The following is a 144,179-nucleotide window of genomic DNA, read 5'->3' as shown; positions in this document are numbered from 1 at the left end:
CTTGGTAAGGGTTGTATAACCGACGGTTGTCGTGGTGGTCGTCGTTTTCGTTGTGATTTGAAGATCTGGATTGGTAAGACATGTCGTAGTTAGGGCTACGATTAGGGTTTCGATCTTTCAAGAATCTGATTCCAAAGGGGAGAGAGAGAAGAGAAAGGCGGTGGTCAAAAACCAGAGAGGCTTTCGGTTCACGCGATGGTTCTCTGGTTTTCCAATTGGTTACGCGGTAGACCGGTTTAATGTTAAAGCTTTACATGCCAACATTACATCAACATGTTCTTTGCTTTTTACAACCCTTCCCTTTTTATTTTGAGCAACCTTTTTTTTTTTTTTGGAAACTTTAGATTTTGTAACATGTTTTAGATTTATTCAAAAATATATTATTGATTTTTTTTCTTTGCTTACTGTATTATTATAATTGCAAACTCTATTCAAGAAAATATTATTTTTATCTATAAACTTGTTTTTTTATCGGTTATAAGATTATTTAAAAAATAATAATATTTCATTTTTATTCAAAAGAATATCATTATAGATATCTTTTTGATTAAATGTGTGTTTTTTCAAGTGCTTAGAGATATATATTATATGTGAAACATATATTATAATGAAGAAAACATTATATGATATAACAAAAAAATTATTAAACTTTTCTTATGCATATCAACATAAAGGTTATGTTGCTTATTTTGATCTTCAATGTATGCAAGAACACATTCGAGGGACTTCACCACTTCATCGTCACTTCTATTCTCTTCGATAAGATATATCATAGACAAATCTTTACTAGTATGACCACCCTTCAATACATTCAACTGGTTTATACTTTCTTTTTGGGCTGAAATGATGCAAGCTTTTGTAGATCATTTGTTTGTCATTTTGGGCTTGGAAAACACACGGCTAATTTGGACTTGTAGTATTGAGTGGTTCACGTGAAGAGGAGTTAGAAGACAAAGAAGCCTATAGGAGTCTGTCGGATAATGAGAAAATAGGGTAAGGAAGGTTGAAGTTGAGGAAATGGAGTAGTAAGTAGGAGCTAAAAATATTTTCCTATAAATAACATGTAACACCTTAAATTAAATTATTTTTTTTGAAAAAAAAGTTATTTAAAACCATAACTTTCAAGCTTTAATTATAACTAGATGAGGAAACCCGCTTTGTGGGTATGGATTGTTAACATAGAAGATGCAAAGTCACTATCTTTCCATCTCATGGTAATGTTGATCTAATATGCATCACCAAATGCTATTCTAGCATCAAAGTACATTACCATTTCATAACATTCCATAGCATTATTTAAAAGAAATTTACTCACTACATACCAGAATAAAACTTACATAAGTTGTGTCGTTAAAATAATTATTCTCTTTAATGTTTGACCTCGTTCTTTCATTTGTTTTTGTTGCTTCTTTATGCATAATATTCAGATTTAAATAAAATAAATAAAAAAACAAACAAAAAGATTATGATGTCAATTGAACATGTGTCCCAAATTACTTGCTAGAAGTGTAACATCCCAATTTTCAATACCAAAAATTTCATTTTTGATATAACGATTTGGAAAATATTTATAAGAAAACATCATCAAGTCATATTATTTCAGAAACCATAATCACATGTTTCAAAACAATATCATAAAAATAGTAATAATATCATAGTACAATCCCAATAATCTCATAATATAGAAATCTAGTGTGTGTATGATACGCTGCTACCGTGTCGGCTCCTTACCCTTCGATGAAGTGGTACCTAAAAACAAAACTAAAACCCATAAGCACAAAGCTTAGTGAGTTCCCCATCATACTACATACCATACATAACACATACTGCATAACATAATTGGGTACTAACTATCCCTTCGGTCCTGTCGACCGATACTTTGTCTAGCATATTCGGGTGCTGGCCTCCCCTTCGGTCTTGTCGACCAGTACCTTGCCTAGCATATCAGAGTGTTGGCGTACCCCTTTGATCCTGACGACCGGTAACCTTGCCTAGCATATCAGGGTGCTGGTCTACCCCTTCGATCCTTTCGATGACACTGGGGAGTATTTCACCCCCTACTCTACCACATAGCATCCTAGTGCATAAACATACAAGGCATATACTGCCTAACTGATCTGGGTATTGGCATACCCCTTCAGCCCTATCGACCGGTATTGGGGTCTACCATACCCCTTCTATCATACATTACATAACATCATAGCATACTAGCACATAATCATAACAGATAACAATATACTAGATAATTATCACAAAGACAATTATATCTACTATAACTCTTTCTAGTGGGTCGGCCTTAGTGCCTTCGACCTACTTCTGTTGGAAGGTAACTTACCTTAATGTCGTGAAGTGTCTGAACCGTTCTCGATGTTGGGATCAACTCCTCTCAAACTCCTACACATAGCAACCTTCCTTAATTACCATTTCATACCCTTAACCCTTTCAAGGGTCAACTCATGTCAAAGTCAAAGTCAAGGTCAAAACCCTGGTCAAAGTCAGCTTTTGGTCAAAGTCGACATCTGGGTAACTCAACTCGCCGAATTGGTCCACTAACTCGTCGAGTTCCATAATTCAGAGAATCTTGATTTCGCGATCTAACTCGCTGAGTTACCCTTCAACTCGCTGATGTTCTCCTTATGACAGAATTGGGACTTTCCATTTGAACTCGTTGAGTCATTCTTTGGACTCATCGAGTTCATCTTCATCTCATTTGGGACAGTTTCTCTTAACTCACCGAGTTCATCCTTAAACTCGACGGGTTCCATGATTTTCAAGTCGATAAACGAACCCAACTTGTTGAGTCATCTCCAAAACTAAACAAGTTGCTCAATATCATAAAAGATCGGGGAAACTACGACCCAACTCGCCGATTCGTATGAGCAACTCGTCGAGTCGTATGAGCGACTCGTCGAGTCCTTCAATGTCTAAATCCATACAGCCGATTTCAATCGGGTTTAACGCATCTAAAACGTAGATCTGACCTCCTAGGGTCGATATTACACGTAAAGTTGCAAACTTTACGTGCATGCAAGGTGTTATGAGCCAAAAACACCATTTCCAAGTCTAAAATGAAGTCTAGGCCAAAGGGAAGGGCTAAAGCATGATAAATTTGTAAACTTTATGGTTAAAGGGGTTGAAAGGGATCTGGATCTAAAGTTACAACTTCATATCACACTCCATACTCCAAAAAGGTTCACATAATTACTAAAAGATGGCCCTAAACTCAACATCGAGAGATCTAGCAATAAGGAAGCCAATGAGGCAACTTTATACCTTAAAGAGACTGGAAATGGAGCTTGAACCCTGGATCTACTGCTTCCTTGAACCTTCTTGCTCCTTCTTCTTCTTCCTCTAGCTTCATAATCACACAAACACTCTGAAAAATGACTCACACACTTATCAAAGCTCAAGGGTCATGAGTTAGGGTGCTATGGATTGTCACACCCCAAAACCAAGAACGGCGGAAACGTTATGGGGTAGAGGACGTCATGTAAAGTATCACAACAGTGTAAAGTAGTAAACAAGCAACATCATCATCCATTTCATTAATAGTAAAATTTTAATACAAGTGTGTTCTTTCATAAAATAAAACAACATAATAAATAATCAAGATAAAAGACGAGTCTTGACTGCTTTGTCTTTTCAAAACCTGGTCATCGTACATGTCTACTGGTGACCTGAGAATACAAGTTGTTTTGAAAGAGTTTATCAACATAAAGCTGGTGACTTCATAAGTATTTTAGTGTCATTGATTTGTAAAAACTTGTAATGAAATACTTGTAATTGTTTAAGGAAAAGTTTGTATAAGTATGAAAACCCTAGAAAATCCCATATTTCCTACTAGTATAAAAAGTAGTCTTCTACCAAGAACCGACTGTTTTAAAGGTATGCTTCATTGTAAGAATGACAGTTTTTCCCATGTATAACTATTATTATAAAAATATAGTCTACCTCATCGTTTAAGTGAATGAATCACAAAATAAAGGTAATAAAGAAAATAATATATTTATTTGAAATCATATCAAAATATAATATATATATATATATATATATATATATATATATATATTCTACCCCATCGTTTATGTGAACGTGTCACAAAGTAAAGGTAATAAGGAAAATTGTATAATCCTTAAGAATGTATCCATTTATCTAGGATAAACACGACGTGGTAACTTGCCGAACAGTACAACCGAGAACATCCGTAGATGAACACACCTTCTGTAGCGAGCAGCCAAGTGTAGGATGGTCAGTCCAGGAATGTGCAGTAGTATCTCTACATATAGTATATAGTAGTATCTCTTCATATAGTATGTATTAGAGTCTCTTCGTATAGTATGTATTAGTGTCTCTTCGTATAGTATGTATTAGTGTCTATTCGTTTAGTGTGTGTTAGTGTCTCTTCAGTTAGTGTGTATTAGAGTAGTGTATGTATTAGTGTAGTGTATGTATTGACTCATGTATGAATTGACTCTTAGTGTGATTCCTTGTACTAGGAATAGTAAATAGTATCTCCTAACTATACATATTATAGTTACTAGTAATGTACGTGTATAACCGAAAGTATGTCTTTGCTACCCAAAGGTACTGAATTGAGTGATGGAACTTTTATGTCTATATATGTATACATAATATATAATTAATATTTAGACGACATTCAGACAAATAACTGATACCCAAATGCCATATCCAAACAAGGAAAAGGAATTAAAGCGAGCTAGGAGTCCTAAGTCCTTTAAACATTACTTACATAACTATACATATATAGGCATGCATTTGACAATCTAAAAGTTTAAAAGAAGTTTTGTAAAACCTTTGAAAATTTTAATAAATAAGAATTGATGACTTGGTTGTCAGTTTATAAAACGATTTAAAAGCAGTTTGTTTGATAAGAACAGTTTAAAGTATAAGAAATCCTTTGTTTGAAACACGGCTTGAAGTGCATGAAAACCTTTGTTTGAAACATAGTTATAACAAAGTTTGAAAGGAAAGATATAGTATGTAAGACAGTTTGATAAAGAGTTTAATATGTAAAAACGTTTTGAGAATTCATTTTGAAGTAGTATACTTAGTAAAACAGCTAAAAGCGTAGTAAATCCATTTGTGTGCTACTTATTAATCACATGTGATTGATATAATAACTAGTATGATTCAACTTGTATCCCCCCCCCCCATAAAAGCATTTAAAAGGTTGATTAAGGGGTATGAACTCACTTGATTAGTGGTAAATCGAGCAACATTTCGTTTCTAAGAAGGATCGTTCTTGACGTAACCGCGAGTCTTAGGTGAGGAAACGAGCTTCACGCGGGCAGTACTTCGACTGGAAAGAAGTTAGTTTCTCGGGATATTCGGAGCGTTGGGACTCATGTTGTGTGTGAGAGGTGTTACTGGGGCTTCGGGGTGGTTTAGAAGGGTTTTATTGTGTGTAGAAGTAGGAGAAAGGATGGAAATGAGCAGCCAAGCTCGGAAGGCTTCAATTTCTATTTATAGACAAGATTTCGACTCTCACGTCGTGAGTTTTCATAACTCACGCTGTGAGTTTGGTCCCGCTTTGCTCATGGCATGCGTCACTCGTCAACTTGCTCTGGAAGGGTCATTCAGACTGCTCATGTCGTGAGTTTTAAGGCTCACGTCGTGAGTCTTATACGTAGACTTGACTTATGCATTCTAGGACTGAAAAGTGGTGATTTGACTCCTCACGTCATGAGAAATGATGCTCCCATCGTGAGTTCAGTTAAATTAGGGTTTCTGACACGCGTCCTGCTCTCAGACGATTGTATCTTCGGAAGGCCATAACTTTTGCATACGAGCTCCGTTTTCGACGTTCTTTATATCCACGTGAAGGTGGAGACACACTCTACAAATATCATTAAGATAATTAAGGCTAAAAATTAGTCTATCTTAAACTCACTTTTTACACTAAACTACGTTTTGTCGAGTTTGTCGTGGATCTTTGATTGGTCATAACTTCTTCGTTATAACTCGGATTTTAGTGTTCTTTATATTTTTGGAAACCTAGTTACAATCTCTATTACTTTATTTATCCCATTTAAGGTTATTGAACAATTTATTTTTGACTTAAATTTTGTTGGTGTTACGTAGACTAAGGGAGACGATAGGGGTTACATGGGAGGCTGGTTAATGTGTTTAAATATGGTGCAAACCCTAAAATTTAGGGTTTCATCCAGATAGGTCTACTTTTCAAGTCGGGGCTTCAACTTGGTAGATCGATGTACCTGGGGCATTCCAGCGAACCTTCACTATTGGTATGCGACTTTGCTTTGTTCGTTTGATCTCTCGATTCATGATTTTGACTAGTTCTTCCATGAAGTTAAGATTCTCGTTGATTTCAATGTCCTCGATAGGGATCATAAGGGTCTCGTCAGATAAACACTTTTTAAGATTTGAGACGTGGAAGACGGGATAAATGTTGTTAAGCTCTTGAGGTAAACGAAGTTTGTACGCTACGGGACCGATCCTAGCGAGGATCTCGAATGGTCCTACGTATCTTGGATTTAGCTTTCCACACTTTCTAAAGCATATCATGCCTTTCCAGGGCGAGACCTTAAATAGAACACGGTCTCTAACCTGGAACTCCAAGGGTTTTCGTCTCTTATCGGTGTAGCTCTTTTATCGATCTCTCGAAGCTTTTAGTCGCTCTCCAATTTGTATGTTCTTTTATGTAGTTTCACGTATGATCTCTAGGCCTGTGAGAGTGTTGTCGGTACTTGTCCCTGGGCTAGCTTCATGTCACCCACCTCAGCCTAGCACATAGGGTATTTGCACTTACGGCCATAGAGGACTTCAAACAGCGCAACCTTGATGCTGGTATGATAACTGTTGTTGTAGGAGAATTTAACCAAGGGTAAATGGACGTCCCACGACTTACCAAAATCGATTACACATGCTCTCAACATGTCCTCCAATGTTTGAATGGTTCTTTCACTCTATCCGGTTGTCTGAGGATGTTAATCTGTACTCATATCCAGCTTAGTTCCAAGAGCTTTCTGCAGTGACTGCCAAAATCTTGAGGTAAATCTACTATCCCGATCGGAGATGATGGACACAGGCACAATGTGCAGCCGAACTATCTCTTGGATGTAGATTTTTGTGAGTCTTTCCATTTTGAAAGTTTCCTTGATTGGCAGGAAGTGAGCGGATTTTTTTAGTCGGCCGACTATTACCCTTATGGTATTGTACCCACTCGGAGATTTGGGTAATTTAGTGATGAAGTCCATTGTAATTCTCTCTCACTTCCACTCAGGTTTCTCCGGCTCCTGGAGTAGACCTGAGGGCTTCTGATATTCAACCTTCACCTTGGCGCAAGTCAGGCACTTGCCCACGAAGATAGCGATCTCGGCTTTCATGTTTGGCTACCAATATAGCTTCTTGAGGTCCGGATACATCTTATCCGAACCTGGGTGAACGAAGTATCTAGTCTTCTGAGCTTCATTCATGACAAGCTCTATGTAACGACCGAACTTTGAGGTCCAGATTCGGTTCATGAAATAATAGATTCTGCCTCCCTTGATCTCTAAGTTTTTCTCCATTCCTCTCAAGTCTTCATCCGGCTTATTTTATGGTTTTAAGGCTTCCAGCTGGGCCTCTCTGATTTGTGCAGATAAATGGGAATGGATGGTCATTTTTAGTGCTTTCACACTGCGACCTGAGTAGTCTTTTCTGCTGAGGGCATCCGCCACCACATTGGCCTTGCCGGGATGGTAGCGTATTTCACACTCATAATCGATGAGTAGCTCTATCCATCGTTGTTGCCTCATATTTAACTATTTATGATTGAAGATATGCTATAGGCTTTTGTGATCGGTAAAGACGGTGCATTTGGTTCCGTAGAGATAATGTCTCCATATCTTCAATGCGAAGACCATTTCTCCCAACTCCATGTCGTAAGTTGTATAATTGACTTCATGTGCTTTCAGTTGTCTTGAGGCATAAGCAATAACCTTTCCTCGTTGCATGAGCACACAACCTAGGCCCTGACTGGATGCATCACAGTAGACAACGAAGTCTTCCGTCCCTTTGGGCAGAGACAGTATAGGTACGCTGCATAGGGTCTGCTTCAATGTTCGGAACAACTGTATTGCTTTTCTCCCTAACAAAAGGTTACACCCTTCTGAATTAGGGTGGTCAAAGGCTTAGCAATCCTGGATAAATTCTAGATAAACCTACGATAATAGCCAGCAAGGCCCAAGAATTGATGAATTTCCATGGGAGTCTTCGGTGCTGACCAATTCTCTATTGCTTTGATTTTGGAAGGGTCCATGTGTATGCCTTCCTTGCTTACAACGTGATCAAGGAAAATTACTTTTCGAATCCAAAATTCGCACTTGAAGAATTCTGCGTGTAGCTTCTCTGCCCTTAAGGTTTCTAGCACTAACCTTAAGTGTTGTATGTGATCTGCCTCGCTTCTGGAATAGACAAGTATATCGTCAATGAACATGATTACGAACTTGTCAAGGAAAGGATGGCACACCCGATTCATCAGGTCCATGAATATTGTCGGTGCGTTGGTTAGACCAAAGGGCATTACTACAAATTCGTAGTGACCATATCGAGTCCGAAATGTTGTCTTTGGAACATCACCGTCATGGACTCGCAGTTGATGGTACCCTGATCTTAGGTCTATTTTTACTAAGTAGCTGGCTCCTTGCAGTTGATCCAAGAGGTCGTCGATTCGAGGAAGAGGATAACGGTTTTTTACGGTGAACTTGTTCAGTTCACGATAGTCAATACACACCTGAAAAGACTCATCCTTCTTTTTCACAAATAAGATCAGGGCCCCCCAAGGTGAGGAACTCGGTCTGATGAATCCTTTGGTGAGTAGCTCATTTAGTTGGCTGGATAACTCTTGCATTTTTGTTGGCGCTAGACGATAAGGGGATTTAGCTACGGGGGTAGCTCCGGGGACTAGATCGATGCGAAATTCGACTTGGCGCTCAGGAGGGATTCCCGGAAGCTCTTCGGGAAAGACATCAGGAAATTTACAGACTTCGGGGATGCTCTCGAGGTCTTTAACTTCCTGCTTTTCATTAATGAAATGGGCTAAGCATGACACTCCTTTCGCATAAATTTTTGGGCTTTGATGCACAAAATGATACAGAGATTCGAGCTGAGTTTATCGCCATAAATCATGAGGATTTCACCAGAAGGAAGATTCAGACGGGTAGATTTTTCGTAACAAAGGATATCAGCACGATTGGGGCTGAACCAATCCATGACGATGATGACATCGAAGCTGTTTATGGAAACTGACATTAGGTCGGTGGGAAAGGAATGGTCATTCGGGGTAAGGGTACAGCCGAGGAATATGTCGTTGGTGCTCTCTTTCTTACTGTTATCCATCTCAATGGTAAACGTTTCGATTAGGAATTGGGGTTTATGCTTGAGGAGATGCTTGAATACATGACTAATAAAACTTCTCTCCGCACCAGAATCGAAAAGAATGTATGCATAAGAGTTGTCAAGGTGGAACGTACCCGTGACAATGGTAAGGTCAGCAATTGCCTCCTCTTGCCCCATAGTTAGTAGTCTCCCTAAGTTTCCAGTTGTTGTTGCCTTAGGGCAATTTCTCTTATAATGCCCGACTTCCCCATAGCCATAACAGGCTTGACCATCACTTGCTCTAGAGGCCTGATTCGTTGGTTGGGCTGGTGTTTTGCAAAAATGAGTTGTGTGCCCCTTCTTGCCATAGTTGTTCCGCTGGTGGGTGCTTGAGCTGCAGGAACAACGGTAGGAGTAGTAGCAGCGTGGACTGCCAACGTTTGTTGTTTCTTGGAGGGCTCCTACAAAGACTAGCCCTTACGCTGTTTCTAGAACTTTCTCCTCCCACCACTCGACTTCGTTGGTTCTGGAGCGGCTGTTGTTGCATCAAGATCAACTCTGTGGTCTATGAGAGTCTGCGCCAGGCACTTGGCACTGTCAAAAGTGGTAGGCCTAGCAGCCAAAACATTTCCTTGAGTTGGGGGAATCAATCCCCAAATTTATCTTTCTATCTTTTTGCTTTCCGGGGTGACCATTTCTAGAAAAAGAAGAGCCAGATCACATAATCTAGCAGTGTATGCAGCAATGTCAGAACCCTTCATCTTAATGTTCCAAAGCTCATGCTCCAGTTTCTGCATTTCGCCCCTTGGGCAGTATTCTGCGAGCATAAGTTCCTTCAAACTTTCCCAACCCATAGCATTTGCTACCAGTAGGGTTAGGGATTTGACTCGACCATTACACCAGGTCGGTGCTCTGTCTGTGAAGGTGCAAGTTGTGAACTTCACTTTGTTGGCTTCGGTACACGCACATATCTCGAAGACCGATTCGATCTTCTCAATCCACTGAGTTAGGGCAATAACACCTCCATTTCCCTCAAAGGATTTGGGCTTCGCGTTCATAAAGTCTTTGTAGGAGCACTCCTTCTAGTGTTCTGGCTTCCATCGAGATTGAGGGGTTGGGTACCACTTCCCGACCTGCTAGAGCCGCCATAATTTATCTGTGACATTACGGCAACCACAACGTCCGTGACTGCTGCCTAGAACATAGCAGGATAGAACTGAGGAGGTCGTGGTGATGGATTTGTTGGGGGATTGTTGTTCTTTCTATTGGGTCTTTACTTTGGAGGCCTCTCGTTCTAAAATAACCAGGAAGAAGAAGATGGTAAGTCCCTTAGACTTTTGAATCAAGAGATATGAAACAAGATATATCTCAATCTGATAGATAAAGTGTTCTACTAAACGATAAACAAGGAAAAGTTACTAAGGCAAGTAAACTGTCGCTAGGAAGAAATAAGTAGCAACACTTGGAATGAATCTCTATAATGTAGTTGGCTCTGACTAAGATACTCCTATAGTATTTTAAGTTATATGTTTTGTTCTATCGATATCTCGTTGTGTATACTTGGTAAGTTTTAGGTATGCTGCAACACCACAATCACTCCCAAGCACATATTGGTTATGTCTCGGATAAATATAGTTGATAAGGCTATATTGACCCTAAACATGATTACATAATTGCCCAGGTTTAACCGCAGTGTCCAACATCCAAATACTTTTGTTTTGTTCTACTTATGATACTTTTTCTGGTATGTAGGTATACTTGTATACTTTTTGTAAAATACTTATATTTTGAAAGTATACTTTTAGTTCAGAGCACTTCATCCCCTTAGTGTTTTTAGTTGTATACCTTATAAGGTTCGATATACTTAGTTCACTATAAACAATAGCTCTAATACCAATCTGTCACACCCCCAAACCGTAAAAACAAACGACGAAAACGTTTGGGGGTGGAGGACGTCATGTGTAGTATCACAACAATTGCATCATAGTAATCAAAGTAAACACGACCATTACATTATAATATGAATATTTACATTTTTTTTGGTATAATAGTCATATACATCAAAAGTAGCTAAAGATAAAGACGAGACTCCAAAATGCTCCGTCTTCTCCAAAAGTCGGCTAGTGTACCTATTTACTGATGTCCTAAGAATACAAGCAGTTTTGAAAACGTATAAGCATAAAGCTGGTGAGTTCATAAGCATGTTTTTGAATTGAAGACTAGTCACTGAATTTGTATAAATGTTTGTTTGCTTTTCCAGAAAATCCAATATTTTCTAAAATGTTTGTTGATTACAATATGAATAGTATCATCTGTTTGAAAACCCTAGCTACCACCAGTATGTAAGCTCTTGTTTGAAAACCCTGGCTACCACCAGTATGTAAAGTAGTCTTATTACTTAACATAAAACCAAATGTTGTATCCCTGAAATACCTTCCAGTATAGTATGTAAGTAGTCATATTAATTAAAATAAAACTATTGAAGAATGATAATCCCGTAAACAACGGTTAGTTTATACTATTATGAGTTCGTATAACCATGCTAATATGAATGATGACCTCCATGATGTTTCTTCAGGCGTCGTATGTTACGAAATTTGTCACCCCAGGCATGCCTTCCTAACTGTAGCTAACAGTTCAGGTGTGGGATTGTCGGTCCCGAATAGATCTATTCACAAATCTCACGCTCTCCCTCCAGGAGACTCTGGCTATACTAAAAGTAGAGGATTTACCCGTACCCCAAAGGGAACAATGAAGAGATGTCTCACAATCCTGTATTAACTAGTTTACGTATTATTCTGTATCGTTGTTCTCGTGTTAGAAATTGTTTGTGTACTTGGTAGAGTATAAATAATTCTACGCAAAATAATTATTTAGTATGATACTCTTGTTATATGTATCTAGGAATGGATAAACTAAATCTATCATAGTTTATATGTTCGACCGTGTACATAGTTTGAATCTGTAAAACTAGTAATGAATTCCCCAAACTATACATATTATAGTTTGACTGATATGTTATGTTCATGTACTATTCTGAAACCTATGCAATTATGTTTAGAAAACATCCCTTATGCTCTGCATAATACAAAAGGGAATAAATGTCTATATATTTTATGAAAGGCATTGGATCGTATCAGTTGCATAAGTTTTAACGTGTTGAAAACATTTATGTTTTAGTTCAAAAAAATCCTTTTGTGTTTGGCTAGTATCCCCCCCCCCCCCCCCCCCCGCGCGAAAACGTTTAAAAACCTTAAAAACGTAGGGGTATGAACTCACTATTTTCTTGTGTGATCGAGAAATTTTGATTGAATTTAGTCAAGGGTATATTTATTATTTGCATTCTCAAAGTTCGATTATGATTACGACATCCCTCTTTATAGTTCGAATTTTGAGAACACGGCAAATAGAAATATTATGATGATATTATAGTAAGAAACTGGTAAAGCATCATGTTTTTCATTATGAATTGTATCCCATACGCTTCGGGTATAGGATTGATTGCATATGCTGTAATATTCGACCATTCTAAAATTTTCCAAATGCCTAGGTCATTTAGAGGGAAAAAGGGAATAGAAGCGAATTTGACTAAAATAATTAAACAACTATCAAGGACAATCTAAGGTTCGCCAATGGTTGGTCGCTTGTGTACAGTTGGAAGTATAGTCATGGATGGACCATATTGGTATTATTATGAATAGATAAGATTCTATTTATAATGAGTTGTCATATGGAAAATATGGGAAAGTTTCCTTATTGGGAGTTGGACGTTAAGAATCTATGTCTAGATTAGAAAATTTTATGCAATAAGGATGTTCAAAGGAATGTACTTTGAATGTGAGACTTCACATCTATGCGATTGTCTTGTAACAATCTCCAATAGAGCGTTTTGTAATTTCATTGGCAAAGTCTTGGTGACTTTGGCGCTGTGATATTACGAAAGGACCGTTGCATAAAATGTTAGAATCTAACATGTTCTATAAGTGGCAAGAATTTGGTATTCTCACACTTGCGGTAAGGATTGGGAATTGTTAAATGAGTGTGATTGAAAATGTTATTCAATTATGCTATTTCACAAAGTAAGGACCATAGGTAAACATAGTGTGCATGCTAAGAGCATGGGACAATTGTAGTTATAATTCAAGTAATAAGTTAATTACCCGAAACAACAAATAACAAGTAATCAATATGGTGATTAAATAAAATGTTATATTTATACCCACAAATTAGGGCCATATGGGATTAGTATTATTCTTGTGTTTCACTTTGCATGTTTTGACTTCCCGAATAATAAGATTATTCGAACCCTCCATAGTCGTTCATACTTTGGAAGTAGGTATGAAAGAAGACTGTCATGAATCTGACTGTAGATTGTCTAAAGCGTTTTAGACATAGCAAAAGTTATCTATAGGGTTCATGAGTGCTCCTTTAAGATTAGAGTATTGGATTAAACCCACGCTCACTTGGATCGCTTCATGGATTTTATCATGAGTGATTGGTGAGACGATAATATCTTATATTCTTGAAACCGAGGTGTGTGAGTTGTATCTTACAAGTCGGTCACACATTGATAATATGTAAACACACCAGTAACTTGGTGTTATAAAACGTATTGTTGTGTGTGATTCGGTGAGTGAGTACAAGCGATTATTGAGTCAAAATTTATACATTCCTTTTACCCAAAGTGGGATAAAAGTGATATTTGTGGGCCCCTCGATGATTTAGTGATGACACCCTAAGCGCTTGGCCAAGTCGGGACTAAGTTGATGTGTTCAATTGTAGTCCGTTGTCAATTGTCATAAATCGGAAGTCGGGAAACAATATATAGACAGAGAGAATGATTTAATCCATGTCTCAGTCTATACAATATCTATAATGGAGGAATATATGATCCCTTATCTAAAGGACACACTATCTGATAAGATCAAAGTTGAAAGTGGATTTTGAAAGCTACGATTGCTGATCAGGTTCTGAAGTCATGCAAAATAGTTATTAGATTTATCCAAGTGGGAGACTGTTGGATTAGTGTCTAAGTCCATAACTATTTTGGGATGTACTTGACCCGATTATGAGCATGGTCCTTTTGGGTCGCCTTCACCATAGCAACTTGTAGGATAATTATGGCGAGAGAGAGGATTAATTATGATTTATTATATATTATGAGAATAATATATTAAAGGAGAAATCATATTGTTTAATTAATATTAGTCAATAATTAATTAAGAATTAATTTTGTGGCTAAAAGAGATTAATTAAATATAGGGGTTGATTGTGTAATTATAAGATAATTACTTAAATGGGTTAATGGACTCCATAGAAGTTGGAGTGGATGAATTGTATGGAGAAGCCCATAAGAATTCATCCAAGACTTCTAAAGAGGGAGTCCATGGGTTGCTTAGGGCTTAAGTAGTCAGATTAGGGTTTTCCAGTTGTAAAGCCTAATAGCCTAACTATATATAAGGACCCCCTAAGCCCTAAAAACGTGGCTAAGAGTTTCCTTAGAGTTTCTAGACGTTTTTTGGGTGCCTCTCCTATTCTCCCTCTTCATCCTTATTGCTCTTGGTGTTTGTGACTCCATTAGAGGTGCAACACTTGAGGCACTAAGCTTTCTGAAGCCAATTACAAGGAGGAATAGATCTTATTACTACATAACAATCAAATGTAATTTCTAAACCCTTAATTTAGTTCATAGTATGATAGATCTAGGGTTTATGGCTTTGGATGATTCAATTGCATGTTTATTAGACAAAGTAGATCCAAAGCATTATGGTTTACATGTACACCATAGTAATGATTTAGTGCTTGAAACCCATCAGGTGCATCATAACTAACTGATAAACTAGTTTATTTTTTCAATATTTTTAAAGTTGTCATGTTTGGCAAGCTAAATAACAGCTTATAAGCTAGCGTTTTAAAAAGCTATTTAGACTAGTTTTTTAAAAGTTCTTTTTTAAAATTTTCAAATATACCCCTTAATTAAGAAAACATATTTTTTAAATGATCTTTTATGTCATTACATAAATTTCAGATAACTTATAAGTCGGTGACGAAGTCATGATCAAAGTAAAAGAGTATCCCCGAAAAGTAATGAGGTATCCCCGAAAAGTAATGGGGTATCCCCGATAAGTAATGACTCCGCCAATAGGGTATCCCCGATGCGCAATTACTTATCGGGGATAGCGCATTACTTTTCGAGGAAACTCTTTACTTTGACCATGGCTCTGCCACTGGCTTATAAACTATGTGAAATTTATATAATGACATAAAGGGCACTTAAAATATATGTTTTCTTAATTAATTAAGGGGTATATTTGGAAATTAAAAAAAACTTTTAAAAAACTAGTTTAAGTAGCTTTTTAAAACGTTAGCCTATAAGCTACTTTTTGGCTTACCAAAAATGACAACTTAAAAAAATCGAAAAATAAATTAACTTATCAGCTAGCTATGGCGCCAAACATAACCTTAATCATTAAGACTTTGATTATTATTAGTTTTTTTTTTTTGGTAAAAATGACAAAAAATTGTTATGTAACCTTTCAATTGAAACTGTGGTTGTGGTAAATAGGCGACTAAAATAAGAAGATGAAATGATGAAGCCATCTAAGTTGATACTAATATAAATTATAAGAGTTAAATGAAATGATAAAAATATTAAAAATAGGGACCTAATGTGGACAAAATTAAAACCTTATTACCTCTCTTTAAACGGTTATAACAACCATGTTGGTGCAATATGAACAAAAAAAAAAGACTTTAGGGACCTAATGTGGATAAAATTAAAACATTATTACCCTTTTTAAACTGTATATAACCGTATTGGTGTAATATGTATAAAAAAACCTTAAGGACCTAATATGGACAAAGTTAAAATCTTATTACCCTCGTAGGTCATTAACCCCTCTCTCGTCTCTTAACCTCCGACCAAGGAAGAGGAAAAACCGGTGACCTACATTGGCGATGGCAGCCCTCCTCCCCTCCCCTTCTCTTTCATCAACTCCAGTTGCCAAACACCCCTTGTCCGGCGCTTCTACTGTTGCTCTGTTTCCCTACATTCATGACAACCAAAGACAAGAAAAAGGACCCACAAGGGTCACCAGAGAAAGGGCAAACGCCCTTCCTTCTCCCACTTCTAACATCGAGAAACACCACCAAACATCCCACTGACGAATTTCGAGCAAAAACAAACGATCCAAACCCTCCCTTCACGTTTTCTGGTGGATTGGAGAAGAAGAAATGATGAGTAAGCTGTCGGAGCAGCCCCTCTCACCACTGTTGTCGCCAACAACAGCCACCCACTGTTTGTGTCTTCGTTCCTCGACCGGCCAAGGCACCAATGGTGCTTCCTCCTTCAACCGCTACCCATCCATCCCATTGCAGCTTCTTTGCTCCACTCGATTCGTGGCTGCCGGTGATGGAGGTTTAATCCACGAAGGATCGTCGATCTCGACAGACCCCCCCCCCCTTCTCCCTCCTCATGATTTTGATCCACCACCAGACGACCTCCTCGATTGCTTTCGTCGTTCCTTTTTCCTAATCAGATGAAGACGCCCCTTTCTTTTGTATCTTCGGTGATTTTTTGCAAAACAGGCCCCTCTCTTTTAATGATCCACCAAAAACAAGCCATTGTGGTGTTAATATGACAAATTAGCCTCTCATTTCATAAGTATTACAAATCAGTCCCTCCAGTAGTAGCTTCTAAATCAAAACAGCCCTTATTTGAATTATTTAACCAAAACAACCCCTCAATTTTATTAAAAGATCAAAAACAACCATAGTTTGGATATTTAACAAAAATGGTCTCGTTAAGTTATGTTGTGGTTTTAAAACAACCCATTTAATTTAAATTATTTCAAAACAAGTCCTTTTGACTTAAAAACATTATAAAAATAGTCTTGAAAGTGAACTAGAAGAGCCTTCATCTTCACCTTCCATAAAGTGAAATCATTCGAACCATTGAACTTCTCCAAATCGAACTTGTAAGATGCCATCTTCAATCAACAAAACACCAATTGTAGCTCTGATACCATTTGTTAGGAAGTAAAGCGGATAACTTGCAAAACCAAAAGCACACAAGACACAGGATTTTGGTGGTTCGGTCAACGTGACCTACGTCCACGGGAAGAGCCTTCATATTCACCTTCCACAAAGTGAAATCATTCGAACCATTGAACTTCTCCAAATCGAAATTGTAAGATGCCATCTTCAATCAATAGAACACCAAACTGCAGCTCGGATACCATGTATTAGGAAGTAAAGCGGATAACTTGCAAAACCAAAAGCACACAAGACACAGTATTTACATGGTTCGGTTAATGTGACCTACGTCCACGGGAAGTAAGGGAGTATTCTTTATTTCAGAACTCTTAAACAAAGGTTACAAGTACAATTTCACAGAGTAACACTCTATAATTCAAGATACAGAAAATGACCTAGCATGCATCCCTATTTATACTTGAAAGATCAGACCTAAAACCCTAATAGGCTAAGCCCATTAGTCCATAGGCCCATGAAAGGTGTCAACCAATCACAATCCACCATGCAACATCTTCTAGAACATTCTTCCATGTCATACAACCCATGAGCATCAACAACACACATGATGGAGCACCTTGTGCCATAGTGGGGCATCATGATGTACAAGTGGCGCATCATGAACACTAATGGCCCAACATTCATCATGGTGGCACAACATGGTGTAATCCTTGAGCAATACCAACTTATGAGCATTCTTAAACGATCTTGAGCATCATATAGGACTTTATAGCATACTTGGTTCATTAGAGACCAAGATGGTCCATCTTGTGCCATGATGGTGCAACAAGAACATGGATGGCGCAAGTGGAATCAAGTGTGGCACAAGAACTTCTAGGTTGGAGCAACATCACCATCTTGGTGTAAAAATAACATGTATGGCGCAACAAGGCCATGCTTGGCGCAACATCCTACTCCATGGTACAGTAGGAGTACCCCATGGTGCAAGAAAGATAACCCATGTCACAAGAGGGATACCCATGGCGCAAGAGGGAGTACCTTGGCGTAAGAAGGAGTGCCCTTGGCGCAACAACATCCTTCATGGCCGAACCTTTCAACAGATGGTACAACAAGGTCCCTTGTTGCTCCATATCACTCCCAAGTGCTCCAAACCTTAAGTGTCCAAACCTCTTCCAGGTGCTTCAAACCCCCTTCTGTATGATTCGTTCCTTTGGTACTTGATCCTTTCATGTGTCAGACGATGCATTCCTTTCTCAAACTATTCGTTCCTTTGTCACATGCTCTATGAACCCCAAGTGCTCTATTGAGTTCCAAGTGCTCCAAATGCTCTATGAACTTTAGCTAGATGCTCTACGAACATGATCTAAATGCTCAAGTCACATTTAACATGATACCAAACCTTCTTCAAATTTTCTATCGAACCAAGAAATCCTCTCCATGCTAGCCATTTCACAATCATACAACAACACTACATCCACAGAGAGGATTAAGTTAGGGTTGCTTGAGCTTTCGTGATTCAGATGAAGTTGTTTTTATAGGGTTTTTAATCTTAAAAAGGGGAAGAAGGAAGACAAAGTTGTTTTCGTTTGGGGAGTGTCAATTTGCTTATTAAAGAAACTAATGACCGAAAGTTCATGTTGGTATCTACTTGGGGATAGGTAAGTCATGTTGACAAGGCCATGGTAGATGTCATTGTTTACAAAAGGTAAAAATATAGCTCATTAACTTCTTTAGCATGCTAAATAAAGAGTTTACGGGCACTTAAAGCACAAAACAATGACATCTTAAAACCAAAGTTAAAAGCTTATAGGGTTTTAATGACATTAACCCTTATTAAATTCAACAAAAAGTATAGTATTCATTTAAAACTATTATGGTAGGTTTTCAACTTAACAACGTCAGATGTCAAATCTGGATTTTATTATAACAGTTGTCTCGATAACATATATCTACTAAATTTAATTCAAAAAGAGTAAGCATGGTCGAGTATCACAAGTGGAAAAATAGTCGTACGTTATGGGTTTATATTTTGTAAATGGGAAAACGTGTCTTATTGTTGAGTCAAAAAAGTCAGGCGACTCCATGCTCTCTGTCTCCCATTGGCCATTGCTAAGGGACGCCAAAATCGTTTTCGTATTAATTCAAACCTACTTGATCATCATACTTAGTTGTCTGATCCGATGAATCTACTATATATGAAATAATGAATATCTTATTAATTTAAATATGTTAGGATCAAAGTGTTACCTTGTGGATGTGTTCGTAAAGCCAAAACAAAAGAGAACAACTCATTTACAGTAGAACCTCTATAATTTAATACTCGATAAATTAATAACCTCGATAAAATTAATAATTTATCCCGTTCCAACTTGGGATCAGTACAAAATTGGACCCCAATCGATAAAATAATAATTTTTTTTTTTTGAAATCTCAATGTAAATATATTGGTCACAACAAAACTATAAATTAATAATTATTAAAATATTCTAAAATTTTAGAATTGTTTAGTAAAAAATGAATCTATAGCTTTTTTTTTCTGAACTTCAAATCTATATTAAATTCGTCTTTAAATTTTCTAATTGCACTTGAGAATTGAATCATTGTATTCTCCTATTGCAACAAAAAGTTGTGGAGAATTATTGCCGCTTTTAATGCTTCTTTCTAAGTGACCGGTTCCAAAGGTACCGAATCATCATCAACCAAATTTTGAACGATATTTGCGATAATTTCTTCAATGCTTTGAACCTCGTAACATTCTTTATTTTGAAGGTCAATGTGTTAATTTGAGAGTTGTTTACGAATATAAGTCAACTTTTTTATTAATAATTTATTAATTTATCGATATAATAATATCTTGTTAAATTAATAAAATATCTCAGTCCCAATATTATTAATTTGCGGAGGTTTTATTGTATTATTTTCGGATTAATTAACCAAATTAAAAGAAATCTACTGTTTGGATTCGATTAGGCTCACTATGTTGATGGGTTATTATGAAATTACGTGTTTGTATAATTGAAATTTAGATACGTAGTCATTAATTACAAATAGTTTAATGAATTTAGGTTTTAGTTCAATAAAATACTCGAACAATGTGTATGGTTAACCTACCTAAACTATAGTTCAATCACTAAACCTATCGTGAACCCCCTTAATTTCGGGCTTCATATATTTAATATAAGCAATAAATTGAACATTTTTTTAAAACCATTTATAATCACTATTGCATCATATTGATCATTTGGATGAATTAGATTATAAATCAAAATAAATACTTCTCTAATACATGTCAAAATAGATTGGTTTAGATAGGGTTGACTAATAACATTTTTAAGAAAACTTTTATTTAATATGTTACTTTTGATTTCACGGTTCTCAAAAATAAAATATTTTTAAAGATATAAGACGAACAAGAAAAAAAGAGTCTTTATCTTTATTATAATTTTATATTTTTAAATAAAAATATATATTAAAAGAATTGAACCATATACAACTACCCACTTTGTTACATTCTAAACCCCCAGATTTCACAAACAAAGTTATTATGTAAATGATATAATTATAAAACAATCTTTTAAATTGACATTTTGGAAAATACATTTTATGCTATTTATGAGTTTTGATTCAACCTTTTAACCCTTGCAATTTTCAATTTTTTTTAAATAACCCTTTAACGTAACCCTAATCGGAACTTCTAGAAATAAATTTTAAACCCAGTCACCACCCCACCTGTTATAAAATTTACAACAGAAAATAAACAAGTTAAATAAATCCAAAAAAATCCCATCTTCTTATCAAAAAAAAAAAAAAAACATGCACTGATTGGGTTGGATTATTAAATTAATATACGTGTCATCTTAGCAGTAAATCATTCCCAAAACACTCTCTTCTTCTTTCCCATCACATCTTAAATAAAGATACAACACAAAAGCAAAAGATCTTGTATGAGCCAGAAATTCACTGGCCAAGAAAATAGAAGCTCAAGCAGTCGATCGTTTCCCCTCTTTTGCATTCTTCAATTGGTAAGCAGCTTTAGCTTGTTTTAATCAAACGAGAAAACCCAAATCTTGCGATTCAGCTCCTTGAAAAACCCATTTTGTTTGTAGTTTGTATACCAATTGTTATCAGCAGTTAGTAATTCTTGAAGTGATGAGACGAAAGCCAAAGTTATCTTGAAAAACCGAGGTGGGTTGCATCAGATCCATGAAACCCAGGTTCCATGTGTGAAAATCTTAAAAAAAGTTTCTATCTTTTTGGGGGTTTCTCTTCGATTTATGGTGGATTCGATTTTTTATCGTCATAGATTGATGAGCGAGAATTATTCTTAGCGTTCAGTAGTAAATCTGTGAAATTAGGACTTGAAGTTCTTATTTTGTTCTTTCATGTGATTTGAAGGATCGTGAATCCTCTCGATAGATGTTAAAGAATCCTAAGTATTCGTAGTACTCAAAAGTTCTCTTTAGGGTTATCAGATCCAGTATTTCACACAATCAGATCTGTTAACCATTCTGTAATTGGTCAACTCTAGTCTCTAGGCTGTTTTGCTCCTTATATTGTCGATGAAGTAATTAAGAGGTTAGCTAGTCTCAAAAGTAAAAAAAGATGGGTTTGATAGAAGAGAAAGCACCTTCATCTGTTTCAGTTGCAATTAGCTTAACAAGTCCCATATCCAAAAACCCAATGGATTTCAGTCGTATCACACTACTAACTGGAACCTGTGATGGATCAACAAGCAATCTGAATATAAAAATCCAAGAAAGTGGAAACAAACATGATGATATGATGCTTCAAGAAAGCAATCCAGATGACATCATGTCAATTGGAGATGCAAGTTCAATCAGTCTACCGATTACAGTTGCAATCAAGGGTATAGATAAGGGTCAGATAGTTGCAGAAGTAATAAGTGTGGGGAAAGAATCGATAGAGAATGCAATTGGGCATACTTTAAAAGCATCAATGGTGGTTCTTGCTGATAAGAATCATAGAAAAAGTGTAAGAAGTGTTTTTGAATTGGAATATGTGCCACTTTATGGTTTTCACTCTGTTTGTGGTAAAAGGCCAGAAATGGAAGATGCTGTTGCTACTGTTCCTCAGTTCATGAAAATTCCTGTTAGAATGTTGGCTGGTGATCGAATGATTAATGGAGTGAATCCGAATTTGAATGATTTGACTGCTCATTTCTTTGGAGTATATGATGGTCATGGAGGCTACCAGGTATTTTCTTTTTTCTTTTTCCATTTTTTTAACGTAATACTATCGTCATGTTTCCTGATTCATTTAGATGTCCAATATTGATTCGTTATTTATTTAGCATAATAAATGTGATGGTGTTTTATAACGTTTGTTCGTGGATTCTGACGAAATCAGTGGAATTGGAATTCGAGATTCCATTCCGTTATGTGTTTCGTTACCAAATGAATGTAACTTAATTTCATCGCGATTTCATGTTTGATGGATTTCGCGATTCTAGACATGAGTAGAAGCTCATTCTTCCTTTCTTGTTATTCACAGTCAAAATAATCATTATTTTCATGCCATATTCTTTTGGATTTACATGATTTCTTTTGGTTACATTTTTATAATGGGATGTAAATTCGATCGTATTTTATCAACATAGGTGGCCAATTACTGTCGTGATCGTGTCCATCTGGCATTAGAAGAAGAGATCAAAGTGATGAAGCAAGAACTGGTTAAAGGAACCATGAATGACACAGTGCAAGCTCAATGGGAGAAAATCTTCACCAATTGCTTTCAGAAGGTTGATGATGAAGTTGGTGGAAAAACAACCGGAATCATGGATTCCTCCGAACCCATAGCCCCAGAAACTGTGGGGTCCACTGCTGTTGTGTCGTTGATCTGTTCATCACACATTATAGTTGCAAATTGTGGTGATTCAAGAGCTGTACTTTATCGTGGCAAAGAAGCCATCCCTCTGTCAACTGATCATAAGGTAAAAACCATAAATAAAAAAAACGGTTTGTTGTTTTTTTTTTATATATAAAATTATAATTCTTTTTTTTTTTTACTTCAGCCGAATCGGGAGGATGAATATGCAAGAATCGAGGCAGCAGGTGGGAAAGTCATACAATGGAACGGGCACCGTGTTTTTGGCGTTCTTGCAATGTCGAGATCTATCGGTGAGTTGATTTTTATAGTGAAATGTCTAAAATACCCTTTAGAAACGACATTGTAGTGAATCTTACAAAAGCATATGTTTTGCAGGTGACGGGTATTTGAAGCCATGGATAATACCCGAACCAGAAGTCACGTTTACTCCCCGAGCTAAAGAAGACGAGTGTCTTATTTTAGCAAGTGATGGATTGTGGGATGTAATGTCAAATGAGGAAGCATGCCAAGTGGCAAAAAGGAGGATTCTTATTTGGCACAAGAAGAATGGTGGGGCCCCATTTGAAAGGGGTGTAGGGGGAGTGGACCCCGCAGCACAAGCAGCAGCCGATTACCTATCGGTGCTTGCTCTTCAGAAAGGAAGTAAAGACAACATATCTGTGGTTGTGGTGGACCTCAAACCACAAAGGAGGTTGAAACCAAAACCTTGAGAATATGTTTTATGTTCTCACACCCATAGTTATTAAGTGATATATAGGGTTTGTACAATTTTAAAGAAAGAAGTGGTGATCTCTCTTTGTTTACATAACACTTGGTCCTAATGTTTGTATGAGAAATGCTTTACTTATTTGCATGATCTCTCACACATAAATAAGACAGGCGGATCTACTAAGTTGCCTTGATAAGTATGTATTATCTTAATGCGTTGAGAGGGTGGGTATGTATGTTTATATCAACATACTAGTGTGTGATGGTTTTCCAATACTTCACCAAATCTTAGATGCTATGATGATATGGATCAAGATTGTATAAAAAATGTTTCTATGTTTTTGTATATTATGACCATCTACTTTTTTGTACACAATGGTTCGAAGCGTCTATGAAGCTTTAAGTATGATATTAATTGAAGGCAAAATTATATAAACGGTCACTGGTTGACAAAATTTTAGACTTTATCACAATTTGAATTTGTTTGTATAGATTGTCTGTGTGCTTTCAGAATCATGTAATGATGATCCTTTTGGTTAATTGTGTTAATTTTTCTAGTTAAGTTTCATTTAAATGAGAGTTTTCCCTTTCGACATAGGGACCATTTATGTAATTTGTTCCTATCGTAGGGACCATTTATATAAATTTGTTATCATTTATCAGTGTTTTCATTAAGTTATTTATATTTTTTAGATTTAAATTTTTTTTTTTGCTGTTTTGTTTGAATATATATATATTTTCTTGCTTGTATGTTTTGATTTTTTGTTCGAATAATATTTATTATTTATTTATTTATTCATTTTGATGCTTGTTGGAATACGTTTACTAATGATTTTTTGATGTTTTTTCTAAATATATTTTTTGAATTCTTTTTATGTTTGTTCAAATACATTTTTTTTGTTTGTTTATATTTATTAAAGATTTTATGGTCAGGGTAATAATTTGTAACTTAATTCACTTTTATATATATATATATATATATATATATATATATATATATATATATATATATATATATATATATATATATATATATTTCTTTTAATATAGATAAGGTTATATACTTATCATTTTTAATACAAATATTTAACTAACACATATAAGGTTATATATATATATATATATATATATATATATATATATATATATATATATATATATATATATATATATATATATATATATATAGTAAAAAAGTGCAAAAATGTTTGTTAAAAGTGAATATGATCAATATTGATCGGAATTCGTATACTCGAAAATAAATAAACTATTAAAAAAAAGAACTCAAAAACATTATAATTAACTCCAATGTAAAATGAATTGGTCACTCTCAACAAGGTTGTGAGACGTTCTCAAGTTAGCCTATATGTACATAATCTATATTAATCATATTCATGTTTAACAAACAGTTTTACACTTTTTTTACAAAAAATATTTATGAAAAAATTTACAAAAATAATAATATACAAACTTATATGTGTTTTATAGTTAAATATATGTATTAATAACCTTATCTATATTAAGAGGGCGTTTGGATAGGAAAAAAAAAAGAGCTTATAGCTTATTGTTTATCTCCAGTTTCCCTCCGCTGTAAGCTAAGTTTAAGTGTTTGGATAGGAAACATTAAAAATCAGTTTATTGTAGGGAGGATAAGCTAAATAAGCTAATTCTGAACAACTTTCCCCTCTTGCTTAAAGCTTATTGCTTATAGCTTATAGCTTATTTCTAATCATTTTACTCATATAAGTTGTTTTCTTTGCCAAACACTTCAATATTTATCAACTTATTGCTTATCCCCACCGTTATAAGTTAATCCAAACACTTTTGCAAAAGCTGTTTTCTCGCACTGCTATAAGCTAATTTATCCAAACACCCACTAAAAAACTATGATTATAAGTGAATTAAGCTACAAACTATGATTTAGTGACTATGAAATCTTTAACAAATATAAACAAACAAAACGTAAAATAGCTTTAAAAACGTATTTGAACAAAAAACCAAAAAAATTGGAGAAAAAAAGATACTCGAAAAAAAAAAACATTAGTAAATGTATTAGAACAAGACATAATAAAAGACTAGAAAAAATTATTCAAATAAAATGTTAAAATATGTAAGCAAAACAATATAAAAAAATTAAACAGTTTATTTGAAGAAAATGTCAAAAAAAAAATCTAAAATCTGAAAAATATAAATAATTAAATAAAACGATAAGAAATAACAAAAAAATTTATATGGATTGTCCTTGTGACAGGAACAAATTATATAAATGGTCCCTATGCTATGAATGGCAAATGTGTCATTTTACATGACACTTAACTGAAAAGGTTAACAACATTGTTAAAAAGATTGTCTTTGCATGATTTTGAAAGTACAAGATCATCTATGAAAAAAAAATCTTCATGAAGAATAAAATTGATCGATTTTATCAACCACAATAACCTTTTATGTAATTTGTCTTAGTAGAATGAATATGATTTGACATTTGTAAGCTATCAAACATATAATATCTACTTAATATTAGTTTATAATATATTGTATTTTTTATTAAAAATTACAAACAATTATATGCTTGAAACTCTATTACATATTCTTTAGAACCTTTTAATTTTTCATTCTATTTCCTCTCGATATGATCCATCACGTAGTCAAATAAATGTGTCTTTGATCATATTTTTAAAAGGATAACTAAACCTACCATTATCACAATACTACACACTTACGCAGGGGCGGAGCTTCAACATTTGATTCGGAGGCGTAAAATATAATATGTACAAAAATTTGTAAGCAGGTGGGGCCACAACCAAAGTTTTGTATTTTGGGTCTAAAAGGTATAAAATAGAACTAGAATGACTAAATCTAGCCAAAAAATCAAAAGGGGGGGGGGGGGGGGGAACCCCTCTTGCCCTAATGAAGCTCCGCCAATGCACTTACGCCTAGTTCTCGAGTTTAACAAAAGAAAAGAAAGTCACGAGAGAAAGAGAAGAGAAATGAAAGGAAAATAATTTTTTTTCTGTGATCCCGAGTTTGAGAGAAGTAGATGGAAAATAAATCATTTTGTTCTTTCTTTCCAAATCCTTCCAAATCAAAAGGAATGTTAGGAAGAAAAGTGTTTCTTCCATTTCCCTCAATTTCCTTCCACTTTCATTTATTTAATGAAACTCGGGAACACCAATTTCTTTTATTTTCTTCTTATTTCCACCCATTTTCTTTCATTTCTCTCGTTAAGTTGAACTCGGGAACGAGGTGTTGATGACATAGATAAAATATGGATATAACCCTTGATCTAATAATTGTTTAAGCTTCTACGTTAGTTTCAAATTGCGTTTTTTTTCTACCAATGGAAAAGTAAAATCTCCAAGAAAAACAAAACCTATCCTAATACAGGGGCGGATCCAAGGGGATCCCGGGATACCCCTCAATTTTTTTTCGGTAGTGTAATTTTTATTTATGTATCCCTAAAAAAAAATCGGTATAGTGTATATATACGTATCTCTCCACTTATAAACACAAATAAACTGTTGGTTTGTTGGTTAAGGTGTTAGCTTATTCAAGTAAAGGTCTTGAGTTCTATTCTTGCTTCTTACATATTCTTTGTTTATTTTTTTCCCAGCTATATTATCCCACATCGCTAAACACATGTAAACTCAACCATTTTTTTCTATTATATAAACCTGGTATGCTCATGCTTTATTTGATATCTACTTTGAATCCCACATTGATTCAAGTATCAAAATATACTTCAACTTCATGTTTATATAAAAATACTTGAGGTTAGCTAAGGATTCAATTAAGATTTGGGTTTAAAACCGAAACCGAACCTGGGAAACCCAAGTACCCCGGGAAAAAAATTAGGTTACCCTAAAAAAAATTGGGATACCCTTTTACTTTGATCTTGGCTTTGCCACTGTCCTAATATAGGTGGACGTATGTATTTGCTTGAAAAACTACTTGAAGACATGAAATACAAAATACACCACTTCTTAAAGGTGAAATTGTGAGGGTTGAAAAGAAATACATGAATAAGAAATAATTATAGGATTGTCGGTATCACTTATCATACAAGAGCTTGCTTATGGAGAAAAATCACACAATACCATTGACAACATATAAATTCTAAACAACCAACAATTAATAAGACTCATATGTTCTTTTTTCTTTTTTTTTTTGAACCGACAATATATAATCTACTCCTAAGCTAACAACACCTATTCCACTTTTGTCCACAACGAGACTTGTACCCTCGACCTCAAAGAGGGAGGGCACCACCTGATACCGTTGGGTTACAAACCCTCTGGTGTGGACAACATGTTATTACATGTTATCCCACCAAAGGTGTCCATCTCATCATCCTAGTTATAATTTGGTGTTATAACACCATAAGTGGAAATGGCAACACCAAATAACATCGGATAACACATAATTTTTTCTATTTTTTTTTTAATGTTTTTAATTTTTATTATTCTAATTTGTTTAATATTTTTTATTTACTTCATATATTTCTAATTTGTTTTATTTTTTTATTTATGTCATATATCTATAAAAAACATATAAATTAATAAAACATAATTTCATTAGATAGTAAATTAAAAATCCATACAAACTTAAAAAAACCATTACAAAAAAAACATTGATGTAACATCCCGGAATAGCAAGAATAGAGTTGAAGGGCTAAAAGTGTGAATCTTGAAGGGCGACTCGGCGAGTCCATGGATGGACTCGGCGAGTAGAGTCGCGACTGTGGTCGTGTGTCAAGCGACCTACTCGGCGAGTCCAAAGATAGACTCGGCGAGTAGGTGCTGGGCGAAGAAAACCCTAAATCCGGGGAATGAGCCCTATATAAAGACCATTATGTTTCCTCCACAGCCTCCTTGATCCCCCTTGAGTCCCAGAAACCCTAATTTCGTGGAGGAACCCCATTGTTGAGCAAATTAGAGCTTGGAGAGGTGCTTGTTGAAGAAATCTTGAAGGAGAAGAGGCTTGGATCAAAGGGCTTTGCTTGGATTCGAGTTTCATTGCTGTTGGGGCATTCTTTGGAGGTAATACTTTCGTTCTTGGGCTGTGTTCTCCTAGATTCTTATTTTGGGGTTGTGTGGGAAGCTTAGTTGTGTGACATCTTGAGTTTGAAGGATGGATCTGAGGTTGCTACCTCAGATCTGAAGTGGAGAAGATCTTAAGAGCATTAAAGCCCCTGTTCTTGTGTTGTTAATGGAGCTATCATGTCCCAAACCTTAGTTCTAAGATGAATAAGGCGTAGATCTCTTTAGATTCACGTAAAGTTTGCCACTTTACGTGATGGATGGATTGTAGGAGGTTGGATCTATGTTTTGGATCAATTGCATGGTCTGGAGTGCTTCTGAATTGATTCAGATCGGGTTGACTCGACGAGTCACATGGGTGGACTCGACGAGTTGCTTCAAGATGGACTGGAACTCGGCGAGTTGGAAGAACAACTCGGCGAGTAGGTTGAAGATAGCCTTAGACTCGGCGAGTCTGTTCTTGGACTCGGTGAGTCTTGTCGAAGAGTCCCAATATTTCCTGGTTGAGTCGAGAATCGGTGAGTCAAAGGATGACTTGGTGAGTTGGGTACGAGTGGACTCAGAGCTGTTGGACTCGACGAGTCTTGGGGTGACTCGGCGAGTTGGGTCGCGGATAGAGGGAAGTTCTGAGCATAGGGACTCGGCGAGTCATCGGGTTGACTCGGCGAGTAGGGTCAGTCAGGGGTTGACTTTGACTTTGTCCAAGGTTGACCAGTTATCTTCCAGGGGTATTTTGGTAATTAAGGGTATTTATTGAATTGAATGTTTCGGTGTTCAGTGGAGGAGTTCGTGTCAGAGTTGGAGCAGCAGGATCTTATCCTTTCAGCCGACAGTTTCGAGGTGAGTTATCCTCACTATATCAACAGGGTCTAAGGCACCAAGGCCGGCCCTTATCGGATTGAAATCCGGGTAGTTGTTATTATTTTGTTGTTGTGATATGCTTGCATCCTGATAGTTAGGACGATATATGTTAGAGACCTGATCGATATCGGTATCCTGAGAGATAGGGAGATGCTATGCTAATGACCTGTTAGGTCGGTATCCTGCTTAGAGTATGTTATGCTATGTGATCTGCTAGATCGGCTTGTTTGAATGTGTATATGATTATATGTTTATGTGTACATGGTTGCTTGGACTGGATATGGGTTGAGGCGGTCCTGCTTTGTGCTGTAGGCCAAGATACTCAGGGCGGACCGGTTGTTCCGAAGGCCGAGCGAGCGGTCCGGATATTCTGTAGGCCCCACGTGGGCGGACCAGACGTGCCGAGGCTCGGAGAGTGGACCAGGCCGACTGAAGGCCCGATGCGGGCGGACCAGTCATACTGTAGACTCAGAGAGTGTACCAGGTGAGTTGAAGGCCCAGTGCGGGCGGACCAACCACACTGTAGACTCGAAGGACATGACTAGACTCGGAGGATGGATCCAGTGGACTGAAGGCCGATACGGCGGACCAGTCACATAGTAGACCCGATATGCATGGTTGTTCTATGTTCTGTTATGTTATGTATGTTTTATATGTTTTGGACCAGAAGGTTGTAGCCTGGAAGGGCGTATATGTGGTTGGTATTTTGGGGGTAACTCACTAAGCTTTCGGGCTTATAGTTGTGGTTTAATGTTTTTCAGGTTCTTCAGGAGACTGTGGCAAGGCGAAGGCGTGATCGTACCATTCCTCATGATTTTGTAGCAATGTGATTCTGGGAATACTCTAAATGATTTGTATTGAAAACCTTTTTGTAAACAATTTAATGAAATCGGGTTGTTTTTGAAAAATTTAAATTGGTTGTATTTTTCAGTCGTTACAAGTTGGTATCAAAGCCTTGTTTTGAGTGAATTGGAGGAACACTTGTGTGACTCCAGTCTCAAATCGAGGAGGGTTTTCAAAAGAGAATTTAAAATGGTTTTCAAAATAAGTAAAGGAGGACGCGGAGGTACGATCAGCCGAAGCCAGTAAGTAACCCCAAAATACCATACATGACAATTGTTTTATTGAGCTTTGATAGAACAGCATGCTAGAGTTAGGCTAGGGATCTTCAGGATTTCTTGATGTGTTGCCTGATTTATGATGCCTGCTAGCCTAGGGTTTCCTTGTGATAGATTTCTGGTGTTCCTCTAGTTGTGAGGATATAGCGTTGTTATGTATATTTGTCTCTAGGGTGTTGTGGAAGTACTTCATACAAATATGGGTAGGTGTGGAAGGTAGTATGGGCCCGTACTACTGAAAGCACAGGACCCATACGCGTATCGGGGAAACCATGACCTCTAGGGTTGGGTTGGGAGTTGGTTCCCGGGATAGTGGGAAGTGTCTGAGATTTCTGGTGGTTTATTTTCAGTATGGAGACTTCAGGACACGCTGGGAGTGGATCCGGGTCAGGATCAGGAGCAGGAGAGAGAGTTCCGGGTGGGTCTGTACAGCCCGAGGTTGTCAGTCAGATGAGTACGCACGAGTTGGATGCAAGGATTCGTGAGATCCTGCATGATGAGGTTGTTGCATTGTTTCGGGCTGAGCTGCCGGAGTTGTTTGGGTCGATCAAGACCGCCATGGTGGAGTATTCTGATGAGCGCTATGCGGCTCTCACGGAGACGGTTGCCGCGGCGGCTACAGCAGCTGTAGCAGCGGCAGGGGGAGGAGCTAGTAGAGGTTTTCAGTATTGGGACTTCAATAATACGAAGCCTTCCACCTTTGATGGAGTTCAGGATCCGATCGTTGCTATGAGATGGTTATCAGATGTGGAGGGATGTTTCTTCACGTGTTCATGCCCTGCTGATCAGAGGGTGAGGTGCGCTCTGAACCTGTTAAGGCTCGGGGCAAAGGATTGGTGGAGATTGACCACGGGGTCATACACGGATGCGCAGAGGGCTGCGATTTCATGGGATCAGTTCAGAGGGATGTTCAGTACTCGTTATGTTCCACAGTTCGAGAGGGAGAGGTTGGCTCAGGAGTTCCTCGAGCTGAAACAGGATGCAGAGTCGGTGACGGAAATCACCAGGATGTTTACTGAGAAGGCGATGTTTTGCCCTGAGTTCGCTTCGGAGCAGGCTCATGTATCCCGATATCTGAGTATGCTAAAGAGAGACATCAGGCAGTTTGTGTCTGCGCAGAGGTGCGAGACATTGTTAGAGTTGCAGGAGGCCGCCAGGCAGCGTGAGTTAGAGATTGAGTTGCAGATGCGTGAGCTGAGGCAAGCTCAGGTTCAGTCGCAGCCGGCGACGAAACGGTCTAAGACCGTTGATTCCAGGATGGGAGATCAGGGTAGCCACGTCTGTGGAAAGTGTGGAAGGGGTCATGCCGGAGTTTGTCGGTCCGGTGGAACATGCCGCAAGTGCGGAAAGGAGGGACACTATGCGAGGGATTGTCGGCAGTCAGTGCCGGTTCGAGATTTGAGGATATGTTATCATTGTCATCAGGTTGGACATTTGAGGGTCAACTGTCCACAGCTTGCTGCAGGACCGGTGCAGGCTCCAGCATCGGCTACGTTGAGGATCACAGGTGGAGGTCAGGGTGGAGCGGAGCCCCCAAGGGCTTAAGGTCGTGCTTATCGGTTTGCTGTCGCGGGTATGTTTCTATCCTGTGTCTTGATTATTTATGATTATTGTGGGATTATCGTTTATCTGCTAGTCTCGTGGGATGGTTATGGGTTTGCGTCTCGGGTTCTCGTGTGGTATCCATTGTTCCGTGAGGGTTGGGCGAGTTGTGTTCGAGGTTCCGTTTTGGTATCCTTTGTTCCTTGAAGGATCAATATGGTTAGGGATCAGTGCTTAGAACTATCGTTGATTATCTTTATGAGGATTGGTGGCGGATGCGATGTTGGTTTGAAGGCCGGATAGATTCTGCAGTCTGAGGAATGGATAGTTAAAGATTGGGTTCCTTTCAAGCGGGTTGTTCAATGTGGAAATATGTTTTTATGAAAGTTGTTAGCGCTGGTAAGGGACTACGTGCGTGTAAGTGTTGTTTTTCTCTGCATTGTTGTGTTGGGAGGTCGGTGATGGTGATCGGTGGTTAATTGTCAGTGTCTTAAGTGGGGGAGAATTGGAAATTCTCTGTATGGTCGTTAGGCTTGAGAGGTTGCTTAGCTGCTTGGGGAATTCAGCGGTATTTCTATCAGCCGAGAGCAGGCTCGTATGGGTGAGTAACAGGCATGCGGGGCGGAATACAGACCTAGGGCATTTGATTGTGGAAGGCCTGGGACCAGGCCGAGATCGAGTATGTATGATGGAGATAGAGTTCAGAACCCCTAGAGGGCTAGAACGACGTGCATGGGAGGATTTCCTGAAGAGATAGCTCGGAATGATGAATGATTGTTGAGCGGTCCGGATAGACTGAAGGCCGGTAGGCGTACCAGTCAGGCCGAAGGCTCGGAGGACGGTCCAGTCAGATTGGCTGAAGGTTCTGAGAGTGGTCCAGATTGGCTGAAGGCCTGGGGAGGCGGTCCAGTCATGTTGAATACTCTGCGAGTACTGTTGGATCGGTTCGAGGTTATGGGTTGCGTATGTTGCAGTGTGATTACATTGGGAGGTCTGGCCCCGGGTAGCGATCTTGGGCAGTGAAGGTAGTGCATGGGCTTGAGAGTCCCTACGATGAGAGTCAGAGTAATGGTGATGCATGGATGTTGGGTACGCTTTAAAGAGGTAGTGTAGCGTGGGGTGAGCACCATAGTACCTGTCATGGTGACAGGGCGGACGAGTGGTTTCCTTGATAAGGAAAAAGAGGGAGGAATGAAATTCCGAAAGGGAGTGCGAATTCACGGAAGTGAAAACGGCAGTGTAGAGTTATGATTGGAGTGGTCCGTCGATGGTTTTTGAGTAGCGTGTTTGCGGTAGTGGAATAAAAGCTCATTCGGCTTGAGATGTCTGCTCAGGGCGCGGAGGGAATTCCGCAGGCGTAGAGCCAGGGAGAGGGGTTCGGAAGGGATGCAGGGAGAGAGTCTTGGACTCTCAGTGAGATTCTGATTAGGGTTTTGGGTATGTATTAGTGGTTCATCCTGGAGGGATGTTTGAGGATATCATCAGTGTATCGGGTTTTCCAAACCTGAGGGTGCTAGAGCTAGATCAGCATGTGTGTGTGATTGCAAGAGGAGAACTCGGGGGAGTTGCTCCGGGATTGAAGAATGAGTCTTTCTGTCGTCATGGAATGGATAAAGTGGGATTCGGATCGGGGATCTGATGGTTCATGGTTTTCTAGCCATTTGAGTCAAGTGAATGATGAGAATTGGAGCAGTAAGGCATCATGGGTAATTCTCGGTTGTTGAGTGCGGCTATCGGAAGGTACAGCTGGTGCCCGGGTTGAGTAGGTGGTTGGGACATCGCATGAAGGGAGAAAGTGAGCTTCTGGTTTCTATGGTTGTGCCTTGAGGGACCTGCTCCGGTTAAAGCCAGGTGGCGCGTCGTGGGAGTATTTTGGAGTTAAGATGCCGTAAGCTTCGAGGACGAAGCCTAATTTAAGTGGGGGAGAATTGTAACATCCCGGAATAGCAAGAATAGAGTTGAAGGGCTAAAAGTGTGAATCTTGAAGGGCGACTCGGTGAGTAGAGTCGCGACTGTGGTCGTGTGTCAAGCGACCTACTCGGCGAGTCCAAAGATGGATTCGGCGAGTAGGTGCTGGGCGAAGAAAACCCTAAATCCGGGGAATGAGCCCTATATAAAGACCATTATGTTTCCTCCACAGCCTCCTTGATCCCCCTTGAGTCCCATAAACCCTAATTTCATGGAGGAACCCCATTGTTGAGCAAATTGGAGCTTGGAGAGGTGCTTGTTGAAGAAATCTTGAAGGAGAAGAGGCTTGGATCAAAGGGCTTTGCTTGGATTCGAGTTTCATTGCTGTTGGGGCATTCTTTGGAGGTAATACTTTCGTTCTTGGGCTGTGTTCTCCTAGATTCTCATTTTGGGGTTGTATGGGAAGCTTAGTTGTGTGACATCTTGAGTTTGAAGGATGGATCTGAGGTTGCTACCTCAGATCTGGAGTGGAGAAGATCTTAAGAGCATTAAAGCCCCTGTTCTTGTGTTGTTAATGGAGCTATCATGTCCCAAACCTTAGTTCTAAGATGAATAAGGCCTAGATCTCTTTAGATTCACATAAAGTTTGCCACTTTACGTGATGGATGGATTGTAGGAGGTTGGATCTATGTTTTGGATCAATTGCATGGTCTGGAGTGCTTCTGAATTGATTCAGATCGGGTTGACTCGGCGAGTCACATGGGTGGACTCGACGAGTTGCTTGAAGATGGTCTGGAACTCGGCGAGTTGGAAGAACAACTCGGCGAGTAGGTAGAAGATAGCCTTAGACGCGGCGAGTCTTGTCGAAGAGTCCCAATATTTCCTGGTTGAGCCGAGAATCGGTGAGTCAAGGGATGACTCGGTGAGTTGGGTACGAGTGGACTCAGAGTTGTTGGACTCGGCGAGTCTTGGGGTGACTCGGCGAGTTGGGTCGCGGATGGAGGGAAGTTCTGAGCATAGGGACTCGGCGAGTCATCGGGTTGACTCGGCGAGTAGGGTCAGTCAGGGGTTGACTTTGACTTTGTCCAAGGTTGACCAATTGTCTTCCAGGGGTATTTTGGTAATTAAGGGTATTTATTGAATTGAATGTTTCGGTGTTCAGTGGAGGAGTTCGTGTCAGAGTTGGAGCAGCAGGATCTTATCCTTTCAGCCGGCAATTTCGAGGTGAGTTATCCTCACTATATCAACAGGGTCTAAGGCACCAAGGCCGGCCCTTATCGGATTGAAATCCGGGTAGTTGTTATTATTTTGTTGTTGTGATATGCTTGCATCCTGATAGTTAGGACGGTATATGTTAGAGACCTGATCGATATCGGTATCCTGAGAGATAGGGAGATGCTATGCTAATGACCTGTTAGGTCGGTATCCTGCTTAGAGTATGTTATGCTATGTGATCTGCTAGATCGGCTTGTTTGAATGTGTATATGATTATATGTTTATGTGTACATGGTTGCTTGGACTGGATATGGGTTGAGGCGGTCCTGCTTTGTGCTGTAGGCCAAGATACTCAGGGCGGACCGGTTGTTCCGAAGGCCGAGCGAGCGGTCCGGATATTCTGTAGGCCCCACGTGGGCGGACCAGACGTGCCGAGGCTCGGAGAGTGGACCAGGCCGACTGAAGGCCCGATGCGGGCGGACCAGTCATACTGTAGACTCAGAGAGTGTACCAGGTGAGTTGAAGGCCCAGTGCGGGCGGACCAACCACACTGTAGACTCGAAGGACATGACTAGACTCGGAGGATGGATCCAGTGGACTGAAGGCCGATACGGCGGACCAGTCACATAGTAGACCCGATATGCATGGTTGTTCTATGTTCTGTTATGTTATGTATGTTTTATATGTTCTATGTTCTGTTATGTTCTGTTATGGTTGTAGCCTGGAAGGGCGTATATGTGGTTGGTATTTTGGGGGTAACTCACTAAGCTTTCGGGCTTATAGTTGTGGTTTAATGTTTTTTAGGTTCTTCAGGAGACTGTGGCAAGGCGAAGGCGTGATCGTACCACTCCTCATGATTTTGTAGCAATGTGATTCTGGGAATACTCTAAATGATTTGTATTGAAAACCTTTTTGTAAACAATTTAATGAAATCGGGTTGTTTTTGAAAAATTTAAATTGGTTGTATTTTTCGGTCGTTACAATTGAACAAAAACATACGATGGTCTCAATAATTAAAAAAAAAACACCAATAAACTATTCGTCGTTCAAGTATTTGTTCTCGATCTTTGCCTTCATCCTCCGTATCACTCCAGCTCGTCTTGGTGCCAAATTTTCTTCGGTTGTCGTAAGAATTGTCAAATTCTTCGATATGCAATCTTGGTCGGCTTCTTGGCGAAGGAAATCCAAATGCTTTCGTTGCAATTCATATATTTTATTTGCGATTTTCGTGTGGGCATCATTTTTTTTTTTCCATTTCCTTGTGCCCTCGAAGTCGACTTTCATTCTCCTCCACATGTTGTTAAGCGCGCTTCGCTTTGTCACGCCCCATCGGTCGTGGTGGCGGATAGATTTCCTTGATGTCGTCAAACTCGTCCGGGTTCTCATCGGTGTCCCCGTTGAGGTCGATGTTCGTGTGTTCGTCGGAAACATCAACCGAACTCGAACAATGGGACCTCTTTATTGTTCCGATGATGTTGACGTTTTCATCCATTTTGGATCTTTCCTCTCGATCTCCCAAAGTTTTTCGTACTCATATATGTAACCCATTTACAAGTGATATTCCTCTCTTGCGGCTCTAAACACATCGAACTCATTGACATCACTTTGACGTTGCGAAGAAAGTTTGTTGTAGATGGAATTGAATTTGGTGCACTTCCGGCTAATTTGAGTCCATTTACCACTAAGTATATCATGATTGCGATATGTGTCACTCTTGTTCAAAATTGTACGGAATTTGACAATTACAGCTTCACATAAAGCAACTCTCTTCATATCTTTCCCCAAAGTTGGTTGTTTTGAAGTCCCGCACCAAGCCACCTCCAACACATGCTCTTCCTCCCGTATCCACCATGTTGGAGGTGCTTCCATTTGCTCCTCCCCGACCACGACCTCTTTCCCTTCATTTTTTGATCTCCTTTTTTTCCCAATGCTTTCCGACTACCCACGGCTTGCGTCTCAATAACTGTTCCCTGCGTGGGTGGGGGCTGTATAATTGCTTGTCATATATAAGGCGAGGTAGAGAATTGTAGTGGGGTGAGACGGGATTGAAAACGTTGGCGGTATATGGAATTTGTGGTGAGTTTTGTGAGTTGAGGAGGTTTATGTAGCCCTTGTATGCCGCAAAACTTATTGGAGTGGATGTGTTTATGTTTGGAGGATGAGTATTCGGGTTTTGATCCATAATTGGTTGATTTTTGTGTTTGTGTTTTGAGCGATTTAGAGAAATAGAGTTAGATATTGAGAAATATATGTGTAGTAAAAAGAATGAAGTATATATATTATATGTAATATAAAAAATATAATTAGTAATTTTTTTTATTAAACTTATCGTTTTTAAACAGTTTAATTTTGAAAATGTATTGTTTTTAAACGGTTTAGTTTTGCAATGTTTGGATTTATACGCGTTACAATACGTTACCACAATAATAATAGATAACATAACATATAATAACAGGAGGGTGGGACAGTGTTCGCCCGTTATGACACTGCCACATCGGATAACGCAATAAGAGCGCCCATCCGTCTAAACAACAAACGACCACTACTACTATTACTACCAAATCAACATCATCAATGTTGACAATGACAGTGCCTATATTCAATAAAATTGCTTTGTTTAGACTTAAACATGTATTCCCATTTTTTTATTTGTAATTTCAAAACTTTAAACATAAAGAGAAAATTCAGTTTTTCCAAACCGGTTTCACACGATCCTAACAGGTCGGGTTATTGGGTTTGTGGCCCTATCGGACCATGGTCTAAGATTTTAACTTGTTGCGGCACATAAGCATACGGCGGGGCCCGAAGGTAGACGGCGGCAGTAATCCACCTACCAACTTCAAACCCAACAGCGACGACGGCGCGACTTCGTTTTCACGGAAAGGTGGCGCTATGTTTCCTTTTTACATTCTAATCTTTTGTTATAAGCAAGTCCGCTTTGTAATCCGGTTCGAATTTGCTTATACAGTTTTTGATTCTACATTTCGACCAAGGGTTTTAGTAAATTACCACTACATTTGCTTCTTTAGCTGTTCATTCTCTATAATTTGATTGTTTTTATTTACCGAGCCTTATTTCGTTGATCCTTAACCTGAATATATCTTCCGAGTTATCTTTTCATGTAATTGGGAACGATTTCCTAATGCTACCATTTAGCTGAAGAATTTTACGATCGAGGATGAATAAAATTTGTTATTTCCTGTCACCGATTCCGAGAAAACCTTGTCATTTCGTCTGCTACTTGGGTTCCATTGTAATCCATACTTGTTCTTGTTCTTGTTCTTCTATTAGGTTGTATTCAACATTCAACTATTCAATGGCAGCTATACTAATTATTTGTCGTTTTAACAGGTCTTCTAAGGAAAAAGAAGCTGAAAGACATTTGACGTACCAACCAAAGTAATGAATCTTAAAGTTTATCATACATCTATGTTTGATTTAAGAACCAAAGGTGGTATTACCTATATGTTTGCTTATACTGATTATTCTGAGGTACAATTTGTTCTATTGATGCATGCAGTGATTTCATCGGATTTAAAGCAACAAAAAGATTTAAACTACACACTAATTGGAGATATAGAGGCTAATAATCTGCTTCAGCTAGCATATTTTGATGAACCCCTCCCTTATTGTGGCTGTGGAATAGGATGGTTTTGGTGAGTTCTTTTCCTACCATGAAACATCATGTGTGGATTTATATATGATGTGTGTTTTTGCAGTCTATTGGTTGGATTTGTGTTCCCTTTGCTGTGGTATTATGCAACAATCTTGTACTTGAGAAATTACTATCAAAAGGATCCAAGGGAGAGAACAGGACTTGCTGCTAGTGCAATAGTGGTATGTGTTTCAAAAACCAATTTATGTCCTTTTTTTTTTTTTTTTTTAAATATGTTTCACTTCATTCCAATTGAATTAGAATACCATATATAGTATTCTTTATTGAATGCTAAACCCCATCATCATAATCACTCTATTCAAACTACTTCTCAATTGGGTGTCAAAAGAAGCTTGATGATCTTGACTTTTAGAAATGGTCAACAGTTATGTTAGCCCTTATGATAAGTCCAAAGGTTAAAGTTTTTCCCCAGAAACAAAAAAGAAATGTTGTTCAACAATTATGGTGTACTGGAAATATATTTAGTTAAAATTTCAACACTATATAGTTACACCTCTATCTAAAAAAAGAAAGAATGAAATTGAAAATTCTTCCACCCTTTCAAAAAGAATGGTGAAATCCATCAAACATGGCATTTGAAGGATTCTGACAGATTGAATTCCATCCATTTGGCAAGTATGGAATGGAATCCCAAATTCCAATTTCATTGGGATTTGTGAACCAAACACGCCCTTAATGTTTTTGTCACTGACCCAAGTTTGGTTTTATTTCAGGCTTTGATATTTACAATAGCAGTGCTTATTGCAGTAGTGGTTATTGTCCTTTGAATCTTTTTGATGTTTTCCATATTAACTCAATGTAGAAACTAGAAAGAGCACTAACCAAAGATCAACCGTGTAAATTGATACATGCACAAATCTTCTAGCATTAATGAAACTTTTCAAATTCAAATGTTATGACATCTTTAATTAATTATATGATTATGGTACCCATAATGGGTATATGTAAGAAACAACAACATACTTTCTTTGATTTGTTTATTATACCTTCCTAATTTCAAATTTTCTTATGTAGTATTGTACTTTGGGAAATCTATGTGGTAATAGTAATGACATCCAAATATGACACAATTATTGATGCTAAATTCAGATAGAATTTTCCAAGTATAATGTACTAATAAGAAATCAATGAAACTATTTTATAATTTGGTAGAATTTCCAAGGGTTAATTACAAGAAAGAGTGAAAGGCCTAGCGTTTTATCATTTTTTTTTGGTTTAAACCTAAACTTTGTTTATTCAAACATTGAGGAGTGGGGTAGCTTTTTGGTTTGGCTATTTTAGCCCATTCACGTGTCATTGCCTATGTCTTGGCATTTATTAGCTTTTACACAAAAGACCCAACATTTGTTTTCTCAAAAGACCTAACATCATCACATTTTTCGGTTTAAACATAGTTGCTATTCTATTATTATTTGACGAGTTCATGGTGATTAACTGATTATGATGCTTTGCATTCACAACACAATCACATTGGTCATGTTTGGCAATGCCATTCATCATAACAATCTAAATACATAATCAACATTTAATTAAAAAAATAAACAAACAATCACAATTATTTATTTGCAAAAAAAAAAAAAAAAAAACCGATCAGCTTTGACTAAACCCAAAATGCAGTCCGTGTGGATTCAATGGAAACCCTAAAATACAAGGCTTGTGTGTATGTGTTTTTTTTCATTTGAAAAAAAAAAGAAAAAAAAAACCCTTATCTAGAATTTTCAATGTCCTTGATAAACCTCAAAAACCTCCTAAAGTGTCCGGGCCACACATACATTTCACCCATGAATCCATTCATGTGATGCAACATGTACATGATTCACTTAACGCCATTTGTCATGCAATTTTATAAATAGAAATTTACCATCTAAGCATACAAAAGCATTATAATCACACTTAGGTGTTAGTTTGTTTTTTTTTTAAGTAAAAATCCATAAAATTTGCAGATTATCTCTGCAACCATCTGCAGTAGAATAGGTGGATCAAACGGCTTCAGACTATAATAATAAGCATGTTTGTTTTTTTAACATTTGCATGCTGCTGCAGATATTAAAAAATTAAAATAAACTGATATTATAATCCGAAAATAGTTTTTTAATATCGAAATTTTAATAATATATGACATTTCGGCAAGAATTTATGATATTTTAGCAAAAAATAATAATATTTTAACAAAAAAAAAATATATATTTTAGCATAAAATAATGATATTTCATCAACAAATTATTATTATTCAATATAAAAAAAAATTCTACAAGAATAAAGAAAAAAAATTAAGTAAGATTTCAACAATATATAATCAATATTTTAACAATAATAAAAGAAAAAGAATATGTTGGAAGACGTAGGAGGAGTCAAAACAAGTGCTGCGTTAAGAAGAACACGCGCAGATGTTTTTTAATCCAGACTTCTAAAAAACAAACAGCTACGAGATGAAAAGTGCTGCGTCGCATAGCAATAATAGGTCTGAAAAGGTTTTTTCCAAAAAATAAAGAACACCTTAACATACTAAACATCTTTACATAGCAAGTTTAAACCGAAAAAGTGCCAAAATTTAGATCTTTGTGAAAACAAAATGTTGGGTCTTTTGTAACAAAAATATTGATATGGCATGCCATGTAGGCAATGGCAACCGAGAGTTAAAACGGAAATGAGGAAAACCGAATTAAAAAAAAAAAAAAATTAAGGTTCAAACTAAAAAAATAAAATAATAAAATGTTAGTTGTTTCTTGAATATGAATGCCTTTATAAAAATAGAATTTGAAAGCACAATTGTTTTAATAGAATGAAATAAAATTTAGACATTATAGTAAACAAATAAATGAATGTATGGTTGCTATTTCTTGTATTCAATCATATTCATAAAAAATACTTCGGCCAGTGGGTTGGAGCTCATCCATATACCGTGGACTACGGTGGACATGTGGTTTTGAAAAGGGAAAATGACCTTTGAGGGTAATAAAGTATTCGTCTTGTATTCATTAGGTCTCTTATCTTTTTTTTGTCTTTATTATACCATTGAACTTATAATCCCTGTTCACCAAAGCCCTTGATACCGGTTGTTGTAGGTTACTACTTATGTGGATATTACGTGGCATTATGTGCCATAAACTGGGCTTATTAATTGCAAAGTTACAGTACTGCATCTTCTTGCCCGTTCTTACCCTAGATCGACATGTCTTCTTCTTCTTCTTCTTCTATTTCTTCGAAACGAAATGTTGAGTTTCAACCTGAAAATCCTTGTTACTGTGGGTTACCATCTCGTGTATGAACTTCACGAACTAAAGACAATCCAGGAAAAAAATTCAGATTGTGCCCTAACTCCATGGTAAAGCAATTGTTTTTTACTTTTCGTTTAATCTTCTTTCTTTAACCAATTTGTTACTTTTTTCAAGAATGAAGGACCAAAATGCAAGTTCTGGGAATGGTTGGAGCCTGAAACCCCTGAAAATGAAGTCAATTCTGGGAAGGACAAAAAAGAACCGTGCAATTTAACCCTCAAAGTTTCTATATTGGAAAACGAGATCAGCATATGTAAGATGAAGATGGAACAAGAAAATTTGGTTGTTAGACAAGAGTTTGAAAAACTCAAATGGAAGCTATTTACTCATAAAGTTGTGATGATTGTGTTGTTTCTGTTGTTTGTGTTTAAGAAGTAGTTTAGCCCTTAATTTAACCCTTAGTTTAGCTGTATTCAAAGACTAAATGTAATCCTTAATGTTGTAATTTGTTTGATGTATTATGACTAAATCTTTTTGATTAATGATAGTTTGATGTTTTGAGTGCTTTCCAAGAAGTATTAATGTGTTTAAAAGGTTAATGAATTGGACATGATGCATGGGTAAAATGGTCCAGATTAAATTTGGCAGTCAATTGTTATTGTGTTGATGTGATCCAAGGGTAAAATGGTCCAGATTAACCACATTGGATACATCAAACATTTCTTAATGTATTAAGACTAAATCTTGGCATTAATCAATTGTTAACATCTTGATGTGATCCAAGGGTAAAATGGTCCAGATTAAATTTAGCAGTAATCAATTGTTATTGTGTTGATGTGATCCAAGGGTAAAATGGTCCAGATTAACCACATTGGATACATCAAACATTTCTTAATGTATTAAGACTAAATCTTGGCATTAATCAATTGTTAATGTCTTGATGTGATCCAAGGGTAAAATGGTCCATATTAAATTTGGCAGTAATCAATTGTTAATGTGTTGATGTGATCCAAGGGTAATAAGGTCCAGATTAACAACAACAACAACACCAAACTTTGCTTAATGTAGTAATACTAAATTTACTTGATTTATGATAGATAATATAAGATTAAACAATCTATATGCAAATAACCGTACACCAAAGCATATAGATAAAAGACAAAGTTGTAATATTCCATCATCATGTGCACTATTACAAAAGCTGTGCCCACAGTTGTCCTAATATGTCAAAAGATGTGCCATGTGCGATGATTCTTAAAGTTTTCCCAATTACATATTTATAAGACTAAAAGTTTGTCTTTCCAAATAAAATCATTCCAACACCATTGGGTTGTGTCGAGTGCTTCCTTCTTTCTTCAAAACCTTCCTCCTCAACCCTATCTTGGTAATTCTTTTTGAGTATTTTTGTATCCTCTGCCTAGTTGCAACTGGTTGAGCAAGGACATCAACATCTGGATGTGGATCATCTACTTGAACTAGTTCAACATGTGGAGCTGGTACATCAATTGGATCCACTGGATCTGCTTGAACTGGATCAACCTGTGGAGCTGGTATTGAACTGGACCCACTGGATCTGCTTGAACTGGATCCACTTGAACTGGTTCCACTTTACCTGCTATACAAATATGTAGCTAATGAGTTGGATGTTCCATTTAAATTATATTGTTTTAATATCATACATTTCTCTTTTTTACATTTTTTAGGTTTCTTGTTTTTTGGCCTTGAAGTGGATGCTACATCTGCTGGTCTAGTAGGACATGTTGATCTATTGTGGCCCCTTTCTCTACAAATAGTGCATCTATTAACTAAACCTGCTTTTGAGATAGTATGCCTTGTTTTCCCCTTGCTTTCCGTCTCAGATTGATCTTTTTTCCTTTTAAGGGTTGGCCTTCCTGGTAACCTTCTTTTTTGAGGAGGCAATGGCTTCATGTAGGGAGCTTCAGGCCACATGGAACTACCATTAAGTGGGTTAATGGTATGGTTGTAACAAGTCAAGAACATGGCTGTATGGAACCATGGTGCAACATAATCCTCTGCATTCCTGTTAAGGTATGAAATGGCTGCCACTGCATGCACACATGGGATACCTGATACTTGCCAAGATCTACATCCACATGTGTTGTTGTTAAGGTCCACAGCATATCCATCATTTCCAATCCTAACTTCATATTGTTGTATCCTAGATGGTATAACACCCCAAAATCTGCCCAAAAAAATAAGAAGTTCTATTAATCTTATAGATGAGACATATAATATATATAAAATAGAAGTTATATCATACCTTTGCTGTTTCTTTAGCTTTGATATCTTCAACCTTATAGATGGACATATTTTTAAATTCCCCCAACTTTGTCCCTCTTGCAACATTTTATACATCCTCTCCATTGCATAAATCCTTATCTCTTCCAACATGGTGATGAGTGGCCTTTTCCTAGCAAGATCAATAACAGAGTTGAAACTTTCTGATATGCCATTCTCATAAGCATCACAAGCCCTGTCCACTTCAAAGAATGCCATGCACCAACTTTTAGGGTCCCTTTCCATGAGGTGTTCATAAGCCAAAGGATCATTTTTTTTTACGGAATTCATTTCTACCTCAAATTTTGGTTGAGTAGTACTAGCAACTGCTGCCCAAAACAACTTCCTATATTGTTCACCTTTGAAACTTTTCTTGAAGTTAGCATAGATGTGCCTAGCACATTGTCTATGCTCTGCTGCTGGAACCCTTTCTTTGACAGCCTCTATTAATCCCTGAAAGAAAGCATGAAATAGATGACATAACAAAAACATTCAACTTAAACAAAACAAAACAGAAATATACCTTGTGTTGGTCTGATATGAGGGTCAATCCATGATCAATTCCCATTTCAATGTCATCCAGAAGGAGGTCAAGAAACCACTTCCATGTTTCCTTATTTTCAACTTCCACCACAGCCCATGCAATAGGGAAGATGTGGTTGTTTGCATCCCTACCCATAGCTGCTAACAGTTGGCCTCTATATATACCCTTTAAAAAACAACCATCTACCCCTATTACCCTCCTACATGCTGCAATCCAACCATCCTTCACACCCTTAAAACAAACATACATTTTAGAAAAGTAGGTTGTGGAATCAGGCATGACATTCACATCTATCTTTACTGTTGAACCAGGATTTGTCCTCATTATTTCTTCTCCATAACTCCATACTTTACCATAATGTTCTATCAAACTACCCTCTATCTCATCCAAAGCATATCTCCTAGCATTTCTACATTGAGTGACACTAACAATCAAGTTAAACTTTGTACTCACTTTGGCCTTCATTTTCCTTATGCTCATTTTAGGGTTCTTCAGAAGTTGATTCTTAAAATGCATTCCAATCCATTTATATGTTACAATGGAACCAAGTTTGAAGACTCTTGAACAGTTATGTTCATCAACTAATGACTTAATTTGGAAAGACCTTTCACTGCTCATCCAGGAAGCCCACAGTCTAAAAGGACAAGAGGGGTTCTTGTTCTCTTTACAACATCTCACTAATAACCTCTGACTATCATTTTTCTCAAAATAAAGGTTGTACCCATTCTTCACTGCATAGTTAGTCAAACAATTTTTCAATTCCATGGGGTTAGAGAATCTCATACCTAGAATTGGCACCATTTTGTCCCATTTCTGGTTCTCATTATGGACAGGGTACACTGGTTTGTCATCTCCATTCTTGGTTTCAACCTCATCAGTTTCAGCCTCATCATTTATATCCTTACACATACCTGACACCCGATGTAAGAATTCATCACCAATAGTCTTGTCAAGAGAAGGAATGTAATCATCTGCTTCATGCTCATATGGAATATCATCAGAAAGTTGTGAATCTTTATCATCATCCAGGTCTTCGTCGAAATAATGCCCTTCATCATCAGCCCAATCAAGTACAGGTTCATTTTCGTGGTCTATATACACATTCATTCTTAGACCGGCTTCATCACTATAACCCGTTTCAATAAACTCAAAGTAGTCAGCATCATTCGTAATTCTCCTAATACCCTCTGCCAATGGTTCATTTCTAGTGCAATAATATACATTATCACAACTGCCTTCAATCAACTTTGCAATGAACAAGTTAAAGTCTTTGAAATCCATTGCACCAAAATCGACATCACAGATTGAAACAACAACAACGTTCAAGTACACTAATGGTTTTGGTGCGAAGAAACCATTATAATGTAAATAAACTGTTAAATACTTACTTTGTTTGGAATCGGAGGCCATCTTCTTCACTATAACACTCACATTCACCACTTCTCTTCAATTTCCTAACCGTATGCTTCGATTGAACTTTTTCTTCCCTCAATTAAAAAGAACCCTAACTGTAAGGACAAACGGGTGAAAGAGAAACGGTAATTAAATGTGTTCTAATTCCACGTAATAAGACATGTCATCTCTAATTAAATGTGGTAACCGGTAAAACAGGTGATAACCGGTCACGGTGGCTTTGGTGAACAGGGATTATAAGTTCAATGGTATAATAAAGACAAAAAAAATATAAGAGACCTAATGAATACAAGACGAATACTTTATTACCCTCAAAGGTCATTTTCCCTTTTGAAAATGATAACAAAATAGATAAATAAATAAATTTCATTATATAAATTTGAGGGGGATGAGTTTATAAATATCTTAGACACTATTTGAGCATACGTTTGGGTCAATTGTTTTCTGCATTTCTGGTTTTGTGAAATTGGTAGCTGTCTTTTAGATTTACCAAAAATCACATGGACCAATGGATAAGCCTTTATTTCCTGATTTTCTTTATCACCTTAAAAATATAATAATATTTTACCAAATTAAATTATGTCACGGTTAATTGATTGGTCACAATTGTTTCGGCTTAAAAGACTTTATTTTATCAGTAGTTATGTTAGATATTTGTTCGATTATTAAATTTGTTTTTATTAATTTATGTATCTAATCAATTTATCGTATGTATGTAAATAATTTGTTGTAGACCATATCGAAATGGAATGTCTTTGTGTTATTATTATTAAATAAATATATATGACCCATAAATCACGATACGCGGGGTCGATCTGTAACCTGTCCTATACACGGCATCCTGTGCTCTGTTTTAGATCAATAGAGTCAACAAAAACACACCCCACACAATACTAAATAATACACTTGCTCTTTTGTCTTCATTAACCAATGCTTAACTTTGTGTACACGTTTTGGGAGTTTTACTGCAAGCTCAATTTCAACTATATATTATATGCTTCTCCATATGTGACGTGAAATATATAGTTTGTTTTCTTATAGAAAGAAACCCACATTCTTTTTACAAAAGAAATACCCATGAATATGAGTTTTTTTTAACAGCCGACTTTCATCTCTTTAAATTTAGGTGATAAAATTAGAGGTTCTTATGGTTCTTAATATTTTTTTGTTTTCATTTGAACCACTCCACATATATATATATATATATATATATATATATATATATATATATATATATATATATATATATATATATATATATATATATATATATATATAGGTTCATTTGAGATCATTCTAATTTTGTGAGACCGTGAGACCAAATCTAAAAATAATTTTAAAATGCAAAATAAATGGAAAAATCCAAAAATTCTTTTTTTAAATATTATTTTCGGAACTTGAATTAACTAAAAAAAATATAAAAAAAATAAAAATAAAAATAAAAAAAATTCCGTTTTTTTTTTTTTGAAAAAATACGTGAAATATTCTAAATAGAATATTACACTGACATATTCTAAAAAATAATTTTAAAATGCAAAATAAATGGAAAAATCTAAAAATTCTTTTTTTAAATATTATTTTCGGAACTTCAATTAACTAAAAAAAATAAAAAAAAATAAAAAAAAATTCTTTTTTTTTTTGAAAAATACGTGAAATATTCTAAATAGAATATTACACTGTACATATTCTAAAAATAATTTTAAAATGCAAAATAAATGGAAAAATCAAAAAATTCTTTTTTTAAATATTATTTTCGGAACATGAATTAACTAAAAAAAAATCAAAAAAATCAAAAAAAATCAAAAAATGCGTCTCACGGTCTCACAAAATATAGGTGGTCTCAAATGAACCTAACCCTATATATATATACTAGCCGTCTACCCGCGCAAAGCGGCGGGGCACGTGAGTTCTTTCGGTGATATGTTTCCATTACAAAATTGTTATGTTAAAAAAAAGTACATGTTGAAGACAATATAATCAAACTATGGTGTTATTTGTTACATCATGCATCAAATAACCAATAAAAAGCAACCAGTCAAGACGACACAAAATATTAATCGTGCAATACTTCTTTATACACCACATTTGCTGTATAAACCCCATAACCTTTTGAATTTTCGTTAGGCTTTACTAATACTTTTGTATTGCAACGTGAAACCCCTCTGGACAATGCAACATAAAGTTGTCCATGCGAGAATACTGGTTCTGGAAGATAGATACCTACATATGGAATTGTTTGTCCCTGAGCTTTATTGATTGTCATTGCAAAGCACAATCGAATAGGAAACTGTTTCCTCATTAGAGGATCGATGGTTGCTACTAATTGCTTGTAACTGGTATTGGTTTCATATCGATGGATGTGGATTCGCATATGAAATCAATTGTGTTCGCATCTATGAAATCAGTTCGCATATGACATCAATTGAGTTCGCATTTGGTTTTGTGGGTCAAAACAGTTCGCATAAGAAGTTCACGATTTGTTTGAGGTTAATTGATTTTGATTTCGCAAGCTTGGAGTCGGAGATCTGGATTGTGTTCGCATCTATAGAATGCGAGGAGAATTTAATGGTGATATTCAGTTCGCATTTGGTGACACAAGTACGTGGTTGATGATTTTTGGTTGGTTCGCATTTGAAATTAGTGGGTTTCGCATTTGGCTTCGTATCTGGGTTTCTCAAACAACTGAAATGCGAATATGAGACAATTGATTAATTTCTCAGTTAATGCGATGAAATGCGAATGAACTCAAAGACGGATGGATGCAAGATGCGAAGAATTTGAATGAAAATGCGAAGTTTTTAATGTATAAATGCGAATTGGGGAAGAAAGCTTAGAGTTTCGCATTTGGCACCTGATCTTTTCAAGAAATAATATAAGTGGTCCAACTTCGCAAAATGGGGTCATTTAATCAGAAAATCGATCATTCTTCAAATATGACATTTAATCAGAAAATCGATCTAAAAATGAGACATTTGGTGTTTATCGATTTTTCAGGGTCGACGGGTTGTATGAAAAGCGAAGGCTGAGTAATTGAAAATTAGAGGATCGATGGTTGTTGCTACTAATTGCTTGTAACTGGTATTGGTTTCATATCGATGGATGTGGATTCGCATATGAAATCAATTGTGTTCGCATCTATGAAATCAGTTCGCATATGACATCAATTGAGTTCGCATTTGGTTTTGTGGGTCAAAACAGTTCGCATAAGAAGTTCACGATTTGTTTGAGGTTAATTGATTTTGATTTCGCAAGCTTGGAGTCGGAGATCTGGATTGTGTTCGCATCTATGGAATGCGAGGAGAATTTAATGGTGATATTCAGTTCGCATTTGGTGAAGCAACATTTAAAGGATATTTGTTGAAGCGTATTAGGATGAAAAAGTTTTAAATTTTGAATGACCATGAAATTAGGATTTTGCTGAGAAATATAAGGAATCAAAACAAATTTAAAATTTAATATTATTTTATTAATGGTTGTTTGTAATATTAGCTTAATCGTTTGTACGTCTTAAAAAAATAATATTATTATATTCAATCTATTTATAGAAATAGTTAGATTTCTTTTATAAGTAGTAAAGATATATATATATATATATATATATATATATATATATATATATATATATATATATATATATATATATATATATATATATATATATATAACACATGTATCAAGTATCTTACTCTTCGATTTATATTTTTTGTTTTCAACAAGACTAGAACCTTTAAAGCCTCAACCCTTAAGCTGGGGAACTATTATCTCAAATTCCATATTAAAAGAAATTATATTTTGTTGTTATTATTAAGAGTGAATTCCATAAAATTCAACGTATTTATTTATTTATTATTTTTTTTCGGTTGAACTACTAAAAAAATATGTTTATGATATAATCATTCAGAATGTGATTCTTTTTTCAAAACAACTATCGTAATCGGGTATAACCTCGGTAAAAGATGTTTTTGATAACGTTGTTAACTACAACTTTTTTCTAATAAAAACCGGTATAATTGGTGATTTTCCAATTTTAATCACTAGCACAACGTTCCTTTTTTTAATGAATTAACTATAAAAACTTTGAATAAAAACAACTTTAACTGCATATAAGAGTTTAATTATATAAATGTTTTTTAATATGTAGTTTTTTTTTTTTTTTTTTTTTTTTTTTTTTTTTTTTTTTAAATACTTGATTATTAATGAAATCTTAAATGTGCTTTTAAAAACACGTAGAACATAATTATATAAAAGAATGTTATAACATTTTGAAAAAAAAAAAATTATGGAGTTAAACAAAACGTTTAAACAATCTTAATATGGTATTAGCGTCTAAGTTTCAATTTTTGTCTTTATTAGAATAAATTACACATAATCATATATCTCTATCAAAAATATCAATCAAAGATTATGATATTATTTTTATAACAATAAGCTAAATATAAAAGCTATATGGTCATTCAAATATTTTTAGTTTTCATATTCATAATCTATAATCAAAGATGTATCATAATCTATAATACAAAAATCCTTGTATTTGGCAGAATTATTATTATTATTATTATTATTATTATTATTTTATCGTATAGGTAGGAAAACCCTTGTATTCAGCTAAAATGTTTTATCATTATTTCTATAACTTTGTGGTTAGATAAAAGAATATCCGAATGGTTAAATAAAAAATATAAAAGTATACTGGTATTTATAAATTCAAAATTTTATGGTCAAAATTTTTTAGAACGAAAAAATCAAAATTTTAGTGGTTAAATAAAAAAATTGAACCAAAAAAGAAAAGTTCCGTATTATTTTTGAAATTTATCTTTATAAATAAGTTGATGTTATTATTTTAATTTATAAAAATTTATTATTAGTATTATCTTACGCTTAAAGACAATTTCAAAATTATAAATGGTAATAAGTTCCCTTTTCTGTATACGCGCAACGTATTTCTTACATTTGCAAATTTAGTATCGTGTATAATGTGTCTTCGGGGTTTGTTGTTAACATTTGGCATGGGATAAATTTTTTACCTTCTTTCTTCACGTCATAAATGTTTCACAAAAATAGTTTTTTGAAGTATAAAAGAAAAGATATATCAAAAGAATGCTACAAATGAATCTAAGTTAATACTTTTTCTTATTTTTTTAATAAAATGGCATTATATTATATAATGACTTTACCAAAAGCTTAAACCAAACGACACAAAAGCATTCTCAAACCCTCATCTCCTCCTTTTTCTTCTTTCTTCTCTCTCTCATCAAAGAAACCCACCGAAACTTATGGAGGAAGACGGTGAAGAGACACCAAGAACCCCATTTTGGATACAAAGCACCGCCAATGTCCGCCGTGCTGAGCTTTACCGCCGCCGTGCCTCCTCTCTCTTTTTCAACTCCGGTGTCCTCATCATCCTCTTGCTCGTATTTGCAATTCTTTCCATGGTATTCATAATCCCATCGGTTATTTCATTCACATCTCAGATTTTTAGACCAAATTTAGTTAAAAGGAGTTGGGATTCAATTAATTTGGTGTTGGTTTTTGTTGCGTTGGCATTTGGGTTTCTTAGTAGAAACATTAATAATGATAAAAAATCTGGATTTGATCGGAGTAGATCGGATTTATCCACCGGAGCTCTTGTTGCAAGTCCTTCGAGCTCAACCCCACATCAATGGTATGAGTTTCCGGATCAACCGATCACTGGGCTAAGAAGGCATAGGAGTACTAGTTCTTACCCTGATCTACGGGAGCTATCGCCGCCGTGGAACCACCGTGTGGAAGCTCCTTGGCGATTCTCCGATGATACACATTTGAACAGTCACCGGGTTTTGAACTATGATCGATATTATTTCCGGCGAGAACAAGATTCAGATACTAAGGAGGTTCATGTTGATACGGTGGTGGACCTTCCTAAAGAAGATTCATATGTTCCGCCGCCGCCGCCGCCGCCACAATCACCGATTCCCGAAGAAGAGTCGTATCCTCCGTCGCAACAGCCGCAAGCTCCTGAAGACGAATCGTACTCTCGGCCGTCACAACCGCCAGCTCCTGAAGATGAATCATATTCTCCGCCGCCACAGCTGCCTTCTCCACAATCGCTGCCGCCGCAGCCACCTGCTCCTAGGCCTAGTGCTGCAAAAAAGAAGCCAATCAGAAGATATCATAATGTTGCTGCAGACGACGGAGAAATAAGCAGCAGGTCGGAGGTTAATGAAGTATTGCCGGAAACAGAGCCGCCGGTATTTCAAGATTCCGAGCGAAGGGGAGAAACTAGTAGAAAAAGAGGTAAAGGAGAGAGAAGAAGGGCAAGAAGCTCTGAACCCAGAAAACTGGCGTCGCCAATTGACGATCCGGCACCAGAATCACCATCTCCCCCGCGGATCTTGCCGGAATTACAAGACCCCGAGCGAAATACGGGCGGGGTGGAACGGAAAAGGACCGGTGGGAATGCAACTAAACGATTCTTCACATCGTTCTACCAAAAAAAGAAGAAAAGGCTAAGGCAAAGAAGCATGGACAATTTGGACACTCTTTTACGACATAGTCAACGACCTGTAAACTTTCATCTACCACCGCCATCACCGCCGCCTCCTCCGCCGCCACCTCCACCTCCACCTTCTTCAGTTCTCAACAACTTATTTACATCTAAAAAAGAAAGACGAAAGAAGATCGCATCATCAATACCTCCTTCTCCTCCTCCTCCGCCGCCGCCACGTACAGCGGCGCGTGCTCCAAAACCAAACATAACCCGGGTGTCGCCATTCATAACAGAGAAACCTCGAGTACCAGTAAAAATGCATTTTTTTAACGGCATTGATGATAGCTCAAGCGGCGGAGAATCTCCAATGAATCGAATTCCTCCTCCACCACCAATGCCACCGTTTAAGATGCCGGATTGGAAGTTTCCGGTGGAAGGTGATTATGTTAGAGTGCAGAGCACATTGAGCTCGGGTAGTGTGTCTCCTGACGGAGATGATGCCCATTCGCCGTCATCCGCCGCTCCATCGCCGTTGTTTTGCCCGAGCCCTGACGTTGACACGAAAGCTGATACTTTTATTGCAAGGTTTCGGGCCGGGTTAAAGCTTGAGAAGATCAATTCTTTCAATCAAAATCAGGGCCTTAGAATGTCGAATCTTGGGCCAGGCCCAGGTCCAAGTAACCATTAAAAGGGATATAAAATTAATTTAATATTTATTTTTTATTTTTTTCTGAGTGTGGGGTACGTGAGGTGACAGTTAAGATTTTGTTGGTATTGATTTGGGTGATGTAGACCATGTGATTTTTTATTTTATTTTACTTTATTTTTTATATTTTTAAGTTCTATTTTGAGGTTGTCTTCTAGTTGTCATGAGAATGAAAGGAGATTAACGGTGGTTTTGGTATGGTACATGAAGATGTGATGAATCACTATTAAAGGAAATGTTGGATGATTTTTGTTTTGAAAATACAAGAAGCTAATGAGAGTTATAATTTGAATATATCTACTTGTTAAATGCATCAAATAACAATAAGTTTTAGGTTAACATTATTATTATTATTATAGCAGTGGTAAATATATAACGTAAAAACATATGATTCACTATTTAAATGAAATCAATAAAAGAAAAATCAAAAATACCAGTTGCGATTCTCGATTCAGGTCGTGTCGTATAAGAAACAAAGATTGAAAGTTTTTACAATTATACCCGACGAAGTCTTATATCTTGATATATTTTTCACAAAAAAAAAAATCATTTATATGCTAATCACAAAACACAATAAATAATTCAAGTTGGTAATATTACATGTTACTACCCTGTGAACCTCTAATACGACATATTGCCCTGGGGCGTAGCTATGTTTATACAAGGTAGGTCCTAGGATTTACCTTTTTTTTAATGCAACAAATGTATATAAAAAAATGTTATTTTTTGTTAAAAAAACCTACTTATTTTTGCTAAATGACCTACCTATTTTAGTTTTATTTACACAAGGAATCATGTGATTTTTGGTTTTAGATTCGCTACTGATATTGTCATACATAATTATAATAAAAATGAAACAATAGTAATAAAACCCTACACATAGTGACAAAGTGAACATGTTATCTCTAATCTTTGAAGTATAATGTGAACAACAATTGGTGCTGAGAAGGAAAGATTGTCGGAGGTCGGAGTCGTCGTTGGCTATAACGGAGGAGAGGTTGTCGACGATAGCAACATGTGCTGATGATCGACGATTTATGAAGGTGTGAAGCAGGAATCAGTGTCTTGAAGAATGAAACAACGTCTGCTGATTGACAAACAATTTTTTTCTTTTATTTAAATTTAGGGTTATTTCTTATTGGATTATACCTTAAATAAATTAGTTATTTTAGTTATTAAAATATAAAATATGGGTTTTGAAAAAGAAAAACCTTAGAAAAACCCAACATATTATCTTTCAATGCTCGAAAAAACCATTATATTATTTTTATGTACTATAAAACCATTTTATTTGTTGATTGTGCTTAAAATAATGTTTTGTAACCGGAAAACCCTTGATAGCTGGTTACATAGCATTTGTGACATCATAAAAACCCAACCTATTATCCTCTAAAGTTCGGAAAAACCATTATGTTATTTTTTGTAAAAAAAAATATTTTTTTTGATGTTGTACAATAAAAACCCTTTTATATTATGATTTTGTACAATAATTAATTATCTACCCTTTTATGCCATGTATTTTTCTCTTGATAAAATATACTTGGTAAACTTTTAATTGATTAGTTCCACTTAGAAATAAATTACAGGTTATGATTAATACAAACTAACCCCAAAGATACTTGATCATGAACAAAGTGAATGTTAATATTTATGTGCTTCATGTGTCTATGTTACACAAGAATGGATTTCAAGTATACAACATTACACAAGAATTGATTTTGAAGTATACAACACTAAAGTTGTCATAATAAAAAATGGTATGCTTGGTTTGTGAAAATAACCATGTTAGGTTTCTGATGTATTTCTTTGCTATAAATGTTACAACCAATATTTTACAATTACATAAAGGACTCTACACTATATCATGAGAAAAACACCTAAACTATCCAATAAATAATAGTTTAACACTCACCGTCAATTTGAGCGGGAGGTTCATAAATTCTTAAATTGTCTTGAAAGTCCAAAAATAATTATGTAAGTAATCCTTTAGTAAAAATATCAGCAAACAGGTGAGCAGAAGAAACATGCAGTACGTGTACATGACAAATAGAAACATGTTTCCTAACAAAATATAAATCTATTTCACATGTTTGGTTATTTGGTGATGTACTGTGTTTGAACTAACATTGTCACAAAAATCAACAGTAGTATGAGATAATGGACATGACAACTCAAGAAGATTGTGAAGTCAGACAACTTCAACAACAACATTTGGCTACTCCATGTACTCAGCTTCGACACTAGACCTCGAATTGGTGTGTTTCCTTTTGAAGGACCAAGAAACATGATTGCCACCAAAAAAGAAACAAACTACAAGAGTAGAGTAGTGTTTCTGAGGACGAAGATGAAGACCAAGAGACAAATTCCCCTAAGGGTATGGAAGTATACATTTTAGAGTAAGAAAATTAGGTTACGAGGATCATGTATAAAGAGACATATTTGTTGAACCGCATAAGCAATATCCGAAGAGTAAATGTCGGATATTGGAGAGCTCCAACAAGACTTTGATAGAGAGTAGGATCAAAGACATGGTTTCTAACTGTAGAGAGCTTAGGTTTAGAGCTTGAGTGTGTACTACAAGGATTATATGAAGATATGTAAACACGAGAGAGAAAATTGCCAAGAAGTGAAGGGATATATTTTATAAGAGGGATTGCCTAAGAAACTCTTGATACCATGATAACTTCTAAATATATCATTGATTTTATATATGAAGTAGAAGTTATAAATAACACAATACTACAATATAATGCCAAGTTGTTAATAAGAACTTTATACCACTAGTGGAAATGAGATACATGATGAGTATAAAGAATAACAAAATTAGAAATCAAGGAAGCTAATTGTATTTTTCCTTCTTGAAAACTTCTCTTATTGGACAGTGTGCAACCGTAATGATAAATGAGATATTTATCAATTATCATTTCTCAAAAGGAAAAAATATGGAACATAAAGGGGTACGTAAAATGTTTTATTGCAAAAATCATAACATAAAGGGTTTTATTGTACAAAATTAGAAATAAAATGTTTTTTTTTTTGTACAAAAATAACATAATATTTTTTTTCAAGCATTAGAGGATAATAGATTGGGTTTTTCTGATGACACAAATTTTAGGTAACCAGCTATCAAGGTTTTTGTGGTTACAAGGCATTATTTTAAGCATGATCAACAAATAAATGGTTTTATCGTGTAAAAAAATAACATAATGGTTTTTTTGAGCATTCGATGATAATAGGTTGGTTTTTTCTAAGGTTTTTCCAATTATGAAAATGTTGATATATATATATATATATATATATATATATATATATATATATATATATATATATATATATATATATATATATATATATGCCTAAAATAATAAGATAGTTTATAAATTTTTATTTCTATAAAAAGTATTATAACAATAAAAAAATAAGTGAGGTTGTAACAGTCCAAAAACCATGAGCAAAATTTTTTATTTTTAAATAAACACAAAGGTTACTGATATGTGCATATCCATTCATTTAATTCTACATCATATCTTAATATTTCTAATTATTCTTATGCCATTTATAGAACAAAAGGTACTTAATTTGTTATGTAGTGTGTTGTAGGGGTAAAAGACATGCTTGGAGCAAAAAGGAAGCTGGAAGCTAGGAGTTTGAAAGAAGAATTTAAACTGAAGAAGAAAATACACTCTCCATGTCGTGGTGATTTTTCCCATGACGTGGCAATATGGATTTTCCCGATTTATTAAGGAGACTTTGATGAACACGGGATAACAACGAGGACCACGATGTGGTGGCCTTACCACGTCGTGGTGATCTGTTTTTCGAGAAACTATAAATACATGCCATTCTTCTTCGAAATTAGAACTTTTTTTGGAAGATACTTTCGACTTTTGAAGGCCAAGGATATGTTCTAAAGCTTGAAAGTGAAGGAATCGACTATAGCTTGGGAATTGGGAGAATTAAGGCAATATAACTCTAAATTACGACTTTCTACTTAGGTTTAATTATGATATTACAATGTGGTATTAATATATATATATATATATATATATATATATATATATATATATATATATATTCAGGGCCCAATAATAAATTCAGGGCTCACAACAACCATGCCAATTTTGTTTTTATGTGTTTTACTGCTGAAATCATGGGCTAAAACCCTATGACTTTCATTTAGTGCAGGGTTACTTGACTTATTATGGTTTGATTTATGGTTGGATTCAGATTTATTGGTTATTTGTTGATTTAGCTTATTAAAGACCCTTCTATGCTTTGATAACCGCTTTCTCTGTTTAATGTTGAGTTTAATTAAGTTTTTATAACCATCTTTCTTAATTGAATTTAAATCTTATATATAGTATTGTCATGGACTCCCTTTATAGTCTCTCCCCCATGGTCTTTACCTGGAATGTCATGGGCTCCCACCATGGTCTGATAACCAAGTGTCATAGGCTCCCCCTATGGTCTTCACATAAGTCATTACATGCCAACTAACAAACCATTTCATATCAACTATTAATACCACGTATCAAGTAATGGGCCAGCATTGGTGCCTTCGACCTATTGATATAATGAGAAGACTTACCTTAGTCTGTTGAAAACAATAGTTGCTCGACTATCAATCCCGGAATCTCATGTTGTATATATATATATATATATATATATATATATATATATATATATATATATATATATATATATATAAAAACCTAATTAGGATTATGATACAACCTAGCCAAGGGCCCAAAATCCTAAGTACAAGCCTCTCCATTATGGCCCAAAAGTCTTTCCTTCATTAATAGGCCTAGCATCAAAGTCCAAACTATAATGCGTCACATGGCCCAAAAGGAACAATTAATCATGCCAATACTGGCCCAATAATAAATTCAGGGCCCACAATAACAAGTCCAGACCCAAAATCAATTAGGGCCCAAAAGGCTCAAAGATCCGAAGGAGGCCCAAGATCCACTGGACGTGTACGCCCAACGTATCTCTTCAGTACACTTAGAGTACTAAGCTTATGGGTTGTATGTGCATCGTATAACCCAATACACCCAACATACAAGCTGCATTGTGTCAAACTCTATTAAGTGCTTAATGCACAAAGACACCTTGTCTAAATCCCAGATCTTGGTTGTATTTAAGGTCCTAAGGCATAAAGTTGGCAACTTTATGCCGTTACTTGCCATATGTGAACCTAATAACCCATTTTATCTCATTAACACCTTTCCAAAGGTCTTAACTCATGCATGGAGTCATAGAAGTCATCAAGTTAACATTTTTATGCTATAACCAAGCCAAAGAACCTCAGCTCTAACCTTCCTAACCTCTAGAGTTGCTCAAACTCACAAGAGAGGATTTATGGACTCAAAAGTAGACTTCTAGACAACCCTAACTCAAAAAGAAAAAAGGATAAGCAAGATGCAAGCTTGTTACCTTCGAAAGCTCTCCAAGATGCTCTAGATGCAGGATCCAAGAGCTCCACCCTTGTTCAAGGCTTGAACACCACCTTCTTCTTCTTGAAAACATACTAAAGGGACACCAAAATCATCTTTAAGCTCAAAACTCACACTCTCTTGCAATTATAGGGTTTAAGGACAAAAAGACGCAATGGAGGCTGTTTAGGGTTTGGTCCAAATGACATAAATGTGCTTAAATAGGGTCCATGCCATGAAATTAAGGTTTTGGTCTTTGGCCTCGTACGCCTCGCGTACAATCTTCATCCCACCGATGCATGCATAAGTGTACGCTAAACATACACATATGTACGCCCAGCATACGGAAGGTCTAAATTTGCCAAAAATGAAATACTTCTAGGGATAATGGGATACCTGAATTTTGAGTGTTACAATTTATAAATGGGGATGTCTAATGGCTGCAGCTTGTCGTGAGGTTGCTAATACTCGGCCTTGAATTTCCTGCAAGTTAAGCACCTCTCCACATACCATACCACATCTCGCTTCAGGCATGGCTACTAATAATTAAGTTGGAGATCTCTATACATCTTTATTGCTTCGGGATGAATAAAGAATCTCTACTTGTACGATTCCTCCATCAAAACCTGATGTGTACCACCCAAATACAAAACCCATAACCTCCGATGAAGGTTCAATAACCTCCGGCTATCATAATCTAAGGAAGCCACCTGACACACTATGTGCTCACTCTTCTAGTGCTCTTCTTTCATATCCTCGAACTGAGCCTCATGAATTTGCTCCAAGAGTTGAGTAATTCATGCATGGTCCAATATACATCAAGATAGCATTTTTATGCACAAGGAACATCAGAGAGGCTAAGATCAAGCATTCCTAGCTCGTGGAGTGGCTCAAACCCACAAGGAGGACTCATGGGACCATAAAATGCACAAAATCATGCCTTAAATTAGATCTATCATAAAGTCATCAAGTTAAGAACTTTATACCTCCAAAAGCTCTCCAAGTTGGTGATGGTTCTGGATCTACATGCTTCAACTACACCAATGCAGCTTCCAAGAGCTCTTCTTACTTCAAGATCACCAAAAACACCCTTAAATGTCACTTCCAAGCTCCAAACACTCAAATGGCAATTAGGGTTTCATCCTTAGGGTTTAGAGAGGTGGAGGTTAGTCATAAGAATGTAAAATAGAAACTTAAGGTGCTTAAATAGGGCTCAAACCCCCAAAATTAGGGTTTGTCCCAGGTGACCGTACGCCCAGCGTACGTAGATGCCTATGCAACCAACTCTTCAACACGGTATGCCCAGCGTACTCCTAGCGTACGCCTAAAATATTGGATAGGTACCCAAATGCAAAAGGTTTTATGTTTGAGGGAAAAAAGGTAAATACCTAAAATGTGAATGTTACAATCCAATATGAACACTTATTGGTAAACAATGTATAAAGTTACCTACTCAACCCTTTCATATGGCAGTTCAAGTTTCCAATCCTTTTGTTTCAAACTCAAAGATCACGGTTTTCTTTCATATTAGCTAACCTCCATACACACCTCTCACATGCCCCTTTAATGGCTTCCAAAAAGAACACCCCCTACTTTTCCTTGCACCTATGACCATCATGTTTGGCATACTTTACTCTCATATCCATCTCTTTAAATCTTTTTAAATCATATGGTATCCTCAGTAACCTATCTGCACCTGTAGATGACACATTTCAACAAAAAAAAACATAAATAATTTATATCATAACTATTTGACTATATGACTATATCATATCAAAGATAGAAAATAATTCAAGAGTTGGTTAATGGTTACCTCAAGAGCTAATTCATTGGGTATGTCTCCAGTTTATCCTGCTTTGTCTAGTCTATTCTTGTATTCATGGTTGTAACTTTTAATATCCTCTATGCAGGGACCCATATTTGATGTACAAATCAAGATTAAATATTTTTGTTGAATTGTTTAAAAGGAGATAACTTGTTTTTAAAATGAAATTAAAGAGAGAATCTTACTCGTTATAGAATCATCATCTAAAAGAAAAAGAAAAGAGAAAAATAAAGTCATTTTGAAACACAAAACAACTATAAATAGAATTTGTTAAAGTAGAAAATGTGTGTTGCTTGCTTAGTTCACAATCCAGTCTGACATAAATGTACCCATGAGGCAAGGTTTTGAAAGTGAAGATGCATATGTCATCACCAAGTTGAAGCAAGACGTCTTGAGCAAAGGATAAAACTTTCTCCCCCAAAAGACAATTTTGCAAGACAACACCACCTACATCTCCAACATCTATGATCTGTAAAATTCTAAAGAAATTTAAGATATGTTTTTAATTAGAGTAGAGTAAAAGATGAGAGAATGTACATTACAGCAGGCTCAGCTTCATCTTCTTCCTCCCGTAAGTTGATTGGTTTACTTCATCATTTGTATCAACTGTAAGAACATTCATATTAGGATCAATACACATGATGATTTAATCATAACTCTAGATAACGAACTGTATAAAATAAAATTCGAACATAACTTTAATTGAACACTTGGAAGGTATGAAAATATATATAAATAAACCAAACTTAGGTTATTAGGATAAAAGAGATACATATAATGCAAGTATAGAGCATTACACTAAGATGATTCTTGAGGGTTTTAGCAGTGGATATATTCAGTAAAAGGCATTGATGGTGGTTGAGTGCCCTAGACGACTTGCAAAGGAAAGATTAAAGCATGAATAAATTTTAGGAGGACGATAAATAGAATGACGAAACCCAAATACCACAAACGAAAAAGAAGAGTTAGAGTTGTAGAGGGTGAATGGATGTGATTGGAAAGGGTGGAATGGACTTTGATCATGATCACATGCGAATGGTGAAAAAGAGAAGCAAAAGCTGAGGTCTCTATACATCAGTGGTAGTAACTGGCATAAAATACGACCCAATTTAGGGTTTATCATCTCGACTCCGAGTCCAAAGAACTAAATAGTGGAGAGAAAAAGCTCATATGCCCCCTTTTCGACACCGACAGAATGAAAAAAAAAAACCTTATTTTTGTGGTGAATGTTGGAAGAAGAGAGATATAGAGCATAAAAGGTGATGAGGGGGTACTTTAGAAGAGCAATATGTGATACCAATCGATTTTTGGAGCGGTGGGAGGACACCATTCAGAATATGAATCGGACACGTATGAGTTACAATCCCTCAAAGAGTTGGCCATAAAAAGTAAACGTTTGTCAATCCTTTGAACTATTGGGCCAAAAGTATCAAGATTTAAAGATTATTATTCCTAAAATATGTGTGCAATGATAGAAACAAACATAATAAAAATATTTTATTATTATTAGAAGGCATATATTTCATATACAATGACATATAAGAATTTATTTTTATTATTTTATACAACTAACAAGATATTTTAGATTTCAACATTCCAAAAATAAATTATTATCTTAAAAAGTAAAGGATCTCTAAAGTGATGTACCATAATTAAAGAGTGTGTATGAATACAAACGGAAACTAATATTAGCAGATACTACAATATATGTCTCCATACCGAAATCTGATCTCCACACCCGTCCACATCCTCTCCCTGCCAAATCCCAGATGGGTTCGATGGGTTTGGGTAGAAAAATCTTTGCGGCATATCGGGAACTTGATGGATATCTATTTAGTAAAAAAAAAAGTGATTTTATTTGTAAATCTGAAAAATATAGATAAAACATAATAATAATCATGATAACCAAAACATTCAAGAGTCTATATTTCATTCTAATGTTTAAAATAGTACAAAAGATAACCACAACATTCCTCCACCGATATTAAACAACTACAATAAAGACAAAATCCACAACATTCATGTTTGTTTAAAGAACTAAAATAAAACAAAAATTCTTCCTATGCAAAGTATCAAAATTCACAAAACTTGGATCCGCTTCTTCATCTTTTATAGCTTCAAACTTTGCAAGATGTTTTTCTCATTTTGAGTGTGCACCTGACAATAAAAAGTAAACAAATATAAGTAATGTTACAAAATATTTTATGTTAAAAAAATAAAATATAAAAGGGTTAGAATATAGAAAACCATATCTAACTTGAGTAATTTCTTATCCCATAGCCAACCTTGTACACAAATTAATGTTTCTAATGTCTCCGGATGAAACTTATTATGATGAGAAATGACATGTCTTCCACGGTACTAAAAGCTAATTTAGAAGCAATTGTAGACACCAATATAACCAAAATATCTCTAACAACTCCTTGCAAAGTAGGATATTTAAGACCATTAGCCTTCCACCATGTTAAAATATCAAAATTTTCGGTCCTTCGCAAACATTCTCCTATAAATAATAATCTAACTCAAATCTGTAAGTATCAATAACTGAAGTAGAACTCACAAATAAATAGAAACTCACAAAAGGATCATCTCCATAATCATCAATATCCATGCTAGAATTAGAATTATTCAACAAAAAATGGGTTTCTTTGCCATCACATAGCTTGTATTCTTTTACCAAATCGTAAGTCAACTTCCTAACTCGCTCAACTTCATGTGGGGACTCATCACCTTAAATTTTGAGGAAATAATACTCAATCAACTTCAATTTAAATCTTGGGTCCAAAATAGTAGCTATGGCTAATACTCCATGTATGAGAGACTAATGTTGGTCAAACTTCTCAATCATATTGGTAGTCATTGTCTTGATCTCCGCATAAGATGATATAATTCACTCTTTAATTTGGATCTCACAAATCTTTGGAAAAAAGATTAGCGATTTAATATTTGTCCCTAGAAAACATCTCAATCACACTATAAAACAATTTGAGTTTCTCACACATCACTTTTACTAAATGTCAATCTTTATAATCACGAAAATGGCGCTTCATTTCTCAAGCCAATAAAAAAAAATTATAGTCCGCATTTCAAGTATGAAAATCAAGACCCGTCCCCACCTTGTTACCCGTTAAAACGGGTAACACACACCTCATTAGGGTTGAGTACTTGTAGGTACCCGAATCCACGGGTAAAATTTGCATCCCTAAGTGGGGGAGATAAGGGTTATGACATGAATATTAACATAAAATGGGATATTATCATATGTATTTCACTCTTTATGACAATTCGGCAAAAGATGGTGATCGGACTTTAAAGAAAACATTATGATAAAAAATAAAAAGCACGTAGTATGATAGCCACTTACAAGATGATTTGACCTGTGTGCATTTTATCATCAATTATATCATCTCCAACTCTTAACATTATTTTTTACACTATATTTATAATTATAGTGTAAAATGTAGTTTATAAACCAAAGTTCTTCAACCCATTAAACTATATGTAACACTAAAAATAATATTTTAGGTATCTTTATTCAACATTATATTTAGTTATATTTAGTGTTACACTAAAACCTAATATTATATATAGTGTTACACTAAAATCCAACACTATATATAGTGTTATGTATAGTGTAGGGTTGGAGCATTATAGAGTAATTATAGTATAAAAATGATTGTTTAGTGTAAGGTTAGAGATTCCTTTATACTTGCTTTTTTTTTGCCCAATGTTTTCAACTTCATCGAATCCTAGCCGGTGTACGATGTGCCATTTTTTTCAACATATATTACCATCTAAACATGCGAAAAAATGATTTGGGGCAACATGCAATGAATGTTATAACTATAACTAAGCTAGCGTCCTATTCTTTTTTTTCCACTTTCATATTTATTTTGTATTTGTTTATATGGAACAAATTTTGTGTGCAACACGGTCCTATATATATATATATATATATATATATATATATATATATATATATATATATATATATATATATATATATATATATATATATATATATATATATATATATATATATATATATATATATATATATATATCACTATTGTAAAAATTCCGACTAGGTTCCGATTAATCCCTAGGCGCTATTCGACCGATTAGAGGGCGCCTAGCGATTAATCCTTGCATACATAATGAGTGGAACATTATAAAACGAAGAAATTTTAACATTTTGAAGAAGTTTTATATTAATGGAAATTATTTGAGGCATGATTAGTGTTGTATTAATCATATTAACCTATTTTGTTATCATATTACTGGTATTTACGAACTTTGATATGATATTAGTCATATTTATTTTTCTTAAATTCCAAAAATTAGCAATTAATGGTACCCGGTTAATCTCCGTCTAGCCGATTAATCCATTGATCCCAGTCCACTGACTAGCTAACGTTAAACGTTTTTTGCAACCTTGATTAAAATTCAAATGAGTAGAAATAGCAAGATATGTGTGGAGTCCTATATAAATTCTTCAAAAAAATCAGTATGGAGACAAAGGATACTCAAATATATATATATATATATATATATATATATATATATATATATATATATATATATATATATATATATATATATATATATATATATATATATATATATATATATATATATATATAAAGTCCAATTCCGGTGATAGACAATTTTTTTTGTGATAACATCTTAAAAAAGAAAATTTTAAAAATACAAATCGAGCATAATACTATATTAGAGAGAAAAAAAAATTAGGAAAAAAATATTTTGATCATTAAAATTGAATCATGGATCTAAAAAGTGAATCATTGATCATAAAAATGATCTATGATTCAATTTTAATGATCCAAAATTATTTTCTAATTTTTTTTCTCTTGAATATAATACAATGCTTGATTATTTATGATTTGTATTTTTTTTTTCAATTTTTTTAAAATGTCTTCATGAGTTCTTACCGAAAAATGAATCATCATATATATATATATATATATATATATATATATATATATATATATATATATATATATATATATATATATATATATATATATATATATATATATATATATATATATATACGGTTAGGTTCATGTGAAACGACTTAATTTTGTGAGACCGTGAGACGAATTTTTTTTTTTTTAATTTTTTTTTAATTTTTTTAGTTAATTCAAGTTCCAAAAATAATATTAAAAAAAGAATTTTTTGATTTTTCCATTTATTTTGCATTTTAAAATTATTTTTAGAATATGTACAGTGTAATATTCTATTTAGAATATTTCTCGTATTTAAAAAAAAAAATAGAATTTTTTTTATTATTTTTATTATTTTTAGTTAATTCAAGTTCCGAAAATAATATTTAAAAAAAGAATTTTTAGATTTTTCCATTTATTTTGCATTTTAAAATTATTTTTTAGAATATGTCAGTGTAATATTCTATTTAAAATATTTCACATATTTTTCAAAAAAAAAAACGGGATTTTTTTATTTTTTTTATTTTTTTTAGTTAATTCAAGTTCCGAAAATAATATTAAATTTTTTTTTTTTGGATTTTTCTATTTATTTTGCATTTTAAAACTATTTTTAGATTTGGTCTCACAAAATTAGAATGATCTCAAATGAACCTGAACCTATATATATATATATATATATATATATATATATATATATATATATATATATATATATATATATATATATATATATAGGGTTAGGTTATTTTGTTTTTACTAACTATTGTGTGCCAGAATGCACAGATCTGGACCACTGGATGGAATATAATGAAAGGTCATGATCTGAGGGTCTATGATAGTAGAATAGGATAACATGTACCATATAATCACACAAATTTGAACATAAGGGCATTCTAGTCAATTAACCTATATTAAAAAAGGAAATTTTCGGATTTTTAGGGATAATTAATTCCTTTATTTTTAAAAATCTAAATATTTTAAATTAATTTAAAATTAAAAATCCGATTTTTATTCTGTCAGAATGATAGAATTTTAACCATAAAGTAGTAAACATATTTTTCGATTTTATTCTGTCAGAATGACAGAATGTCAACCATAAACTACTAAATATATTCTGAAAGAATACACAAAATCGATTCTTGAACTAATAATATACCAAATAATTACATTGTACGATTGTGATTCATTGAATTATAACAAACATTCTGAAAGAATAACAAGTATAATTCTTAAAAAATAACAACATTCTAGATGTCTTGTGTATGTTTGACCTCTAAGCCAATTCAAAATATGCTAGCATTCTATGAGATTGATATTTTGTGACATTGACATTCTATCAGAATTAGATTGCATGAGAATGATTTTATACAAGGAGTCTTTCCCATCAGGTCTTCAAGCCATTCTTCCAAGCCATTTCGATCACAAATTCATTGCCAAATACTTTGTAGTGATACACTTCTAACAACTGCACATTAAACATATAATTAATTAACTACAAATTCTATCAGAATAAAGCAATAATATTCTTATATAATAAACTATTTTTTCAGAATGGAAATATTATAAAAAGGTAAACAAGGTCAAAGCTATGATCAGCCTATATGTCTGTTTGCTTCAACATCATAAACATAAGGAAAAGTCAGTTTGCTTCAACATCAAATCTATGATCAGGATAGATATTTGCTTCAACATCATAAACATAGATTGAATCATCTATACTTCAAGCTACAAGTTCTTTGCCATCAAAGAATGGTGTCTCTGAATTTCTGAAAAAAATAAAAAATTACAAAAACCCAACTCAAAAAACTTAATCAAAGATCAATAAAGTTCATGTAAACTTACCAGCATCTCCTCATTAACCGGTGTTCCATTACTAACCATGAATACAATCTGAGACTGTCATATTTCTCTTTGGCATTTCATCAAACACTTTAAGGGCGCTCCCTAAATCACCAAATTTTCTATGAATCATGAATGAAAAAAATACCAATTCAGAACCAGCAACATCAAATGAGTTACACAGGAGGGTATACCTCCTGTGTTCGGTTTCCATACGATCGAACAAAAAAAAAGCATAAATGGTTATGTGGCTTCGGTTTTGATTGAACTGATAATATTTGAGAAATATAATTACATACCTATGACTGGTGAGTATAAATCATTGTATTCTAGGATCGGTCCATGGATTTGGAACGAGAGAGATAAAGATAACGACTGTAAAATAAGATCGAATAAAGCCCGAATCTTGTTGAAGGTCCTTGCAGGCGGTGGTGCAAATAGGTACATGGAAGAAGCAGGGTGCTAGACAAGAGGATACATCAATTGTAGAAGAAAGCATAATCGGCGATGGTGAGCCGATGATGAATGTGTTCAGTCCCAAACATAACTAGGTCAAATATATTAACTTTATTTCCTTAATTGAATGAATTCAATTAAATCATTTCCTTAATTATAAGTACCAAAAGTCTAAAATACCCTTTAATGATTTAATTAATTCTTTATTATTTCTTGAATTCTCATTGGTGCATTTAGGCACACAATAGTTGCTAAAAACATTTGAACCTAACTCTCTCTCTCTCTCTCTCTCTCTCTCTCTCTCTCTATATATATATATATATATATATATATATATATATATATATATATATATATATATATATATATATATATATATATATATATATATATTTGAGTATCCTTTGTCTCCATAATTATTTTTTTGAAGAATTAATATACGACTCCACACATATCTTGCTATTTCTACTCATTTGAATTTTAATAGTGTTGTTACCATCCATATCGTAACAATCAAGGATGTGAAGTCGGATTGATATGTACTTTTTTCCAACTTGTAGTTTAAAGTTTGTAGATGAATTTATATTATAATTTTTTTAATTTTTTCTTTAGTATTCAGTGAATTACAGATCCTGAAGTCGGGATATCAAAATTGAAAATTTTCAATTTTTTAATTATTTGTTTTTATACTTTATATTCTATAAAAATGATAAAATATAAACATCTTATTTGTTTAAAATTGGATTGATATATAGTTTTTTTTTTCCAAAATATAGTTTAAATTTTGCACATGATTTTAAGCTATCATTTTGTTAATTTTAGGCTTACAGTCTCTCAAAGTTGAGATATCAATATGAACAGTTTCAAAGTTCAACCTACTAAGTAGCAAGTAATTACCAAAAAATAATTAGTTTTTCTAGGTTTTTCGGTTCTAAACTCACTTTACCCAGTTCCACCCTACCCACTGACGTTTCCGGGTTTTCCGGTTCTAGACCCACTTTACCTGAAACCGAACCGGAACCGGTTCTTATATACTATCCAGTTTCCGATCCTACAAAATCTGTTAACTTGTTCCGGGTTTTCCAGGTCCGGGTCCATCAGACGAGTTTGGAACCACTTTCATCCCAACTCTGATCGGTCTAAAGGAACTTCTAACTGCCACTCCACTTGCAAAACAACCACCAATCTACCACACTCAGGACAATTACACTTCGTAAAAGTTAATTTAATTTAATATATTATTAAAACGACAGCGGCAGCATGTAAAAAAAAAAAAAAAAAAGGTGCTTTCTTTTCAATTTTATGTGGTTCGTTTTTCAAATAACACAATCTAAAAAAAAAAAAAAAAATCACCCACAAGAGAAAATAAAAGAAACGAAAAGAAAAGAAGGCTGAGGATGAGACAGACATGCTAGGACAAAGAAACAAAGAAACAAACGGGTGTTAGGCATGGTTATGCTTTTTCCTTTCCCTTGTGCAAATCCATATGTTTCTTGTCTTCCTTACTTTCATCAGTAAATCAAACAAACACTTGTTTCCAAATTCTGTTATTCTTCTTCTTTTTCATCAGCATCTCAAATCCTTCCATTCAACAACCTAAAACTCTCTTCCTTTATATGGCATTTCCTGTCAACAGTAACACATGATAAGTTTTTTTTTTTTTTTTTCTCAAGAAAATGCGATTAACCTTTTATAATGAAAATGGAGAGGGAGAAAAGCAAAGTTTCTTACTGGAGGATAAGTTGGCATGTAGACCACCTGTCTTGGTTGACCAACAAGCATTTGCTGCCCATACTGCCATACATTTAGATGTCGGATTAGACTTTGGAGTTTTACAAGTAAATTAATGAAAATAAAGAGTGGACATACCTGTGGAGCATTTGAGTGAAAATAGGTCTGGGGGGATTGCAAAGGTGTTCCCTGCGGACCAAATATAACAGGCTGATGGGCCGGAAATGCGGGTCCCATTCCCATCTACAGAAGTAAGTAGTTTACACAAAATTATCACCCACAAAATTAAAAAATAAAATTATAATTAGTCAATTGCAACTTACACCAATGCCAAGTGGCATGCCATGCATATGTGGAGGGTAGTAGAAGGACCCATCAGATACCGGAGGAGATGCCGCCCTTACAGGTGCTGCTGATGGAACAAAGCTCTTGGCATTTGGGTTCAGTCTAAATTCCTGGAATCATTTATATTAGTATGATATTTGGTATAATTGGTACAACGGTGTAGATATATTGAAAATAAAAAGTAAATGAATATGAACCTTTGCGTGAGGGTTCAATGTTGATTTCTCAGAGGTGAGAGAGCCCATTGATGAGGTTGGTGATAATCCAGGGGCAGGGGCAGGAGAAGCATTTCCAGATTCTGAAGCGGATGATGCAGAAGCAGAAGTAGCAACTCCAGGTTGTGGTGTCTTCACACCCTCTGATACTTGACTACAAGTAGAAGTTGAAGTTGAAGTTGTCTTTTCCTCCTGAGCTTTAGACTTAGATTTAGATTTAGATTTAGATGGAGGGGCATATGCAGTTGCAGTCGCATTCAGTCCCTTATCACCACTTTCACTTTCTTTTTCTTTATTTGACCACAGACTTGACTCTGTTCCAGGGAAGAAACATATTTATTAATTTAGTATTAGAAAAGGTAAACTTGAGGGTCTAGCATGAAGACAATGAAATCAGTTATTAGGAAACCAAAGTCACTTCACATATATATTTATTATCAGCAAAAAACTAACCCTCAGATTTTGAACCATGGCTTTGCCTTTGCTCATACAACTGCATTATTAGTTAAACAGCAAAGTATTACTTACAAGAAAACAACAGCATATAGCAATCTAAAGAGTAAGTTAAGAGGTGAAATACTAAATCTACCATGTGCTTCTCTGTATCCGGATGTTGTTGACTAGTCTGATTATCTTGAATCCTGAAACAACAACAACAACAAAACTTAGTGACAAACAATCCAATGTACATACATATAAATATAATGACACAATTTTTTGCATACCTGATCTCTACATCCAAAGGACCAGATGGATACAACTCATTTTCATTCACAACATCTCCAAAGGTTTCACTATTTTGTGAATCAAAAACGTCCTCACTTTCATCATAACCACTATCATCAACCCCCCCGCGGAAAACCGATGAATATTTAGTTTCTTCATCCAGGTCAAACTTATCATTAAAATGAATGCCTCTTTCCTAATTTTTTTTTTTTTTTTTGAAAAAAAAAGGCATAAGAAAGAACTTACATACAAAAATAGTAAATGCCATAAAAACCATACCCGTACATACCTCGGCTAGATGAAGATCATGGGTGTCCTCACCCTCAATTTCCCTGGCAATTCTTAATGCTTCCCTTTCTAATTCTCTCATTTGAGGACCTCTATCAAGCTTTGTTGTGTACAGCTCCTCATTAAAGGTACTCTTTACTCCAAATAACGCTGCATTTGCTTCAAATTGATCCCAGCCCCTAACATAGTTATCAGATCAGTAAAGTGGAGATAGATGATAGAACATTATCTAGAATCGGGGCTACGTTTTTTTCAGTTGTTAAATTATTTCTATTTTAAATCACTTATTAGTACCTCCCCCTACAAGGGGTTCTTTACATGAGTGTAAGAAGAAAGCACAAACATTGAAAAAGAAACTAGTGATTTTAAGCAGTACTTGTATATTTAATTAGACATGTAGCAATAGACATCCTTTCTCTTCTCCTCCCTACCATACACTGAATGAAGGTTAACATGTAGCACCTACATAATTATATGGTGTTCATTGACTCAGAGAAGGCTTATGATAGCGTACCACAGGGGATGAATGGAGGCTAAAAATGGAGTCTTTTAAGGTGAAAATTGGAACTTGCTCAGTCCATAAATCTTCGCTTTGATTATGGACTAGATTTCTTTAGAGGATTAGGGGTGCCATGATGTAAGGCTAAGTTGAATGCTAGGTTGGAAGAATGGGGTTGCAGATGAGTATATCCATCATGCAAAACATTAATGTTGTATGTTATCAAGGTGATGGGGTGGTATATGTAGTCTAGGTCTTGCTTTCCTTCCCACTGTTTCTACTTTCTGTACCTTATTTACCATCTTTCTCCTGTTCCATCTTTACTTTTGACTTAAAGAGATTATTTTCATAGATGACCTTTGACATATGAAACGAGAGCCCACCATGATGACCTTACCCCATTAATATTTGTTGTTGTTGTTCTTAAGAGTAGGTTCAACTAAATTGACTTTAACGATATAAAAACTAATGGGAGACTCTACCTAAGACCATGAACTAAGGTCAACATCCAACAACATCATTCACTACAAACATCAAATATGCTTGGCTAGTTCTAAAATTCACCCAATAAAAGTAGACTAGACGAATCAATAGTAGGAGATAAAGAACTTGGAACCTGTTCCAATGGCGATCAAATGTATTGTCCAATTCAGGGCATTCTGGATTATCATCATCAGGGACCCAAGGTGCCAACTCTCTTTCCAAGTCAACATGCCGCGATTGAGAAATAGAGGAATCTATCATAATGTCCTGCATTTCCTCATGCTGAACCTCATTCATCAACCCATCTCTAGTTACAGATACACTCTGCCCAATAAAAACACTTCATCAGTACTTATAATAATAATAATAATAATAATATAACCAAACCCACAGCAGCAATCCTAACACCTACCCATCTACCAATGGATACAAATACATTATACAACAACACAAGTAAGATGAAGGATTTACAACTAGATACTATTACAGACCTTAGCGACAATCTGCACAAGTTCTTTTGCGGGTATTATTAAGGTTTTAGATGGGGGCTTTTGAACAGAATCTGAAATGTTTTTCTGTCCTCGGGATGAACCAGCCTTTGTTACACGGGCCATTTTCAAGATTATTCCTGCAAAATAGGAATCAAAAAGGCATATCATATCGTTAGGGAAGTATGCATCAACCATGCAACAAAAATAAAAATACTATTCAAGGTACCAAAATCTTTTTCGGCATTTGTTGCATGAAAGATTCCAGAGAACACGGTTCCATCGATGACCTGGACTTCCACCTGATGCCCAATAAGGCATGCTGTTATATAAACTAGGCGATCCCGTGATGGGCTTTCAACTCCCCCTTTGTTTTGTTAACATGACAAAACTCAAGTTAGATAGAGAACATGAAATTTGTAAGACAATTAACTAGGAAAGAAAGTTAAACCTGAAGTTGTCACTCTGTTGAAGTGTGATTTTCCAGGCTGAGATTTATTGTCCACTCTAGTCCCTGTTTCTTTTTCACCTCTTCTACGAGTAAATCCATTTGCAGATGATCTGGGCTGTGCAACTTGTTGCGGGTTCATTCTTGAAAAGATCTGGGCTGTGCAACATGTTGAGGTTAGGGTTCATGTTATCAAATTTTTTAATAAGGCTGGAGACTCATGGTATAAGTTCCATGATAGTTGTCACATTATGCATTGCCTTCTATGCGGATCTTAATCAAGTCTGCACAAAAAAGGCATAAAGATCTGCTAGAAGACGCCAGAAAGACCATGTTTGTTTTGTAACCAAAGCCAACTAGAATCTAAGTGACTGTTATCCATACATAATAAGAGATCGAAAACCTTGATGATAAACTTGTGCTTGATGTCTGATATAGCATGCGTAATGACATGTACAACAAGACCATAGACCCTGAAATCTAAGTGAAAACATTAATCTGCTTTCCTAGAATTTGTGCTAAAAGATATGTAATTAGATAGACATCATCAGCTATGGGATACATTCAATATATGTAGATTAGCCACATCTACCAGTTCATCTTCGTTTTTAAGCCCAGCCTCCAGAAGGTAAGAAAGATCAATTATGGGCACAAAAAAAAGTATATATGTTTCAGGAAAATCAGTATCCATCGTAAAGTTAAGGGTCTATATTTTCTATTGTTCTAAACAACTTGTAGTTTAATATTCATAAAAGGAACCCAAATTGTTACTCACTGTGCAACTTAAGCAAAGAGAAAGCCATGCCTCACTTTGAACAATCAGTGATAGATCTATCTTCTATCCCTCATTTTTTTCAATTATATTCATCTGAATACTCAATCAATGTAATTACCTGTTCATTTGTCATGACACTGGCAAAACCTTAAGCCAGATTCCCAGATAGAAAATGTTGTGCACATTCTTAGCTTATATACATCTCATCGTAATTGTAAAACCCTAAATCATAAATGAACAAGAAAGACTCACTGGTTTGGCCATGGAAGACATCATGAAGAAAAAACCCTACCCAAATAATCAGATCATCAATGGCCACAACCTAACTTTTCATCATCATCATTCCCAGATCATAAACCTAATCTACTTCCCTAGTAAAAGTAAAACAAAATCACAGCCACCAACAAGAAATATCGTTCTCAAGTCTCAAAGATCTGCACCTGATTTTTTTTTTCTATTCTGAAGTTTAAAGATTAACATGGTTCTTTATTTGTTAAAGTTAAGGTATTTTCTGCATCTCCAAAGTTTGTAGAGCCTGTTGTTAAGTAATTTTAGTACAAAGTCCATATTTTCCTTTCAAACCTTCTTCAAAAGGATGATCCAAGAGCTTGTTCCAACTAACTATGTAATTCAAGAGATCCTAGTGTTTCTTTAGTTTGAATCTCTTGAAATCTAGTCCCTTAGTTGTTTTCCAATCCTTTATCTTCTCTAAAATCTATCCTCTGGCAACTTCCAACTTCCATGGGCATTATGTCATTTTAGGTACATTTAAAGGGCACCTTTAGTAGATTACATTTTGTTCAATATCATACAATTGCTTTGACAAAATTATCATTTACAAAAGGCCTGGATTTGCATTTTTTCACATAAACACCAAATCACCAACCATTCCAAATAAAGGGACTACAACAAAATATTAAGATTAAAAACCAATTATATTTAGGACCAGCAATCCAGTATCAGAGTTTCAGTAACAGCTAAACCCGCGTTTTACAAGAATTCAAAAATTCTTCACTTAGGCTGCTTAAAAGCAATGAAACTAATAATTCAAAAATATAATTGTATCAGAATCTTAATTCTAATATGTTTAAAAGTACAAAAACAATCATATGTTGTAATTGAACTGCTTATATTGAGACTGAAACATTGGCTTAATGGCTTAACTCCTGTTAAGGAGATAAAGCATCAGAAGATATCTTGATCACCTCACTATGCTCAACAGTTTATCACTGCATTTACCCAGTAAACTTTAAAGAAACTCTTTGTTCAGAGTTTATCTCTAAGTAACTAAACATCCTTCACACTTATGACTTACCTAAATATGTTTGATCTTTCAATCTCCAGGAATTTGTTAAGCAAAATGAGAAGCGACATGAGAAATCACAAGTGATATTCCATGTGAGACACTAAAACCAAAATGTGTAAAGTTGCTGCATACTATGTTGGTGATTAAATAGTCATATATAAATAATTAAGATGAAGGATATTCATTTTGTAGCATACAAGTGCAATAACACCATAACTAGTTCACTCACCATGGACCATATGTCAAAGTCGTTTAGCTAATTTATTTTCAAAATGGAGTGATACAATTCAAGATTGGGTTGGTGAAGGAAAACATATCACTATTTGCTAAACAATCCTCTTAATCCTACAATGATAACAAACTCACAAAGCACGACTTAAGTTCCACAAGCATCATGAAGATGTATAACTTCTGAATCCCGCAATAATACAAAATTCCCTTTTTAACAACAATAGCAACTTCCATTTATTTTCTTCTTGGGGTTTCTATCTTAAAGAACTGAGTGGATTAATGTGAGCATCGTTTTTAGAAAAGGATAGAAACTTGGTCATCTTTCCAAGCTTCTTGTCATTCAGCACTTACCGTAGACAACTAGAGATGCAGGTAGCTGCTTCAAAGGCAAGGTGATTATACAATAACTTGGGGCACACACTTATTCATAATCCCCTATTTTAGAACCCTAGAACTCCCATGATCTTCTTCTTGGGTTCTTAAATCTTGAAAAACCCATTCGATGAGAGATGTAAGTAAAAACCCTAATAACTAGTTACAGCAAGCGTTTTAATTCTGGTAGAATCATGAAATAGAGCCAGCAGACTGTAACGCGTGTAAAAACACAAAACCCCGCATCGAATTTGCGGCATCTAAGCTGCATGTAACCGATCCACGCAATTTTACAGACTTACAGTACATATCCACACGCAATCCACTATAAGAAAAATCATTGATCCAAACAATTCATCTAATAAATATGCATGACAGTGTACATGAATATACTAAGATATATGCACACGTACGCGTAAAGCAGTAGAGGGGGTGGGAAATGGAAATAAGGCTTACCGGAAAGATCTGTGAGGCAAGGAAGTAAAAAGTTGATCAGAAGAAGAAAGTGCGTTGAAAGAGGAGGATCTTGGTCGTCGTGATGAGAGATCGAGAGCACCGGCAATGGTTGAAATCAACGAACGATTCTCTCTTTTGTGGACTGATTTCTCGGTGGAAATTTGAAAATAACAGAATGGAACTTCAGCGAATAGAAGTAGCGTGTGATCATTTTTCCCCCAAATTTACCCACCAAAGGCTTTAGGTTAGGTTTTCGTTTACCTCTATTTCGTCATACCCAATTACCCACACGCTCACCCTCTCTGAAGGCGCGTGGTATTTTCTACCTTCTTTGCTAAATAGAAATTTTATTTTTGAGGAGAAAATTACAAATTCAGGTTTTTTTTTTGTTAACTATTTTACAAAAAATAATTAAAAATTAGTATTAGACAAAAATAGTCATTGAAACCGAAAATGAGTTTAACGTGCATGTTGTTTTCTGTCTCGTTTATTGTTTCGTAGTAGTCTATAAAAACCCACGAACCGCAAATTGTTTAGACCTTCTGTGGTTTCCTCTCATTTCAACTGTTATTTCGTTCATTCCTCGTTCCTGAGATTCCAAAGAACGAAATCTCAAATTGGCATATATGTCATTTGCTACTTCGTTTCCTCATCTACTGTTTTGATTTTTTTGTATTAGATGTTGATTACGATTTCATACCTTTTGATAAAATATAATTAAGGCATAGCACATAACAATGTTTAAACAAAAAAAGAATCGGGAAAAAAAGAACAAACTGCACATGATAAGCCATCTACGGTATACAAATTTTAATGCACATTTTATGCATCAACGACTTGTACACCGCAGATGGCATTGACATCTATGTTTATATTCTTTCTTTCTAGATTTCACATTAAATGATACTACATAACAAGAAAATAAAACTATGTATAACACTATCAAACAAATTGTTTTTGGGAGCCTCCATAAGAGAAAATTGTGTACTTCAAATACCCGAAAATTGCCCAAAAATGATTTTTTGAACTTTATATATTATGTGTTGATGGGTTGCGAAACAGCATCCCTTTACACAAAACATCAAGCAAGCCCAGTAAACTAACTACCAAACAGCAGAAGATGCACGAAGCAGCTGGCAGGTTAACCTCATATGCGATTTTTGTGACTATTTTTTACTACTTTTTGCAAAATGATTAAGGAAAAATGTAGATTTATATTTCTCCTTTTAGAATTAAAATAAATAAAAATAAAATAAAATAACCATTATTTTGGTTATTTATGAATTTCAATATTTTATACGAAAAGAACATTCCTGATCTGGAATTCTATAGATATCCGTTTATGTTTTTCTTTTTAAAGGCAAATATAAACCTACTCTATGTATGTTTCAAGTGGGACTTTAACAATCCACATCATGAAAGAGCACACACCATACTGCTAAGCCAAAGGTATATGCCCCTTTGTTTATATTACATAATGGAATTGAAACTCCCACCACTGTTAAAACTCAAACCGTTGACCATTCCTAAAGTAATAGCACCTAGAAACCAACTGCGTGCACCATGCAACACCAAATCAGGGATATAAAAAAAAAAAAAACAAATTTATAGCTGTTTATGGAAACATGTCACAAAATAATACACCCAAAATACAAATTTCTAGTTTACTAATATACATGGGGACAATCTAATCCCTCACATTACACATTCCATGTTAACTTAATATAAATTGTTTCGTATAGGCAAATGTTTAAATGTTTCACAACTTCAAATTGATTTTCTCGGACCAGTCAAATATTCCCGTATACACTTGATCGCCTCCCAGTTCTTCACCTGTGGCCCCCGCCGCAACCCTTATAACATCTTCAATCAATTGAAAGTTCCCCATGATATCCACGTGGGCCCCACTCAGTGTGCCCCGACCCTCAAGAAAGTTAGATGGAGGGTTGTGATCGTATTCCCTAACGTGTGTCTTGATTCCGGAAGGATTGAATCGGGTTTTCCCACGCCACCCTTTTGCACACATGAATCCTGCACTTAATGCGGGAACTGTTTCATCCCCATCAACTGTATAAACTCCATCTTTTAAACAGCAGTCCTCGTTTTTATCCTTTGCTGATGCGTCAATCCGGAATGGAATGTAGCATTCCGCTGCAGGAGTGAGTTTGTAAATATATGCTCTTTCGGTTGGGATTCCGACTCCGTACATCGAATAGATCTCCATGTCGGGAGCATTTGGTAACCTGAAAAAACATCAAAGAATTATGCAATTGAAAGTGCTAATTCTTAAAATAAAAGCAATGTTTGACTTCAAACATGCTTGAATAAAAGTATTTGATGACTATATTATTAATTAGAAAAATGAATAAAATGTGTTGTCAGTTCGACCAACATGACCTGTATTAAAGAGAGCTAAATGCAAGAAATAGGAATATACTTTGATTTATTTGTGTTTCAACTTTCAAAAAAATTCTTATTTAGACATTGTACTTTGAAAATTCTACCTAATTATAGCATCGTACTTTCAGGTTTTTTTCTTCACTATACTTGTATTCAATTATAGCAATGAAAACTATTGCCTTTACATGGTATTGCTATAATTGGGTAGACTTTTCAAAGTACAATGTTGTCATGAATAATAGAAATATGATGCTATCATAAACAAATCAATGATAGTATGCTGCTATATTTTGCATTTAATCCTAATTAAAATTACCAATTTGGCACATTACCAAACACAACCCCCATTTGCCACCTCTTACAACCACAAATTGTAATTTTGAATCAAGATACTTCCAAAAAAAAAAAAGTGAAAGACATTTATTTTGGAATGGAAAAAGTGCTTGGCCACATTCACATTGGACAATAATTGAAGTCAAAAGATCATAAGATAACAAAAGGAAGCTACAAGAATCTTACTTGGTCTCCAACGGGTTTGACCAGTATTTGTAATGTTCATATTTGGGGTCGTCTAAATCCTCAGCAATACCAAAAGAAAAATGAGCACTCCCTCGTTCCATCATTTTTGGGGCAACAAATTCCAACATATCCACAATCTCGCCAGCTGTATAAACTTTGTACTCAGCAACAGCCTTAATACCCCCAAATCCCATGTCATGGTACTCAGTCCACACGTCCCGACAAGTATGATTTGCCACACTGTTACCTTTCACCGCACCCTAAACACCAAAAACTACCTCAGTACATATGTATGATTTGGTGATCATAATAACATGTCAACTGTCGGATGAAGAATACAATCATCCGGCATCCGGATGACTGCCAATCATCCGACGGATGGTTGAAGTCATTTGCCAGATAGTTGGGAAAAGTATCAATAGCCTTACCCTAAATTCTATCCTCTCGATTTCAGATGATTGTGCCTCCGCTACATCTCTTCCAAATGACACCATCCTACCATAATTTGCGTGTGTTGCTTCACATTCTTGACTTGTTGACTCGTTTTCCGTGACATTTTTCCCGTTCTTTCTCTTACTCGGACAATATCCTTCTTCAGGTGACCAATCAAGGCCACCCCAAATCGTGTCCCCCCCTTTCGGTATCATGGACATGGTTGAATCCCACGTGCGACTCATTCTCATCAAATGTTGCAGCGTTTGAATCTGAAATAAATCCGAGTCCAACACACCGGGTGCAAGTGCCCTACACGTCAATGTTGTATCTTGTAAGTCTTGATAGTTTTTTATGGTTTTTTATCAGATATAATGTCTAATATATATATATATATATATATATATATATATAAACCTGGCAGATGCAATATCTTTGGCTTCAGCAGAAAAAAGGCCAGCTACAGCTTTTGGGACACCTAAGAAAGGTCCGCCGATGTTCATCACTGCCTTTATGTGTTTAGCACACCAATCTGGTCCACCACCACCACCCATCGGAGCTGGTGCTTCCACCCATTTCATGAAATGCAAAAAGTAAATAACACCCATTGAATGTGGAATCACAACCGCTTTATTGCCACCATTTGTAGCAACCATCAGTTCTATATTGCTCTTTATCCTGCTCAAAGATTGGTCTCTTACCTGAACACCATAAAATTCCATGTCTTAGTCTATATGACAATGAGAAAAGTAACAGGAATTAGTAATTACACATGAAAGAAATCCATACTTCTGTATTTTGAAATGAGAGCCTCCAGTCATATGCAGCCATGTACATATTCTTCTCTTCATACCCAACACGAGCTAAGTTAGCTATCAAAACAGCCCATACAAAATATCCTGGAGCAAAGTAGTCAGCAGCTACAAGTCCACTCACGGGTCTGACCCGGATACCCGGCGGATCCATCCCTGTTTTGTTGTCCAGAGACATATGTTGCACCCAGCATGATGGTCTGCAAGATAAGCATTACAAGAACCCATTCATATGAAAACAAAAATTATTCTATTCCTATTCGATCGATTGAGGTTGAATTCGATTTCAGTTTCCAACAGTGTAAAATATGCCAGAATTTGCCAGATAACATGTAGATGATGATGATAGCGTATACGTCTTGCAAGCAATTGAAACCCAAAAGGCCAAAAGTGTCCAATATTCATAGATCAGAAGTCAAATCTTACTCTGTATTCCTTTTTTTGGGTAATTTCGTACGTTGAAGAAATTAGATCTTCAGCAATCAATCAAATCATTGAAGAAGAAACAAAAAACGATGGTGAGGTAGGTAATACCTCTTATAGACTTCGCCAAACGTCCCACCCCAAAGCCTCTTTCGGAACAAACCATCCATACACTGATGCCCCTCCCATAGTTCAAGTCCACCGGTTACAATCCCCGGCACAAACACCACCGGATGCTTCACCTTCAAACCTTCTTTCAAACATTTAACACCGGGAGGATCCGGCATAGGTCCGGTGATTGCCTCCGTCACAAACTGCGGGAAAGAGGCAGGCATCGCATTGTATAGAAACAACAACAGCCACCACGCCGTGCACACGCATCCTACAAACCAACAGCAGTTATCGAGGCACGAATAGTTCTTGCTCTTTGACTTTTTTAGTGCCTTTTCTTCCTTATCATCGTCTTCGTCTGGCTTCGTATCCGGAGGCTGCTGTACTTCGTCTTCTGGTTGCTTCCTTCTCCGAGTCACCGCCATTATTGCTTCAACTTATATAAATCAGCAAATAGACAACAAATCATGAACCACGGAGTTGAAAGTGTTGGTGTAGGCCACCGTGGTTTGGTGGTCCGATGGTCGCACAGAGCGGTGATAGCGGCGGAGACATGGTTGAGGAAATGTGTGGAAGCTTAATAGGATTGGGTAGTCGCGTGAACCGGCGCTGTCGTGGGTCCAGCGTGGGAATTAATTAAATGATTTATCCTAAAAAAAGAAATATATGCCCGGATTTCAAAAGTTAAAACTTTTTTCCTTATTATTATTTCGAAATGTATGGAAATGTGTGGAAGATGATATATCCTCAAAAAACATTCATTTAATGATCGTGTTATTAAAAAAAAATTATAAAAATAGCTTCATCTCTTGATTATTTTGTGAAAAAACAAACTAAAAATTTTCAAATTACAAAAATAACCACCGTCTATGATTTTATTTATCCATCTACGAACGTACAAATCGTTAAAACATATCATTTTGTATCCATATGTTATTTCCCCTTTTTTAAGGGTATAAAAACGAAGTTTTTTTTCTTTTATTTTTCAAACTTTTTGTTGGAAAACTCACTTTTTATAGATACTATGACGATTTCATTTTTCAAACTTTTTATTGGAGAACTCTATCTCTATAGGCATTATGGACGATTTTATTTTTCAAACTTTTTGTTGGAGAATTCATTTTATTAAAGAGGTTTTAAATAAACCCTATCACTTTCATAGTAAAATAATTTAAAATAAAAAATAAAAAACACAAAATCGCAGGTGGGATGAGAGGAAATCGCAGATTTTAGTCAGAGATATGGGTATTTATACGGAAAATATCAGGAAAAAAAACTCACATGTAAACGTACAAGTTGCTAAAGCACAGTTGTGTATTAACGACTTGTACGTTCGTAGATGAAATGTTAAAATCGCAGATGTGCTTAATTCATACGCGATTTTCATGACTATATTTGTAATTTGAATTTTTTTTTTTTTTTTTTGCTATTTTCTACAAAGTAATTAAATGATTGTGTTATATTTGTAATTTTCCCTTATAAAAATAGATTTATGTTTAAATTAGGACTATAAATAAAGACGATTTGATCATATTATAAAACTTTATGTTTGATAAATAATCTATTGAAATCGATCTTAAATATTAACAAATAATAAGGTTGAAATTTTCTAATATTGATTTAAGTCGAGATCATATATGGTTGATAATTTATTATAACTAGGGTTTTGACCATCCGCGCGTTGCTGCGGAAGCTCCGATATGTTAAAAAACGCAGTTTGACACCATATATATAATGAAGACGATTAAATCATATAAAATGGAGCACAAAAATATCAAAATAAAACATGGATACAAACCAAAATGTAACTTTAACATATAGTAAGTGACAAAAGCTAATAAATTAACTTTAAAATTATAAGGGTTGAAAACTGTTAAATAAAAATTAATTAAGGAGAAAGAATATAAATATATATAAATTTTAAAATTATAAGGATAAAAATTGTTATATCAAAATTAGTTTAGGGGTACAAAATATAAAAACAAATAAAAGTAAAGGGTGGAAAATGAAAAAAAAATTTAAGGATAAATATTGTTACATAAAAATTAGTTAAGGGGTATAAAATATAAAACAAATAAAAGTAAAGAGTGGAAAATGAAAAAAAAAGTACATCAAAATTAGTAGGGGTACAAAATATAAAAACAAATAAAAATAAAGGGTAGAAATTGAAAATAAATATTGAAAGTATGAAATATGATATGGAATGAATAGTAAATCCTCACACATACCAAGCTCATGAGTTGGTTTAGGTTGAGTTCGGGTTCAACTTATTTATTCATTGGGTTGAAATTTTCAATTTTACTTAATTTTTTTATTTAAATGGGTTGATATTTTCAACTTAACTCAATCTTTTAGATAAATAGGTTGTCAACGTGTTGATTTGTTTATATAGTTTCTTATCCAACCTATTAAATAAATTGGTTAGATTTGTGATAACTCATTTAAAATCAAAAAGTAAAATAAATTAACTAAATACTACACCACTTGAATTAGTTTCAATCATAAATAAAATTCAAAGTATGAGAAAAACATAATTTCAATTCACAAATATAAATAAATTGTTCAAATACATTAAACATGTTTATTTTCAAAGTGATTGTGAAGAGTGATTAATATTGTCGGCGCTACAAAAAAATGATAGGAATTAAGATTGCATTTTTTTAAAACATAAACAACAGCATAAAATTATAATTAATATATTAATACTTTGATTAATATATGATGATATTCAAATAATTATTTAATTAAATATGTATTAAAGTTAAATAAGTTGGTGTTTGTTTGGTTGAAAACGAGTTGATAATTTTTATCCAAACCAACCTATTTAATTAAGTGGATTACGTGGATTGATGCAATTAACTTAAATATGTTGAAAATCTCAATCTAACCTGTTATATTTGGATTGTGTTTGTAGGTTGAGTTGATTTTTACCGTCTCTTAATTAATAATGTTGTAAAAACTTAAAACATATTATGTTATATTCTTTTAATATAATGTTATCTCCTTGTTCTAATAAAAAAAAATAGGTTTATTCTTCTTTTGTCATGTGTTCCCATATTAGATCATCTCCAACCCACTTCCATTTTCCCCCCAAAAATGGAGTAAAAAAATATGATAAATAGTGTTTCATTTCCAACCCTACTTCATTTTTTACTCTATTTTTACCCCCAAAAATATATTACATTCTTCTAACTTATATAAATTGTTAAACACATCCATTTTATTAATTTGTTTTAACAAATATATAATCTATATTTTTTTCATTGTAATAATATAGAATAAATAAGATTATATTTATAACACTTAATTATAAGCTTTTGTAAAATACGTTATCGTGTTTTAAAATTTCAATACGTATTTAAATTTTGTTATGAATTTGGTAAACAAAAACAAACTTTATATTTATAATTATTTAATATATAACACAATATTATAAGTATTAAACATTACATTTAAATTATAGTTAGTAGATAAAAAAAAAACCATAAATGTATAAATATATAGAAAGAGAGACTAAAATCGGCAACTCAAAGTCCATTCTCATTTTAAGGGAAATGAATAGGAATGGTGTTATACTATTCATTTCCCCAGAAATGGGGTAGGGCTAGAGAGGAATAGGGAAATAAATGGAAAATGAGAGTAGATTAGAGATTTTAATTAATATAATATCACTTGTCAACCTATTGATCTCTATTTCAAATCTTAAATTTTATTTTTTTCACTCCAATTATATTAAATTAATAACATTAGAATAAAAATTAAAATAAAACTAATACATATTATAGGATGATATAATTTCATGTATTTATTTAAATCAACGATTATAATTTTATATAACTAAAAAAATATATCTTAATTAATAATTTATTTAAAATAATTAATTAATAATTTAGAATTTTTACTATAAAAGTTTAATTAATTTTATAATCATAGCTTTCATAAATTTTAAATTTGTTAGATAACCAAATATGAACATTGTGGCTTTTGTTTAATTTATGATCGTTACAATTGACATTTATCTATTAGAAAGAAAAGTTATAAAATATATTTGTTGAACTATTAATTGCGAAAGACATAAATCATCCTTGTACTTATAAAAAAAAAGTGCAAGTTATTAAAAAAAACAAACAAACAAATGAAAAACAAAACAAAACAAAATCTTTAGTTTGTCAGTTTTTGTCGATTTTAACTAAAGTCGTATTTTGGTTCCATTAATGTTTCAAATTTGTAACTTTTTTTAATTTTAACATTTTTGCAAATTTATCTGATAAAACTGAAATTTTATGTCAAATTTAAGAGCTTTAGTGAACCAAAAAACCAAACTTAGGATTTTTATTAACAAAAAAAGTAAAATTGAACATTCCTACTAAATATAAAGGTTTTAATAAACATATGGTAAATTGAACAAAAAAATTGCAAACATCTGGTTTTAATGAATTCAAAATTCGCAAAATAATAAATTGACAAAAACTTGCAAGCTTGAGTGTTTTTATGTCATTATCTCATACCATTTCTATCGCCTATTTCATCGTTATAATTTCAATTTGTTTTGAATCAAGTTTATGTCTTTTTGCATTGTTTATTTTCTTTTGTAAATGGGTGTAAATTATTATTTTACCCTTAAATTTATATATTTCAATCAATTATTTGATATATTTGTTGATATGCGGCAAACCCTAAAAGATCATGAAATTTACTAATTTTCAGTCAATTATTTAATATATTTGTTGATGTGCACCCAACCTTAAAAGACCATTAATCTACTAAACCTAAGGTCGCCCACTCGTCTTGCTCTTTTAAACTGTCACCATCATTTAACTTCATGTAACGTTCCAAAAACTACAATGAGATTTTTAATTTTTAAGATAGATTAATCAATTAAAACATTTTACTTGAAAACAATAAGTGACATTCATTTGTTTACAACCATAATGTTATCGGGTTCAAATTACAAAATACAGAAACAATAAACGAACATTTTCGTTGGGCTCTTCTTACGAACAACCTGCAAGACATTTTATCCATAACTGTAAGCATAAAGTTCAATGAGTTCCCCATTATACCACATATTCCATCGTACATACAATGTATACAAACAACGATCCCGGTTTTAACATCAACCCATCAACATACATACAATGTATATAACAATACATAACGTGTGAATCTTATGGTCCTCCCATAGTCTTACAATCACTTATTGTTGTAGTACTCCTGCAGTCTTATTTACTATGGTCCTCCCATAGTCTTACAATCACTCTTTGCTACAGTCCTCTTGCAGTCTTATTTGCTATGGTCATCACATAGCCTTACATACAATTGTCATGTTCCTCCCACGGTATTCCATGCAATTGCCAAGGGTCAAAACCTGGTCTTTCATATAACCCATAAACTCATATGTAGTTAAGGATCAGATAGACAGTCAAACAGATAATCCACCCGAGAACAAACAATCAGACAAGAACATCGCAATCAAGCATTAGACCAAGAGTTCTCAGGCTATCCAACTTAAGCTACATAGACCCACATAATCATATAACATAAACACATAACATAAACTAGCATACTACATTCCCTGGTCAACTAACCTTCCTTAGTTACCCTACCATTGACCACTTCTCAATTAAGTCATTCAATAGTCAAACATACATAATCCTGATAATTGGCCTTCCTCTTAGCCAAAAATGACTCCCAACATAATCATACAATCAATATGCAAGACCCTACCAGTCTAGCATACCATGACAACCAATGTCCTACACTACACATCCATAACAATGAATCATCCTATATAACTAGCATACCTGTACTCTAACAGTACCTATATCCTACATACAAAGAATATATAGTGGGACATGTGGCATAGTGAGAGGACTTACATGAAGCTCATGAAGACTGAAAAACATTATTGGCGTAAGTTAGATGAACTCCAACCTCTCTCGGGACCTACATAACATATAACAACCTTTATTTAATTTATACTTCAATGTTATACTTAAAAATAATTATTTATCTTTATTTTTACTTTCATTATAACATTCTGTTCGTGGTTTGATTTACGTCCCTTAGACATATCTTTCTGTTATAACACCACATATTATTATAGTTTACCCTCTTACGTTTCCAAAGATAGAAAGAACTCATTCTAACAATATTTAGTTGATTTTATACAAATCTGACAGAATATTAGGAACGATAGATTCTAAGATGAAAATGTCATTTGAATATATGAATGCTTTGGATGAACACAAATATGTAAATAAGATTTGTTTGCACTAGAGGTTTGAAAGAATAATTATTTACAATAGATTATGCAGAACTATTCTATGTCAAAAACTTTTATCTCTCTACTAACTAATGCTCCTATATATAGGCGTCAGAGAAGCTCTACAAAGGAATCCTAAGCTGACAGCTCAAAACTACAAACCTAAAATTAAATAAGATTTTGCCATCAGAATTACATTATTCAATTCAGAATCCAAGAAAAATCATTAAACATTACAAATGCATATAACTAGACACAATCTAATTTTGAATCCCAACAATCTCCCCATTTGTGTCAAGTTGTTGTATTGGTTTTTTCTTCCGTCATTTGCATTGTTTCAAACACCTTCGAAATAGTATTCAATAAAGTCTTCCAAATAATTATCCACCACTTGATCATATCATAAATGCACTTTTTGTTCGCTTCAAACTTTGTAATGATTTGATTCAGAATAGAAGTAAAATACAAGTATTTATCCCTTAAGAATAGTATGCAATGTGTGACATCCCCATTTTCATAGCCAGAAAAGACCGATTTGTTTATGCTTTGTTTTGAAAATCAAAGTAACCTTCTAAAGAAAAGTATTGAGGTATTTGTTATCAAAAGATAAATATGATAAAGATTTATCAAAGCATTTTCGAAGAAATGTATTTAATTATGATAAAACCTTGGGATGTCATGTTCGATACAGATCAAAAGCATAAACAGAACAACATATGCCATACAACATTTATTTATATCCACCGGCCTATAATCTGTAATCCCTCATCGAGTCATCCAATTATGCTCTTGTGCCACTACCTGGAATACAAGAAACTGAGTGGGTCAGGCTTGGGAGCCTGGTGAGTTGTAACATCCCCAAAATTCAAGGCCAAAAATCTCATTTTTAGACAAGTTATTACATAAACCATCACTACAAAAACATTCATAATAATATCTCGTGTCAAACCAAAGTGTCAGTAATCAAAACATATTATCATAAAACCATATCAGAGTGTAATCTCAAAGATCTCATGTGCGGATAACATAGTGTGATGTACTGCGATCAAGTCAGCTCCTTTCCTTGAAAACACAGGACCTGAAACCAAAACTGAAAACCGTAAGCACGAAGCTTAGTGAGTTCCGCAGATACCATACAAACCAACTGATCCATACATGTCATACATAGCCAAAATCCATACATAACCAACATATCCGTAATCAAGTAAGGTAATATGTGCCAAACATAGTCTTGCTAAGGTGCTATGTGCCAAACATAGTCTTGCGGTTATGCCACGGGTCGCACGTGGTCTTCCTAGTCAAGCCTGGGGCCATTCCCTGGGTCTTACAGACAAGTGCCAAGGGTCACCCCCTGGTCTTTCATACAAGTATCACAAAGACAACTATACATACTACTTTACTATGCTACTCCGCATATGGTGTTCCAGGAGCCACCTCCTGGTCTTTCATACACAATAGCATATAGTGCGCTAGGAGCCACCTCCTGGTCTTTCATACATATTGCCTAGGGCTAACCCTTGGGTCTTCCTATCATACATAATAACATACGGTGTGCCAAGAGCCGCCTCTTGGTCTTTCATGCGTAATGCCTAGGGCTAACCCCCGGGTCTTCCTGTCATACATAGACTATATGGGTCGACATTGTGGCCGTAGACCCATACAAACAATGAGGAGACTCACCTCGTACTGCTGAACATTGCTGATAATCCTCTGGCTGATGTCCGACAACTCTCTGAACCGCTGCTCCACTAGCTTCCCGAGCTACTAATATCAACATAACACTTAGTTCCAAACTGAACTCTAGAAGTCAAACTAAGTCAACTCTGGACAAAGTCAACCTTCCAGTTGACTCGACTCGCCGAGTCAACCCATAGACTCGCCGAGTTCTTAAACTCAGAAACTCTCAAAATACGACCCAACTCGCCGAGTCACCCCAGGATTCGTCGAGTTCAACGATCTCTGAGTCCCATCCTGTCCAACTCACCAAGTCACCACTCAATTCACTGATCTGCGTGTTAACCAGAAGAGGTTGGGGGTTCTGCGACCTGACTTGTCGAGTCCAAGAACAGACTCGCCGAGTCCTTGGCAATCTTCAACAGACTCGTTGAGTTGTTCTTCCAACTCGTCGAGCCCATGCACATGTTCATACAACTCATCGAGTACACCTATGTGACTCGCCGAGTCTCTCCATAGACTCGCTGAGTTCATAAACTCATAAACTCTCAAAATACAACCCAACTCGCCGAGTCACCCCAGGACTCGTCGAGTTCAATGATCTCTGAGTCCCATCCTGTCCAACTCACTGAGTCACCACTCAATTCACTGATTTGCGTCTTGACCAGAAGAGGTTGGGGGTTATGCGACTTGACTTGTCGAGTCCAAGAACAGACTCGCCGAGTCCTTGGCAATCTTCAACAGACTCGTCGAGTTGTTCTTCCAACTCGTCGAGTCCATGCACATGTTCATACAACTCATCGAGTACACCCATGTGACTCGTCGAGTCTCTCCGTTTCTCAATCCATACAGTGGCTTTTCGATCCATGCAGGGACTCCAATCCATAGATCCACTCTTCTACAGTCTAACCCTCACATAAAGTTGCAAACTTTACGTGAAACCAAGGAGATATAGGCCCAAAACACTCTAGGGCTAGGGTTTAAGACAAAGGGGCTTCATCAATGACTCATTGACGGCTGCTTTAAGACATTCTGGACCATCACAACCCTAGATCGGAAGTAGCAACCTCAGATGTAAGCCCCAAACCCGAAATAGACCTCAACCTTGCCAAAATAGCCTAAAATCTCATTCAAGAATAGATCTAGATGCAAAAAGGGTGAAGGTAACAGCTTATTGCCTCCAAGATGACTTCCTATTAAAGAATAATCCAAATCTCTGTACACCCCCTTGATCCAAGCTTCTTGATCTTCAAGATCTCTTCACAAAATTTAACAATATTGGAATATTATATTGTTAACGACCGTGTAAAATTCATAACTTCTACATAATATGACATCCCCAATTTCACAGCCAGAAAAGACCGATTTGTTTATGCTTTGTTTTATAAATCAGAGTATTCGTTTAAAGAAAACAGTTGCAGAATTTGTTCCCAAAACAAGATATGATAAAAACTTATCAAAACATTTCTCAAAGAGAATGTATTTTCACTAAATAATAAAACCTCGGGATGTCATGTTCTGATACATACACATAAGCATAAACAGAACATACATTCATTTACTCTAGTGATTTACATCTCCTTTAATCTCTCAGTGCAAAGCAGCTTCGTATCGGTACCTGTGATACAATTAAACTGAGTGGATCAGGCTTGGGAGCCTGGTGAGCATATAGGGTTTTCAACCCATAATAATACATTTATTATATCCAATTATTAAACAATCAACCCAAATACTCATTCCTATTATCTCCTTTATTTCTTAAAGATTTACCCTAAGAATCAACTATCCTTTATCCATTTATTCTTAAGGATTGACCTAAGGAATTGACACAAAGTCCACCACTACCAAGGTCCACAAATTACGACTGGTAAACACATAGTTCGACATACTTAACAAACACCTAGTTCTAACACTCCTAGTGAACAATTAATTCAAAACATCTGGTGAATACTTAGTTCTAAAACACTTAGTGAACACACTCAGTTTAACAACACCAAGTGAACACATCTAGTTCAAAAATACTTAATGAACACATTGAGTCCAAAAATACCAAGTGAACACATAGAGTTCGGAAATACCTAATGAACACATTGAGTTCAAACACCTAGTGAACACATAGAGTTCAAAAATACCTAATGAACACATTGAGTTCAAACACCTAGTGAACACATAGAGTTCAAAAATACCTAATGCACACTTTGATGAAAGACCCCAACTTTCGTATTTTTGAAAGACCCAAACTTTCATACTTCACAATCTCATTACTCCAAAACATGCTACTTGCATATTCATAAAAGCAATATTTTACATTGATAAAGGGATTACAAACTATTGGATACAAACCGTTTATTACAAAGTGTTATATATTACATAACTACCCAGGATATTGTAATTTATACAAACATAAACTGAAGTACAAAAGTACTATTACAAACTACTCTAAATCTTTCAACAGTATGTGAACATACTAGTTACTTATCACCTGCAATTGTTAAACATTGATAGGGTAAGCAGTGACACTTAGTGATTTTAATAATAGATACAATATAACGTTATGCCATATATATACTTCAATGTGGCAAAAGCAAAGAGGAACAACAAGATATATGTGAAATCATGTGACAAGCGTTCATATCAATCAAAGGCTTTATTCAAAGATATACTTTTCAATGCTTGATATACATCAATAAAACTTTGGCCCAAATGGCATAGAAGACATGCAATTTCTGATTAACATCTTGTTAGATTTCAGGCTTATAGTCATGTCTAATCATTTGTCAATGCCATAGAATAGAAGTCATTCTCTTACGGAGACATGCTCTACATGGCCAGAGGATACGTACCAGTACCAATGTGAATCTAAGTCCTTTCACTGATCACATGGTCAAAGGTATTACAATTGCTATAAACATAGCGAATAAAATAACACGGAAAATAACTCAGAATAATAACACTGAAAAGCATATAGCACATATAACACATAACATACAATTGTTCCTATATATTGAACTCACCTTAAGTTCACCGGGGGTTAAAATAGTAATTTGGACAACACTTCGGCTTTAAATATGACTTTCTATGTTGAAAACCGGGAGCTTAATTGAAAATCGGGCTCTGCGAAGGTAGGGCTTCAAAACCGGAAAGATAAAATTTCCGGGCTTCTCGGGAGCTTCGGGACGTGTTTTGGGTGCTAAAATTGATACCGGGGCTTCGGGGAAGGTCAAAATAGCTAAAATATGGAAAAAGGGGTAAAAAGTGGCAATTTCTCAAAATTACCCGAGGAGGTTCGCAGCCTCCCTATTTATAGGCGAGAATACGAGGGTCGGTTCGAGAAGAGGAGTCAGCGAGAGGACACGAGGCAGCGAGGGAGAGAGACACGCGAGGGGGGGGGGAAGGGCGAGTCAGCAGCAAAGGGGCACGCGGAAGCAGTAGGGCGAAGCAGGTGGCGCTGCGAGGCTCGGACGCGAGGAGGCGTGGAGGAGCGAGCTTCGGACACGCATGCGAGACGCGTCGGAAGTTCATAGCTCTGCGCTTCGGTCGAATCATTAAGTAACACGCGCCGACTCCGGATTGGTCCATGTCTCGGATGATGCTGCTGCTTTGTGCGAGGTGACGTGGCCGGACACTGTTCATGCGAAATTTCTCGAATTTTGAGCACCGAACTTCTAAAATCCATAACTTTCACATATGAGCTCCGTTTTTTACATTCTTTATATGCGCGCGTAGCTAAAATTACGCTCTATAACTTTTGTTTAGACTTCGTCGGATAATTTTGAATTTATTTTTCATACATTATTTTTAACAAACCGGGACAGGAAAATCCGTTAAAAATTCATAACTTCTTCATCCGACATCCATTTTCGTCAGACTTTTTACCGTTGTACTACCAATGATGAGACCTTTGATTCTCGTTTAGGATGTATCGGTCAAATATCGCTCGATCTAAAATTTGAGGTTTTAGCTGTCTACTGCTAAGTTGAAACTTCGAAAAATCATAACTCCTCATACAAAGTCAGATTTTGGCGTTCTTTTTATCGAATTTCTTGGTTTAACGAGTACTATGACTTTCATTTATATTACTAAGGCTAAAAGTAGTTTATCAAAAACTCACTTTTTACGTCATTTAGTGTCGTGCCGGTTTTGTCGCGGATCTTCGGTTGGTCATAGCTTCTTCGTTATAACTCGGATTTCGACGAGGTTTTCGCCTACAAGTTTCTAACGAGATTCTCTACAACATCAAATAATAAAATTTTACTTATTTAAAATTTTATATTTTCGCTAAATTTCACTATTTGGCTTTTAATTGGAATCTCATAAGACTTCTAATATTTTTTGAGTGATTCTAAACATATTTTTACTTCATTTCTAGTAAAAACCATCTGTTAAAACTCAACACTCAATTTCACATAGTATTTCACAATTTTATTCATTATGAAACACGATTTCAAAACGTGTATGTTACAAATGAGTTCAAACACTAAGTGAACACATAGAGTTCAAATATACCTAATGAACACATTGAGGTCAAACACCAAGTGAACACATAGAGTTTTAAAATACCTAATGAACACATTGAGTTCAAACACCAAGTGAACACATAGAGTTCTAAAATACCTAATGAACACATTGAGTTCAAACACCAAGTGAACACATAGAGTTCTAAAATACCTAATGAACACAGTGAGTCCAAAAATACCAAGTGAACACATAGAGTTCGAAAATACCTAATGAACACATTGAGTTCAAAAATACCAAGTGAACACATAGAGTTCGAAAATACCTAATGAACACATTAAGTTCAAAAATACTTATTATTTCGTCTCACATCAACTATTTCATCTACCCATGTTCTACCCAACCTATTTGTAGATGCAAACACATATACAGTTTAAATATTTTAAAACATGTATAAAACATGATTTCAACTTCTATTTCAAGTAAACAAACAATGTATAAACACCTAGCACGTACTTCATAGCAAATACTTCATATTTATGCGGTAAAAGAAAGTGAATATACATTCACACATATAACAACAAAATATACACATAACACGTATTTCGTATAAAATATTTCGTATTTATGCGTTAGAAGAAAGTAACCACACACTTACTTGATCAGAAGATGATCAGACAACACTACGACTTGTAGAAGTAGTATTCTTCGGTGAAACCGAAATCACTTCACACATACACTGTGAAGGTCCAAAAAGCAATCAATGAACCAAGGCCTAACATATGGCCAAAATTTCCAAATTGGGACCATACCTCTACATGATCTTACCTTAAGGGTCAACCATTTATTCTAGTCCAAACACTTGGCACTCCAATGGTCCAATGTCGTATATTCATTAAGGCCTAATTATGGCCCACCTATGGAAAATTGGGCCCAAGACTTTCCAATGGGTATTATCCTAAAGCCCAATAATTTCCTTAGTGCATAACATGTTTTCATTTGGTCCATCAATAAGTCAATCACCAAAGCCCAAAAGAAGGCCCAACATGAGGCCTAAACATGATTAGGGTTTTCACATAAAATGACGATTAGAGTTAAGTGTTCCTACTTAACCCATTAAGGACTTAATCCATTAAGTCCATTACTTCAATAGACCAAACATAAAATGTGGTTGGGCGTAATTCATAATTCCAATTCCAACGGTCCAACGCGGGTCCTGACAAATCCAAAACTCATATTCCCAAAATTAGGGTTTTCTAAACCCTAATTAGGGTTTCCAACGAAATCACAAACCAATTAATCCAATAGTTAAGTTTTTACATTAATTAATGTCTAACAAGTCGGGTACCACCCACTACCACCTCGGGCAGTGGTGGTTGGCGGTGGTTCACGTGTAACATCCATAAAACTCATGAAAATTTAAAACTTTTTCAAGCATTCAAAAACCATTATTTATTACAAAATGTTTTCAAAATAGTTACATATCATAGCATCCCAGAAATCAGATCATAAAAATGCGAGGAGATGCACGATCATGCCTTCGCCTTCCCGAGATCATCCAAAGTACCTAAAACAAAATCTAAAACTGTAAGCCTGAAGCTTAGTGAGTATCCTCAAAATACCAATGCCATACAAACATAACCATATCATAGCAAATAAACAATATGCATATAGAGTCTATAGTATGACCAAATTACCCTCACCGACATGCAGTCTATTTGGCCCACTCTCAGAACCTTCAGCATGTCTGGTCTGCCCACCCAAGCCTTCAGCCTGTCTGGACCATTCTCTTGGCCTTCGGCCTGACTGATATGTCCTATTGGATCTGCAGTCTATCCATGCCGACTTGGGTGTGTTGGCCTACAACACAAAGCAGGTCTGCCTCAACCCACCCCCAATACACAATAAACACATATATAACAATGCTAGCATATACAAACAGTCAAAATGATCTAACAGATCACTAATCATAGCATCTTCCTATATACTAGGATACTGACCTAACCGGTCGCTAACATAACATCATACTATATACCAAGATACCGACCTAACAGGTCACCAAGCATATCATAATGCAATAACAAAGATATCAATCAAAAAAGAAGGGCCGAAATTAGTGCCTTCGACCCTGTTAATATAGTGAGGACAGCTCACCTCACACTGCAGAAGTCCCGTGGATAAACTCTAGTTGCTGGATGACAGATTCTCGAACTGTCAACATCAAAATGACACCGAGTTAATAATTGGGTTCCAACACATAACCATAATCATATGCTTGGGGTAAAAGACTACTTTACCACCAATCTAACTTGATTCAAGCCTAAGGCCCAATCTCACACTCCAAAGGGCCAAAAATCAAACAATAGACCAAAGCCCAATATATGGCCTAATTGTCCAAGTTGGGCCCAAACCCCTCACGTGGTCTTACCTTAAGGCCCAACCATTTATTCTAGTCCAAAAACTTGGAATTCCAATGGTCCAATATCTCATAATAATCAAGGCCTAATTATGGCCCACCTAGGCCCAATTTTCCAAATTAGGCCCAAGACTTTCCAATAGGCCTTATCCTAAAGCCCAATCCAAATATTCTAGTCCATATACTTGTTCCTGGATGGCCTATCAATATCCCAATCACCAAAGACCAACAAAAAGGCCCAACTCAAGGTCCAAACAAAATTAGGGTTTTCACATAAAATGACGATTAGGGTTAAGTGTTCTTACTTAACCCATTAAGGACTTAATTCATTAAGTCCATTATTCGACTAGGTAAATCATATGGTGTGATCAGGTGTAATTCACAATTCAATTCCAATGGCCCAAACGTGGGTCCGGATAAGTCCGAACCAATAAATCCAAAATTAGGGTTTTCAAAACCCTAATTAAGGTTTCCAACCCAATCGCATTCCAATTATCCCATTTGCTAAGTTTTTAGGTTAATTAATTGTTAATTAAGTCGGGCACCACCCAGTACCACCTCGGGTAGTGGTGGTTAACGGCGGCTCACGGCGGCAGCCACCACCTCGTGGTGGTGGTTATGATTTTCGGCTAAATATGTCCAAGCATCCCAAAATAACAATCACACACACAAAAGCACACAGCCACCCAAGGTGGTGGCTAGTGGCGGCATAATGGCGATGTGAGGTGGCAACCGCCACCTAACGGCGATGACGAGTTGTTTTCCTTGATTAATCCGGCCATACAATGTACATACAATATTACACCAAAAACCAATACCGATCAAGAACAATTTCACCATAAGTTTATTGTAGAAAGGGGATTTCAATTACACACTAGAGATTTCTTTTGGCTCGACCTTGACCTCTTGACCATTGGAATCTGAATTACTTCCGCCCCCAAAGTTGGACAGTTGGACCTGAAATGACCTAGCTGGTGAGAGTGAAAGCATATCTGATCCTTCTTACAATCTCGTTGCACATGGTCTCTGTGTCCGCACTTGTAGCACCTGAAATTGTGACAAGCAAATCCGTGAGTTCCACCACACTTGCCACATACCTCTTGATTCCCTTGACTTCTAGTACCTAGGTCAGCAACCTCCGACTCCTCGTCTTCTGCTGAAAGATCCCTCTTCCTCTTTCCTAGTTGTGACCCAATAACTGGAACTCCCCTAGTAGTCATCTCAATGGCAACACCTCTAACAGTCTTCAAGGCTGTAATCTGCTACTCGAGCTTGGAGATTACCCTGGCAGAGACCCAATCCACAACATCAGACAATTCTTCTCGCAAAATCTGAGTAACCTCCACGTAAATCATCTCCCATATCTTATCAATGGACAATACTGATGGGTTTTGAGCATTCTAACACTTCCTAAGTGTACATGCAACCCTAATAACCTTGGATCTATGTTTGTCTAATTATCATGCAAAGTTGAATTCCAAGGCTATATATTCCTATCTAGCATACATGGGGAACAATTTTTAACTTGAATGATAGATAGAATAACTTACCTTGTTGTTGCTTGTGTTCCTTGAAACCTTGTGAGCCTAGCACCCCAAGTGTGATGCCTCAAATGCTTCACACAACACCAAATGCTCTTGGAAAGACTTTTAAGAGAATGCACACTTCTTGAAATCGGCCTAGCCCTCTTGTTTCATATGTGTAGCCGTTTTTGGTGGAGAATGGGATTCTTATATAGTGTTGACACATCTAGGGTTACACCATGTAAACCCTAATGTGTCATGACTCTTCATTTCCATGACCCATGGGTTTGTAACTCCCATGGAGCATCCTATGGGTGGAACCCAACTTGATAATCCATGGAGCCTCTTAGCCCAATATACAGGATATGGATGATTTACATAATCAACCCATATATTTAATTAGTTATCTTTTGATCACTTATGTAATTCTAAATTAATTCTTGATCAAACTAATCAAATAATATTATTAATATATTAGAAATTATAATATATTAATAATCTCCAAATGTTATTTCTTTTATTTAGTCTATCTAATTGCATGGTGCCATGCAACCCAAATGGACCATGCCGGGTCGGGTCAAGTACATACCAGAAATAGTTATGGACTCAGACACCTTATCCAACAGTCTCCCACTTGGATAAGTCTAATAACTATTACTACAAGTATGACTTCAGGAACCGATCGGCAATCGTAGCTCTTTTCAAGGTCTCTCGGAACTGAGAAGATGATGGTACGCCATTTAAGATAAGTAATCATATAATCCTCTGTTCTAGATATCAGCCGGACAAATACATGGAACAATGTATTACTTATTGTCCAACAGTTTGTTTCCCGATTTCCGATTTGTTTGACAAAGAACTTAACTGAACACATCAACTTAGTTCTGACCGGGCCCTGTACATAGGTCAAAACAAAATCATCGAGGGGCCCAGATATCAACTTCTAATCCAAGAAGGAACAAATAAACTTCGACTCATATGTTTGTTCTACCACTCATTGAATTATACACAAAAGCACGTTTTATAACATCGAGTTACCAATGCGTTTTCGTACAATCAATGCATAACCAACTTGTAAGTAACAAATCATATCTCTAGGTTTGAAGACTTATATGATATTACCATCTCACGCTCACTCGAGATAGAATTCCATGAAGTGATTCCAGTGAGCGTGGGTTGAGTCCAATGCTCAGAACTTATGAGCACTCATGATTGTTGTAGCCTTGTCTAACACGTTAGACCTCTGCAACCAATCATGACAGTCTTGATTCATACCTACTTCCGACATATGACCGACTGTGGAGGTTTGAATAATATGTTATACCAAACAACATTATTCTGGAAGTCAAAACATGCAAAAGAAATATAGTAAACGATTGACAAGAGATAGCAACACTTTACTCATAAATAAAACACCTTTTATCCATCATCTAATGTCAATTACACTTTACAAATTTCGAGGTTATCTAACTACTAAATCTAATATCATCCTTCAGCCCTATGCTCCGAGCATGCTGGAGATGCTTAACCCGAGTCAGTCCCTTCGTGAGGGGATCTACTGGGTTCTCATCCGATGATACCCTCTTTGCCACGAGGAGTCCTTCTTCTATTCGATGTATAATAAAATGGTATTTTCTGTCGATGTGTCTGGATCTTCCGTGATCCCTTGGTTCCTTGGCTAAGGCAACAACGCTTTTACTATCACAGAAAATTTCCATTGGCTCTTTAATAGCTGGCATAACTCCAAGGTCTCTGATGAAGTTCTTTAGCCATATAGCCTCCTTTGCCGCCTCGCTCGCTGCAATATACTCTGATTCACAAGTAGAATCAGCCACTATCTCTTGCTTGGAACTCTTCCAAGAAATTGCTCCTCCGTTTAGGGTAAAGACCCAGCCCGACTGAGAGCGGAAATTATCCCTATCATTCTGGAAGCTAGAATCACTATACCCTAAAACTCTCAAGTCATCACTCCCACCGAGGGTAAGGACCCAGTCCTTAGTCCTTCGTAGGTACTTGAGTATATTCTTTACCGCAGTCCAGTATGCCTTGCCAGGGTTCCCCTGATACCTGCTAACCATGCTCAGGGCAAAGGCTACATCAGGTCGAGTACACGTCATAGCATACATGATCGATCCTACAGCCGAAGCATAAGGTATTCGACTCATTTCTGCTATCTCAGTCTCAGTGCTAGGGCTTTGTGTCTTAATCAATCTGGCGTTACTCTGGATGGGTAACTCTCTTTTCTTGGAGTCCTGCATGCTGAATCTCTTCAGCACCTTATCCAAGTAGGTACTCTGACTAAGTCCAATTAGTCTTTTACTCCGATCTCTCAAGATCCTTATCCGTAGAATATAGGTAGCTTCACCAAGGTCCTTCATAGCGAAACACTTCCCAAGCCAGGACTTTACTTCCTGCAGGGTTGGAATGTCATTTCCTATGAGTAGTGTGTCATCCACATATAATACCAAAAAGCTAAGTATACTCCCACTAGCCTTGACATACACACAAGATTCATCTTCACTCCTAGAAAAGCCAAATTCCTTGACCTTTTCATCAAAGCAAAGATTCCATCTGCGAGGTGCTTGCTTTAATCCATAAATGGATTTCTCAAGCTTACACACTCTATTAGGGTACTCGTTGCTGAAAAAAACCTTCTGGCTGACTCATGTAAACATCTTCAACCAACTTTCCATTAAGAAAAGAGGTTTTGACATCCATTTGCCAAATTTCATAGTCATGAAATGCAGCTATGGCTAACATAACCCTAATAGACTTAATCTTGGCTACTGGAGAAAAGGTCTCATCATAATCCACTCCAGGAATTTGAGAGAAACCCTTTGCGACCAGTCGAGCCTTATAAGTTTGTACTTTACCATCCATGTCGGTCTTCTTCTTGAAGATCCATTTGCACCCTACTGTCTTACGACCTGGTACATTCTCAACCAAGTTCCAAACTTGATTGTCATACATGGATTGTATCTCATTATCCATAGCCTCTTTCCATTTAGCAGACTCGGGGACTGCCATGGCTTCCTCGTAGCTGTTAATTCCTATGATCATCTAAACATCATAAGAACAAGAGCATGAATATGAACACTTTCATAAATCAAAATTACACTTAAAACTTTGTAATTTTGATAACTAGTTGTTGTAAATGAATTAGCAAAGACATTACACCATCTAAAACAAGTTTTCAAGTACCAAAACAGTTTAGGGTAATCTTTCTAATCCATTTCCAGCAACTAAAGTCGAAAATCTGCACCCTGTCGACCCTACTCGCCGAGTGCATAAACCTACTCGACGAGTAGGTTGAAGATACAAGTGAACTCGACGAGTCCCCCCATGGACTCGACGAGTCCAGCAGTTAGACATCAAGTTTTTCGACTTTTTTCAACTTTTTAGCACACATAACAAACAAACAAGCCTAGGCTCTGATACCACTGATGGGTTTTGAGCATTCTAACACTTCCTAAGTGTACATGCAACCCTAATAACCTTGGATCTATGTTTGTCTAATTATCATGCAAAGTTGAATTCCAAGGCTATATATTCCTATCTAGCATACATGGGGAACAATTTTTAACTTGAATGATAGATAGAATAACTTACCTTGTTGTTGCTTGTGTTCCTTGAAACCTTGTGAGCCTAGCACCCCAAGTGTGATGCCTCAAATGCTTCACACAACACCAAATGCTCTTGGAAAGACTTTTGAGAGAATGCACACTTCTTGAAATCGGCCTAGCCCTCTTGTTTCATATGTGTAGCCGTTTTTGGTGGAGAATGGGATTCTTATATAGTGTTGACACATCTAGGGTTACACCATGTAAACCCTAATGTGTCATGACTCTTCATTTCCATGACCATGGGTTTGTAACTCCCATGGAGCATCCTATGGGTGGAACCCAACTTGATAATCCATGGAGCCTCTTAGCCCAATATACAAGATATGGATGATTTGCATAATCAACCCATATATTTAATTAGTTATCTTTTGATCACTTAATTAATTCTAAATTAATTCTTGATCAAACTAATCAAATAATATTATTAATATATTAGAACTTATAATATATTAATAATCTCCAAATGTTATTTCTTTCATTTAGTCTATCCAATTGCATGGTGCCATGCAACCCAAATGGACCATGCCGGGTCGGGTCAAGTACATACCATAAATAGTTATGGACTTAGACACCTTATCCAACAAATACTGGCCTATCCTGGCCACTAGCTCCGGATTCTATTTCGGGTCCTGCCTCAAACTGTCTCATCATCACCAAACTGAACATGCACCAGGGGGATATTAGGTGAAACACATAACATACCATGGGAGCCAACTCCCAACAAAACCTTGGGGATTCGTGAATTCCTTGTTACGCATATGGGTCTTGTGCTTTTAGTAGTACGGGCCCATACTACTTTCCACACCTACCCATATTTGTCTGAAGGATCATCACAACACCCTACCAATGTACACAAACATAAGCGAGCGCTCAATCCTCACTCCTATAGGAAGGCTAAACATCTCACAACTGGCTGGCAGACCCCACACAACTCATCCTACCACAACTTCCACCCAACCCTTCATTGGTGCCAGATAACTGTTACATGAATACAATCACATACCGCACAACTTAAACAATCTTAGACTCAGAGACTCAATCTTACAATAGTTGGACACAGACAAGAGTTGTGTAGCAGGACCAAATACCTCATCCTAAGATCATTTAACCTATATAGCATGCAACTTAGCACATTCACTCAATAGCTAATTCACAAGCGAAAGAGTTACACAAAAATTAAACAAGAAAACACTATAGGAAATAAAGCATGACATAATCAGGAAAATCTATCATGCAATTCTTGAATATTCCTACATTATCAATAGCATGTTGTTCATACCATACCATCATCCTATATATCAAGATACCGACCTAACCGATCACTAACATAGCATCATCCTATATATCAAGATACCGACCTAACAGGTCACCAAGCATATCATCATGTAATAACCAGGATATCAATCCAAAAAGAAGGGTCGACATTGGTGCCTTCGACCCTATTAGTATAGTGAGGACAACTCACCTCACACTGATGAAGTCCTGCGGATAAACTCTAGCTGCTGGATGACAGATTCTCGAACTGTCAAAATCAAAACGACACCCAATTAATAATTGGGTTCCAACACATAACCATAAGTCCATGCTTGGGGTAAAAGACTACTTTACCCCCAACCTAACTTGATTCAAGCCTAAGGCCCAATCTCACACTCTAAAGGCCCAAAAGTCAAACAATGGACCAAAGCCCAACATATGGCCCAATTGTCTAATTTGGGCTTACCTTAAGGCCCAACCATTTAATCTAGTCCAAAAACTTGGAATTCCAATAGTCTAATATCTCATAATCATCAAGGCCTAATTATGGCCCACCTAGGCCCAATTTTCCAAATTAGGCCCAAGACTTTCCAATGGGCCTTATCCTAAAGCCCAATCCAAATATTCTAGTCCATATACTTGTTCCTGGATGGCCCATCAATAGCCCAATCACCAAATCCCAACAAAAAGGCTCAACTCAAGGTCCAAACAAAATTAGGGGTTTCACATAAAATGATGACTAGGGTTAAGTGTTCTTACTTAACCCATTGAGTCCATTATTCGACTAGGTAAATCATACGGTGTGATCGGGTGTAATTCATAATTCAATTCAAATGGCCCAAACATGGGTCCCGATAAGTCCAAACCAATAAATCCAAAATTAGGGTTTTCTAAACCCTAATTAAGGTTTCCAACCCAATCGCGTTCCATTTATTCCATTTTCTAAGTTTTTAGGTTACCTAATTGTTAATTAAGTCGGGCACCACCCAGTACCACCTCGGGTAGTGGTGGTTAACGGTGGCGGCCACCACCTCGTGGTGGTGGTTATGATTTTTGGCTAAATATGTCCAAGGATCCCAAAATAACAATCACACACACAAAAGCACACAGCCACCCAAGGTGGCGGCAAAATGGCGACGTGAGGTGGCAACCACCACCTTACGGAGGTGACGGGTTGTTTTCCTTGATTAATCCGGCCATACAATGTACATAAAATATTACACCAAAACACACCTAAATACACAATAAACACACACTAATAGCAGAAACACAAGATTTGCTTAGAATAGGAATACCACAACCCACCTGGTGGTGTACGGTGGTGGTGGTTATGATCTTAGGACAAAGCAACACCAAAAGCACTCCAAACATCAACCTAAACGCACCCGAAAACCCACAACCACCGGAGATGGTGGCTACCAGTGGCGGAACAGCAGCAACATGTGGTAGTCACCACCTCACGGTAGTAGTGATGCATTTTCTTTGGTTTCATGTCTAAGAGAAATCCATAAAATATTAAACTCATGAAATACATTCATACACACACCAAATCACGCACAGAGCCACCTCCTCACGGTGGCTGGTGGGGGCAGAAGAAGACAATATGGTGGCAACCACCATGGCTGGCGGCCATGGTGTTTTCTCACGAATTTCGGCTAACAGAAAACATACAAACACATCCTGACTGACAACAACATCACATAAACCTTTGCGAATCCACTGAAACACACATCGAACACAACCGCCCTCAAGGCCGCAGGTGGCAGTCGAAGAACATTGATAGAACGAATCAATCGCATGGTGGCGACAACGGCAACGAGCCATAACGATAACAGTGGTGGACGACATAACTCCTTGGTGGTTATTACGTGATATCGGCGACGTGAATGATGGCGAACAGAAGAAGAAGAAGAAGGATGAGGCGCATCTGAGCATGGCGACATACAATCACGACGTCGGTCTTCGGCATTCTCGGCTTCATCGGCGACAACCGTGGTGGCATAGTGGTGATGTCGGCTGGACGGAAGAATCGGGTTGGCAGTTGGAGGATCATCTTATAGATTTAGGGTTTGGAGAAAGGTGATGGGTTTATACCCGCTTATATGAGACCTTTGTTCACAAATACACTTTCATCTCCTTCTTTTCTCTTTCTTTCAAATTAAATCCAAATATTACCATTCAACTCTCAACATTCCACAATCCTTTCAATTTAAGCCCAATATTTATCAAAAACTCCCGGACTTCTTAAAATCTTTACAAAATAAATCCTTAAATTACAATTTAACCCCCAAAAATCCAAATTATATCATTCGGCTCCCTGAAACCAACACCCCGCTAAATATCATGGATTTTAGGGATACTATAAAATAATATAAAATATAAATTTACATCTTGGGGTTCAAGGTTTGTTATTTAATTACTTAATTTTAAATGAAATGTTACAGGAGAGACTTAGATGACCAGACTTTCTCTTAGGTTCAGGTAGTTAGGGCATCCTTGCTTCCAATGTCCCTTTTCTTGGCAATAGAAACAAATGGCTTCTTTTGCATCGGCACATGACATAAATCTAGAACCGACCTTTCTTTTAAGTTCAAACTTTTTGAATTTAGCTAATTTCTCTCTCCTAGGAAGAAATCCTTTTTGGATTGTCACTGTTGTTCATGGAAATTTAGGAAGTAGATCTTCCAATCGAATTTGTTGTACCAGTGTGCCAAATCATTGTTGATTCAATAGCAACAAGCAAATAGGTTAGATCAATAAGGGTCATGTCGTGGTCTGTCATATAGTAGTCCTTAATGAACCCGCCATATGACTCAGGGAGTGATTGAAGAACCAAGTCAACAACCAGCTTCCTCGAGACTTCGACACCCAACAATCCCAAACTGTCAATATGTAACTTCATCTCCAATATGTGAGCACATATAGACTTTTCATCTTCATGTTTGCTTGCCAATAGGGTTCGAGTGACCTTGAACTTTTCAAGTCTTTGAACTTGTCAGTTAGGGAGAATAACAGGAGGGGGTGGAGGAAGAGAAGTTTCATTATAGCACGAAGAAGGGATTAATATTTCACCTCGATCATCTTGTGGAATGTCATCTTTATAAGGAAGGCTTTTTCCATAAGATTCGGGATGACCATAGTATTCAAAAATAGACATCTGAAAGGGAGAAATTCAAGTTGGTTGATTTAAGTCCTTAATATAACACCCAAATGAAATATTAAGGCTAGAACCCAACACAATATTTTACAATTCGGAAGAGGGATGCCGTAATCCAATTGCAAAATATTTGAAGGTATGTAAATGATGATTTACCAATTTCCACCATGAAAAACGAAATTAAATATTAAGTTTTAAATGAATTGAAATTCCTAGACTCTTTTGAGATTCATTGAACTTTTCAGTGGCATGTTTAACCTCGATTATGCCCTTCAAGTTTGTGATTGGGATACCGAGGATCACAAACAAGGTGTGAATAACCATGCAAATTAGCTTGGTACTCTCGAAGTCATTTATAACCTAATAAATGTGCTGGTTAACTACACATGCACCATCGATCTATGACAAACATTGATCTACCCTTTACCACCCTTACTAGTCCAAGTTAGTGTGTCGGTTAACCACACACGCTCCAATAACGACTTGGTAATGTGCAAATTGCAATTTCATGGGTTAGCATTAAATTCATATTTTTCCTAAAGTAACTAAGATTGGGATTTTACAAGGGTTTAGTTACTTTATAATTCATTATACTTTTAAAGAGGGTTTAGTGTCCTATCCTACCCGTTCGGCTAACAACCATCCACCAGTCAAGGAAGCGGTGGGTGAGAGTGGACACCCATTAAACCACCATTAATTTTATAGGCATTAACGTTATACCCCCCTTATAGACCGACTTCATGAATGAGGCTCACTAACGGTAAGACTGACTTTTTACTTATACATATATAATATATTAAACTTTTAATATTATAATAGTATAAGGGAGTATTTTAAACTTTTATAATACTAGGTGATTTAATCTATTAATTAAACTATACTTTTAATTTAATTATACTTAAACCATGTTATTATGGAATTATTAATTCACTTTTAATTAAACACTTTAATTAAATTAATAAAGCCCATAAGGTGTAATTAGAACTATTCAAAAACATCAAGGTTCTAAATAAAAAATTCAAAATTAAAAACTATTTTATTAATTTTTAATTTATGAACTCAATAGCTACACCTTTTAATTATAGAGTTTCTAAATTTGAGATTTTTCAAATACCAAAACTTGAGGGCAAGTTTTGTAACTCTTGAAAAACCTTTGATTTCCATAACTTATGAGTTTAATGTAGTTTTTATGGAAAAACTTTTCATGTTCCATAACTTGAGGACAAGTTATGAAAGACTTTAAAGAGCATTTACATAAATATTTTAACAAATAAAAAATTATCATATAATTTATCTATGATCTAGTTAAACTCATAAGTCAAGACAATTCATATCAACAATTTACAAGAAATTAGCCTATCATATAAACTAATACAAATCTTGAAATTTTGACAATTATATTTTTTATTGGAAGAGGATCATCATTACCAAATCAGAAAATATAATTTTTTTATGATTACAAAATAGTTTGTGGTAATGATCCTAGTCCAATTCTTGGCCAAAAAATCGAAATTCTACAACCAGAAGCACCTACTCGACGAGTACATGAACCTGACTCGTCGAGTTGCCCTTTTACTGAGTAGACTCGGCGAGTCAGCCAGTGGACTCGGCGAGTTCATCAGTCAGAGGCCAGAAAATCGATTTTTTTTCAACTTTGAAAATTAACAAGCATCAAATATAACAGAAAACAATCCTAGGCTCGGATACCAATGTTGGGTTTTGTATACTACACCATACGATGGTGCACATTAGACCCGACAATTCCAGACACGAATACATGGATCTGTGAGAGACACAACACGACACGAATACACGACACAAGTACATCTTGAAATTTGAGATAAAGCTTATTTCTCATCGTGTAATCGTATCGTGTCAAATTCGTGGCTGACACATTTTCATGACACGAATACACGAATTGCCAAGTCTAGTGCACATACAACCCTAATACTTTGGATGTATGTTTTCTCTAATTATACATGCATTGAAATATCCAAAGCATAAGCCTACAACTAGCATATGATTTGACACTTGAATCATAAAATATAGTAAGAATAATTACCTCTTTGTTGTAGCTTGATGTATTTGGCCTTTAAGAACTTAGCACCTCAAATGTGATGCCTCAAACGGTTCACAACACATCCTTGAACAATCGGATGACTTGAGAGAGATTACTAGGCACACAAATTGGTTATGAACTCCAAGAACACTTGCTGTCACCGATTTTAGCCATGGGGTTGTGTGTGTGTGTATGTATATATATATAGGAATCCAAGAGTCATGGGTAAACCCTAATCCATACACTTTGGGTTATGATCCGTATTTCATGTGGGCTAACTCTTCATGGAAACTTACATAAACTTAGCCCAACGTGGATCAATAGCCCAACCATATATATATATATATATATATATATATATATATATATATATATATATATATATATATATATCATTGATTTACATAATTAGTCCCCATTAATTTAATTAGTCTTTTCTGATCACTAAATTAATTCCAAATTAATTATTGATCAATACTAATTAAATAATATGATTTCATATTAATATATTAGAACTTATAATATATTAATAAATCATAAATAACCTCTTACTCAAATATCCATCCATAAATTATCTTGGTGATATGCAACCCGAATGGACCATGCTACTCTCGGGTAAAGTACATACCAATTATAGTTATGGGTTTAGACACCTAATCCAACAGCCTTTTGGGCCGAGATCACAGTGGGGTAGTTAGGGCCATGGACTCTCTCATTTTAGGAGTTCAAGGCTTGTGGAGCCCTAGAGTTCTTTGGGGAAAAGGACACTATTGTTAGCTGCCAATGGATCGTTGTTATGGAGAATGCTTAGCGAACGAGCTTTTGTCCCGAGGGGTCGAAGGTGGGGTTCACATCCTGCCTTTTGAGGGATTAAGCTTGTGACTAGTAGGAGGAGATTGGTCATGCATTGGGATTTGCGGTCGTGTAGGCCATGACTTGGGATGACTTTGTAATGAGGTTTTGAGCCGATTTTGCACTAGTGATCGAGGTGTAACAGTTGGCGAGAGAGTTTCAAGACCTTCGTCAGACTACATAGATTGTGGCGGAGATCACTGCCAAGTTTTGGGAGTGAGCTCTATTGGTTCCACAGTATGCAACAAATGAGGAGATGAAGAAGACAAGATACCATGATATGTTGAGGGATGAAATTCGTGAGTGCAAAAGTTTTTTTCAGGTGCAAGACCCTGGACGATATGATTCCTATAGCCCGAGAACGGGAGATTGATTTGGAGTGTAACATCCTTAAATTACTAAGTATTTTTTTAAATCAATAAAACCATCAACCATGTATTTAAAAAACCATTAAGTATATAATAGAATAAAATAATTATCAGAGTATAATCCCAAAATCATAAGATATCAGACATAGGTGGATGCAATACGATTATGCCAGAACCTTCCCTTTGAACCATAAGTACCCGAAAAACATTTAAACATAAATCGTAATCATAAAGCTTAGTGAGTTCCCCAAAATACCACATACCATACATAATACATGCATATCATACTAAAGCACATAACGGGGCTATTTCACCCTGAGTCCATTGCGATTCCATGTTTCCCTTCTGACTATCCGAGTCCCTTCCGACTCTTGCGATATCTTTCAACCGGTACAGATCTATTTCACGCATTACAACTAAGCATACATTTATACAGGTAAGGGACACAAAGACATCAAGCACATACAAGCATATCAGTAAGTGTCATAAAGACCACTACTATCCTACAACATAGTCTAGTGGGCCGATATTGGTGCCTTTAACCCACAAGTACAGTGAGGAGGCTCACCTCAATCTGATGATAAACTAATCACACTCTCGGGCAGCTGCTACAATGGCTCCTCACACATAACACATTCAAACCAACCCTAATTACTATTTACGGTAATAACCCATAAATAAAGGTCCAAAACACAATCTACATACTAAGGGTAGAAAACCATTTTACCCTTCTCATACTTAGCCCAACCACTATGCCCAAAACCCAATATGACCTAGGACCCAAAATGGCCTAAATTCCCTTCCAGTGAGTACGCCGAGCGTACACCCCATTGCACCCAATGTACAAGTCTTAACAGAAAAGGAAGTCGGGGTTGGACACGTTATGTTGAGCGTACCTAGTGGGTATGCCCAACGTACTTCCCCGATTTCCAAAATCCATATTAAGAACTTAATAGCTAAATTTTAAACGTCCAATTCACATATCTAGCTCTTAGGAATGTCTTAATTGACAAAATTGACAAAATTGACAACTTTATGCCTTTGCATGGCTCAAAGAAGCCCAAAACCAAATTCTAACCTTCTAAATTCATATTAAGAACAACAACACGTGCATGGATGAACCAAAATCATCAAGATACGATTTTTATGCACTAAGGACCTCAGAAACATCAAGGAATGCTAAACTATGCTTCTAGAGTAGTTTTTACTCACAAGAATCAACCCATGGGACCCAAATATGCCAAAACCTTAAGCTAAATTAGATATAAGAAATGAATCATCAAGGTTGAGACTTTATACCTCCAGAAGGATGATCAAGACAAACAAGGTCTGTATTTTCAAGCTTCAAACCAACCAATACTTCTCCAATGAGCACATTCTTCTTTAATATGCACCAAAAACACACCAAATCACTCCAAGGGCTTAAGAATCTCACAAATGGGGCTAGGGTTTCAAGGGGATTATTTTGGGACAATGGAGGCTGGTGATGAGAGAGGCCTTGAGGCCATAAGGTGTTTAAATAGGGTCAAAACCCTAAAATTTAGGGTTTTACATTTTGCATGAGTACGCCCATCATACCCATACGTACGCCCAACATACACGAAGGAACCCGCAATCAAATTAAATGAGTTACGCCTAACGTAACTATCAATTACGCCTAGCATAATGGCCTTTTATGTAATAAAAAATATTTAAAACTTGAGAAATTTACCTGGGAGCCAGGTGTTACATGGAGCTTCTGAGGAAGCGGAGACCAGTGTAGATACCAACATCAAAGGGCCTGGCTAAGAGGCCCGAGACTATTGAATCATGACTTTTTTGGGATCAGGTGGAATATGTTTTCCACAAGGTGACCATGAGTTGGTCATGACATGAGGGTCAACTAATGGAATTGCTGACCGTTGATTTTGACCGTGGCTGTTGACTTGTTGATTTGGTTTGATTTTGGTCAAAATTGCTAGCCTTGGAAATTAGACTAAGGTGAGACCATGTTTGATTTGATAGGTATGTTGTAGTATCGTTCGCGTGACAGTGAGCTATGTTCTAGTTGACCACGTGAGATATGTAAGTCTTCTCACTATATTGTGTTGATTGTTAGTTATCTTTGTGACTCTTGCATGTATATGTTGAGTTGGGCTTATTTATTATATGTTGGGTTAGGCCCATTTATATGTATGTTGGGCTAGGCCCATTTGTATAATTGAGTTGGACCCATTTATATGTATGTTAGGCTAGGTCCATTTGCATAATTGGGATGGGCCCATTTATATGTATGTTGGGTTGGACTCATTCATATTTACGTTGGACTGGGCCCATTTACATGTTGGGATGAACTCATTTATACTAAGTTTTGTACTTATAGTTGTGGTTTAAACATTTTTCAGGTAATTCTAGTTCCAAATGGATGGACTAGGCTTGAGTGCACAACATCCCCTTATGATTTTCTCATCGATGATTATTTCACCCTGATGATTTTGATACATTCGTGTTATGATTGGTTTTGAGACACATAATATATGGATTTGATGATTGTAAAAATGAAAATTTTTATCAGTATTTTGGAACGTTACAGCCATATGTATTAAAAGAAAAAAAAAAACTAATTGATCCTCATAACTTGGAAGAAGTTAGTAATGTTGAATTTTCGGACCGTAACGAATGATTTTTTTTTTCACAACAAGATGTTTAACTCTAGAGCTTCAAGCTTGCCCTAATCGATATAAAGAGATAGCAATGCCTACCATAATCGATCCTATGAAGGTCAACTAAGTAGATGATTCTAGATTTTGAATGAATCAACTGCTTCCGATCATTCAGCAAATACATTACTAAAATCAGCTTAATTTGGTTCCTTTGTTGTTTTGCTTAATTTGGTTCTTGCTCTTTTGTATAGGCATTGTTTGCTTTCTCTTTTCCTTTGTGATCTCCTGTTTGTTTTTTGATCAGCTCCCCACTGACCTTTATATCTAATGAAATATTTTGACGTTAAAAAAAAAAAAAATTGAATCGATTTATATTATTTCATTTTTCATCTATAATTATTTCATTTTATAATATTTGCTGAATCTAATGAATTTGTATTACCTTAGAAGACGGAAAATTGTGTGGATGAAAGTAAATGACATATATTTCCACCTAAAGAAAGGAAAAAAGTTCGATTGGGGAAGGTGTTGACCGTTGTTTTGTTTTGAGGAGGGTTGGCTTTAAGTCATTAACTGGTATCTACCATCTTAAAAGGAATTTAAATTACCCATTGTATCCGATGGATCAAATTCATCTTCCCTGGTATTATTAACTATGTTATTATTATTATTATTATTATTATTTTATTATTTGAGAAAACATTTTTGGAATCAAGATTTAAATCTTAATGATAAATACTTAAAGTTTATTTACAACCCTATATTTAATTTAATGCATAATTCATATAGTTTATACTTTATAGACAGTCTAAATGTTTTGATTTTATATTATCCAAATGTTACAACTTTGAAATGTAAACACATAATTTATTTCATCATCTTCAATTTTTTTTTTTTTTTTTTTTTTTTAAACAGCAAATATAACCTACTCCTAAACTACACCTAAAATTCACCTATGTCCACGACGGGACTTGAACCCTCAACCTCAAGTAGGGAGGGCAACACCGGATATATATATATATATATATATATATATATATATATATATATATATATATATATATATATATATATATATATATATATAGAGAGAGAGAGAGAGAGAGAGAGAGAGAGAGAGAGAGAGAGAGAGAGAGAGAGAGAGACGTGTATTAAATTATATGCTTTTATTAGGCCATTAATGTGTTCACTACTACTACAGGGAACATGGAAACATGAAGACTAGTCCCATGATCAGTCACTTCATGCAAAAGCCAAAGGAACGGGTAAAATGGTGAACGTAAACACAATTGAAACTTGAAAAGGGTGGTGGACCAACCTGGTCAAGAAGGTGTGTAACTATGCTCACTTCTCACGTTCTTGGTTAAGTAATGATCATGGCTTCATTAATGCTTTATGATCGTTTTGCATTTGTAGGTTTGTATTTTCAAATTGAAAATAACTTTCATTTGGTAAAATGTGGTCGCTTTACATGGAGTTGTGGTCTTGTGGATGCATATAATTTATAATGTTAAACAAAATAAGAATAATAAAATCACATATTATAGTAGTTAGTTACTAGTATTATTCTTTTTGAAACGATTCACTCCATTTTTATCCATAACATTATTATTTTTTTATTTTTTTGAAACGGCAAATATACTAAACTACTCTTAAAATATTTCACATAGGTCTACAGCAGGACGTGAACCCTTAACCTCAAGGAGGAAGAGCAACATCGGATACCGTTGAGCTAAAAACTCTTTGTTTTATACATAACATCTTCCCTAATACATAAAGAATTTTTTGCCACATGTCACACTCTTATTGATTTGATCACATGTTATTTTGTAGTTATTTTCAATTAATTTTTTTTCACATGACATTTTATGTTTTTTTTTTTTTTTCATTTTATTAATTTCCACATAATATTTAAATGTAATAATTGCAATAAATATGATAATAAATGCATATTAATTTAATTAATTGAATTCCTTCTAATTTCAAATTTTTTAAATTAAAATTTCATTAGTTTTCTTTATTTATTTATCTAAATTATTTGTTTAATTTAAAAGAAAAACAAACAGTTTAATTTTAATAATTCAATATTTTTCTATTTTTCTTATAAATTCAAACTTCTTAAATATTTAGAATTTTATATATTTTTTTTAAAATGAACCCATGTAATACATGGGTTTTACATTTACTTATAGTTAATAAGATTTGACTTTACTATACAAGCATTCAATAATCATCACAAATTTTATGGCCATCGTTCACAAGTTTCATTGTAAGTTTTATTGCAAAAAAGCATATCTCTATTGTTGTGGTTGCAAGTTGCAACTTACAAAACTGTTAGCTTCAATAATATATATATATATATATATATATATATATATATATATATATATATATATATATATATATATATATATATATATATATATATATATAAAGGAAAATGACAAATTATCCAAATGATGTATTTTGAATTTACTCATTTAATCATTTAACTTATTTTTGTGGAATAAACTTTGAAGTGACATGTCTTTTTACTCCCGCCAACCTATATTACCTGGTCTCTATACCATTTAAGCATTTTCCATTTAAAAAGTCAAAATCACATTTTGACCATTTGTTTGTTCCTAGATTGACATTTGAAGCTGTCAAATCTACCATGTTTTAATTTCATCATGTAGGGATTACTTGGTTTTTAAATATGCTTAAACATTTTCTGTTTTTTATTTGAACCCCAGATGATGAATTTGAGCATACCTCAAATGAAGATTTCTCGCTCAAAGAGACGAAAGCCCACCTCAGTCGTGGTAAGGTCATTAGAGATAAGCTCACAAGGACGGCCTTGTCGAACAAATGCAATACTTATACGTTCGTGTCGTTAAAGACAAAGATTTACCCACAAAAGACGTCACAGGAAGCTATAACCCATACATCGAGGTTCGAATGGGGAACTGCAAAGGAACCACTCATCATTGTGAGAAGAAAACCAAATCGGAATGGAACCAAGTCCTCTCCTTCTCCAAAGATCGAATTCAGGCCGCAATACTCGAAGTTACTGTAAAAGATAAAGATCTCATGAAAGACGCTGTCATGGGTGGATTTTTATTCGATCTCAACGAGGTTCCCAAACGAGTCCCACCAGATTCTCCTCTTGCTCCACAGTGGTATCGATTATCTGATCGAAAAGGAGACAAACTGAAAGGCGAGTTGATGTTAGCAGTGTGATGGGGGAACTCAAGCCGATGAAGCATTCCCGCAATCTTGGCATTCCGACGTCGTTGTTGTTAGCGTCGATGGCCTCGCAAGTATCTGGTCAAAACTTTATCTTTCCCCAAAAGAGGATTTAGGGAAAATCGTGAGAGGAACGTGGTCGCTCTATTGTTATTTCCCCCATTTCTCTCTCTCTCTCTCTCTCTCACACACACACACACTATCTCTCTCTCTCTCACACAATCTCTCTCTCTCTCTCTCACATACACACACACACACACACACTCTCTCTCTAAACTTCACAAGCCAAACCAATAGGAAAAGAAGTGAAGATGAAGTTGTGATGTTGTATATTAGGGAATAGGCAAAGACTTTTTGACTTTTTAAAGTCAATATGAGTTAAAGGAAAAAAGCAAAGAAGTTCTGGCTGACCCCTCCAACTCTTAAAAAAGGATCCAATCGATCCGAAAAAAACCACTTTGTTTCCTTAAAAGGCACGAAAAAAAACTTTAGGGACTTAATGGGAAAAGCCATAATACATAATAGGGTCGTTGCGTCATTTCCCCCATATTTAGTGTTAGCAAATATTTCTTTGTGTAACACATGACATATGCAATAAAGAAGCTCATGTATAATAGATGTCCTATATGAACCAATATAAGAGCATCCATAAATGGTGAGTTCAATAGGAAGGTTGAATGTGGTGGCAAATCTAGTTGTCATTCAATGAATGAAACTCTACCATAATAAGACTCCATCTTGGAATTTAATGGATTGGGATATCAATGTGAAAAAAAGTTTTCCAATCTTAAATATATACTATAAATTAGTTTTGCTAACTTTCTATTGAACTTTGAAGAGTTCAATTGTAACGCTCGATTTGTCAGGTAAAACTCTTAGCATTTATTTCATTTATTTCTTGTGTTGGAGCAGAGTATATTGGGCGTACATAAGGTCGCCAGGCGTACACATATGCATGCATGAGGCGGGAAGCCTCCCTGGTACGCTGGGTGTACCCATGTATATGCAAGGTATACGTGAGTCAGGGGAAAAACCTAATTTTTAGGGTTTGCACCCTATTTAAACACATTAAGTCCTTCAAATCCATCACCTTATCAGCCTCCATTATCTTTTTAGCCATATCTCGAAACCCTAGCTATCTTGAGAGTGTTCTTGAGCTTATTAAGAGTTTGTTAGTGTTCTTTTGTGATTTTGAAGAAGAAGGAACTTGGTAGTGGTGCATCTTTGGAGTTGGAGCTTCAAGGTCCAGGGCTATCTTCTTCATTGCAAGCTTTTGGAGGTAAAAACTTCTTACCTTGATGGTTCCTTGTTTAGATCTCTTTTTGTGGGTAGATTTAGGAGTTTTAGTCCCTTGACTTTGGTCTTATGGAGTATGGACTACTCCAGAACATTTGAGCTATCCTTTTGAACACTTTGGAGTGCATAGAGTCATAAAAATCGAATCTTGGAGGTTAAAGCTCAACCATGCATGATTTGGTGACCACTTAAGGGAAATAGAAAGGTAAATCCATGGTTTGAGTCCCATTAAGACATGCAAAAGCATAAAGTTTGCAACTTTATGACTTAATACCTTTAATGAGATTATATCTGAAGTTGGGCGTTAGGACTAAATGAATTAAGACCTCAAAAGTGATCTATACCCAATTGGGGCGTATGTCGGGCGTACATAGGTGTATGTGCGTACTTACCTGAAGTCCTGAGCCTGCGAAGCACCTGAGTACGTTGGGCATACTGATGGTACGCTTAGCGTACTCACCATAGAGGCTTTTTGGGCCTTTAGTTCGTGCCACCATGGGCTTATGAATTTGAGCCCTTGTTAGGCCACAAGCCTTGCTGTGTTGGGCCTTTATGGATTCGGGCCCATATTGGGCTTGGAATGCCTTCTTGGAATTTGGGCTAGTTAGATTTGGGCCTTGGTATGTTGGGCCCAATAAGTGAAGGGTTAAGCAGCCTTTTACCCTGGAAGTCGGGGTTTGGAATTTGGTCTCTCGGGTAGGGTTAATAACCTAATTGCTAATTAGGGTTCTATTGTTTGTGATTTAGTGAGAGGACTTCACGATTCGGTAGCCCGAGTGTGATTTGATATCTTCAGGCCAAGGTGAGTTTCCTTCGCTTTACTCGTGGGTTGAAGGCACCAATGCTGACCTAATAGACTTTTTTGGTAGGATGATAATTATCTTCATGATAATTTTCTGTATTGTTTGTATATGCTTGTTGTCTCTGCAACTGTTACTGTTATAATTATGTGTTAGGTGTAGGGATGAAATAGACCCAATATCGGTTGAAAGAGACCGAATGCATTAAACTATACCCAATACTGACTTAAAGAGACCGAAGGGGTTGAAATACACCTAATACCGGTTGAAAGAGACCCATTACCGATTGAGAGACCGAAAGGATAGACCCAATTATGCTTTGAATGTTATGTATGTAAGGTATGGGGTATTTTGGGGGAACTTAGTAAGGTTTATGCTTATAGTTTTCAATTTATGTTTCAGGTACTTCTAGCTCGAAGGGGAAGGGCCCGACTTGATCACACTGCATCCACCCATGTTTTTCTGCATTATGTGATTTTGGGATTTGTACTATGACATTATTTCACTATGATACACTTTCTGTTGTTTGACATGACTATATGCTATTTTTGTCTGGTGTTTTTGGGATGTTACAAGTTGGTATCAAAGCATTGGTTTGAGGGATTCGGGAACACTCTTGAGTGTGCCTGAACTCAAATCGAGGATTTAGTGGATTTTCCATAAAAAGAAACATTTTAATTAAGGGATTTTACTAAAAGAAAGGGGTGTGATGCGTGCAATCAGCTGAGCTCAAGTAAGTCTTCCCAAAATATTATATGTTTTACACTATGATATCAAAATTGCATGCTAGATTAGGGCTAAGGATCTGCTTAGGATTGCAAGATAGAATGCTAGGAGAGATGCCTTTACGTGCCTATTTTATGAGCTTATATATTTACATGCTAGTATAAGATCAGTTATCTAATAGGATGAGCACTGTGAACTATCTGCTTCAAAAAAGATAGATAGTTAGCTTGTGTTTTGGTTTCAATTGCTTGATGCTCGAATGTTGTGTGCTTTGTGCTTTTAGGAGTTTTTATTAGTACCAATTGACTAGTGGACGAATGTGTTTGGTTACATTTTATTGAGATTAGATAATTTTAGAAGGATATGTTTAACTCTATTGAGTAGCTCTTGTTTGGGTCCAACCGTTGTAGTATGGTACCTTTCGTTCAAATAGTTATCTAGTACCGATAGTATGTAATTGTATTTGTGTGGTAGTTAGATGTTGTTAGTGGGAGTTCCTTCTGTAGCTGATAGCAGAGAGTGGTAAGGAAAGGAACCATATGAAGTTCTTGGAATATGTATTGGTGCGAGGACGCCTTATAGTGAGGAGAGTATTAGATATGAAGGATTAAATTGGAGGAGTAGAGGTAGTCCTTGAGGAGGGTATATATAGGTGTGGAAGGTAGTAATGGGACCGTACTACTGGAAGCACAAGATTTGTACCTGAGACCATGAAGACCATGATAAATCTAGGAAGCTTGAGAGTGTGAACCTCTTCGTGTGTTTATTGATTGTATATGTGGTTATGTTTCAACATGATGGCGACATGCAATGGATCAGGGCTTCAAGATCTGGATCTGGTTCGGGCACGGGCAGTAAACCAACTGATGAGGGATTGCACGAGTTTATTATGTCGGAGGTTACTAGAGGCATCCTTGATATGACCCCGGTGATGTTGCGGTCGATCAAGGAGGGTATCATCGAGCTGATGGAGGATCACCTTCGAATCTTCAGGGCTGACATGGCCACTAGCCAGTCTGGACCCGCACTCTCTCCTTGAAGGATTTATGGGGATGTGGGGCACCAGAATTCTTTGGGGTGAAGGACCCTATTTCCACCAAGCATTGGCTAGTAGATGTTGAGTGTGCCCAAATGACGAACTTCTACCCCGAGGGGTCGAAGGTGAGGTTCACAACATGATGTCGGAGGGAGCGAGCTTGGGATTAGTGGAATGAGGTTTGCTATACTCTAGGGGGCCCATCCATCGAGGCCATGTCATTATTGGATTTTGTAACTCGGTTTCAAGCGGAGTTTGCACTAGCTGTTGAGGTGCAACAGCTAGCGATGGAGTTTCTAGATATGTGACAGACGACAGAGGCTATGGTGAAGATCACCACTAACTTCAAAGAAAGAGCCAATTGGTACCTCAGTATGTCACATACGAGGAGATGTGGAAGACTCGGTACCATGACATGTTGAGTTATGGTATTTGAGAGTTTGTTCGTTTTTCCGCATGCCTGACACTGGACGTCATGATATATGGGGCTCAGGAACGGGAGATTGATTTGGAGCATATATGGAAGAGTAAGCGGAGAATGAGCAGACGACTGGGTTTTCGGCGAAGAAACCCAAGGGTTTCAATTCTAAATCTAGGGGCCAACAGGGTGGGCCATTGTGGAAAGCGTGACAAGGCACATGACGGGGTCTACAGTGTGGGTGGTTCGGGCTGCTATAAGTGTAGCAAAACTGGGCATTTCAACAAGGATTGTACTGCCACTATCGCCACCACCCAAGCATCATATCTAATTTGCTTCCATTGCAATAACAGGGGCCACAAGAAGGCCAACTACACAATTTTAACATCAGGAGGACCAATAGTTCCACCTGCACCGGCGACTCTGAGGATCACTGATGCCCGTCAGGGCAAGGCGGAGGCACCATTTGGTTGGAGCAGAGCATTTCAACTAACAGTCAAGGAGGCTCGTACAACACCCGATGTGGTCACTAGTATGTATCTTCTCCTTAACTTCTTGTTTATGTTATTTGTCATGCTTATATGTTTGTATTGTTGCTTAGAGTCGTTCCTTGTCAAAGGTATTCCCGCCCGCGTCGGTTTATTCGATTAAGGGGCTAGTCGATCTTTTGTATCCCTTGCGCTTAGAAGGAGGTTTGATGATGTCTCTGGAGAGTTATATTACCCACTAGAGGTTGAGATTGTTGATGATCGTCCGATCTGAGTATCTAGGGTTCACCGAGGATGCACTTTGGAGTTATTCAGTGAGCAATATCCGATTGATTTGAAGCTAATTCCCCTGGGCGAGAGCATGGTCATCGTAGGGATGTACTGGTTGAGCCCAATGGGGGGGATGATTGATTATGAGCTTCAGTTGGTACGGGTTCGATCCCCGAGTGGGGGAGAGTTGGTGATCCATAGAGAGTGCTCAACGTGTACAAGCACTATGTTCGGCAGCCAGGGCCAGACGTTACCTTCAGTAGGGATGTTCCAGGTTCGTGGCCTATGTGACAGAGACCGAGAGAAGGGTGAGGCGACCATAGATGATGTACTAATTATTTAGCAGTACCCGAATATGTTCCCGTAGGACTTTCCAGGAGTGCCTCCAGATAGGTAAATGGGTTTTCGAGTTGACTTGGTTCCAGGTGCTAGCCAAAGCACCTTATCGATTAACACGTCCATAGATGCAGGAGTTGTTTACACAACTGCAGGAGCTGCTAGACAAGGGATTTATTTGGCCGAGTAGTTCACCATAGGGAGCACCAATCTTATTTGTGAAGAAAAAGGATGGGACACATTGGATGTGTATTAACTACCATGAGCTGAATAAGCTAACGATGAAGAACCGTTACCCACTTTTGAGGATCGACGATTTATTTGATCAGATTCAGGGAGCGTCTTGGTTTTCTAATATTTATTTGCGTTCGGGTTATCACCGGATGAGGTTCAGATAGGAGGATATGCAAAAGACGACCTTTCAGACCTGTTATGTTCATTATGAGTTCGTGGTGATGCCTTTCGGGCTCACCAATGCTCCAGTTGTATTCATGGATCTCATGAATCGCATATGCAGGCCTATGTTGGACCGGTCTTTGATTGTGCTTATTGATGACATCTTGGTCTATTCCAAGACTTAGTAGCACCATGAGGAGCATATGGGGTAGGTATTGAAGACTCTGAGAAGGGAGAGACTGTATGCAAAGTTCACCAAGTGTGAGTTCTGGTTGCGTGAGGTGCAGTTTCTAGGACACCTTGCCAACCAGAGCGGCATTCTAGTCGACCCGACCAAGGTCTATGAGGTGATGAGGTGGGAGGACTTAAGGTCTCCATCTGAGATTCATAGTTTCCTTGGACTGGAATGTTACTATCTTCATTTAAATTTTATCTAAGATAGCGGTTCCTTTGACTCGGTTGACAAAGAAGACCGTCACGTTTTGTTGGGGGCTGAGCAGCAGGCAACCTTTGACACTCTGAGACAGAGATTATGTGAGGCATCGATTCTGACCCTGCCAGAGGGTCTTGTGGACTTTTTGGTATATTCTGATGCTTCAATCACGGGCTTGGGTGCAATAATGATTGTGCAGGGTCATGTGATCTCTTATACCTCAAGGTAGTTGATGGCTGATGAGGTGAATTATCCTACGTACAATTTGGAGTTGGGAATTATTGTGTTTGCCCTCAAGATTTCGTGACATTACCTCTTTGGGGCCCGTTGTACTATCTACACTATTCATAAGAGACTAAGGTATTTGATGGATCAGCCGAATCTAAACATGAGGCATCATAGTTGGTTTGATGTGGTCAATGATTATGATTACGAGATCATTTATCACCTAGGGAAGGTCAACATGGTGGTTGATGCTCTCTGTCGCAAGATGATCGCGACTCCGATCAGGGGTTTATGTTTTGAGGATGACAATGATTACCCCACTATTAGAGAAGATTCGAGAGGCTCAAGTTGAGGATATAAAGGAAGAGAACCCAAAGAGTGAGCGCATAGTGGGCCAAGTGGCTTCATTTGATTATGATAGTCGGGGGTTATTGACCCTTCATCGGAGGGTGTGGGTTCTATATACTGGGTTGGTGCATGACAAGTTTTGATGGAAGAGGCGTAGAAATCAAGATTTTCTATTTATTCTGGAGCGACAAAGATGTAGAGAGATCTCTGGCCTGATTATTGATGGCCATGTATGAAGTGAGATGTGGCATGGTATGGGGAGAGGTGCTTGACTTGCAGGAAAGTCAAGGACGAGCATCAGTGACCTCATAACAAAATTGAGCCGCTGGATATTCCCGTTTGGAAATGAGAAGAGATTACGATGGATTTTATCACCAAATTGCCTCAGACGACGCATGGAGTGGATTCAATATAGGTCATCGTCGATTGAGTGACCAATAACGTGCATTTTATCTCGATTTAGGAGAGTATATCTATAGAGAAGTTGACAGATATCTACATCCAGGAGGTTGTGACATGGCATGGGGTGCCAGTTTTAGTCATTTCAGATAGGGATGTTCGGTTTACTTCTAGGTTCTGGAAGAGATTTCATAAGGATTTGGGTACTCGTTTGTACTTCAGCATGACTTATCACCCACATATGGATGGTCAGAGTGAGCGGACTATCCAAACATTAGAGGACATGTTGCGAGCATATGTACTAGATTTTGGCGGGAGTTGGGATACGTATCTTCCATTAGAGGAATTTTCGTATAACAACAGTTATCATGTAACAACCAAAATTTTCCAACTAATTTAAAATTTTCAAAAACAACCCAAATACATTAATTATTACAAAAAGGTTTTCAGTTTGTTTATTATCAGAGTATCCCAGAAACATCAGTGTAAAAATGAGGAGCGGTACGATCACGCCTTCGACTTGCCACGATCTCTTGAAGTACCTGAAACGAAACACTGAAACTATAAGCCTGAAGGCTTAGTGAGTTACCCCCAAAATACCAACCATATATAACCATACTCATATCATATCGCAATACAGATCAGCCATGCATATCGATTCTACAGTGTGACTGGTCCGCCCACACCGGGCCTTCAATCCACCTGGTCCACTCTCTAAGTCTACAATATGACTGGTCCACCTGCACCGGGCCTTCAGTCGGTCTGGTCCACTCTCCGAGCCTCGGTACATCTGGACCACCCTCTTGGGGCCTCCGGCCTATCCGGACCGCTCACTGGGCCTACAGTTTATCCGGTCTGCCTTGGGTATGTTAGCCTACAGCACAAAGCAGGACTCGCCTCAACCCATCCCTAGTCAAACAACCATGTGCACATAAAACAATTAATCACATAACAATCCTCAGCTAAACAAGCGATTCTATCAAATCATACAGCTTAACAACATCCTAACTAGGATACCGACCTAACCGGTCACTAACTTAACCTTGCCCTATATACTAGGATATCGACCTTAACCAGGTCACTAACATAATACCATCCTAATTACCAGAATGCAGATCTAGCAAATCAATAATATATCAAACAAATACCCAGATTCCCATCTAATAAAGGGTCAGCCTTGGTCCCTTAAACCCTATTGATATAGTGAGGATAACTCACCTGCAACTGCCGAACCGAACCACGAAAGAAAAATCCCGAAGCACTGCATCCAACTCCAACACCTATAGCCATCAATGATCCATTGAAAAAAGTATCAAAATTACCATAATACCCCTGAAGATCAAATTGGTCAAAGTCAAAGTCCTGGCTTAAGTCAACATTCCTGATTAATTCTACTCGCCAAGTCAACCCACTGACTCGTCGAGTTCTTAAACTCAGAAAACTCTCATATCACGACTCGACTCGCCAAGTCACCCCATGACTCGTTGAGTTCAACAATCTCTGAGTCCTATCCTGTCCAAATCACTGAGTCACCAGTCATCTCACTGCTCTGAGTCTTAACCAAAATATGTTGGGGGTTCTACGTTGTGACTCGCCGAGTCTACGGAAATCTTCATCAGACTCGCCGAGTCCAAGCTCATCATCATATTACTCGCCGAGTCTTTTCAGTCCTTTATCCATACATACCCTTTTTGAGCCATGCAGGGTCTCCAAACTGTAGATCCATCCTTCTAAGGCATGTCTCGTACGTAAAGTTACCAACTTTACATGAAAAAAAGGAGCTATAGGCCCAAATTGTGACATCCCCTAATTTCTCGGCCAGAAAAGACCGATTTAATTTATGCTTTTTAAAATAAAACAAGAGAAATCCTTTTAAAAGATGCTGTGGAATTGGTCCCCAAACAAAATATGATAAAAGTTTATCAAAACCCTTCATTAAGAAGGTATATGTTTTCCATATATATATATCAAAACCTCGGGATGTCATGTTCCGATACAGATCAAAAGCGTAAACAAGTCGTTATAGGCCTTTCAACAGTTATTTACAACCACTGGGCTATAATCCAAAAATCTCTCGTCGTCCTCCGACTATGCTCGGGGTCCACTACCTATAACATAAAAAGCTGAGTGGGTCAGGCTTGGGAGCCTGGTGAGCATATAGGGTTTTCAACCCACAATAATAATAAACTTACTAAGTTCATCAATCAATAATAACCTTGATTACCCGTTCCCATTATCCTCACTTTATGTCCCTAAACACTTGTCACAAGGGACCTAGCTTAAAGAATATCATCGGGATGGACACTAGTGCTAAGGGGTTTCCTCCGCCATACATGTCCTAAAGGCAACCATGAGGGGGATGGAGTACAGTGAATGAACACTCTCAGATCATTAACACCTACAGGTTGCGGACCTGCTAATGTTTCCCACTGGACTATCTAGAAAGTCCGTGGTCGTCATCCAAACTCCGCTAGATGACTGGATCTCAAAACACATCGATGCCTCTCATCAATTTTATTTTATCACACATCACTATCTACCCATGTTCTACCCAACATATTTGTAGATAAAAATACTTATACAGTTTAAAACTTGTATAAAACATCAACTCAACAGTTACCTCTAATAAACAATTAATATATCTACACATAGCACGTATTATAAGGTAAATACTTCATATCTATGTGTAAAATGAAAGTGACTATACACTCACATGGTTTGATGATAATCGGGTAGCAATTCGTTTCCTACAACGATCGTTTCTATTAAAACTGGGAGTTTTATTGAGAAACCAGGCTTTGCAAAAGTCGGGCTTCGAAACCGAAAAAATAAATTTTCCGAGCTTCTCGAGCACTTCGTGGAGTATTCCGGGCTTTACAATCGATACCGGGGCTTTGGGGGATTCTAAGATGAAGAAAATATGAAGAGAGGGGCTAAATATGACAAAACTCCAAAGGTAACCGAGAGGCTTCGCAGGTACCCTTCTATTTATAGGGTCCAAAGTCCTGATCCAACGGCTGAGAATTTTCTGATCCGACGGCTGAGAGGCTTCGCAGAGGGTGGCTCACACAAGGGTAGCATGTGTGAAGGGCTGCTGGCTTCTTGTGATTGGTTCGAAGCGTGTGTCCGATGCGCAGGTGGTCAGCTCGTGCGAGGGCCTCGGTGGCACTCGCTGATTGGCCCGCGGAGTCACAACCCATGTGCGAGGCTCGGAGCTAGGGTGCGAGGTTCGGTCCATATGCGAGCCTCGGATTGGACCTCCCTTCGGTCAAATCAGAATCCAACACGTGGCATCGCATGACTCAGCAGCTTCGGTGAATCAGTAGGACACGTGTCACATTCTAAGCGAGGGTGACGTGGCAAAGTGTGACTATGCGAATTTTCTCGATTTTCGCACCAAAACTTCTAAAATCCATAACTTTCGCGTACGAGCTCCGTTTTTGACGTTCTTTATATGCACGCGTAGCAAAATTACGCTCTACAACTTCCGTTTAGACTTCGTCAGCTAACTTTGACTTTAAATTTTATATTATTATTTTTAACATACCGGGACAGGGAATCCGTTAAAAATTCATAACTTCTTCATCCGACGTCCGTTTTCGTCTGACTTTTTACCGTTGTGCTCCTGATGACGAGACCTTCGATTCTCGTTTAAGTTGTGTCGGATAAAAATCGCTCGATCTAAAATTCGAGTTTTTAGCTGTCTACTGCTAAGCTGAAACTTCGAAAAATCATAACTTCGTCATACGAAGTCAGATTTGGGCGTTCTTTTTATCGAACTTCTCGGTTTGACGAATACTATGACTTTTGTTTAGATTACTAAGGCTAAAAAGTAGTTTATCAAAAACTCACTTTTTACGACATTAAGCACCGTGTCGGTTCTGTCGCGAAACTTCGACAGGTCATAACTTCTTCGTTATAACTCGAATTTTGTTATGCTTTATATCCCCGAAATCCTTGTTTCGACCACTACAACTTTATGTAAAGATATAGGATTATCTCACACTTTAATTTTGATGCTTATTTTTATTCTTAATTAATTAAACGCTAATAATTAAGCATAAAACACATAATTCACATAATATTCACATAATTCCTTTTTATTTCTTCAAAATGAGTTACAAAGGTTAACCTAGACTATCAACTCAATATAAATGCCGATGCTAGAAACACGAGTGTTACACAAATCATCCTAGGGCTAAGGTTTAAGGGAAAGATGCTTCACCAACAAACCAAGGGCTGATACTTTATGAGTTTATGGACCAAGACAAGTCTAGATCTGAAGTAGCAACCTCAGATCTAGACCCCTAAGCCGAAATAAATCCTTAACATGCCAAAATGGTCCCAAATCTCATTCAAGAATAGATCTAGATGCAAAAGAGTCAAGGTAACAGCTTGTTACCTCCAAAATGTGCCCAAGCTGAAGTAAATACAAGAGGTAACAGCTTGTTACCTCTTGTTCTTCAAGCTCCCTCCTTAATATTCCTCCTCCAAAGCTCAAATATCTTTAAAAATGGAATCTCTTACCATTTTTGGGTTCACTAACTCTCAAGGTCAATAAGGAGGCGGAGGGGAGGACATTAAGTCCTTTAAATAGGGTGCAAACCCTAAGATTAGGGTTTTCTCTTCCCACCACCAACTCGTCGAGTCCAACTGTCGACTCGGCGAGTTGGTCACTTAACTCGTGACCAAATCCCACCCCGACTCGACGAGTAACCGTACCTACTCGTCGAGTAGCTCCCTCAATGTACACTTTAGACCCTTCAATCGTACTTTTGAAATTTGGGATGTTACAAATCACACCAACATTAAGCGACATCCTTTTGAGATGCTTTATGAGATGAAGTCTAGGATCCCGATATGTTAGGGTGAGGTGGGTTAACGGATCATAGGGAGTACCGAGGTGGTACTCAAGATGACGGAGATTATTCAACAGGTTTGTAGCAGACTTCAGACAGTCCAGATCCGACAGAAGAGTTACGCGGATAGAGGGCGGTCAGACTTAGAGTTATAGGTCAAGGATATGGTAATCCTGAAGGTGTCACCTTGGAATGGTGTCATCCGATTCCGGAACCAGGGAAAGCTGGGCCCCAGGTATATGGGTTTGTTTAGGGTTTTAGCCCGAGTGGGCAGGGTGGCTGATATATGCATACTTAGCTATATATTTTGTGTAGAATTTTATTACTTTTTGGCTAATTTATTGCAATTTATGGACAAAAGGTACTTAATTATGTTTAAATTGTATTTTCAGCCTAAAAGATGTGCTCGGAAGCAAAAAGAAGCGAGAATAGCAATCAGAAGCTCAGTAATTGAAGAAAGAAGAAAAATAGTCAAAAATCATACCTACTCGGCGAGTTGGATGGCTACTCGACAATTAGACACGAACATTCTCAAAGAAAATAGAAGTCCTTGCCGTACATGGGTATTTAATGAGGGACTCAGCGAGTCGGTTATTGGACTCAGTGAGTAGCCTCTGTTTTCATAAATCTATAAATAGAACACATAAGCCCGAAACTAAACCCTTCTCTGGAACCCTTGCGGATTAATTTGCGACTATAAGGTTCAGGTGGAGCTCTGGAACTCTTGGAACAACCCTAGCTTTCAATTTTGAGAAGATAAAAGGCAATCTTAGTTTACTCTTTACTTGATCTTTTGTTTGAACTATGTGGGAACCTTTAGATTTTGTTTTTGAGCTACTTTCTGCTATAATCATGAGCTAAAACTCATATCTTCTGTTTAGGGTAGATGAATTTATGACTATGGTTTGATTTGTGGTTGGATTAATTGAATTTGGTGAGTTTTATTTTGTTAAGCTCGTTAAGGAACCTTATATGTTAACAACAACTATTTTCTATTAATTAACAAGTATATTAAGCTGCATGAACATCTCTTAATTGCTTATCTCATATGAATTATGTGAAAACATTGTTATGTGCCTAGAAATAGAGAACGTGAAACTAGGATTAACTAGAAAATAGGTAAGTTAATGTGTGAGCTTGTGTAACGAACCATCAACAAGAGGTTAATTGAATTAGTAGTTTGATAAGCCAATTACAAGTCTTACTTAATCCGAACCAATAAACTAGGAAACTCATTAGTTTATCCAATTGGTCACTGTTTGAATTGATTTGTTTCCTAAGGATTAGTTGAAGCGAACGTGAACCTAATCAAATTAATCGGTACCTAATAACAATTAATCCATTGCATTTGCCATGAAATCAACCATAGGAGTAAATGAATTGAACCTAAACATAAGTCTTCTCCATTATTGAATTTAGTTGATTGTTTGTTTGCTTTAGTTGTTAGTTGCTTAGTTTGAGTTTTATTTAACTGTTTAAGTTTCTAGTCTTGTAAAACTAGAGAAAAATTTTACCTTTCATTACTTGTTTTTGATAATTCTAATAATTAGCTTAATTGTCGTTTCCTGTATTCGATACCCTTCTTATTCAATTATACCAACAATTAGCAGGTCCACTGCCTTTGTGTGTCTAAATTAAAATTTAAAATTAGGACTAAAACTAGTGCATTTTACACACATCAAGTTTTTTGGCGCCGTTGCTAGGGAACGGTTCTAAAATTTATTTTTAATTGCTAGTGTTATTGATCCTTCTGTGAAATCTATCTTTTGTATTTTAGTTATTAGGTTTAAGTTTTAAGTTTTTCTATTTTTAGGATTTTGATGCATATATTTTCTGTTTTACCCTCAAACTCATCGAGTCCATTCGCAGGTACTCGACGAGTCCAAGGCAATTTTCCAATTTCGTTTTTTATTTAATTTTTTGTTCTTTTTACGCATGTTTCTTGTTTTATTACAGATATTTTATGACCTGAGGTTCTAAAACACATTTGGTTCGTCCATTTGAAGATCTTGAATCCACACTTAGAAAGAACAAAGACAAAGTCGTTGAAGACACTAACCCGCCAAGGAAATCACCTTTTAAGGACCTTAAATCAGTCTTTGGGAAGAAGAAAAGCAAGAAAGTGGGTGAGTTTAGCAGTCAAAAGAGCGAGGAGAGCAAGTTTGAAAATTTTGAAGAAAATCCAATTCAAAGTAACCGAATACGACTCCGAATACGAAGAAGAAAGCGACTTTGAAGGAGAATTCGCTAACACCATGGCTTACATCGATGAAGTTCCCATGGGTGAACGGAAGCAAAAGGATGCGTGACAATATCGGCCCAGGACTCATGCAACCCACGATTCCTGCAACTGCCAACTTTGAACTTAAAGGCCACATACTTGCCCAAATTAAGGAAATCTCACTCTTCGGAAAAGATCACGAAGACGCATACAAGCATCTAGACGAGGTCAACGACATAGCCGACTACTTCAATGTTCCCAATGTGACTCGTGATACTGTTTTGCTTCGTATGTTGCCATTCACATTTAAGGGAGCCGCAAAAGATTGGTTGAAATCACTCCCTCCAGGATCGATCACCACTTGGGCTAAAATGCATGAGGAATTTATTGATCAATTTTGTCCTCCCACAAAAAATAGCAAAATTGAAGAAAGCCATAGATAATTTTGAGCAACAAGCTGGAGAGTCACTTTATGAGGCATGGGAGAGATACAAAGGCTTACTAAGGAACTGCCCAAACCATAATCTAAACAGTCAACAAGAATTCTCCATTTTCTATGATGGAGTGAATGTGACAACTAGGCAGCTCCTTGATTTGTAAGGACCACTCACAAAGAAACCTCCCCCGGTGATAAAAGAGCTAATTGAAAAATTCTCTAAACACTCTAGAGAATATCATAAGGGAAATGACTAAACTAGAGGGATGGTAAATGTTATTTCTGATGACATGGTAGCGATGATGGAAAGTTGGAAAGCATGGATCGAAGAATGGCTAAGATGGACCAGTCCATTCATGTCATTAGAGTGGTATGTGAAAACTGTAGAGGGCCCTACCTTACTAAAGATTGCGACCTTGACGAGAACGGGAACCATAAAGCCCACGTATGTTACTCAAGCGGTGATATGTATGATGATGATTGTGCAAACCAAAGAAAGAATGGTTACCATATGATGAGTACAAGAAGGAAAATGAGGAAAAGTATAAGCAAAAAAGCAAGAGGATTTTATCAAAAAGAGGAGTTTGTGCAAGAAAAGAAGTCGGACCTTGAGGATATGCTATCAAGATTTCCAGATGCATCCGAGAAAAGGCACAACGATACCGATGCTGCAGTAAAAGAGCAACAAAGCATGTTTAAAAAGCACCAAATTATGATGAGAGATCAACAAGCTCTACTAAGGAATCAGAAAGCCTCAATTCTCAACATAACAAGTCAACCAAAGAATGTCGGGTGAACTTCCAAGTAATACCGATAAGAACCCAAGAATAGCAAATATGAATGTAATAACTAACAAGATCTGAGAAAGTTTTTTCTCCTATGAGGCCAATCTAGAAAGATAAATCAAAAGTGGAGTTTAAGAAACAAGAAACAAGTCTAGAATCGCAAACAACGACATAGACTCCACGAGTCCCATATATTAACTCGACGAGTCCGCTGCCTGCTAACAAAAATACATCTCTTTTAAAACCGTATCAGCCTCCTTTACCTTTCCCAAGCCAACAAGAGTTCAAAAAGATCATAGAGCATCTTAGGGCACTTCAAGTAAACATCCTATTTAGTGAAACAATCCTTCAAAAACGCAAAAATATGCAAGCTTACTTAAGGAACTCCTCACAAATAGAAAGAACATGGTAGAGGCATCAGAAATAGTTTTGAATGAATTACCAAAAAGATGGGCGATCCAGGAAGCATTACTGTACCTTGCTAGTTTGGAAACTCGCTGACCACTTATGCATTAGCTTATTCGGGGGCTAGTATAAATATTATGCCCTACTCTTTCTTCAAAAAGTTGAACCTTCCAGAACTTAAGCTTATTCACATGACAATCCATCTAGTTGATAAAATAATGATCCGTCCAAAAGGAGTGTGTGAAGATCTTCTAATCAAGGTGGATAAGTTGGTGTTCACTGTTGACTTCGTAGTTGTGGACATGGAAGAAGACCCCAAGGTTCCAATCATCCTTGGAAGACCATTCTTGAATACCACATGTGCCATAGTCGATATGCACGAATCGACACTTAAACTTAGGGCTGGGGATGATGCGGTTACTTTTGTCACTAATCAAGAAAAGGAGCATGAAAAATCAATTGAAGATAAGACTTCCTCAATAGAGTTGGGTGATGAAATGCTGGAAAAAGATTTCACACTTTGGAAAGAAAATAATTCAAAGCAATCCACATTCTCTTTAGATGAAGAGCTTGATGCTCAAAGAGACTCAAGAGAATTAGAGAAGCTACTTGAAGGAAATGAAAACAATGAAGATCTAAGTAACTTTACAGAAACAAATTTGACTTTTAATGAAAAGAATTTGAAATATGAGGAAGCAATTCAAGTTGATAATAAAGAATTGTTGGAATATGAAAAGGGTGTGACGGTTTTGAAAAACAAGGAGCATAACTCTTCCATTAGATTACACACAGTTAATCAAGAAGAAAAACGGGATAAACCAACCATAAAAACAAAACCTTGTGCTTCAGTTTTTTACCTCCTTACTTTTAAACCATCGGATTCTCAAGTATATGAAGAAAGTAAGGTGGAATCAAGGACTTCAAGTGATGGTTGGATGATTAGTGGAAGTGTGGTTGAGGTAGATAAAAGAAAAGGAAGTGGGATGGGACAACAAAAAGAAGAAGAGAGGAAACAAATTGTAATGAGGGGAAAAAGGGACCATGTAACATCCCGAGTCCAGGAGTACAAGTTCGGGGTTCAAAGTGTAAATTTAAAGGAGAACTCGGCAAGTCCATGGGTGGACTCGGCGAGTAGGGTCGCGACTCAGGTCGCGTGTTAAGTGGCCAACTCGGCGAGTCCAAAGCTGGACTCGGCGAGTAGGCGCTGTGCGAAGAAAACCCTAATTTCGGGGAATGAGCCCTATATAAAGAGCATTATACCCTCTCCCCAGCCTCCTTATCTTCCCTTAAAGTCCAGAAAACCCTAGATACGCATTTGTGAAGGTTTTGAGTGCATTTGAGCCTTGGAGAAGAAAGTTGTAGGAAGATCTTGGAGAGTTAGGAGGCTTGGATCAAGGGGCTTTACTTAGATTCAGATTCCTTGTTGTTGGGGGCTTCTCTTTGAGGTATTATCTCGTTTTTGGGCTGCTATTCATGTAGATTCATCATTTTTGGGTTGTGTGGAAAGTTTGGCTTGTGGTATATGAAGTTTGAAGGTTAGATCTGAGGTTGCTACCTCAGATCTGGAATGGAGAAGGTCTAGAGTGAATTAAAGTCCCTGTTATTGAGTGATTGGTGAAGCCACCTTGTCCCAAACCCTAGCCCTAGAGTGTAAAATGCCTAGATCTCTTTGGATTCACGTAAAGTTTGCCACTTTACGTGATGGAAGGGTTGTAGAACGGTAGATCTACGTTTTGGATCAATTGCATGGCTTGAAAGGCTTCTGTATGGGTTAAGAACAAGTGGTACTCGGCGAGTCACAAGGGTGTACTCGGCGAGTTGCTTGAAGGCGCGTAGGAACTCGACGAGTTTGAAGAACAACTCGGCGAGTTTGTTCATGGACTCAGTGAGTCTGTCCTTGAGGTCTTAGCCTTTCCTGGTTAAGCTAAGAATCGGTGAGTCAAGGGATGACTCAGTGAGTTTGAAGGGGGTCCTTTTCAGTATTGGGGTACTCGGCGAGTCAGCGGGCTGACTCGGCGAGTTGAGTTAGCCAGAAGGTTGACTTTGACTTTGATTTTGACCAAGAGTTGACCAGTTGACTTCCAGGGGTATTTTGGTAACTATTGGTATTTATTGAGTTCAGTATTTGGTATTATCATTGGTGAAGTTCGTGTCGGAGGTTGGAGCAGCGTGCTCTATCTTTCAGTCAGCAGTTGCGAGGTGAGTTATCCTCACTATATCAACAGGGTCTAAGGCACCAAGGCCGGCCCTTTATCGGATTGTAATCTGGGTATTGTTGTTATGTTGTTGTTTCACTATGTTTGCATCCTGATAGTTAGGATGGTATTCGTTAGAGACCTGGTTAAGGTCGGTATCCTGGTATATAGGATGATGCTATGCTAGTGACCGGTTAGGTCGGTATCCTGCTTAGAGTATGTTGTGTTACGTGATCTGCTAGATCGGTTTGATTTAATGTGAATTGTTATATGATTGTATGTTTATGTGCACGTGGTTGTTTGACTGGGGTTGGGTTGAGGAGGTACCAACTTTGTGCTGTAGGCCAACATACCCAGGGCGGACCAGTTATTCTGAAGGCCCAGCGAGCGGTCCGGATAGGCTGTAGGCCCCACGAGGGCGGACCAGACGTACCGAGGCTCGGAGAGTGGACCAGGCCGACTGAAGGCTCGGTGTGGGCGGACCAGTCATATTGTAGACTCAGAGAGTGGACCAGGTGGATTGAAGGCCCAGTGTGGGCGGACCAACCACACTGCAGACTTGATGTATATGGCTAGACGTGGAGGGTGGACCAGGTGGACTGTTGGCCGGTGCGGCGAACCAGTCACACAGTAGACCCGATATGCATGGTTGTTCTGTGATTCGATATGATATAGCATGTTATGTGTATGGTATATGTGGTTGGTATTTTGGGGGTATCTCACTAAGCTTTCAGGCTTACAGTTGTGGTTTAATGTTTTTCAGGTTCTTCAGGAGATCGTGGCAAGGCAAAGGCGTGATCGTACCTCTCCTCATGTTTATGTTTGTGATATGGTTCTGGGAATACTCTGATGATAAATGTATTGAAAACCTTTTGTAATAACATTATTAAAATGGGTTGTTTTTGAAAAGTTTAAATTTTGTTGAAATTTTTGGTCGTTACAGACCAAACATAAATACAATGCGATCATTCCTAAAAAGGCGAAGGAAAATATGAGGAAGGATTATATCAAGAACGTGATAACTTATAAAAGGAGTTGGAAGTTGAAAAAAGTGAAGAAGCGATTCCCGTCGGAAGGAACCGCTGAAACGTAGAGCGAGAAGGAGTCCAGCTAACGACTCCTAAAAAAGAAGTGCTTACGGGAGGCAACCCGATATTAGAGTTTGCTTTCTTTTTACATTTATTTTTCACTTTATTTTTCATTTTTTAGGATTTGTATTTATCAATCTTCTTCTTTGTTTAAAATGATTGCTTGAGGGCAAGCAAAGCTCAATTGTGGGGTATGGTGGCATAAATTTAAAGAACACAAATTTTTTTCAAACAGATTCAAAAACTCAACGAGTAGATACCCCTACTCGGCGAGTCCATTTGAAAAAACGCGACATTTTTGCAAAATTGCGCATCTACTCGGCTAGTAGGTACCCTTACTCGATGAGTTCACCTTTAAACCAGATTTTTTTTTTACAATATGTAAATTAGGGTTATAACCCTAAAAGTAAAACACTTTCATTTACCAGCCACCACAACACTCGACGAGCAAATCGCCTCTCAAGCATTCATCTTCAATCTATTGTGCTTTCTTCCAATTCCCACAAAAAGGTAACATTTTTTTACTTATAGTCTTGTTAAAGTTCCAATCTGTGGTAGAATAATGACCCAAATTTGTGTAAAAATTTGATTTCGACTTGACTTGGATTCTAGGGTTTCGATTTCTTGTCAAATTAGAGTGTTTTTGTTAAAATTTCTTGTGAATTAATGTTTGATAGACATCCTGAACAAACCACTGGAACAAATTTGGAGTTTTGATGGATGATTTGGTCCAAATCAGAACTTTGACTCGCACTGTTCATACGACTCGCCGAGTCTGTTCATGGACTCGCGAGTCCATGTTGCAAGAGCCCAAATTTCTAATATTTAACGTTTCTGTGTGTTTGTGGTGTTGTTTTGTCTTGTGTTATGTTGCATAAAATGTCTAGAAGGGGTCAAAGCTCATGTGGAAGCGGTCATGGGGATATCCTGTGGTTGAGCTTTCCATAAATAACTTCCAAATCATCACTGGTTCGGGCAAAACAAAAGTTCTAAACACTAAAAATAAAGGAGATTTACGTGCCCAATGAGATTGATTAGAGTTGGATGGGACAAGCGGGGCTAGAAGAGGATTTGGCCCCATATGTGGTCAAGACTTTTCAACCAAATGGATTGTCAATTACATACGACGGGTGGAACCGGCTCTTCCAAATCCAAGAGCTGGTTTATAAAGAGCTTTCCTGGGAGTTTTCTCCACTGTTGTTTTTCGAGGGGGTGATGACATTTACAAACCTAATGCCCTCACTTTCTGCCTTGGTGGGGAAGTTTGGCAGTGTAGCATTGCCGAACTAAGCTGGAGGATGGACTTCTATGACCACTCTATGGTCATGACTGAAGAATTCGGTACTTTTCTGGAACATTGCCATAATGATTTACCCGAGGGTGTGATTGCTTCTAGTTGGCGGAACACCATTGCAAATTGGATGTACATTCTATCTTCCACTCAAGAAGGGTATAGCGCCCGTAGATCCGGGTTAGTCAATTTAGAGACAATAAGCGTCAAAAATGAATTTTTGATAGAAGAGTATTTAGAGTAAATAATCTTAACAAAGTTGTAGTATATGTCACAAGGTTACCGTACATATAAAGAACGCTGAAATCTGAGTTATAATGAAGAAGTTATGACTTGTCGAAGATTCGTGACAGAACCGGTACGAAACTGCGTGACGTAAATAGTGAATTTACGATAAGCGATATTTAGCCTTAGTGATCTAAACGAAATTTGTAGAATACGTTAAATCGAGAGCGTGCATAAAAATAACATCTAAATCTGACTTCGTACGATGAAGTTATGATTTTTCGAAGTTTCGACTTGGCGGTATGCAGCCCAAAGTTCGAATATGAGATCGAGTGGTTTCTAGCCGAAACAATCTAAAATAGAATCAAATATATCGTCGATAGTAGTCCAACGGTAAAAATACAGACGAAAACGAACGTCAGATGAAGAAGTTATAAATTTCTAACGGAGTTTTCCTGTCCCGGCCTATTAAAAATAATATAATAAAAATAAAGTCAAAATTTGCCGACGGATTCTAAACGAGATTTGTAGAGCATAATCTCACCTACGCGTGGATATAAAGAACATCAAAAATGGAGATCGTATGCGAGAGTTATGATTTTTTGAAGTTTGAGGCATGCATCCCAAAGGAGGAACATCCCGCGTTCGGAAGGGGAACACCCCGTGTTCATTACTAGGCCTCGGATTGGCAACGTCACCCTCTAGTCGCATAGCCATCACTTCCGAAGCTCGGTAAGTAATAACGCACCGGAAGACGCTGCGTTCGTCTAAGGAACACATTGCGTTCATTCAAGGAGCGCGTTGCGTTCGGAGGCCAGCCTCACCCTATAAATAGAATGTGAGGCCAACCAAAGTTGTTTTTTAATTTCTTTCCTTTCACCCCCTTAAACTTTCTTTTACTTGGCAAGTCATACCCCTGAAGCCCCGGTATCATCCCGAGTCCCAAAGCCCCGAAGATCCCGAGAAATAGAGTTGTCGAGCCAAAACTCTATCCGCGAGAAGCCCGGTTTTTGTGAAGATCTCCAGGTTTCATCGAAGAATATTATTTTAAGAGCCGTAAAGCTTTCCAATAATCGTCTTATCAAGTGAGTGTGTAGTTACTTTCTTTTACCGCATAGATATGAAGTATTTGCTATGAAATGTGTGCTATGTGTTTATACGTTGTTTGTTTACTTGAGATGGATGTTGAATGAATGTTTTATATAGGTTTTTAAATAATTTATACTATATATGTAATTTATATCTACAAATATGTTGGGTAGAACATGGGTAAATGATATAGTTGGTGTGTGGTCAAAGATGAGTTTGAGGATGAGACGAAAGATGATATAGATCATGAGATGAGGGTGACAGGTGAAAAATGAGTGAAACCTTTACCCAAACGATGGCCCCCCGTCATTCATCAGAGTAGGGATGAAAACCACGGACTATTATAGATAGTTCTGTGGAACATTAGCAAACTCGCAACTTGTAGGTGTTGTGGACTTGATGTTCATCAGTGTACTCTAAAAACCCTGGTATCTATAGATTTAGTGCCTCATAATAAAACGATGGTAGCTATGGATTTAGTACACTGTAGATGAACTTTGGTAGCTATAGATTTAGTACAGTATAGATGAACCTTGGTAGCTATGGATTTAGTATTGTATAGATGAACCTTGGCACCTATGGATTTAGTGTTTGTTATAGGAACCTCGGGCAATAATGGACTTTGTGTCAATTCCTTAGGTCAATCCTTGTGAATGAATGAAGGAAGGATAGTAAATTCTTAGGGTAAAACCTTAAGAAATAAAGAAGATAATGAGGATGGGTAATTAGGTTGATTGTTTGATGATTGAATATAATAATTATATTATTGTGGGTTGAAAACCATATATGCTCACCAGATTCCCAAGCCTGACCCACTCAGTTTTCTTTGCATTACAAGTAATGGCACAAGAGTATAAGTTGGTGGACTTGACGAGAGATTTTGGATTATAGATCAGTAGTTATAAATAACTGGTGTAAGGTCTATTTTATACTATTTATGCTTTTGGTCTGTAACAGAACATGACATCCCGAGATTTTGTTATTTAATGAAAATATATTTCTTTAAAGAAATGCTTTGATAAATTCTTATCATATTTTGTTTTGGGAACAAATTCCGCAACACTTTTATGTAAAATTGTTACTCTGACTTTCAAACAAAGCATAAACACAATCAGTCTTTTCTGGCTGTGAAATTGGGGATGTCACAAATGGGGTATTCTCTCACCCATCCACCGATTAATTCATCGCCTTATCGCTTGTTCCATAAACATACGGAATGATGATAACAAGGTTCCAACTCTTGATGTTTTCTACTTATGGAGTATTATTACACCCAACGTATTCTGCAACATCCCTTATTGCTTGGCAAAATACTTGGGTGAAGGGGCGGTCAAGGAAAGAATCACTTCTAAGATCAATGGTGGCATGTTCGTGACCCATTTGGCGAGGTCATATGGCATTTTAGAAAGGGGGCCGGGAACTTTTTGACAATGGTACCCACATCACCTTTTAGTCCCATGCTATATAGGAGGGTGTGGATCATAGAAGATTATGGTGGTGGTCACATTGGCATTCCAAATGAAGATCCTAATTTGGTACCCGATGGGCCGGGTCGGCGGGTGAGGCCACATAGAGAACATGTCCAAGAGGAACCGCTGGTAATCCTAGTTGATGATGAAATACCCATCGATTGGTATAACATGGAGTTGCGGAGGTACCAAGATGCTCTCGGGAGTAGCATGAACTACCATAATGAGTAATCTGTTCATTTGTTTAATCAATTGAATTTTGTACCAAGAGATGGAACCGAGTACCCTTATGTGTGAAGTTGGGACGAGCGGATAAGTCAACACTACAATCAATCCTGGGGAAGTGGAGGTGGAGAAGATGAAGAAGAGGATGAAGATTGAGTTTTTATATTTATTTGTTTGGTTTGGTTAAAGACAATTTTTATTTGCTTTTGTGTGTTTATGTTTGATGCTTAAACTTATAATTAGGACTTTGTAGGATTTTTATTAGTTTTACTTTCCTATCACTTTTGTTTTGTTTTTGATATTTTCAGTTTAAGGTTAGGGAATGCATGCAAGGAAATAGAGTCAAGGTTAACCAAGCAAGAAATCGAGTCTAGGCGAGAGAGAGAAAACGAAGTTTTGAGTCACGTTATGATTCCGATTGAGAGAAGAGTTATTGAGGGTTTATTTACTAAAGAAGAATCAGGGAAAGTGTCATTTTGATATTACCCACATACCTCAGAAACGGACCCGGGCAGAATACAATTTTTCACACAACAGTCTACTCGTCGAGTGCACATTATGGACTCGACGAGTCCAAGTTAAAATTCACGACTTCTCTGCCAATTACGCTACAACTCGGAGAGTTTACATAGCTACTCAACGAGCTTATAATTCTTCTACTATCACGCTAAGGATTTGATGACATTTGATACGGACATTGGTTGTACTCTTTGAAGATCATTTACCGAGCATTTCCGAGACTTTTTCTTGCATAATTGGAGCTGTACCACACGAGACGAATGACACCCAAGGCATGGATGATTTGTTACCATTTCTAAAGTCAAATGAATAAGGAGCTTCAAATGAAGACAGTCAACCTCGCTACTACTATCGTAGGGGAGTTTGTTCCAATTCCCTCTTTACTTTATTATTTTCTTTATCATGAATAATATGCAATTGGGACATTGCATAAATTAAGTGTGGGGTAGGGGGTTGGTTATGTTAGTTAAATTTTAAAATTTTTACATTAAAATTACTAGGGCTAATTTAGAAAATTTTGGTAAAGCAATACGGAAATCATGCTAGTATTGTGTTTGAAGAATTTATGAAGACTCAAATGTTTAGTTGAGCCTATACACGTTATAATGCATTTGTGGCTGCCTTTATTCTAGTGAACTCATGGGACAAAAACACAACCTCACTTAGTTTCAGGAATGCAATACGTATAGCATCATGTACTTGAAATGTATCCAGGAAAACTAATAGCTTTAACCAATAAAGGTTGAAGTTGAGCGCCCTTGCTTAAGCATGCAGGTATTGAGTGAAAAAAAAAAGGTAAAGTGAGAGAATTACAAGAAAAGTTGTAAGAATTTTAGGAGTAATCAAAGTATGAAGATCAAAAGATCAAATTCTAAAGAAGTTCAATAGTTGAAGATACCAAAAATAAATCAAAAAGTTGGTGAATTCAAAGAAATCAAGATCAAATCATCAAAGAAGTGAGGAATTCCAAAGAGTTCCATAGTGGTATCAAAAAAGTTGTAATTTTCTAGCTTATGTATGCTTGGGTTGCTTCACCAAAAATACCTTGAGGTTAGGAAGTTTTCTGCGGATGGATTCGGAGGCATGCATAAAATGAGCATTGTTCAAAAGAAATGGGCGAGTGTTTATGAGGATTGTTAGTATTTAGAATTGAAGGGGGTCCCCAGGAAAAATTTTAGACATAAATGCATGCGATGCGGTCTTGGCATAATGGCTAGTATTGATTGGGATTGTTTTATGTGATGCTAGTATTTTTTAAAATTCAGTTTTGCTTGGGGGCAAGCAAAAGTCAAGTGTGGGGTATTTTGATATGTGCATATTTAGTTATATATTTCGTATAAAATTTTATTACTTTTTGGCTAATTATTCCAATTTATGGACAAAAGGTACTTACTTATGTTTAAATTGTATTTTCAGCCTAAAAGTTGTGCTCGGAAGCAAAAAGAAGCGGGAATAGCAATCGGAAGCTCGGTAATTGAAGAAAGAAGAAAAAGAGTCAAAAATCATACCTACTCGGCGAGTTGGATGGATACTCGACAAGTAGACAAGAACATTCGCAAAGAAAATAAAAGTCCGTTCCGTACACGGGTATTTAATGAGGGACTCGGCGAGTCGGTTATTAGACTCGACGAGTAGCCTCTGTTTTCATAAATCTATAAATAGAACACATAAGCCCGAAACTAAACCCTTCTCTGGAACCCTTGCGGATTAATTTGCAACTATAAGGTTCAGGTGGAGCTCTGGAACTCTTGGAACAACCCTAGCTTTCAATTTTGAGAAGATAAAAGGCAATCTTAGTTTACTCTTTACTTGATCTTTTGTTTGAACAATGTGCGAACCTTTAGATTTTGTTTTTGAGCTACTTTCTGCTGTAATCATGAGCTAAAACTCATATCTTCTGTTTAGGGTAGATGAATTTATGACTATGGTTTGATTTGTGGTTGGATTAATTGAATTTGGTGAGTTTTATTTTAATAAGCTTGTTAAGGAACCTTATATGTTAACAACAACTATTTTCTATTAATTAACAAGTATATTAAGCTGCATGAACATCTCTTAATTGCTTATCTCATATGAATTATGTGAAAACATTGTTATGTGCCTAGAAATAGAGAACGTGAAACTAGGATTAACTAGAAAATATGTAAGTTAATGTGTGAGCTTGTGTAACGAACCATCAACAAGAGGTTAATTGAATTAGTAGTTTGATAAGCCAATTACAAGTCTTACTTAATCCGAACCAATAAACTAGGAAACTCATTACTTAATCTTTTGTTTGAACTATGTGTGAACCTTTAGATTTCGTTTTTGAGCTACTTTATGTTGTAATCATGAGCTAAAACTCATATCTTTTGTTTAGGGTAGATGAATTTATGACTATGGTTTGATTTGTGGTTGGATTAATTGAATTTGGTGAGTTTTATTTTGTTAAGCTTGTTAAAGAACCTTATGTGTTAACAACAACTATTTTCTGTTAATTAACAAGTATATTAAGCTGCATGAACATCTCTTAATTGCTTATCTCTTATGATTTATGTGAAAAGATTGTTATGTGCCTAGGAATACAGAACGTGAAACTAGGGTTAACTAGAAAATAGGTAAGTTAATGTGTGAACTTGTGTGACGAACCATCAACAAGAGGTTAATTGTATTAGTAATTTGATTAGCTAATTAGAGGTCTTACTTAATCCAAATCAATAAACTAGGAAACTCATTAGTTTAACCAATTAGCCACTGTTTGAATTGATTTGTTTCCTAAGGATTAGTTATAGCGAACGTGAACCTAATTAAATTAATCGGTACCTAATAACAATTAATCCGTTACACTTGCCATGAAATCAACCATAGGAGTAAATGAACTGAACCTAAACAGAAGTCTTCTCCATTATCAAATTTTGTTGATTGTTTATTTTCTTTTGTTCTTAGTTGCTTGGTTTGAGTTTTATTTAATTGTTTAAGTTTCTAGTCTTATAAAACTAGATAAAACCTTTCCTTTTCATTACTTGTTTTAGATAATTCTAATAATTAGCTTAATTGTCATTCCATGTGTTCGATACCCTTCTTATTCAATTATACCACTAATTAACAGGTCTATTGCCTTTGTGTGTCTAAATTATATTCTAAAAGTAGGACTAAAACTAGTGCATTTTACACACATCATTTTCGTATCGTTAGGTTCTTTCGTAGGAGCTCAATTAGACTGACAACACTTTTCACGGCTCTCAGCTGCAGAAGTGTTTGGTTGATGATTCCAAAGTGGTTTCATTGGAGGATATTTAGGTGGATGACCCTCTGAATTATATTGAGAGACCGGTGTCGATCCTTTACCGAAAGAAAAAAATCTTGAGGAACAAGGTTGTGGTTTGGTGAAGGTGAGTGGATGTGCAAGCCTGGGGAAGAGATGAGGGAGCATTACCTAGGCTTATTTGAGATAGCGGATTTCAAGGACGAAGTCTAATTCAAGTGGAGAAGACTTGTAACGCCTAATTTGTCAGGTAAAACTCTTAGCATTTATTTCATTAATTTCTTGTGTTGGACCAGAGTACTCTGGGCGTACGTAAGGTCGTCGGGCGTACTCCTATCCATGCATGGGGCGGGAAGCCTCCCTGGTATGCTGGATGTACTAATACGTATGAAAGGCGTACACGAGTCAGGGGAAATCCTAATTTTAGGGTTTGCGCCATATTTAAACACGTTAAGTCCTTCAAATCCTTCTCCTTATCAGCCTCCATTGTCTCTTAAGCCATATCTCGTAACCCTAGCCATCTTGAGAGTGTTCTGGAGCTTATTAAGAGTTTTTTAGTGTTCTTCTGTGATTTTGAAGAAGAAGGAACTTGGTGGTGGTGCATTTTTTGAGTTGGAACTTCAAGATCCAGGGCTATCTTCTTCATTGCAAGCTTTTGGAGGTAAACACTTCTTACCTTGATGGTTCCTTGTTTAAATCTCTTTTTATGGGTATATTTAGGAGTTTTGGTTCTATGACTTTGGTCTTATGGATTATGGACTACTCCAGACCATTTGAGTTGTCCTTTTGAACACTTAGGAGTACATGTAGTCATAAAAATCAGATCTTGGAGGTTAAAGCTCAACCATGCATGAGTTGGTGACCACTTAAGGGAAATATAAGGCTAAATCCATGGTTTGAGTCCCATTAAGACAAGCCAAAGCATAAAGTTTGCAACTTTATGGCCTAACACGCTTTAATGACCTTAGATCTGAAGTTGTACGTTATGTCTTAACCAATAAAGACCTCAAAAGTGATCTATGGCCAACAGGGGAGTATATAGGTGTATGATACGCGTACGCACCTGAAGTCCCGATCCTGAAAAGCACTTGAGTATGCCGGATATACTGATGGTACGCTTAACGTACTTACCAGAAAGGCTTTTTGGGCTTTTAGTTTGTGCCACCTTGGGCTTATGAATTTGTGTAACATCCATAAAATTTCAATAAAGTTTAAACTTCTCAAAATAACCCATTTATTAAAGAGGTGTTTACAAAACTGTTGTTTCCAAAACCTTTATTTAAAACTGGAACCATTTACTAAAAGTTTTCAAAACAATAATGTTATCAAAGTATCCTAGAAACCATAAGTTCTGAAACACGAGGATGTGTACGGTTACGCGTTTACCTTGCCACGGTCCACTGAAGTACCTGACACCATAAACCAAAACTGTAAGCATGAAGCTTAGTGAGTTCCCCAAAAGTACCAACACACAAACAATAACACATATACAAAATGACAACATGCAATGGGTCCATAACTAACAGAATGGATTACCCCTGAGCCTACATGATACGTCTGGCTTGCCCCCTGGGCCCACAACTTAAGTCTGGCTTGCTCCCCGACCCTCAGTACGAGTCTAGCATGACCTACCCGACCCTCAGATCGTATCTAGAATGCCTATGAGCCCTCGGTGTGAGTCTAGCATGCCCTTCCTAGCCCTCATCTCATATATGGATTGCTCCAATACCCTTACGCCCTCAGTATGAGTCTAGTGTACCAACCGGATCCTCAGATTGTATCAGGAATGCTATTGTTCCCTCAAATCCACTAGCTGCAGATCCGTTATCACCCTCGTAATAACATATACAAAAATGGCAGTCCATCAACATCTAGTCGCTAACTCATATTACGAGTCCAAACCAGGGTAAAAGACCTTTTTACCCTTTCTCACAATTGGCCCAAAGCTAAGGCCCATACTTTATGGAAA

The 144,179-nt window shown here is 36.4% G+C and overlaps 6 protein-coding genes, 1 long non-coding RNA gene and 1 other non-coding gene across 10 annotated transcripts in view; 4 read left to right on the top strand and 4 right to left on the bottom strand.

The window, feature by feature from the left end:
* The window catches only part of LOC145045459 (mitochondrial import inner membrane translocase subunit TIM23-1-like), a 1,068-nt gene extending 788 nt beyond the window's left edge, over nucleotides 1-280 (bottom strand). The window contains exon 1 of the mRNA XM_078993782.1: nucleotides 1-280. This exon is cut by the window's left edge and continues 788 nt beyond it. Within this exon, the coding sequence (XP_078849908.1) occupies nucleotides 1-82 (82 nt within the window). The 5' untranslated portion in view covers nucleotides 83-280.
* Nucleotides 281-21,201: 20,921 nt separating this feature from the next.
* On the top strand, nucleotides 21,202-24,083 carry LOC145045458 (protein phosphatase 2C 50-like). The gene is made up of 4 exons (XM_078993780.1): nucleotides 21,202-22,545; nucleotides 22,949-23,281; nucleotides 23,363-23,468; nucleotides 23,554-24,083. The coding sequence occupies exons 1-4, from the start codon at nucleotides 21,934-21,936 to the stop codon at nucleotides 23,886-23,888; spliced, it is 1,386 nt and encodes a 461-aa protein (XP_078849906.1). The 5' UTR covers nucleotides 21,202-21,933; the 3' UTR covers nucleotides 23,889-24,083.
* A 14,257-nt stretch (nucleotides 24,084-38,340) lies between these two features.
* LOC144997898 (large ribosomal subunit protein eL20z-like) lies at nucleotides 38,341-40,133 on the top strand. 2 transcript variants are annotated; one of them, XM_078957761.1, is made up of 5 exons: nucleotides 38,341-38,450; nucleotides 38,918-38,965; nucleotides 39,087-39,222; nucleotides 39,286-39,403; nucleotides 39,956-40,133. In XM_078957761.1, coding segments are annotated over exons 2-5 (309 nt in total). In that variant the 5' UTR covers nucleotides 38,341-38,450; nucleotides 38,918-38,964; the 3' UTR covers nucleotides 40,010-40,133. The 2 variants fall into 2 exon arrangements, with proteins under 2 accessions (XP_078813887.1, XP_078813888.1); XM_078957762.1 differs by lacking the exon at nucleotides 38,341-38,450 and adding an exon at nucleotides 38,471-38,819.
* Nucleotides 40,134-42,509: 2,376 nt separating this feature from the next.
* LOC144998346 (uncharacterized) lies at nucleotides 42,510-43,025 on the top strand. The gene is made up of 2 exons (XR_013660266.1): nucleotides 42,510-42,567; nucleotides 42,635-43,025. It is a non-coding gene; the product is annotated as an uncharacterized LOC144998346 (long non-coding RNA).
* An 8,860-nt stretch (nucleotides 43,026-51,885) lies between these two features.
* LOC145045445 (uncharacterized) lies at nucleotides 51,886-54,090 on the top strand. Its single transcript, XM_078993770.1, has one exon. It carries the CDS (start codon nucleotides 51,989-51,991, stop codon nucleotides 53,867-53,869), a length of 1,881 nt encoding a protein of 626 aa, XP_078849896.1. The 5' UTR covers nucleotides 51,886-51,988; the 3' UTR covers nucleotides 53,870-54,090.
* Nucleotides 54,091-69,675: 15,585 nt separating this feature from the next.
* CID3 (CTC-interacting domain 3) lies at nucleotides 69,676-77,049 on the bottom strand. 2 transcript variants are annotated; one of them, XM_078993768.1, is made up of 14 exons: nucleotides 76,776-77,044; nucleotides 73,639-73,794; nucleotides 73,417-73,554; nucleotides 73,191-73,327; nucleotides 72,833-73,023; nucleotides 71,719-71,896; nucleotides 71,429-71,625; nucleotides 71,293-71,344; nucleotides 71,157-71,196; nucleotides 70,686-71,017; nucleotides 70,467-70,598; nucleotides 70,282-70,386; nucleotides 70,144-70,206; nucleotides 69,676-70,038 (listed from the first exon to the last, which is right to left on the bottom strand). In XM_078993768.1, the coding sequence occupies exons 2-14, from the start codon at nucleotides 73,775-73,777 to the stop codon at nucleotides 70,009-70,011; spliced, it is 1,734 nt and encodes a 577-aa protein (XP_078849894.1). In that variant the 5' UTR covers nucleotides 73,778-73,794; nucleotides 76,776-77,044; the 3' UTR covers nucleotides 69,676-70,008. The 2 variants fall into 2 exon arrangements, with proteins under 2 accessions (XP_078849894.1, XP_078849893.1); XM_078993767.1 differs by having other exon boundaries at nucleotides 70,144-70,386; nucleotides 76,776-77,049.
* A 1,311-nt stretch (nucleotides 77,050-78,360) lies between these two features.
* Nucleotides 78,361-82,076, bottom strand: LOC145045439 (phospholipid:diacylglycerol acyltransferase 1-like). Its single transcript, XM_078993765.1, has 6 exons — nucleotides 81,473-82,076; nucleotides 80,916-81,138; nucleotides 80,544-80,827; nucleotides 80,123-80,438; nucleotides 79,695-79,954; nucleotides 78,361-79,018 (listed from the first exon to the last, which is right to left on the bottom strand). The coding sequence occupies exons 1-6, from the start codon at nucleotides 81,895-81,897 to the stop codon at nucleotides 78,535-78,537; spliced, it is 1,992 nt and encodes a 663-aa protein (XP_078849891.1). The 5' UTR covers nucleotides 81,898-82,076; the 3' UTR covers nucleotides 78,361-78,534.
* Nucleotides 82,077-129,659: 47,583 nt separating this feature from the next.
* On the bottom strand, nucleotides 129,660-129,766 carry LOC144999239 (small nucleolar RNA R71). Its single transcript, XR_013660757.1, has one exon. It is a non-coding gene; the product is annotated as a small nucleolar RNA R71 (small nucleolar RNA).
* Between the last annotated feature and the right edge of the window lie 14,413 nt (nucleotides 129,767-144,179).

Source organism: Lactuca saligna, chromosome 5, assembly GCF_052625555.1.
Source record: "Lactuca saligna cultivar CGN05327 chromosome 5, ASM5262555v1, whole genome shotgun sequence".
NCBI classification, from domain to species: Eukaryota; Viridiplantae; Streptophyta; class Magnoliopsida; order Asterales; family Asteraceae; genus Lactuca; species Lactuca saligna.
The sequence above is the reverse complement of the archived record's forward strand: the minus strand, read 5'-3'. Positions and strand labels throughout refer to the sequence as shown.

What these genes read in the sequence shown, in the direction of transcription:
- LOC145045458 (XM_078993780.1), top strand. Translation starts at nt 21,934, where the DNA reads ATGGGTTTGATAGAAGAGAAAGCACCTTCATCTGTTTCAGTTGCAATT. An exon ending in ATGGTCATGGAGGCTACCAG is followed by an intron (nt 22,546 to 22,948) that starts GTATTTTCTTTT and finishes TTATCAACATAG; the next exon opens with GTGGCCAATTACTGTCGTGA. An exon ending in CTCTGTCAACTGATCATAAG is followed by an intron (nt 23,282 to 23,362) that starts GTAAAAACCATA and finishes TTTTTACTTCAG; the next exon opens with CCGAATCGGGAGGATGAATA.
- LOC144997898 (XM_078957761.1), top strand. An exon ending in TGTGGAATAGGATGGTTTTG is followed by an intron (nt 39,223 to 39,285) that starts GTGAGTTCTTTT and finishes GTGTTTTTGCAG; the next exon opens with TCTATTGGTTGGATTTGTGT. An exon ending in TTGCTGCTAGTGCAATAGTG is followed by an intron (nt 39,404 to 39,955) that starts GTATGTGTTTCA and finishes GTTTTATTTCAG; the next exon opens with GCTTTGATATTTACAATAGC.
- LOC145045445 (XM_078993770.1), top strand. Translation starts at nt 51,989, where the DNA reads ATGGAGGAAGACGGTGAAGAGACACCAAGAACCCCATTTTGGATACAA.
- LOC145045439 (XM_078993765.1), bottom strand. Translation starts at nt 81,897, where the DNA reads ATGGCGGTGACTCGGAGAAGGAAGCAACCAGAAGACGAAGTACAGCAG. An exon ending in AAAGATATTGCATCTGCCAG is followed by an intron (nt 80,439 to 80,543) that starts GTTTATATATAT and finishes ATTGACGTGTAG; the next exon opens with GGCACTTGCACCCGGTGTGT. An exon ending in TCAAACCCGTTGGAGACCAA is followed by an intron (nt 79,019 to 79,694) that starts GTAAGATTCTTG and finishes ATGTTTTTTCAG; the next exon opens with GTTACCAAATGCTCCCGACA.
- CID3 (XM_078993767.1), bottom strand. Translation starts at nt 73,777, where the DNA reads ATGAACCCGCAACAAGTTGCACAGCCCAGATCATCTGCAAATGGATTT. An exon ending in ATGATCTTCATCTAGCCGAG is followed by an intron (nt 71,626 to 71,718) that starts GTATGTACGGGT and finishes AAAAAAAATTAG; the next exon opens with GAAAGAGGCATTCATTTTAA. An exon ending in GCATGCCACTTGGCATTGGT is followed by an intron (nt 70,387 to 70,466) that starts GTAAGTTGCAAT and finishes TTACTTCTGTAG; the next exon opens with ATGGGAATGGGACCCGCATT.